The 101,645-nt window shown below is 41.8% G+C and overlaps 1 protein-coding gene and 1 pseudogene across 1 annotated transcript; one reads left to right on the forward strand and one right to left on the reverse strand.

The window, feature by feature from the left end:
- The first annotated feature begins 7,052 nt into the window (after positions 1 to 7,052).
- On the forward strand, positions 7,053 to 7,121 carry LOC143157559 (U6 spliceosomal RNA; annotated as a pseudogene).
- A 5,747-nt stretch (positions 7,122 to 12,868) lies between these two features.
- Positions 12,869 to 95,994, reverse strand: LOC143157390 (chloride channel protein C-like). Its single transcript, XM_076332217.1, has 16 exons — positions 95,710 to 95,994; positions 94,664 to 94,793; positions 89,813 to 89,893; positions 88,675 to 88,850; positions 86,463 to 86,555; positions 82,338 to 82,581; positions 78,729 to 78,923; positions 74,054 to 74,151; positions 70,449 to 70,549; positions 69,778 to 69,949; positions 68,011 to 68,182; positions 50,956 to 51,122; positions 30,932 to 31,111; positions 16,875 to 16,971; positions 15,769 to 15,864; positions 12,869 to 13,640 (listed from the first exon to the last, which is right to left on the reverse strand). The coding sequence occupies exons 1-16, from the start codon at positions 95,958 to 95,960 to the stop codon at positions 13,389 to 13,391; spliced, it is 2,505 nt and encodes an 834-aa protein (XP_076188332.1). The 5' UTR covers positions 95,961 to 95,994; the 3' UTR covers positions 12,869 to 13,388.
- Positions 95,995 to 101,645: the final 5,651 nt, after the last annotated feature.

Genomic DNA, 101,645 nt, shown 5'->3' on the forward strand with positions numbered 1-101,645 from the left:
ATTACTCTTTGTCTGCAAACTGATGTGTGCCATCTACAGCGTATAAGATAATGAAACACTTCACATATTATTGTCAAAGTATATGAGCTGTTAAATAATGGGACCTCACAGTCCTACAGCCAAACACCTGGCAAAGTTCAAATGAATTCCACAGGTTTGGTAAAAGCTCATTTTTCGTCACTTATTCCGTGTCTACTCCGAGGCATTTTGGTTGTATAAAAGTCAAATATTTATAGTTCAATGCCTGGGGAGGAGCATCTTTCCCATCAGCCTCCCCAAATGAAAAGCAACCCAAAAAGCATCACTTAACATTCTGCCAAAAAAAGCCTTCTTTGGAGGCTGAAAATGTTTGGCAAGACCGTCATCCCACAACCAGCATTTTCTCTCCTGTTTTTGCCCAGTCACTGAACTCAACTTGGATCAGCAGAACATCATGAAAAAGGTCTTTCTAAACACCTTCTGTTCAAGGCAAAACAGGAAGCTCTGTCATAAGTGAACCTGCTCATCGCTTCCTCTCTTCAGGCTGAGAAGTTGAGACAGCCTGGATGAGTCACAGAGAACTTAAAGAGGACTTCTGGGGTATTCTGCCAAATAAATCCAAATTTCAAAAGTCTTGATGTCGAACCATCTGTATGAGCATCTCTTCAATGAGGCTGTTTCTCTAACTTCAGAATGAACGTTACAATGCTCCTTCTGTACATGGACAGCCTGCTCTGCAGGATCAAGTGTTTTGAAATTCCCATTTGACTTCAGAAAGTCTGGTGAGTGCTCAACACAGCTTTTTTTTGCTAAATGCATACTAACGTATGTGAAGAGCGTTCTTTTTCCAAACCAAACATTTCCAAGTCTATGGTATATTTTGCTGCACAGGTATGCTTACTCATAGCCTACTGTCACCTTGAAAGCGACACACATGCCCATGCTGACAGAAAAAAATTCTGAGAGATCTCAGCTCATCTGCCATTACAATTGCTTGTAATGCTATCCTGGGAATCCTTTTTTCATAGTTTTATGATTTTAAGACATAACCTTGTACAGCATAATGCAGCCTGTCAAAACTAATATCACAAAGTCTCTTAGAGATGAGACACTAACGGATAGGAGATGCATAGAAGAACTGAATGGATCCATAGCAATCCAGTGAACTCAATGCTCCTGTCTAATCTACTTGAGCTCTGTAGGAGGATAACATCCAGCACACTCTTGGGGGTTATTTAAAAGCCTACTAAGAGACTGAAAACATACAGCTGAGAAGGACCCAGTCCAAAACCAGGAAAGTCAAGCAAGGATAAAGGCATTCAGAACCTCTTGCATCTAGGACATTGGTTAAGGCATGCAATAACCAAAGTTATTCCCATGTGACAGCTGTTCGGTAGCCTACACAAAATGAAACAGAGGTTTCAGTGCAGTTAGTAGACATGTTTACATTATAGATGGAACTACGTGGCGAGCTCAGCAGAGCAGCCAAGCAGTTTTGCTAGGTTAACACACCAGCGATAACAGAAGAAAGCTTCCAAGTCCGATACTGCTCACCCCCACTTGCCGTTCATGGGGTCAGTCCAGGTCGCAGCCAAGAAGACATGCAGGAAGTGCTTACACTTCTGCTATCTGCTGTTTGCAAATACAGGAGTCCAGACAATACAGCATTTCACACAGATGCTAAATTAGCAATGGTACGCAATTTTTAAGTAACACAAACCTCTCCCTCAAAAAAAAAAAAAACCCTACGCGTGGCAATTGCTTATATTCCTTTAGCCCCTAAACAATTTTATATTACAAATTGAAATATGACTAATCCCAAATCTCAGTGGCCTTGGCCTCCTTGAGAGCCAGTCTTGAAGTGTGGACTAACTGCTCTCGACTTTTTCCCTGATGAATGCACACAGCCAGACGGCTGTTACAGCATGGGGCTGTGCTCTTCAGATGATTTTGCTCCCAAAAACCATGCATGTAGTCAATGCATCCGTTCTTTTAAGGAGAATACTCGATGAGGGAAAACCAAAACACACAAGGTTCAAAAGGGCAACGCAGTCAATTGCTACTGAAATTCAACATCCAAACTACTTGCTCTAATCCATTTGAGGGCTGCTTGTTGTCGGTTTGTCTTAAAGATCATTTGAGAACCCCTCTAATGAGCAGAGCACTCAGTTCCAGTCACTGGCACCTACTGCTCTGTCACCACGAGATGACCCCTGCGCGGGTAGCTGTGCACTCCCTGAGGAAGCCTGATGAATCCCGGTAAGTGCCAGGGGCCCGAGTGCTTGAATTTAGTGGCCTTGCCCAGCCTCACCGGGGGCCACCCCCAACCCTACCCGTGGCCCAGGAGCCCCATTTCACCACAGTTCGAGGCCATTAGTCTCTGTCACAGTCTCCATCCCTGCCACAGCCCTGCCCCGCCCGGCCGTGGGCCCCACCGACCCGTGAGGCTGGTGGCCTAGCCCGGCCTCGGCGCTGCCCGGCCATCCCGGGGCTGTGTCTCACCCTGGCTCCCCTCACCCGGCCCGACCCTGACCCCCACCCGCGGGCCGGCCCCGTCCCCACGGCTCGGCCGCTGGCCCGGACCCACTCCCGAGAAGTGAAACTTGACAAGTTGCCTCCTCCGGAAAACACCGGGAGGCAACGCAGCCCCCTGCGCTGCTCCCCGGGGCGGAAAGGCGGCACCGCGAGCGCCAGGCTCGGCACAAGCGGCGGGGAGGGTGCTCGCCGGGCGGGCACGCAGGGGCCGAGGGAGCAGCCGCGGACCCGCCGAGCCGCCGCCGCCTCGGCCGCCGCCGCCGCCGCCACCGCCGCGCCGCCGCCTGGCCGCCGCGCCCGCCGCCGCCGCCGCCAAGCCGTTGGGCAGGGCGGCATCTAGCGGCCGCTGCCGGCGTCGCCGCTCCCGCAGGCAGGGGGCCCGCCCGGCGCCGCCGCGGGCGGCCCGGCGGCAGCTCCGGGCCGCGGCGGGGGACGGGGCCGAGGCGCCGGGAAGCGGCCGGCGCGGCGGGCGGGCTGCCGGGGAGGGAGCAGGTGGCGCCTTTCTGCCCCGTCGGCTGGTGTCGCTCGGTGGTCTCCCGCCTGGCGCTGGGCGGCGTTTCAGCCCCGGGTGCGATCTGCCTCCTTTGGGGTCGTAATTCACCGCAAAGTGTAAATTCGTCCTTTTAATTAAAAACGACAGAGATACGAATGCGGCGCTCCATAAGGTGCCTTTTCCAAGCTGTGATCTGAACGGCGGCCTAAGGCTTGCCGCTGCCTGCCTGACCAGTCACTCCACGTACCCTCCTCATAAGCACCCCTGCAATCACCAAATAATGCTATTAACGCCCTAACAGAGATCTCTTCTTTTCCTGGTAAGCCGATCAAATGTTATAGGAAATAATGAGCGTGTAACAGGAAATTACAGCTATTTAGCAACCGTACAAGAAACTTCTGGGTCGACGGCTACGCCGTGGCTTTGGTGAGAAGCGAGGCCGGTGCGTAACAGGGCTCGTGGCACCGGGATGGAAACCCGGGCCAGAAAGGAGACACGGTTCATCCCCGCATGCTGCAGAGAGGGGCGGTTGCAATATACAGGCAGCCACGCTGGAGATCAGACCAGATGCAGGATCTGAAATCCATGCTCTCGAGAAGAAACAGCATGCAATGCTTAACGACATCAAATGGTCACGACCCAAGTTTGAAATCTCATCTGAAGGAACAGCATCTCTACTAATCCAGTTCCCACTATGAGCACACCAGGGCCGTGGTTCAAGGATGACTCGGAGGGAAGGCTGCCATTTCCTGACTCACCATCCCTGCTTCCTGTAGCCTGGCCTTTCAAGTCTCCGTCCCGTTACCAGCTCCTGAAGTGAACCCTCTTATCGTGTGAAGTGCGATGAAGTCACAGGCCCCCACAGACTGTGTCTACACATACTCTCCCTCCTCCATGTTTTTGTCTGGAAATTTGTTGCTCATACTGTTCATATGAACATTTTTCTCACTAAGATCCAAGTAAAATTATTCATTAAATGATTCAGGTTTGCCAGTAACTGAGTGGATTGTGAGAGTTTATTAAGTTGTTTTGTACCTATGGATGCCGTGACGCTATGAAAAGGCTCCCTATTAGGTTTTATTCATAAAAAGTTGGAAACTCACCTGACAGCGCTCTTCCTGTCAAAAAATGCGAGTAGAATGAACGCAGAAGTATTTAGTAAAAATAACTCCCTTTAACAACAGCAGAATTGAGATACAGATGCTACTCCCAAATGATAAGAGTATTCCTCACTATCTCAGTGATATGGTGCATGCTTTATCTGCCTCCTCCAAAAAAAACGGAAGAACAGACCTAAACAAGAACATATACCGAGACATTTCACAGTGAGAGGTCACGATCTTTAGTATAATCTTAACCAATTAGTTCTGTCTGTTTTAGTCTGTTCAGGCAAACCTAATTAACAACTTCAAACAGCATTTTGCAAAATGCTAGCTCTAATCTTAAAATATATAAATCACGAGGGAAAACTGCACATAGCTCCTGATCTGCTATGTTTATTTCTGCAGAGACCTTTCACACAGCTCTACTCAAGTTCACTCAAGTGTACAAAACTTTAATGAAATAGGTGAAATTCACTTAGGTGACATCTCACCCCGGTGAGGCTGTGAGCTTGCCTTGGGTAGCCTTAAGGAGATATATTCTGAGCCCACTTGGGCTGAACCTGTGTGGTCATTAGCAAACAAATGGGCACAGAAGACAGCCATTCTGACCACACCTGCAGTGCCAAGCAATGGAAATTCAGAGCCCTCTGCCTTAAAAGTAAAAACAGGAGCACTCAAAGCCTGGCACAAGTCTGGAAAATTACTTTGTAACAAGGAAAAGCAAGGAGAGACCAAAAGTGATTCATTTGCTATGCCAATATCCAGGCTCTAAAGTACAGCAAGCAAAATTTCCTGAATTTCTGTGAACAAAAGAATTCCCATGCAAAGCAATGAGGAAGAGGCAATCAGTAGCAAGGATGAAGAAATAATGCCGAAAAGAAAATAAGAGAAGAGAAGAGAAGAGAAGAAAAGAGAAAAGAAAAGAGAAGAGAAGAGAAAAGGAAAAGGAAAAGGAAAAGGAAAAGGAAAAGGAAAGGAAAGGAAAGGAAAGGAAGGGAAGGGAAGGGAAGGGAAGGGAAGGGAAGGGAAGGGAAGGGAAGGGAAGGGAAGGGAAGGGAAGGGAAGGGAAGGGAAGGGAAGGGAAGGGAAGGGAAGGGAAGGGAAAGGAAAGGAAAGGAAAGGAAAGGAAAGGAAAGGAAAGGAAAGGAAAGGAAAGGAAAGGAAAGGAAAGGAAAGGAAAGGAAAGGAAAGGAAAGGAAAGGAAAGGAAAGGAAAGGAAAGGAAAGGAAAGGAAAGGAAAGGAAAGGAAAGGAAAGGAAAGGAAAGGAAAGGGAAAGCAGAAATATGGAGAGAAAATAACACGGTGAAATTCATTGTGGAAAAATGCTGTTAATACAACTGCATTGCAACTAATACCCAACTAATAGGAAATAAAAAGATGCTGCATGAGAGAGAAACAGCAAATGCTCACGATATCAAAGGGAAAGCGGCCACAAATGAACTATGAACAGATGGGGCATTAAGGCATCTGGGCTGCAGTACCCAAGCGTATTTTTAGCTCTCTGGTCCATGCACCTATCTTAACAATATCCCAACTCCATGCCATGGGAAACCTTAGTGAGCACCTACATGATAATTTGGTCTCGCAAGAAGGAAATGCAGGTGCAGAGGCCAAAAGGGCCCTACAGAGCCCTTCGACCTGGCCTTCCTCTGTGCCAGTAGCTTGCTTTTCAGGGAAAGTGCCTTACTGTATGCAGATGCAGCCATAGGTCTTCTTCCTTTTGAGGTGCTCTCTAAACTCTTCTTCTGGCTCTCATTGCTGAGGTCACCCCCCTAGAGATCTCCCTAGTGGTGCTTGCAGCCTTATTTTCCATCCCACACACTGGAAGAACCCTATTCTCAACATTTACTGTGGATCTCGTCTTTATTTTATTTGGTCTTCCATCTCCGTTGCCACCAACATGCAAACAATTTAAGGAGAATTCTTTCTGGCTGAGGGAAGCAACATAACGAAGCAGGGAATAATAGATACAAAATGAGTGTCTGGCTGAGAAGGGTTCCATGTTGGGCAGACGTAAAAACAACAGCAGCAAACAAATACAAAATCAATTAACCCATACCAGAGAAATTACCGAGGACTACATGAGAAACAAGATGCAGAGGTACAAAGCTTAGCCTGTCCTGAGAAAGCCGGAGAGGCTGTTGACAAGTAAATTTCTCATTCTGTGTCCCGCCAACCTCCTATTACAGCATCCAGCAACCATCAGCCCACCCAAGTCCTACTGTCAAAAGAGCTGTATGTTCTCGCTGAGAAATGTAAAGAGTTGTGGAAAAATATGTCCAAACGCCAAAGCCTCACACACAGCACCTTACGGTTCTTGACTGTTGTAAAACCACCCTGAGTAATTTCCAAAATCATGGCCAGACCCTAATGAATAATTTTTCAAAACAATGTTGTGGATGTTTCTGTTAACATGTTGAGTGTATAATTTTAATTTCCTCATTCGGAGTTACTCTGTGCTAATAGGCATTATGTCCCTTTCAAAAGAGAGCAGAGAACAATGCGGCTGCACTCAGTCAGGGGGCATCTTCTGGAAGGAGGAGGAAATTGTGCTTTTCCAAGAGCAATTGAGTAACTTTTCGGGGAAAAAGTTTCTGGAGTGCAGAGCAAGTCAGACAGAGTGGAGAAATGCACAAGGAGGAGGAGCCTGCAGCACACGCAGAGACTGGAGAGATTCGAGAGAGGCAGAGGAGACATACACAACCAAGCACCCAAGCTGATGTAAATATTTCTCCCAGGATGCTGAGAAGGGGATTGTGAAGACTTCCTTACAGTGCAGGAAGCCACTGAAAATTTTGGGCTGAGAAAAAGACCAGAACATAAGGACACATTGGGTAATGGGGGAGAAGGCAGAAATGGGTTAAAAGCCTTTCATTTCCATTGTCTCCAAGTTTCTTCTTTTTAAAAAATTCATTGTTCTAGCTTATCTTCTAATGAAATCATGTTCTCTTTGGCAGCATATATACTAAAATTTGATGATACAGAGAAGATTAGCATAGCACCTGCACAAATTGGTTTGGGGGTGGTGGGAAGGCTCCACAGTACAGGAAAAATATTGACTTACTGGACCAAGTCCAGCAGCGGGCCATCAGACTGGTCAGGGGGCTGGAGCACAGGCATACGAGGAGAGGCTTAGAGATGAGTCCATTCAGCTTGGAGAAGAGGAGGCTCAGAGGAGACCTGACTGCTGAAACTACCTGACCTCAGGGTACAGAGGAGACAGAGCCAGACTATTCTTGTAGGTGCACAATGATAAGCAATGGACACAAGTTGGAGCATGTCAAATACTAATTAAATATAAGAAAAATATTTTACCATGAAGGTGGTCAAATACTGGAATAGAGGATGTGGGCTCTCCATCTTTGGAGGTGTCAAGGGCTTGACTGGGCATGGCCCTGAGCTACCTGATCTAGTTAGACCACCTCTGAGCAAGGGGTTGGACTAGATGACCTCCAGAGGACCCTTCCAACCTAAATCCTTCTGTGAATCTGTGAAACTCAGCTTTCTAGGTTCAAAGAGCTGATGTTTTTAGATGTTCTTCACCTTAAAGACAAGGTGCAAGAAAGATCTCCGTCAGAGATCCAACCCACCCAGGCTGATTAAAGAAATGCCATGGCATTTTTGTGAATAAGGTTTATGTTTTATACTGTTGTTGGCATTTCAGATAAACATTACTCCTTATTTGTATGTCCTGCAAGACAGTGCTATCTTGGGCACTTGATTCACCAAGCTATTTTAAATCCCTTCTGTCTGTTTTACCTCTGTGCCTTGCTCTCAACCCATAACTTGCATCAACACTAATCCCTATCCTATTGCTTACCCCCTGAGGATTAAAAACGTTTCTACAGGTGGTAGTCTGTATGATTGTAGGGTAATGAAGCTCAAGATACACATAGTTTGTTCCCCCTTTTTTTTTTTCCTAAAAGGAAATGTAAATCTTCATCCAGTGCTTAGCCTGACTTCTAAATTACAGATGATAGTTACAAAACAATTAGGTTCCTTACCTCCATATGCACACACACACACACACACACATGTTCACGTCTATACATACACACACATACCAGACATACCAAGTCTTGTGAATTTATTGTTTCCCATCTCGTGCTTTCACAGAAGCCCACACCTTATGCATTTGCAATGCAGTGACTCAGCAGTGGTCCCATCCTTTGTTGTGCTGACCAGCTGTACCCAGTGTATCTCAGGGAGGCTTCCAGGCTGCATTCTCATTGAGAGCACTTATACAGGACTACAGTGCCTCCTGCACAGGTGCAGTCCTCACAGCCCTCCCTGTTGCTTCACAGCCCAGCCCTGTGGCTTTGATCTGCGTACCAGGGACAGCCCTATCACACTAGAAACACTTCTCTCCTGCATATCAAAGCTGACAAAATGTGAGAGGCCATGTGAGTCACGCAACTTGCCATGCCTTCCCTTAGTGCTAGCTTTTGTGTCTACTTTACAAGTAAGAGATTAATATTGAAAAGAAAAGAAGTCAGGACTCTGAAGTTCTCCTTTCAGATTTGCCACAGACTCACTTTGCGATCCTCAGTAGGCTACTTCATATCCACATCTCTGCTCCACCATACACAAGAGGGGTGATTATAGCAATATCACAGCAGAAGCTGTGGGACTTCACATCTACAGAGCTCTTTGCAAATATAAACTGCACAAAAATACAAATTCTTTTCTGTAACCCCTTCAAAATAAAATATGCAGAAACTGGTAATTCCTCACAGTTTCTCTGCTGGCATGGAGTAAGGAGTAGCCTCAGTGGCAGAATGTTGAGTTTTCGCACACAATCTATGATCTCAGACAAGCAAGATTCACCAGTTTAATGAGATACTGCAAGTTAGTCAACCATTTCATTGCTTTGGCCCCTCAGAAGTGTGCTAGGCATTGATTACAATCACATAGTGTAAGTTATTCTGGTTTGTTCAGTACCTCAAGTAAGCAGCAGTAACTCCTCATGTGTTTGAACTCTGATGCTGGCATTCCCACGCCATACCATGTTAGACATTCAGACAACTGTGCTGATCACATATTTCCTCTTACTTTAATAGGCCTTTCAGGAATGAACAAGCATTCCCTTGTATACTACTATGGTTCCCATCACTTGATGGTCACACTTAATTAACCACTAGTTTAGTAGAGAGCTGGTTACACTTCATTTCATTAAGTGATTTCATGATCAGCAGAGGTACACTGACAGCTCTGTTAGCTGAAGCTATGTGAAAAGGGGCAGCAGAGACAAGAGCAACATTTTGCAGCACTTCCTCATCAGTGATTTTCCAGGCGCTACTCTTGCAGAGTTACAGCTAGTTACATTTCCATTTCCCGTTTAGCTTTTTGGCTCAAGGTTATCTCAGCCTTGAGGTAAGACAGACCATATCCTATTACTAGTACCTTTAGCAATGCTGGTCCCTGCATCCTTAAAGTCATCATTTTTATATGAAGTAGATACTGAGAATTTCTTCATCTGTCTTCCCTCCTTTAGGCTTTTCTGTTCATGGTCAGCAAATAATTGTGATTAAAGGACAACATCCCATTTAAAAATGTAAGCAAGAATCAATTGGAAAATGAGAAAATGTTAAAAGGTTCTACAGCGTGATAAACCAGGCAGTTTAAAAACACTAGGAAATTAAGTCTAAAGTATGTAAGTATCACATGACAGGAAAAACACCACCAATGTTACATACATTAGCATAAGCACATAGACATTACAGGATACCTGTAAAACCATACATTAAAGCTGCATACCACAAAAACCTTCTCACAATGGTTTATGCTCATTCATAGGGATATGCAATGCACAGATGGTTTAATGTTTCTGATGCGAAAGCATTTTTTCTAATTGAATGGGGGGAATTTTGCATGGCTGTACTTCAAACCTAGATCTAAAGTTCAGTCTGCCTGTGTTTTAAGCCATATTTCAGTTTAAGAGAGAAAGAAGTGTTAGGAAAACATCATCATAAAGGAGGGTGAGATGAAAGAGGTATAGATGCATAGCACAAACCAAAAATAATGCCAATGACTTGAATTTTATTGTGAAGCCCTTTATCTCTGTCACAGAGATTTGTGTTCAGAAATTGTGAAAATTCATAAACAAACTGTATTTCATATAGAAATAGCATCTTTGCTTTAACTATCTAGTATTTAGTTCAAATCATATGAAGAAATAGCAGAATATTTACCATTAACTATAAGCAGATGAGACGAAAAACAAAAGTATCTTGTGCCAAAGAGTCAAATGATATGACTACTTGTTACTGCCATTCCTTAGAGACCTGTTCTATATAAGGATCATGAGAATCACATATTCATGAAAAGCTTCCTACCAATTTCATCTGTTTTCACTTTCCTATATGTATTATGCTATTATGGTTTGTGATGAGGTGGATTTGCAACTGGAGTCGAGAATATAAGGGAGCCACTTGTTTCAGGAAGTCCTGGGAGGAATTTTGTTTCGTGTGTCTTCACAAACACACGTATATTACTAAAAAACTCATCTAGCAATGGAACTAGATAATAATGTATGGAAAAATGCAGCATGCCGTCCCCCACCCAGCTCACAACACAGTTACGAGAAGTTCCATGTAAATTGTGTGAACTTTTCCTTAGAAATTACACTTGTTACTGGCGGGGGCAGGGGGGGAAGCAATCCCACACTGCTTTTTACAACTGGCCTGCACAAAATATTATTATAAATAGTTTGTATTCCTATAATATCTTTCACACCTGTACTCTTCACAGTAACTATGGTGGATCCATATCACTGTTCCAACTTTAAAGGCAGAGTAAATGATATGCCAAGCGTTTAAGTGACCTGTTCAAAGTTGTGTAACAAGTTACAGATATCCTGGCTGTCTCCAGCCCACATACTCTGCAAAGTACACCCCAACTACAGTTTGTACTGAGTCATTTAGCCACAGATACTGTAAACAAAAAGAAATTACATTACTCAGGTCTTAGAAGGGTGATATTTTGTGTACTCAGTAAATCAAGGAAAAGGAAATCAGCAATGGGCTTTGAACCAAAAATGCAAATTCATGGCAAGGTTATTCAGATTTGGTATCGAGAGAAGAAGATATTCTCACTGCCTTAAGGGGAAATCACTAGGGGTTTCTAGATTAGATCTCTTGTTCTGCTAGCACACAAACTCTAATTCCTTCAAGAAGAACTTTGCATTTTTCAGGTAGGTGAGGCATAGATCAATAGTGACAATGACCTTACTAGTGTACTAATGAACAAAAGGTTACTAACTGTAACAGGATCTAAATAAACATCCACCTCCATGTCTCTTGGATGAATGATTTGCAAAGCATTTCTCACCCTGCATATGACATATTTTAACTGACCATTTAAAGAGCCTTTCTCATGTACCTTCATAAGTTTCCGGGCTGCCAGCTACTTGCATTGACTGGACACTGAAGTTTTAAAGCGCTGTGCATTCTCTGTGGTGCTACAAAAGCAACATTATTGATATTAAAGACAAGATCCAGCAGGGAAAACAGGAGAAAATCCAACAAATCTTTGATTCATAGGAGGCTCAAAGCTGCATGATTCAAATACCAGCAATTCACTTTCAGGAATTTTGGCAAGTTTTTATAACCAGTAAATTATTACTAGCTTTCCTTGGTATTCATTATAACAACATTAATAGTGGTGGATTCCTTCGTACATGTTTGATTTTAATGTCCTGTGCTGGTTTCGGCAGGGATAGAGTTAATTTCCTTCCTAGTAGCTGGTAGAATGCTGTGTTTTGGATTTAGGATGAGAACAAAGTTGATAACATACCAATGTTTTAGTTGTTGCTAGGTAATGCTTACACTAGTCAAGGACTTTCCAGTTTCCCATGCTCTACCGACTGAGAAGGCTGCAGGTGCACAAGAAGCTGGGAGGGGGCACAGCCAAACTGGCCAAAGGGACATTCCATACCATGTGACGTCATGCTCAGTACATAAACTGGGGAAAGCTGGCTGGGAGGGCCGCTGCTCGGGGACTGGCTGGGCATCAGTTAGCGGGTGGTGAGCAATTGTACTGTGCATCACTTGCTTTGTGTATTATTATTATTATTATTATTATTATTACATTATTGTTATTATTACTATTACTACTTTTTTTTTTATTTATTTCAATTATTAAACTGTTTTTATCTCAACCCATGAGTTTTTCTCACTTCTACTCTTCCAATTCTCTCCCCCATCCCACCAGGGGCGGGGGGGGAGGAGTGAGCAAGCGGCTGTGTGGTACTCAGTTACCGACTGAGGTTAAACCACAACATATCCAAATCTGTGGGAATCCCTCTGGTATTTAACAGAACAAAATTAAACATCAATTACAAAGCCATAGAAGGAAATCTAAAAGTGTCTTTATCCAAAAAATTGTTCATATTAATTTATTAACAAACAACACTTTCCAAGGTTTCAAACATTGTATGACTGCAAAATCATGAAGAATTATTTAATTTGTGCTCAGTTGGTAAATATGCTGCTATATACACAAAAAACACTCCCACAATTTATCGTGTTGCTTCCCCATTATTAGCATTTGCCCCGTACCTCACTGCACATGAACTTAACTAAAAATGTTATTGTATCAGGTGGAAGGAGAGAAAGAGAGCCTATTCTAGGAGTTGCAGAAATTGAAAGAAACGTAGGCAACAGAAAAGTATGTCAAGTTTCTCTCACTGAGAAGTGTGATGGGAGTTTGGCAGGAGCCCCACAGTCACTATCTTTCTCTTACATACAGTTCTCCCTTTCAATTTCTAATACACGTAGGCCAATAAGAAAGGCCAATTTCTTGTTCCTTTCAGTTGCCCACCTCTCTCAAGGCAGTATTTCCTCTCAGTTAAGCATACATATTTCAGCATAAAAACACTGATATGGAAACATTCTCCTTTTTAACAGGCAGATACTCAGAGGTTGAAGATTTAGTCCTCACTGAAACACTGCCAACATAACTGGTGCTAATGATTATGACATTTTTTCATTGGGAGGCATAGACACAGTGTGACAAAAGCATTCTTGACATCCATCCTTCACATCTGATTTTATGTACATCTTCCATAAACACGTGAATTCTTATTTTGTCTCACAAGCATTTAAATTAATGAACTTTGCAATCACCAAACAGCTGAAGAGACATAGCTCTGGGCTACAATCCCACATGTCTAGATACAACAGCTTTTAAGCATCTCTTCTCCAGAAGGGATCAAGTGGGAAAGCTCTGATTACTTTTTCCCGAAGAAGAACACGGGCTCAAAAAGAAGTGACAAAGCCTAAGAACGCATCCATGGCCTTGAATCCAGGGGCTGCTCACCGGCATCAGGGCTCTGTGGCGCCAGCTGGAGCCTGAGCCTCTCCTCCAGTGGGAAAGGCATCAGGTCCTTCCTGGTGATCACCCCAACCACTCGGTTCTGTGGGTCAACAACAGTGAGGTGGCGCAGCCCCAGGGTGCGAAAGACGATGTAGGTGCGTTGCAGCGAGAAATGAGCTTGGACTGACATTGCAGATTTGTTTATGTATGGCTCCTGTAAGGCAAAGAGAGAAGACATAGGGAGAACACAAAAGCATGAGTGCACCCCTGCCACAGCGGTGGGAAGGAGAGGCAGAGGAAGGAGGCCGGGGAGAGAGAAGTAACAGGCTTGAAGGACAGGAGCCAATAAGAACATTAGTTCTTCTCTCCCTGTTCCCCATCCCCAATTATACCTAAAACATCAGGAAATACCATAGTAAAAAAATACTTTCTTTTTTGGTAAACCATCAGGTTCACTCTAAATAAACTATTATGACTGGAATGTACCCAAATCTCACAGGCTAGAAAAGCAAAGTTGAGCTCCATTGATATGGTCTGAGTTTTTACTTGGAAATAGTCAGTGACCCCAATATTTATTAAGTCTTAAGATTTTTTATAGCTGCTATCTCATTACACAACCATTTATGACATCCTGTAATATTTTGCAGTAAATGCTTATAAAAGTCAATTCACATAGAAACATAGACTGCGAGGAAGAGGACAAAGAAAACAATCATATGGCTCTGAGAAGAAGAGGGCCTGCAAGTACTGAACTCTGGTCACTGAAAATTATGAGGGCTATAACTGTTTCTTGATAGGAACAGAGCTAAAGACTATTTTATTGTTAACCAAGCTGGTCTTTATAGCTTATATAGGTGATCACTAAGTTTTTACCTTTCACATAATTCTACAGTATCCTTCTTACAACTTGGCCAGTTCTGTCAAAGAAGGTGTATTATGCTTCCGAAATGTATGCTTCCCCAGACAGAGGAAAAATGAAACAAAGACCTGATAAAATAATATAAATAAATGCACAGTATAGAGGGACACGTCTCTTCTCACTCTTTCATTTACAGGACTGATGAGACATTCGAAGACATAAGGAGGAAAAAAATTAAAGGTAAAAAGGTTTCCTCTTTCTATACCACATATAATTTTGCTGTGGAACTCACTGCCACAGGAAATCATTATGCCCAAGAACTTCACAATGGATATTTCTGTGGATATCAGAAAGAGAGCTTTCATGAGTGATAATAACAAGTTGTTAGAAGGGATACTAAACTTTGTGCTTCAGGGATCACACCAGGTACTAAAAGTTAGGTATCAATGTGAAACCTAATTGAGTGCAATAGGTTTCCCATAACAAAAAGGTTGCGTGGCCCAGTGGTGCAAACACTGGACTGGGTCTCAGCTGAGCTGGCTTCTACTCCCATGTATGACCTCCTCTTGAACTTTGGAAGGCCATGTGGCCTCTCTCCACCTCAGTTTCTCCAGCTATTACAAGGAAAGTCTTAAACCAAATTAGATAATGGATATTAGGAGCATTGTGGGGTTTATAACTTTTCTCTCCTTCTAGCTATTCTCAAAGCAAGGAATTCAGACTAGATGGATCTTAAACTCAGTCCCATCTTCTTTACACATGAGTAAATAGAAGCAGATTTTATATCATTTTAAATAAAACCCATCTGAATTAGGCTCTCTGGCCTGGATTTCCCAGTGTCCCCCCACCTCAGTTTCAATGCTGTAGACTGGAATTCACCGAGGCAGAAACTACATTTATTTTGTTTATAACATATTTATTTTAGGCCTTATTCAGTATACCAAACACATTATTGCTTTTGGACCCAGTATTTCAGTACAGTATTTAGGAAATAAATGTGGCAATGTCATAGCAGGGATTAAAAAAAAAAAAGGAAAGGGGAAAGAAATATAGCTTTATTTATAAGTTGATGTATAGGCACTGTACCGTAATGGAGCCTAAAATCTCAAAAGCGTTGCTTTATATTTGCTTTATAGGACTATAGGAGCCAAATAATGACATTTAAATGATCTATTCCATTAACATTGTATCATTTTGTCAATCTGGAATGCATTTTAATCAAAAGCCCCCTTGAAATGGTCCCTTTGTTGTATTTTCTTTTTGGCTCATTTTATCAACATCTGTTATGTTTATACAATATGAATTAAAACTTCGGAATGCTGTTTGTACTCAGCTACTTTTGTTGAGAATGTAACATCCCAGGATTGGCAATGTTTATGTAAATCAGTGCGGCTGACACAGCCATCATAAACAAATGAGAAAATATAACAAACACATTGTTCATGGAGGAAATGTTTGTTTTTAGAGTTGGCTTCAGTCTTACCAGATTGATGAAGAGTTGCTGATACCGGGGATCTGTAGCGTAGCGATTCAGCAGCATGGTCAGGCGCGACAGATTGTGCAGCTTCTCCACTGTTATCTGGAATAGGCAAAAATCCATTTCTCTTTCCTTCTGCGCTGCATGTTAGAATCCAAGGTTAAAAAGCTTTCCAGTTTGACTCTTAAGAAAAAGTTTTCTAGCAGAGCTACACTGGCAGAGCTTGTCCAAACTTTATAAATTCTTTTGCCAATAAGGCTTAAATTAGCAATTTAAAGTAAAACACTCTTTACTTACAAAAATATTTTTTTTCCCTTAGTGTAACTGTATCTCTGTTAAGACAATGTGAGTTATATTGGCTTAGGGGTGAGGTTTTTCATGCTGTGAAAATTCACACACTAAGTGGTAATTACATGATAGCACAGTGCAGAAAAATGCAACAAAACTGGTATCAGCCATCAGCTGAGCTTCAGCCCTCTTCCATAGGAGTACCTATTTGTATCCTGGCACCTCATCCCATACATAATTGCCCTGCTCCTTCTCAACATTGTTTTGCCAGCCAGATTCCCATGTGCAGACCAAGCTTCAATAATATATGATGACTTTCCCATTGTGCTTCTATAAATTGCTCAAAACTGCATTACCGGTCTTGCCTTGGTAACACACGATTTTCTTCTACCACGCTTAATGTTTACTTTTCCTAAAAATCCTTTAGTCATCTATCAAAGGGAAGAATGCTACATGCTTTTCAAGTTTGAAAGCTTTTACAAACACTCATCATTCAGAGAGGTGCTATCCCATACAGAATTAAATATTATAATAATTCTGCTATCCACAGAGAAGTTGAGAGAGAGAAGATTGGAACAGCCTATCTGAGCAAGGAAATTCTCTGCCAGCAGTCTTGCACAACTTCCAGACTCTGAGCGGCATTATAGTTTATGGCAGCTGTCCCTGGAAGGTCTCTGGTCATCCTTTAATTTAAATTGTACCTGACCACTTCTTTATCTCAACCACATATATTACATCACCTCTTCGTTCATGGAGAGCTCATCCTAAATCACCCAATATACATGCTGATTAAACAGGGAAAGAACTGAAAGAAAACAGGTTACCTTCTCATAGGAGAAAGGATGAGAGGAGGAGAAAGACTTATCATTTCTCTCTGGTTCAAAGATGTGCTCATTCTCCAGCAGCATGCACAGCTCTAACCTAAGGTTAGAGAAGAGGACTACATTCATTATAAGGGGCAAATTTTAAAAAGCAAGCACACAATGCTTTAGCATCAGATATATTATGGTACCTCAAAAACAGTATGCAGTTTTGGGCGCCTCAATATAAGAAGGACATCAAATTATTATAGTGTGTTCAGAGGAGGGTGACCAAGATGGTGAAATGCCTAGTGGTTGTAGCAATAGCTCTGGACTTGTGAAATGTAGGATCACAGGATCATACAGGAATTCAGGTTGGAAGGGACCTCAGGAGGTACGTTCAGCCGCTGTGAGGTAAGTATGGTTATACATACAAACTGGGGGACGAGAGGCTGAAGAGCAATGCCGTGGAAAGAAATCTGGGGGTTTGGGCTGATGGCAAGTTGAATATGAGTCAACAGTGTGCCCTGGCAGCCAAAAGGGCCAACTGTGTCCTGGGGTGCACCAAGCACAGCATAGCTAGCCGGTCGAGGGAGGTGATTGTCCCACTCTGCACTGCACTGGTGCGGCCCCACCTCGAGTAGTGTGTGCAGTTCTGGGCACCTCAATAAGAAGGACATCAAACTATTAGAGCATGTCCAGAGGAGGGCGACCAAGATGGTGAAAGGTCTCAAGGGCAAGACTTACGAGGAGTGGCTGAGGTCACTTGGTTTGTTCAGCTTGGAGAAGAGAAGGCTGAGGGGTGACCTCACCGAAGTCTACAACTTCCTCAGGGGGGGCAGCAGAGGGAGGGGTGCTGATCTCCTCTTTCTGGTGACCAGCGAGAGGACACGAGGAAATGGAATGAAGCTGCGTCAAGAGAAGCTCAGGTTGGACATCAGGAAGTTTCTTTACTGAGAGGGTGGTCAGTCACTAGAACAGGCTCCCAGGGAAGCGGTCACAGCACCAAGCCTGCTGGAGTTCAAGGAGCGTCTGAACGATGCTTTTAGTCATATGGCTTAGTTTTAGGTAGTCCTGTGAGGAACAGGGAGTTGGACTCGATGATCCTTATGGGTCCCTTCCAACTCGAGCTATTCTATGATTCTAGAGTATTAGTGGGCTGACCAGATATTTCACCTTCCTAAACTTCCATCAGCCATAGCAGCATCACACAGGTGTTTTCTGGTTTAGGTTTGGCTAATTAGATTAAAGGACATCACCTATCCTACGTGTTCTTCTTGTCCTGCTTGGCAGGACCAGCTCATGCACAGTCTAGTTTGCACGCAACGAGACAATAACAATAACAAGCAGACACAATTATCTGAATATAAGTAGACACTGTTGTTCCTTCCCACATCCTTCTTAAGTAACATCTACATTAAAACACGAGATCTGCAAAAAATTCATGTCATATTTTAAATCATCAGCGAAACCTTCTCTCACAGTACTGCACTCGAGTTCATTAAGACATTTAATATTCTTGCTGATTTAGTCATGTGAAAATGGATATCTTTATCAATTATATCATTTCAAACCTTTCTTTAGAGTTCTCCCCTTCCACAGTACACATATAAAGCCTTGACAAGCAATATATTTAAAATTATCATTTCTATCTTAGTGTTTCCTTGCTCCATACACACACACACACACTCCATCCACACTATCCACTTCCAGCCTTTTAACATATTTAGATAACAAACACCTTGGGGACCACCACAAAACTTTTTATTTTGCAACATACTTAACACCATGTTAGTCCTGGTCTGTGGTTACAATTGGGAGCTACTACAGTAGTACAAAGATGTGCAACACACTACTAAACGATGTGCTTGAGGGACCCAGAGGAGAGCAGACACACAATCTTCATTAGGGCATCAGAGAAATACAAATGAGGTAGAAAGTGGCTTTTGTGACTGGAAGACCAAGTATAAGCTAAGAATTTTTCAAATAAATATTTCTGTTTCCGAAAATATTGATTTGTTCAAACCAAAACTTGTTATAGGAATTTACTAGTTCTAATGTAATGTCTCCTGGGAAAGATTAGTCTGCTTCAAGGTGGGATTAGCACTGCACAGCAGAGGACTTACACTAAGACAACATGCCTGCCAGTTCCAAAAGCTGGTGGTTAGTGCCCTCCCTAGGGACAGGATATGGAAGAACTAGGTTCAAGCCCTTTCTTCACACTCTTCTTCATAACAAGCACATTAGTGGCTATGTATGGCATGTCTTAATTTCTCCTGTTGGAGGGGTTCCATGCTGAATAAACAGGGATCTGTACAACCAGGCCCCCCCCGTCCCCACTGGCTGCCCTGACCAGCAGGCTATTTGCCGTTCTATTATTTTCTTTCCAAACAGTCTCCCCTTCGCTATTCTATACTTCTTTGTCCTGCATTTGGTGAAGCTGGATCAAAACTGTAAAGAGTGAAAAAAAAAATGGTAAGCTTGTTATGAAATACCATTGAGCTCTCACACTTGAAAAGGTAACATTAAACTAGTTTCCAATGTATTACATTAAACTGCAGTTTCACATGTTTTGGGTCTTTTATATAGACTGCCTTTTCTCCAACTTAAAAACAAGATACTTTGGGAGCCTCTACCTCCGCATTTCAGTTCAGATCTGGAACACACATTTGAAGGAAACTATCCTATCACCTCCACCTCCCATGAGCTGGTTAGCATTGTAGAGCAGTCCCCTTTCTCCTGAAACAGTCAGCTGTTTCACTCTGTAAATCCAGTCTTGAAATCTGCATTTTGTTAATACAGACATGGCTTTGGTCTCTCATCTAAGGTTCTTAATGGGATTTATAAATAAGTATGCCTGTGGCTGGGATATAGGTATCATCATTTTACAGGTGAAGACCTGAGTGTGAATGTTAACTTGTGGAAAAACATCAGTTCTAAAGAAAATCGGTGGCACAGCCAGGAATACTAGGAGTCTGTCACCTGCTCCCACCTTTAAAGCACATCCCATTCACAGGACAAACAAGGAATTCTGTACCCTTCATAACTATTGAAACTTTATTTGTCTCAATTTAATACCTGACTGGCTTTGGTTTTCATAAAATCTCTTTCAGATTACTAAGGAGAGCAGAACACTGCAGCAGAGCTATCTGCTGAGAAAACTCCACTGAGGAAATACTTTGCCCTGGGCTCACATCTCCCCTCCTGGGAAAGTCACTGGCTTGCCCTTAGCCTCTTGCCATGTGCATGCCAGCATATGGACTTGTCACGTAGACAGTTAATGGACTTGGGTTTGAGGACAGTCATGAGGACACACTAAAAAGAGCAGTATAGGCATGCTGCAACAGCTCTATTCCCCTCAGGCTACATTTGGAGGAGGAAAGGGAGGAAAACACAATAACTCATAATATATTCACTACAGCAGAGGACATGGAGAAGAAATTAATCCAGTCATGCCCTATGAATTACCTTTGGTGCATTACACGCTTTGTTCTGCAGGGCTCTCTAAAGGTTCACATTTTATGGTCTTTCACAAACAAGTCTGTAATCATTCTAAGTGAGATATAAATAGAGAGATCTAAATTCTGCTCCGAGATCATCACGTACAGCTCCAAGAAGTTGATTTCAAGGATGATCACTGGGCCAGGCATACTCTCAAGACTTTAATCCTAACATGAATTTATAGACATCAAGTGTGAAAGTTATGATCCACCCTGATCCTTTGCCAGACTCTCTGTGCTCAGGTCCAAAACACTGTTCAGGCCTGTCTGTAGTCCAGGCTTCACCATTTTCCACTTGAACATCATGGGCTGGAATTTAAAAACCAGCAACATTCACCATGAGCTGAAAGAGCAGAAACATTTGCTCATCACCAGTGGTTTGTTGGCCGGTTTTGGCAGCTTGCAATTTGCTCGGCACCGCTCTTAACTAAACCCAGCAGGGAGTCACTTAACAGGGCCTTGGGAGGTGTGAGAGAAATTTGGCTAGTCAAAAAAAAAGCACACGCAAACACAATGAAGGAAATCGTTGGAACATTTCTGATAAGAATCCAAGCCTGTTAAAAACTGCCATATTCAGGAGAAAAATGAACATACATTATTTCACTTGGACTTCCAGAAGTCATGCTTCAGAGGTATAACAACATCACTCTTTGATGTTACATACAACATCCTTCCTATCACATCATCAAGCCTTAGAAAGCAGACCAAACATGTTTCTTGCACTATTTTGTGAGGTTTAACAGGAAGTGCTAGGATTCAGACTTGGACTCTGCAATTGTTCGTTTACTCTTTATTTATTTAAGAAGGAAGAAAACCCTTAAGTAGGGAATCTCATTTCAAAGATACCCTGGCAAGGCATTGCAGTAGTTTCATATGCTCTATCTGTTATAAAGCATGCATCATGAAGATACACCTAATTAAGATAACACATTATTATCCCAATATCCACATGTCAGATTTGGCATGGAAGTCAGGAATGAAAAGTATCTGACAGCTGATTGTGTCACTCTTCTTGTCAAGATGGCCAATTATCTGAGGAAACTACAAATTCTAAATATTGGGGGAGTGACTTAAAAGGAACTGCAGCTCCGAAGTAGCTGCAAATGAACAGAAGGAAGATTAAAAGGTGATGTCACTGGCAAAAGCATTCAGGGCAGCACTGTCCCAAATTAAATGGATAAAATAGCTACACAGTGGGGCCAGGGGAGGAGGCAGGATTAGAGAACCTGAAGCATCATTTTTAGCTTGCTTCAGAAAGCTTTAGGCTTATTTCTCCTGCATTAATCCACCAAAGGTACCTGCATTGCTTTTATTCTTGAGCTGATTATATCTGATGTTTTGGCCAATATCCAACTCAGTGAGGACCAGCGATTAACATATTCTGACCAGAATAAAACAAATGTCCTTTCCATGTATTAAAAATCTACGGTCTCAGGGCTTCTCTCAGACATGTTTAAAACCCAGTGACATCAATTACTAAATTTTGATTTATGCCATTCAGTTTGAAAAAACAATGACAGAAGAACAGTAACAAGTAACAATAAATTGCACACTAAAATAACCAAATATGGCACCCTGAAACTCTTCATGGTCCTTCCTCATCCTAATACCTGGCTGGTGTAAACTATTTGCAATATCAACAAGTCTCTGAAAACTTGCTACACCTTCAACTTTCACAGCAGTTGAAATGAAAGGAGTGCTTAGAGGATTTTGCAGGATTTGATCAGTGCTCTGCTCTCAGCAGAAGTTCTAGCATAAGTATGCAACTCTTCCAAAAGCGCACAATGAGAGAAACTTTTTACATGGACTGTAAAATGTAAATTCTATTTAATAACAGTTGTTACTTTATGTTCTTGGTAAGATAGCCACTAGTATACTAAATGCATTTTTCCTGACTTCGAATAGCATTGTGCCTTTTTTTAACTGGTAAAAAAAGACTGTGCTGCACACGGTGAGCTAGACAGTAGATAAGGACTAGATCATTACATACCGGGAACTGTTTTAAAATTCGCCAAATCCTCGTCTTACACAGCAAAATCTCAGGGTTACAGGGTTGTTTCAGGTTAGGCAGACTAAATCATTACTGTTTACTTAATATTTCGTTCTTCAAACCAAGAAGGAGCTTTGCATGATTTTTTGGCATTTTACCTACAAGATGATAAAAAGGTCATTATCAAGTACTGGACTGAGGTTTTCCAGAGCTAAGATCAAATCCTGTCCATGCCACAGCCTTTCAAAGGATGCTGAATAAATATTTAATCTCTCTACCTCAGTTTTCAGACCTACAAAACAGGGATTTCTTCCACCTCAGAGCTGTGTTTTGAGGTTAATATTCATTACTTAAGTTGCCAGCTGTCTGGTTTTATGGGCACCATCATCAGGGTGAATGAGCAGACAGTAAGTCCGCAGCCTCAACATGAAAATGCAAAGGCAGCTGTTAATAAATGGCAAATGCAAACTTAGTATTTCAAACCTACAAAAGGGCTAGATTTTAAAAAAGGATGAAGACTTAGGATCAGATTTGTATTCCCCTACAAGCTGGCTTGTTACCAGGCAGATTTTCAGTTTCAGAGGAACCTACCACACATTTAAATGACAGGACAAGTATGTGATCAGTCTTTCCATTCACACACCAGTTTTCCCCATGCCTATATTTGATTTCAGCATTTAACAACATTCTGCACTTGCCTAAAAGCCACCCACATGCTGCAGCGAGGCTGCATACGTTTTCAATTTGGCTTTTTGAGTTAGCACACAGCCTCTGCAGCACTCCAGTTTTCCCTCCAAAGGGCTCCATCACAAAGTCCTACAGCACCTGCACAATTATTTGTATGGCCAAACAGGCCTACTAATTTTAAAAGTATCATACAATATCGTTCTTTGGAAGAAAATTTTTGCACTTCGGATATGAAATAAAACCACTGCCACAGACTCTATAAACCTTCCTCCATCTGTGTTTTTCATGAGCTGCAGTGCCTCAGGACCCTGACAATACATGGGAGGATCATAATGTCAAGGGCTTTTGTTGAAAGTGCTGGATTCCATTTATTTTAATAGGCAAGATTACTGTATAGTGTATCATTGAAATTAACTGGATCAGCTTTTCAAAAGCAGGAGTCCGGACAGTAAAAACAAACAATGTGCTGACAGACTCTACCCTCTAACATGAAAACTAAGTAATCACAAAAGCACTTTGATATTGCCGTCAGCTCCCTAGTCTGCACACCTAAAAATAGTTTTCAAGTCCCTAACGTGCTCCCTCTCCCCTTTTTTTCTTCTTTGCTGGCTGAGTTTAGATGCAGCCTTCAAACCACTGCCAACAGTGTTTCTAGCTTTGATCAGACCTGGTAGAATCACCATTGCCCAGAACTTACAGCAAAGCCACGGGGAGGAGGAAGAGGGAAAGCTGTCCATGATCCTCTAGTAAGAAACAAAACCTCATTTTTATCTCCATTTATTGCATGAACTTTGCAGACTTCTGTGTTTGATTGAGTAACTTTGCATTCCTGTGATCTAAACTTAGCAACCTCTCCACAACAGTGCCAGAAGGAAAAGGCTCTCCAAGATGCTTTCAAATCTATATCAGTTATTTCAAGAGTGTCAGCAGCAAGGCTGTCGCAGTATTAAGGTAGATATAGCTAAGCTCAGTAACTAATTTACAATTTAAATGTTTTGGGTCTCAATTCATCTTTAACTTTCCATTTGTCCCTAAGCTGTTGCACCACATTGCTTACTGAAGGCAAGCATTTCTCCTCTTGCTAAGAAAAATAAAGGTATTGCCTTATTAAACAAGTGTGTGTGGACTCTCTGCACATGTGCGCATGCACCCGCCTTGAGAGTATTGTTTCATTAGTCCCAACTGGGAGGGCAGATTAAAGAAAAATACCAGAAACCATACCTACAGCCTGACATATCTATGACATGTTGCAATGCTAGATCTCCTTTCCCACAGCACATATCAATATGCTATGCTCAGTTTTACTGAAGTGCTTGGCAGAAAGCATTCCTGACTCACAACAGTTTCTGTTCACTGGACTGACCAGAGACAAGTCGTACCTAATAAACTGCCATAAAATACACATACACACACCACTTTGGATCAATGATTTCTCTGCTAAAGGATGTTACTGTGTAATACAGCTTTAAGTTTTCAACTTTGTCATATTTTCTAAACTCTGATCTCTTCAATTTACTTTCAGTTATGTGACATTCCCCTTTAGCAGAGTGAAAGCATGCGTTAGCTAAACAATGTGGTTTGGATTTAGTGTTCCCATGCATCATCGTGAAAATGTTTGTCTCAGCAATAATGTCATTATTGTTACTGGGAACAGCTGCTCTACCATGTCTTCTGATTGTGGAAAGCAGAGTATCTCCCTTCCCATACCAGTTTACAAGCAGGGAAATTAAAGCAGGACCATCGAGTAGGAGGTTTATGAGTACACACTGTTCTGTACCTGGCTTCCTCCTACCACGAAGGAAGCAGAAAGTGCAGCACAGCAAGAACAGCAGCAAAATAAATATTGCAAACAGAAATGTAGTTTGGCTCCCTCCACTGGCAGTTCTTCTGACTCCGGACCGGGGACTAATCTGAGGCAGAAATCCTCCTCTCAGGTGCAGCTCTCTGGCTGTTCGGCTCCATTAGACGTGACATCCTTTGAGCGAGAATTAGAGCAGGGAGTTTGCTGCTGATCAAGCGGATGTTTAATATCTCCCCTGAGTTTCTGAAGTGGAAAGATATAACCCTCAGCGTTCTTGCCAGCGCTCCCAGCCTCACTGAAGTAAGTTTCCACATCCAGCTCTGTGTGAGCGATGGAGTCCCGCTGGCTGTGCCAGGAGTGTCACAGCAGCGATGCTGTGCTCTGCGGGCCCGTGCCGCTTGGCTCAGGCCAGCTGGACATTTTTAAGGAAAGCTCACAAAACTTAAAGCTATTTGTATGATTACACAGAGGAGCAGGCTCTAACTCACCTTGCAGAACAAGATCTTCAGAAGTAATTAGGCTTTATTTTAAGATGGATGAAATCTGTTTTCCGGAATATTAGACCTTTTGAAGTGTCTTCAGATGGGAAGCCATGCTTTCAGTCACTAGGCATTTCTGAAAGTCCAAGCTTTGGTAACTTTTCAACTACATGAAGACCACAGCTTTTGAATATATTTCTTTCCTGATTTGGAGCACAAAGTTCTACTTTTTGAAAGGATCTTAAATTCCCAACTTTGTTCCGAAAATGGGAATTAGGCACTCTGAACACTTCACTTCACTTGTATCAAACAACCTTAGTTTGAGTAAGGCAATTACATAGTCAATACACTCCCATATAGCGTATCAAAATGTGTAACAAAACAGTTCAAACAAACATGGTAAACTACAAGGATTTTTGACAACTTTACCTACAATATTTTTATTGACATTTCTTTTTGGCCCAAAAGTAACAATTTCCATCAACCACAAATGCTGAAGTTTCAGTAAACTTGATGGGTGGGAAGAGATGGGGTTTCCTATGTGAAAAAATACACACAAAAATGCAGGCACAATGCCAGAAATGTCACATCCTGTAGAGAAGTAGCAGAAAACCAAGTTTTACCCATTTCTGCTTAGACGGATACATTCTGTACAGTCTGCTTAGAGTCAGAGATATTGTGGTTTCTGCATAATTACTTTCTCCCAATCAAATTAAATCAAGCAAAAAAAAAATTTCCTTCAGCTAAAAGATAGACAAACAAAATGCAGAGTAATGGCCAACAGCTGTGTAGGTAAGAGTGCAAAGGCAAAAACAGAGAATCCAGCCTTCAGCCTTACAACAGGAGAGCTATGTATGGTACAGATCTGAGAGGTTCACACATGAACAAAATGGCTTATTTGTTATGGTAAAATTCCCAAACAGGCTACTCAGTGGTATTCGTCAGCTTGGTAGTTTCTCCAGGAAAATTGCCTCATAGCTGTATTCAAGGCAGAAATTAAGATTGCTGGGCAGCATTCCAGCTTCTGCCTCTCCGCACCACTTCTCCTCAAAGGAAACAGAGGGGACAGATCCTGGCCTAACAAGACACCAGCATCCACCTGCTTTTCTTCAGTGAATACTGGGAGGATTTAACTGGAGTACGGAAACCCTGCTCCTTCATTTTCCTTGGCAAAAGTGAAGTAAAGGGAAGAAAAGCCACCAACACCAGAACAGTCCGTGGGAGGAACATGGTATTCATCAGTCACAAATATGCAGGAAACCTACATATAATAGGGGATAAACAGCATCTCAGAAAATAAGCACCTAGGTAGAGAGCACATTGTCATCCGTTTTGGTGGAAGAAATCAGAGAGTACATGACTGTCAAAGACGCGTGTGGAGGGAAGTGATCGTGCGTGGGAGGATGCGCGGCATGGCAGCAAAGACGTTGCTGATGACCATGAGGTATCATCACCCTCCGTGTTATATCCCAGCCATGTCCACAGCCAGGGAAAATAAATTCGTTACCTACAGCTTTCCTCCTCAAATCCTCCATGTCTTCTGTTTTTACTGTGGTTTACATTATAAAGTAACCTCTGGCAAAGAAGATGGAGCAGCAAAACACAAGTGATGATGTGTCTAATCTCTTCATCATGTCAAAGAACCACTTCATTGCCCCACAATGGCCCTACACCAGTACATTGTAACATATGTGGAAGTGAAAAAACAACTCTTTTTTCAGTTTTGGTCTCACAGAAATTAGGCAGAAGCATAACTATCTTTTCCCACTGGAGGAGGATCTGGAGCCACAGACTAGAGCAGCCAAGGCAAGAGAGAGCCAGGGGACCTCCCAACAACTCCTCAATATGCATTTACAGCCTCACGCAGTGTCTCTGGCAGAAGCTTCCTGGGAAGGAAGGCAGTGGTCCTATCCTCAGGTCTCTCTGAAGAATGAATTCCACCTAGCCAGGAGGGCATGCCATTTAGAGCATGACATTTATAGCTCTCAGCAGACTCTGGGATAACACATTCATGACAGCCCAGCTCCCTTCCTGCAGTCACTGGGGGGAGATGGGGGAGGCATTTCAGCTGCAGTGCAAAAGAATAGCTTGTTTTATTCTGATGTGCAAGTATCATCATTACTGTGGGAGAAATGAAGGGGGGAGGCCAGTCCCTCAACCCTCTGCATTGCACACAATAAGTCGATCATCCCCATCAATGCCGTGCATCAAATTCACCAGTCACACGTTCCTCAAACTGAATTCTGCGAGGGTTTCCCAGGCATGCACAGAGCTCTGCCTATGGCAAAGTGTCAAAAGTATTACTCTAAGGAGATCTTTGTTTTGGAAACTTGCTTCTCAGCTACAGTTTGCTTCCTCTTTAACAATTTTAAAGCCAAGGAGTTTTCTTTAGTAGTTGCTTTTGGTTTTAGTCTCTACTGCTTACTCAACTGTGGAAGATAACAGCTTCAGATCTAGGTCACCCATGTAAAAACGTGTTTGTTGATCTCATCTTGATCCCCAGTGGGTAACCATCCAGATCACAAAGAGTAGGAGAAAAATCTGGCCCCACTAAGCAGATCTGGAAAATTTTGGGGGTTTGGTTTGGGGGTTTTTTTTTAAATAAAATTTGAATATCTGGGTGTTTGCTACAGGCCAGCACTGTGGTGCATTTGTAGGCCCATGCAAGTTGCAGCCAACATTGCTCGGTCACAGTCCTTGCTTTTGTAAGAACTGACATTGACCTTTTCTCTTCAAAGGTTCAGAATCATTCGTAGGTATTACAAAACATAACAACACTTTGTCCTTGTACAGCAACTCTCATCACTACAGTTTCCAAGTGTGGGCAGGTACTGAATAACTTTTACATTTGGTCCAAATTTACAGTGTTTCATCCATGCTTATTTCATGAGAAGAAACGGTACAGAAAAAGACAGAAATGGGAAAGAGTATTAAAAAACTACGAGCTGCCACTGCCTTCATGCAAGCTTAGCAGATTGTTTGCTTCTTTCCCTTCATTAGCTTGTTGCCCCTTTCTTTTTAACCTAATAACAACATTTTTGTACTAGGAAAAAAAACACATTTAAGAGCCAATAATAATGCCCAAGGCAACACTCAAGAAAAACATCATGGCAATTATTTTTTGCATCTTTCCCAAGCCACCTTTTTTAAAATATGCCAGGCAAGCCACATTTCCTCCACTTTAACATTACTGATGTACAAGATGGAAAAAATAACTTATCATTTTTCTGCCTGTGGTCACGTCACCTCCACATGGGATTGCATTGGGTTGAACAGCACCCTTCTCCTTTAAGGAGTTCACAGCATTTCTCATCTTGGTCTTAACAGTTACGTGCTGCAAGAGCTGTAATTTTATGAGTAAGATGGAAAACCCGAATCCTAACTGCTTATGGTTATGAATACACTAATTCCATGACACATCACATTTTTGGAGGCTTGTTTCAGAGGATGGGTACAGAGCATTCCTTTCCTGGTGTTGGTGAGAACAGCAGAACAGCAAAGTCACCCGTGATCCCCGCTGGGGACAAGGCACCCAGAACTCATCACGCAAGTACTCAGGCAGCTGGGCACACACTGGGGCAAGAAGGGGTGTCGTCAGAACACCCCAGAACGCAATGCTTGCTTCCAGACGTCTCTGTATGGGTTTCACTGGAGTGAGCAACCAACTAGCCAAAAAAGCCATTTGTTGCTTCTTTGTTAACCATTTAAAACATTATCTTGGTTTTACTCAAAACAGTCTAACAACAGCTCATTTATGCTGAAAGTGACAGGGAAACAAATTTTTCATTCATCCCTTTTAAAAGGCTCTAACAGAAGGTATCATAAAAGAGCTCTGGGGATTAAGCAAACCACAAGCCTACCAGAACTGTCAGGTAGCATCAGCTTTTCTCTAAAGACGCCTCTCTTTGGGATGTGCTCGTGATCAGCCTTCTGTCCCCCCTTTTTGCTTGCGCCCACACCATTTTGCTCTGCATTACAAAGCACAACGGTATTTGCATAAATTCAGCATACTCCTCAGCAGCCTGGGACGCTCACTGCAAGGTGATCTGGTGAATTAATAAGGAAATGATGAGACTATAAACTGAATTTAAAAGGAACTTTGGCTGTATCAGTTGTTAGTGTGCTTTCTAGTTTTATTGCCGTGGACAGCTGAGAACTAAAAAAGCACACTAGTTCCTGCTATATAATACCTTCAGATTGGTACGCACTGCAGACTATCACTTAGAAATGTAGGGTTTAGTGCCTTAGCACATTTCTTATTAATAATGTTTATGACAGCATCACCATCAGGGAACAAGTGTACATATCACATACAAGTATATGATACTGCACTTATTGATGTTGTTACTCCTGCAGGCCACTGCGACCCAAACGATTTCCACTGTACAATTCTTATTCCAAGCAGATATTTCTCTTCCTAAAAGGTTCATACAAACTGTTTCACTTGTCAATGAAGCAAGTTCACAATTTTTATTCAATATTCACTCCCTTCTTCATGCTCCAAAAGGGCAGCTGACCCCATTGCTATGAGGTAAGTTCGTGTGATCCAGCTGCCAGCGGTTCATCCTTGAAAATTTGTTATAAAGCAGGCAAGCAGACAAGTCCTAACCAAATTTACACTGATGATGCACAGATAACATTTTTCCCCACCCAGATTAACAGAAGAAAATACTTTTATCCTTGTTTGCTCACAGATAGCTCCCAAATGCCACGCAGTTAAGGCGTTAAACCAGAAGTGGATTAAAAAAAATCCTCTACAAGAAAAGATGTAGAATACTAGGTCATTCAGGACAAAAGACACCATGCAAATTATGAAAGATTATGATATTACAATACAAAACTGGCCTTGTGTTTGTATTACAGTTCTTGGAAGCATAATTCATAGGGCTTTGCTGTGTGAACTCCTGTGCAGTAGGAGTTGCATATGCGTCTTCTCCTTTCCTCTAGGATACTCAAGGTGGAAATTAAGTCACTGCCTCTCCCACTCGTGACCCACCACTCAAAGGACAGTCTTAAGATACCTTTCTGAAAAGATGAATTCACTCTTTTAGTCGTATGAAATACAGTACCATAAATACTTCATTTATCAGGAGATTTTATATGCCTTTTGAGAGTCCCCCATATGGCAAGGATTCCTTTAGTCTAATTCTTGTTTACCCTAGCACGTTACTTCCAGTGACTTTGTTGCTTATCTCGTCTGTGATATGATTTATGTTAACTCATTTCCTGTAAAAGTATACACTAATAAAATGAAAAAATTGTGAAGAAAGAGCGGCCCAGCTTTGAATTGGCATAGGACATTTCATGAGTAACTAGATTCAAATCCTTTTAAATTACTGTTTCAGTGAACCTTTAAGGCTCTGAAGGGCAATTTTCCTTTTTTTCACAGTTCCCGTAAGATCATTTCATTGGTGCTGTTTCAAGAAATCCCTGATGCAATAGATAACCTTGTACTAGAAAGGACCTAGGTCGTTTCTTTAAAGGACACCTGCCGTCCATGCTAAAGAAAGTAGGAACAAGTTTCATATCCATCCCAAATAATCTTCATAAACAGATGCTTAAAGAAAAAAAATCTGATAAATGGCCAGAAACATCACATGACACCAATTTGATAGCATTTTTACCTTTTAATAGTTCCCTGGAACACCTCTGCATGGTCTGGCTTGGGCCTGCAAACCACTGGGAATCCGCCATGGCTTGTACTTGCAAGAAGCCGAGCCAAGGAGGCAATGTTTTCCTTCAGGTGAAGGACTCTGACGCCAGGCTCCATGACGTCCCCAGCAGAGAACAATTCCAGATTCAACCTGAAAAACACAAAGCGGACAGCCAAAGGATTATTTAGTAAGCAGGAAATGAGGCGTACTGTACCACGTTAGTGTTTGATGAGTTTATAATGTGTTAGTAAATTACTTCAAGATGGAAATCAATCTGCTTTATTTGCAAATTTAAAAAAAAAAAAGTAATTGCCCAATAAAACTGCTTATCAAGCTTTGCCTTTCTTTATGTGAGATACATGATAAATTCAACCATATGCATGACGTGGTCATCCTAGACAGGATATTGTAAGACTCATTCATCAATTTCCATGACTTTTCACATTAAAAAAAATATTTTTAATCTGAGCTGAAATCCTCTGGAATTCTGGCTGATATAAAATAGTTTAAAGTTAAGCACTTTGGAGAAATTCAGGCTTACTCTTATCATTGCAATATTTTTTTTGCAACGGTAGCACCTAGAAAGATAACCCCTTCAAAGATAGCTTACAAATCATATACAGATTTTCCAGTATTTTCTAACACTTTTCAGGTTCTAGGCAAAGTTTCAGGAAATATGAACATACAAAATTGAAAACGTGTACCCACTATTTCCGACAGTAGGATGAAACAAAAAGATACTTTCTGCAAAATTCAGGAGTAATTTCTATGGAATTACAGTAGGCCAGATTCTTACAACTGAAGTCAATGAACTGCTCCAGTTTTAAGCTTGTTTTATATTTTCTATTTTCAAAAAAATACATTCATTATTCTGACTATCATCTGGACACACCGTAAGCCAGAATCTCCTGTTCAGACACAGGCTGACACAAACCACAGACAGAGACAACTGGAGCATAAATTTGCCCACATCCTGTTTTACCAATGTACCTTTCATCCCTGTGGTAAAAGCAACTCTTTCCATATGCTGTTAATTATTATCCTCCCTCCTGAAAGAAACAAGGTTATTTTTTCAAGCCAGTTACTCTGATGGTTTGTGATGTGACCACCTGCCTAAGAGTAACTGAACTGAGAAGACAATGCACTTCATACATGGCACCTACACGGCACCTACACAGCTGTGAACAAGTTTCTTCTTCTTCTAAACTGGGATGGATTTAAATGAATCCTGAAAAAGAACAGTCTTATATGCGTTGAATCAAGTCATACCCATCCCCAGTTATATGAAACAGACTGCAGGCAATGAAAATTTGGAACACCATCTTATTACAGATCCACATTTCAAGGGACCAGAACACCAACTTATGGAAAACTCAACCTCTCTGAACCACATTTTGCTTCTGAGTTGAAATGAGCAGTAGTTTACCCTGCAAATCAAAATGGCTGAGTGCAGAATTTAGTATCAACTGATGAAAACAAAACCTAAAAATCCCAAAGAGATGGATTTTTTCATTCTTCATCTCACTGAGTGCTATCAGTTGATGCAGTACAAGTGATGGAATTCAGTGGAAACCATAGATGCTGCTCAGGATGAGTTGCTGTCAGAATTGTGCTGCTGTGGCTGTTTGTTGCATAAAACACTCCACCAGAGGAATTTTATTTTTCCTAAATGAGTAGATTCCTGTTCATCCTCTGCCTCTTTTCCATCTCCGTAGGCCAGATAAAAATATGTATTTGCCTGTCTTAAGCTTTGTCTAGAAATACTATACACTGTATTATTATTATTAAAAGTACTGTACCTAGCACAGTGGACACAATGTGAAAACACGATTAATGATAATAGCTAATTCCTGAATTACATGAAATATATGTACAAACTCCAATGATTTTTAAATAAGAGCAATGTGAATGCTGTTACATTCCAGCAGGTTCTAGAGTGTATTTCTTAGCAGCGTGTGGGTTTTCCATCTTCACAACTTCACAGTTTTGCTCTATTGCATGGAAAGCAAATGTTCCACATTATTACAGAAGTCCATGAAAGATCCTTAGGTTTTGTCAAATCAGTCATTTGTATAAAAGCGAGGGATAGCTCGTTATACGGTTCTGTGATCTTGGCTTTGTCTGGGATTATAAAGCATCTGTATTGTCTCCATCAACTATACACCTTGAATTACCAGCAGTCAGCTTTTTCAGATGTAAGAACACACTAAGGACTGGCGCTGATTCACTGCTCATTGTCAGTGACATTTCTTTCAATGAGTCTTCTGTCTGTTGCTGTAAAGAATAACCTTGCTTTGGGTTGTGGAGGAGACAAGCAGGCAAAAGAGTTGTTTTATGAAAGACTGTTACAAGGCCAAGGCATCTTTAAATAGAATTGGCTAAAGAAAGCCTTTACCAATATATTGCTTCTCAGAAAAACACCAAGCCAAACTGGAGTTGTATCTACAGGATCATAAGAATCAAGGATTGTTCAAGTCAGAAGGGACCTCAGCAGTTCTCTAGTCCAACCTCCTGCTGAAGGTAGACTCAGCCATGAACTCAAATCATGTGCTTGGGCCTTTCTCTAGTTGGGTCTTAAAAACCTCCAAGGATGGAGGCGTGCAACCACCCTGGGCAGCCTGTACCACTACCCCACTGTCCTCATGGTGAAAAGGTGTTTCCTCATATCCAGTATGAACATCTCTTGTTTCAACTTGTGCCTCTTGTTTTTTGTCCACCATGCACCATTGTGAAGACCATGGCTCCATCTTCTCAATGATCTCCAGTAGTTAAGGGAGGAGGGGGGGCACACTGGTAGGTGCCTCCAAAGCCTCCTCATCTCCAGGCTGAGCAAGCCCCAGTCCTGCAGCCTCACAGCGCAAGTGGTCCAGCCCTGACCATCCCACGTTGGCAACATCTGCAATTCTATTGAAAGTATACTCTGTTGTCTCCTCCATGTCATTTATGAAAATGTTAAACAGGCCAGGTCCAGGGATAGACCTTGGAGTGCTCCACTTGTTAGGCCTCCAGGCAGTGTATGATCCATTAACCACCACCCTCTAAGGCCAACCACCCAACCAGTTAGTTTACCATCCAGTTCAGCCTCTAAACTGTAACATCTTATCTTGGGTACAAGAACATGATGCAAGACCGTGTCAAAAGCCTTGCTAAAGTCAAGGTAAATGACATCCACTGCTCTCCCCTCATCCACAAACCCACTCATTTCTGCATAGAAGGCAATCAGGTCAGTCAGGCATGGTTTACCTTTGGTCAATCCATGCTGACTGTTCCTGATAACCACCTTCTCCTTCACGTGCCCAGAAATCTGTTCCAAGAGGACTCCATGATTTTCCCAGTGACTGAAGTGAGGCTGACTGACCTGTAGTTTTCCAGGCTGAACTTTTGGTCTTTTTTGAACACAGGCACAATACTTGCCATTCTGCCATCATGGAGATCTCCCCCAATCTCCACTACCTTTCAAAGATGAAAGACAGCAGCCTCGCAAAGACATGGGCCAGCCCTCTCAGCATCCTTAGATGCAGCCTATCTGGTCTCATAGACTTCTATGACTCAAGTTTTCACACGTAATCCCTCACTCAGTCCTTAGCTACTGCTGGTAGTTCTCCTTGAATCCTTACACTAAATTCAGATACCTAGGAGTCCTTGTTGGTAGACAGTGAAGCGAACAAGGCATTGAGTGTCTCACCTACGGCTGCTGTCACTAAATCATGTGTCCTCCTCCATCTGCTTCCAGAGCACTAAACCTATTCTGCAGTTGCAGACCTGAAAGTGGAGAAGGAACCGTTTTCTTACTGCCAGGAGTCACAGGTCTCCAGCCTTCCCCATCATGGTAGTCTCCATTTGCCACCCACAACCTACCATGGTCTCCTGGCACCCCTCCTTCTGTGTAGCTGGGGGTTCAGGCTGTTGTTAAATGGGTGCTTAACACACCTTTACCAGGATCAGCCTCCCCAGCAACAGCCAAGATCCAAAGATGGCAAAGAAAACTCGCAGAAGAGCCAAAAGGAGAGTACAAACAGTGAACAGGAGCCTAAAAACCATCCCAGGCACCTACATGCACACTAGCCCACCAACGGCCATGCCAACTGCCCAGGCCGTGCTCACAGCCCTCCAGGTAGTAGCGCTGCCCGCGGGCCAGTTAGACAACAAATGTACACTGTGCTCAGGCATCAGCCCCTGCAGACAGGGTCCCCACCGTTGGTGGGTCCCTTCTTAACAACTACGACCCTGCTCAAATGCCTCCCAAGGACGCTTTGCTTAGCTGGTGACTGCCACTGCTGCTGCACGCTTGTATTTATGCAACAAAGCCCTCAGTTTCACAATGCAATTTCAAGCAAGGACATTTCAGTTACCATTTTGAAAATGCCTTTTTGTATGGAATAACAAGAGGTACTTACATTTGGATTTTATCAAGTAGATCTTTCTTACATGATTAGATTTACCTCAAGGAGAGAGACAGAGCTGTAGCCACACTACTAAAATAGATCTAGTGTAAATTTTTCTTTTATAGGACATGTGAGAACATTTTCTCCCAAAATGTAATTCACTATAGTAGTGTAATGTCTTAAAGTATTAAGGCTATTTCACCAAAGTTATGATATCCAGGTTTCAGGTTCCTTTCAAGAGCACATCCATGGGACTGGATATAACATGGAACGAAGACAATCTTTCTTGTGATCTAAATAAGACAGTCATTTGGTAAGAAGCCAATATCCCTGAATGGTAAACTGTCTTGAAATGATTCATGGAAATGTAGTTCGAGCCCTGTTGCCATTAAATCCAATGGAAGTTTTCCCACTGAAATAAATTGTTAAGGATCTAACCATAACAGATCTAATCATAACATGGAGCTTTCCTTAGACAACACGCACTACAAGAGAACTTTTCTTCAAATAGGATTTACTCTATATTTTATGCACGTTTCAAATGATTAAAAGGACTTAAAGGCAGGCGGGAGAGAAGCATAATTCTAACTCAAACACACTCCAAGGACCAAGGTGCATGAGAACACAGGCAGCGCTGCTTGCTTGGATTTATTCACAGATTTGCCCTCGTCTTTTTTAGCTGTCGCTCCCGTCCTCCTCTTTCTGCACTGAGAATGTTTACCCATTGACTCGCCACAGGCCGTGCTGCTCAGGACAGCCCTAGGTTTTATTTGGGCTTCTTGTAAACCATTGTTTTATTGCCCTGACTGGCCACCGCATCTTGTATAAATAGTTCTCAGGAGGTTGTTTTGGGGTTTGCTTAATGCTTGTAGTGGTTTTTAGGCTGAGCATAGTCAGGACTCTGAAAAATTGAGAGGGCAGGCTGGTTAGCTTAGGGGAACATCATCAGGTTGGAGGTCATTAAAATTACTTACCTGTGTTATAAACATCGGCAAGTATTAGAGCTATTCAGTTCTAGTTTCTACTACTCATGCATTTTCTGAGACTAGGGCATTCTTTTTTTTTTAAATACACTTCATTTGGCCAGAAAATCTGAACAAATTTACTTCATAATTTTCATTCTAGTACAGAACCAGCCACACTGCTATGAAGGCCTGTAGCTGCTACTACATTATAAATACAGTTATTTATATTAGCTTTCTTTCACTCTATCATCTTTAAAGAAACCCCATTGTGAATAAACTCACAACATTGCAGAAAGTTGCTTACATTTAAATACAATTTTTTTTTCTTAAAAACTTATAAAAAAAGATTTCTACATAATTGTCACAGGCCCACCAATTTTCTTTTCAACAAGACATTTGGTAAAAGCGAACTATGAAAAAGCTTATCCAAAATTTACATGCCAATATTGATTTCACTATATAACAGAATAGTATATATGTACTACATAAATGTTAATCATGTGCAGATGACAATTCACTAGTTTTGCAAGTGAATTCTGTGAAAAAAATGGTTCTTTAAGTATGTTCACAGAATACCACTGTGATCACTAAAGGGAAACAAAGAGCTCTACAAAACCTCCTTACACTGGAAAAGGACACCACTTAAATTAAACTAATTTTAAAATTGATTTGCTCCACTCAGTGCTAACCCCTGAAATAGACATATTTAAACTGATTTAAAGTTAAATTAAATGAATAAAATCACTGTATGCATTGATGTAAGTGCATGCAAGCTAGTGATGTGCTTTTGTTTCATTAGATCTATTTAAAATCAGTTTTCAGTGGAACTTTGCACAGCAGATAAGGCCTACAACTCCTTGCTTTCCCTGTTTTAGTTGAACACTAAACTGAGTGAGAAATTCTTCTAGGACTGTCCAGTGGGTGAGGAATTGGTCGGATGGTCGCATCTAGAGGGTAGTGGTCAACGGCTCAATGTCCAGATGGAGACTGGTGACGAGTGGCCTCCCACAGGGGTCCGTATTGGGACCAGTACTGTTTAATGTCTTCATCAATGACATAGACAGTGGGATCGAGTGCACCCTCAGCAAGTTTGCAGATGACACCAAGCTGAGCGGTGCGGTCGACAGGCCAGAGGGACGGGATGCCATCCAGAGGGACCTGGACAAGCTCGAGAAGTGGGCCAATGTGAACCTCATGAGGTTTAACAAGGCCAAGTGCAAGGTCCCGCACCTGGGTCAGGGCAGCCCCCAGTATCAATACAGGCTGGGGGATGAAGGGATTGAGAGCAGCCCTGACGAGAAGGACTTGGGGGTACTGGTGGGTGGAAAGCTGGACATGAGCCAGCAATGTGCGCTCGCAGCCCAGAAGGCCAATCGTATCCTGGGCTGCATCAAAAGAAGCGTGGCCAGCAGGTCGAGGGAGGGGATTCTGCCCCTCTACTCTGCTCTGGTGAGACCCCACCTGGAGTACTGCATCCAGCTCTGGAGCCCTCACCATAAGAAGGACATGGACCTGTTGGAGCAGGTCCAGAAGAGGGTACACGAAAATGATCAGGGGGATGGAACACCTCTCCTGTGAAGAAAGGCTGAGAGAGTTGGGGTTGTTCAGCCTAGAGAAGAGAAGGTTTTGGGGAGACCTTACTGCAGCCTATCAGTACTTAAAGGGGGCTTATAAAAAAGATGGCAGCAAACTCTTTAGCAGGGCCTGTTGTGACAGGACAAGGGGGAATGGCTTTAAACTAAAGGGGGGTAGGTTTAGTCTAGATATAAGGAAGAAATTTTTTACGCTGAGGGTGGTGAAACACTGGCACAGGTTGCCCAGAGAGGTGGTGGATGCCCCATCCCTGGAAACATTCAAGGTCAGGTTGGACGGGGCTCTGAGCAACCTGATCTAGTTGAAGATGTCCCTGCCCACAGCAGGGGGTTTGGACTAGATGACCTTTAGAGGTCCCTTCCAACCCAAACTATTCTATGAGTCTATGATTCTAAATCAGGAGCCAAAAGTTTGGCAGAGTTCAGTCTCCATTCAGTGTATCTACAAATATATTCATTTACTGTAAGATGACAAGCTTCCCAGCATCCCCTGGCCCTGGCTCCCTCAATATCCTTAAATGAGGTGACATTTAGCTATTCAGTCTAAAGACCTTTTGATAGTACAGCACTTACTGTGAAATGTGGTGTTTGGGTTAGCTGGATGTCTCTGTCACTTATTTCCCAGAGAGGATTTGAAAGTTATATATGTTTAGCAACTACTGTATGCTAAAGACAAATGGGTTTCCACAAGGTCTCATAATCTGCTGGGAAACTGTCTCTCTCTAATGCTTGAAAAATTGCAGAACAAAAAAGAAACAAAGGAAACAGATAAGAAAGCCTTTGTGTTTTGGAAAAGAGATGGATTGGGGAGGGGGGAGCGGAGAATGTTGAATGTTTGGGGGGGTTTTGCCAAGAGTTTGCTTTTCTGTTCCTTTATCCCTCATGAAGTTTTTCCCACCAGCACTATCAGTATAAAATACTACTAAGTTAGAAAAATAGAAGTCCCTACCCACTTTGCATAGATGTAGCTGTTTATACAAGGGCATTTAGCTTTAAAAAATGAATTAGGTTGTGCATGAGACCTTGGGATAAGCAGGTAAAGGATTGTGTGAGTGGATCCACATGCTGGAATTACTCAAACAGCTTAAAAACTACAGCCTCAGCGCACCACATGTGAAACTGTAGGTAAAAACATGAAGTTCATAGTTCTTGACTCAGTTTTCACAGTGCAAGTCCAAAAATAAATTTACAAATTGTAACTAGCAGCCTACTTTAGCCATGTCAGTATTAAGGGGAGTACAGGCATCTAAATATTCAGAGCTATTGACAGTGCCTGCTTACTACTTCAACCCAAACCTGAAGGCATCTAAACTCACTTGGTGTTTCTATTCAGAACTGTGCATTTCCCCACATGATTAGTAGCGTGTGTGGAAATGTCTCAGTCCAAACAAGCAGCTGTCTGGCACACACCTGCTCTCAGCCCTTACACGTATATCAACAGCGCTGCAAGTCCAACACAAGGCACTGCACCATGGCCATTGAAGACTGGCATCCAACAGACATGACCTGTAGGAGACTACATTTGGTGGAAATGTGAGAGATCCGAAATGGGTTCTCACCTCAGCTGTGAGGGATCCGAACCCTCACCTGGGATCTCCAAGACATGGGGGATGCTGCAGCACCCAGGCTCGCAGGGGGCCGGGAGCAAACACGCTCCCACTGAGGCTGCTCAGCTGAATGGTCAAGAAAGGAGGACCCCTGCAAGCAACACCTAGCCGGCTCTAGAGAGTACACATATGAATGTGTATAAATGTACACAGAGAGTAAGATCTAAAGATGGATTAGGTATCTTGATGTCTAATGGGTTAACCCTAGTGTACATACTACTTATTATTACTGTATTCAGAATGGGAATGATTCAGCTATCCTTGTATTTTCCAAGTTATTATCTGAGCCTGTAGGAATCTTTTAAAAAAGAAAAAGAAAAAGAAAAAGAAAGTGTTAAGCTTATGTTGTTAAATCCATCTGCCCTGCCCTTCCAACCAGAGGCAAAGAAAGTCATTTTTCAAAATGACACCAGTAGAAGCTATTTAAATTCAAAGAAATGTTTCAAACAAACTTCCATAGGAGTAAAGTGAGAGAAGCAAGTAGATTGAGCACAAAAAAATAAATACCTCATGGTCTTGCTTATACCAAACAAACAGGGAAATGCATGTTTTCTGGATAGATCTTCGCAGAGCAATTTCCAAGGGAAATCTGCAAAATACTAAGCTGGCTCTTGCAGTTTGAATGCAATGACATGATGAGTTTCTTGCAAATGTGTGCCAAAAAAACTAATCCAAACTGGAAAGAAGAGAGGAAAGCTCCTATGAGACAGTTTTTATAAAAGCTTCATTCAGGGACTCCGCCCTCATGTACTGTACCAGCCACCTTAGCTTTTCCACTCTGCCTGGTCCAAGAAAGCACCGACTAGTATATTAAAAATGCTGGCTTTAAAATGTTTGGGAATGGACAGGGACAGCAATGTATGTTTTAATAATCAGACACAGATTATCAGATGACCTTTTAGTCAAAATGAGGTACAGAGATTTAGGTCTAACAGACTACAAAATGAGTAAACTAAAGGAATACGGATGGGAAAAAATATGAAAAATATTTCAAATTGCTCAGTCCCTCCAAGAATTAGGCACTTTCTAATGGAAAAGTGTAGTCAGGTTATTAAAACATAATGCTAGGTATCTGGAGATACTGTTCCCAGTCCAGTAAATAGAAGTTTTTGACACTTATAACCAGGATTTCAAGCAAAAGCACTTCTCCTTCCAGCTGTACAATCAACTTCCTTGGGAAAGGCATTTAACCCCTCAAACTTCAGCATTCCCATTTCTAAAACAAATCTAGCCCACTTCTTACACCACAAGCACATTGGGAACCATAATTAATTTTTCATAAAAATAGTATAAGGTACCACTTTCCACATATATTCATCATTTTAAAAAAATATTTCTTTAACTAACCCCCCTGTTCTCTAAGTACCATTCATGTGTAGCACATGTTTTTTCATCGGTTATGACTTATGGCAAGGACCCACCACTACAAGCGGAGAATATGTGTGTACTTACATCCCAGTTAAAAATAAGACCATGAATGCTGGTATTACTTATCTGCTCTTCCAGAAAATGAGTGGTGATCTCTCTGCACCTGACAGTGTATTTATAATGAAACACGGTCAATATATGCACCCGAAATTCTGGGAACGGATTTTGTGTCTGACTTGTTTTCTCTCTCTCTCCTTCCTTATCCCCAACACCAGGACTCAGTTTCCTCAGGCTTTTTCTGTTTGCTGCCGCTTTCATCTCTCACTCACCTACTGTCACAACCCCACGTATTGAATGGCAGCAGCTAATAAAACTATGCTCATGGTTTTATGGTTTTTCATAAAACTACTCCATTCTGTGCCCTTTTTTTGCCTTACTTCTGCTGTGGCTCTGTGTACACTCAGTGTACTGAAGAACAAGCCTCCCTTGTGATTGTGTGAAATAACATTTAACAGCTTTGCAAAACTGATTTTATTTCTAAAAAGGGCATTTCATTTCTCAAACATGCTGAAATTCATTAAAGTATTTTGTGCCATCTGTTTCCTCTTTGTAAATAAATAACTCTTTCCATCATGGCAACCACTATGACAAGCTACTAATATTTATGAGGATGTAGCAACTCTCACAGGAACAGAAAAAGTGACATATATGTGAACAGCAAAGAGAATCCATTTCAGCTTAAGGTGAACTTGGAAGCAGTCCCCAGCACCAGCATGAAGATGATATCCTTACATGTAACCCGGGAACACTGAGTATAACTCTTACATAAATCGATGTCTGTATTCCCATACCCAGCAAAGACCCCCAGGGGATTTCAGCCTGCTTCGAGTCAGACCCACCATTTCTTGAATGAGTTCAAACAGTTGTTCAATGACACCCTCATCAGATCGGCCGCTCTGCCGGCACAGCTGGCTTTCCGGTGAGGTTGGCCGCCTTTAAGTGGAAACTGTCAGTATCTGCCAAATGGTGGCCAGACACCAGAGCAGACTTAACCAATTAGTAGAATACCCCATTCGATGGCTGGATGCGATCTCTGTGTGTGTGTGTATGTGCACGCTCCACCTGAGTGCTACCAAATCTGAAGGCTGCGGTGGTACCAGTACCGGCAGCCTGCCCTCCCAGGTGAGCCAAAAGGGAGTCAGTCTCCTCCTCGCTGGGCCAGCAGAAGCCATTTCAAGTTTCCCACAGCTGAAAGTCGCTGTGTGCGTGCTTTATGCAAGGGCCTGTAGGAGCCAGAGCGGCTCGCTCGCTGCCCACCAGTGAGCTGTGAAACACAGGTGATTAGTTCCAGATGCTGCTTCAGTGCCTTTCCTTCTGCGGAAAGTGTGCAGAAGTCACTTCTTTCGGTTTCACGGGACTCCCCCAAAATGGAAAACACACCAAAAGTCAGTGTGGATTTGTTATCCCTCCTTCAACATCAGGCAGGCTGCAGTGGCAACTAAGACGTCTGTGGAAAGACTTCTCCATGAGCCGAAGGGATCTGTGTTACACTCGCTATGGACCTTACAGCTGATTCACGATAGACCTTACAGCAAGAACCAGAACCTCTTATTAAGTTCCCGTCTGTTGTCACAGCATGCCCAATACTTGCAGCAGGTTTGCCAACCCCATGACAGTCCCATTCACACTCTAACAGGGACCTTGCTTTGGACAGGTAAGAGAAGTGCCTTGTGACAGAAACCAGAGGAACAGGATAGCTGCTTCAAAACTCACTATATTTGACCTGCCTGTTCACGCCTCCAAACTTTCTCCCTAAGGTTTTGACCAACTGCACCAAACCAGTCTTTCAAACTTCTTATAAGTTTGTTTCTCTTAAAAATCTCGCTACAGGAAAGCCATTTTTCTCACCGCTTCTGAATTATAATAAAAGCAGATCAGGTAACTGCATCTATCTGATAATTTACAGTACAACATTCACTTGTAAATTCAAAACTTTTTCTTCTTAGCACACTGTGATCACAATCAGTATATAATCTTGGTAGAACTTGCCATTTACATTTTGCATAATCAGGGCCAGGGGGGAATCCAGCTTTAATTGTTCATGAAAAAAATGGGGCGATAGAGAAGCTGAGCCTGCAGTTTTCAGACATATCAGAAAATATAATTTCTTAGAGCCTGAAAGCATTCCAGTGTAAAACATTTTGGGCTCACGGAAAGGTAATTGTGCAAATATACAGGCCCTGTGTAAACATTAAAGTATTTACAAGGTCCTCCAAGGATTTCAATCAGACAGATTGTTGGCTCGTCTTCACTATCCTTGTCATTATATTTTTCTGTATTCATGCCTCCATTGTATATACTTGGTTATGAGGACTGCAGTAACTACCAATACACTTCCAAGTGCAGTAGGTCAGCAGTGAGCTATTACTCAGCCTCCAGCCCTTTCCATCAAAGGAAGGTGCTGCTGACCGGGTCTCCGCGAGCCCTCCTCTCAGCCAGCTCCACGCTTGCTCCTCATCCACTGCTCTGCGTAAGCCTGCTGCTCCTAACCTTGAGGGCACGGCACCAGCTCCAGCTCTCATCCTGGACATTTTAGGAAAGGGAACGGCTAAGGGTGGGAAAAGTTTATTTTAGGTTGGAGGAAGGGTTATATCTGCTGGTATTTACTGTAGCATGGGAAGAGTAATTTGGTTTATTTGTTCAGACTCTGCTCTAAAAATAAACAATAATGCAACCAGAATCTTGGGCATCTTTATATGGTTTTACCAATCTAAATAAATGAAGTCATTTTGATTCATGTAGTAACTTTAGGTAGTAGCTTCATTAAATAGTCAAAATTAGAGCAGGTCGAAAATCATCTTATAGAGTTCACAAGAAATTTTGCCTTTACGTAAGGCCTTTCATTTAAGAACTTGACAATACTTGGCAAAGACAACAGATGCTGAAAGCCACACAAGGTATATAGGCACTATTTCCCTTCTGAATCCCTGAAGATTAAGGCTGAAAAGGCCCATTAGATCATTTCTGTAGATCACTCATTGTCACTGGGTCTTATTTTTCCCCAAAATCCTATAAAGAGAGATAATCAGATCTCCTGAAAAATACAAAGCTAAGTAGCCTTGTCTATCACCACCTGTTATAGAGCAAAAAATGCATCAATAACGTAAGTATTGGGGTTAATATACAGCAGTAACTGCCCAGCTGGAAGCGCACTTTCCATTCATGTTCAGATTAAGACAACCTTCTTCACACAGATTCATGTCCACCAAGTATTCACCTTTTTTTTTTTTAGAAGCAGTTCTGGATAATTTGGAGCCAAGCATAGTCTGAAGGCTCGAGCACAGTGAAGCAAGCTAAGTATCAGCCTCTTGCCAGGTTAAAAGGATTGCAAAGTGAGACAGGCTGGACTTTCCCACAGAGATCTGTGGGAGCTGGTGCAGAGGCAGGAGGGAGCAATAAGTCCTTTCACCCATCCCACATGGGCACCACCAACCCCACGCTGAAAACAAGGCAAGGCTGTGCTGCTGTTCTTCCGCGCACATAAAGCGACATCTGGCTCTGCCATAGTATTTTTGTCAGGGGGTCAATACCACCATTTATGGCTCGTACATTTGCTTCTCAGGTAATGGGATCACACTGAACTCCAAACCCAGCACAGGAGAATAGGCAAAAAAAGGGACTAAAAATGGTTCTTTGCCATGTTTGCTTAAGTCTGACATAGAGGCAACTTAAAGCCCAAATGTAATTTTAATAAATCTCCCTCACATCTCAACACCTTCCCTCCATCTTTTCTGTAGCAGCCAGGGTTCTCCCCAGACAAAGCGTGGCCTTGTTACAGCAGCTCCCTTTTTCCTTTGTGCAGCCAGAACAGGATCCAGCTTCCACCGCAAACACTCTACAAAAGATGGGCTGGATGCCCTCTGATGCGAAAACATTGCCAAGTCCACCACCTAATGACGCCTCTCAGGATGAAAGCGCCAAGCAGCCATGAAACACACCGGCTTCTCAAAGAGGCGAGACGGGATGCACCACGTGCATCTTGGTGAGTTGTATTTGGATGAACACTTGTGTCAACAAGATGGGTAAGGAATCTTCTAGTGTAATAGTTGCTAGTCTAGGCCCAAACCAAAAGCACCCCTCCCCCTCCGCAAAGTCTGGTGATTTTCAAAATCCAAAGCCTCATCTAAAAAGTTCACTAATTACCCCACATTTTATAACAGGCCAAACCAGGACCTTGGATCCCAAATAACCCTCAAACTTGGGTTGGTTCAAATTCTGGATCCAATGTCTGCGGTGTGGGCTAAGGCAAAACTAGAAGGGAGAAAGAAAAAAAAAAAATCAGCCTTGCTCCATGGATCTTTAATATAGGGCCACCTCTGATACACTTTAAAAAAATATAATAAGACCGCTATAATATATATTCCAGCCAAAATTCTTGGCTCCTAAAAACAGCTTTATATGGTATGCAATACAGAAACACCCAGGAGACGCTATAAGAACTTTGACAAGGCTAATATTAAGCTAGAACAAAACAGAACTACTGGCACCAGCTCCACTCAGCTCTTAAGTAAACTTGTCCCATTAAAAAGTAGCCTCTAAGATATTTTTTCTCTGAAGTGTATAGTAGCTTATAAAAAGCAGGAAGGGTTGCCAAGTCATAGATGTGTTCAAGTACTCCTTACCCTCATTAAAGAACATTCCCTGGCAGCCAGCAGCTTTGAGTGTTCCAGTGAACCAGATTTTATGAGGGGGGTGTTTACAGTGGTGTGTGATGTAGCTGGAAATCACGGTGCACCATAGCAGCCCTGTACTAGATACAGCTGTGTTTGGAGCCTTATCACCCAGGGCACAGAATACAACAGGTGGGGTGATCAATGAGGTTCCAAAAAAATAACGAGTGTTAAGAAAACAAATCTCAAGCCTCTCTGTTCCATAGGAAGAAAAGCATCCAGAGATGCCAGTGACCAAATATGAATTAGGTAGTGAAATACCACTGAGGATCTAGGTCTCACCTCCATCAGTTTCATATATAACAGTATTTATAGACATGTCTTCATAGTGAGCATGTACATAATTTAGCTTCTTAATGTACCCACTGATTTCCACAGCAGTTAAGAGTTAAATTCTTTTGTGGATCTGGACCTTAACAACACCCCCCACCTTGTTCATGGAAAGGCTATTTTCTCTTCTCAGTTTGGTGTCTAACACATTTTCTGCCCAGGGATGTTATCCAGCCCTGTAAGGGAAATCAACAAATGATCAAATACAGAAGGTCTTTTCATCCTTAACACCGATGAAGAACTGGGAAAGCAAAGATCCGCACTTTCTCTCTAACAGTATGAGTGCTGAGGACCTAAAAATATGCGTTCTCTTGAGTTTCTCATTTTTCCTCCCTGCTACCAACAAGGCACTGTTTTCCAAAGGCTTTTCAGTTTCAATTGAAGAAGGATCCCAATTTATGGGGCATTTCTATGGCATTTAAGCAGGCTGCTAGTCATCCAAATCTTTCACTCTGCATACACAAATAGAATTTATCACCTGTTTATAAACATATGCTAGCTACCAGTTCCTACACAGCTGACCCCTGTCCCTGTTATGATTTGGGGAATCCAGCAATGCACAGTTTATACATTTTGTGATCTTACAGAATAATTAATATTGAACAAAGAGGATGTAGAACCTGCCACACATGTAACTGTGTCACCTACACTTTCCCAGAGCAGCAATAACGTGGTTGCAAACCCTCAGCCAAGCTGACACAACCAGAGAAAGAGGATAGCCTGTGCAAAATTGACATCTAGGTGTAGACATTCTGTCCTGGTTTCGGCAAGGACAGTTATTTTTCTTCCTAGTAGCTGGTACAGCGCTGTGTTTTGGATTTAGGGTGAGAACAAAGTTGATAACACACCGATGTTCTAGTTGTTGCTAGGTAATGCTTACACTAGTCAAGGACTTTTCAGCTTCCCATGCTCTACTGACTGAGAAGGCTGGAGGTGCACAAGAAGCTGAGAGGGGGCACAGCCAAACTGGCCAAAGGGACATTCCATACCATGTGACGTCATGCTCAGTACATAAACTGGGGAAAGCTGGCCGGGGGGGCCGCTGCTCGGGGACTGGCTGGGCATCGGTCGGCGGGTGGTGAGCAATTGTACTGTGCATCACTTGCTTTGTATATTATTATTATTATTATTACATTATTATTATTGTTATTTTATTTCAATTATTAAACTGTTTTTATCTCAACCCACGAGTTTTTCTCACTTCTACTCTTCCAATTCTCTCCCCCATCCCACCCGGGGGGAGAGAGGGAGGAGGGGAGTGAGCGAGTGGCTGTGTGGTGCTCAGTTGCCGACTGAGGTTAAACCACGACACATTTGAAGATAAAAATACTCCCAAAGTGTAGCAAACAAGTGGAACTTAAAAACAGCAAAGCCTTACATACCCTGGGTGGTCACTCTGAGATAAAAGAAAGACTAGAGAAGCAGATAGGGAGGCTCCCACAGCATCTTGTTAGCTGCAGGACCAGTCAGAGAGAAAACAAATGAGAAATCTTGGTCCGCAGGGAAAACACATGGAAAGAAAAGTCATGGCCAGGCACCTTTCTGTAGAATTTTGACTCAAGTTTCAAGGATGCTCAGAAGAGATGAGGAAACAGAGATAAGGAAACATGTACAGAGACTAATTTTTTTTAAACTGTCTTGTCTTAATCTGTGTATTTCTCATGCTAGGTAAAGTAATAGGATCTTGGTTTTGGAATTCTTACAAAGACTGCATGTTAGGCTTCATAATTTGTTTCAATTATGACATTTTTTACTTTAAGAGGCAGATTATAAATCCAGAGTTCCCTTGAGTCAATATTCAGGGTTTGGGATGCCTAAGCTATAAGACAGATCTAGGGATCGGTCCAAATCCTGGACGTCTAAGGTGGCTGAATGGTGAAGATTGATTTGTTTGAGGGGATAACAAGGTAACATAGCATCCAAGAAGTATGCTGGAGAGACCAAGAAACGGGCCAGTGCCATAGAATCATAGAACCATAAAACGGTTTGGGTAGGAAGGAACCTTTGACAATCATCTAGTTCCAACCCCCCTGCCAGGGGCAGGGACACCTTCCACTAGATCAGGTTGCTCAAAGCCCCGTCCAACCTGGCCTTGAACACTTCCAGGGATGGGGCACCCACAACTTCTCAGGGCAACCTGTTGCAGTGTCTCACCACCCTCATCATAATAAATGTCTTCCTTATGTCCAATCTAAACCTATCCTCTTTCAGTTTAAAACTGTTGCCCCTTGTCCTATCACTACAGAACCTGGTAAAAGGTCTCTCCCCATCCATCCTATAAGCCCCCTTTAAGTATTGAAAAGTTGCAATAAGGACTCCCCAGAGCCTTCTCTTCTCCAGGCTGAACAACCACAACACTCTCAGCTTTTCTTCACAGGAGATGTGTTCCAGCCCTTTGATCATTTTCATGGCCCTCCTCTGGATCTGCTCTAAAAGGCCCATGTCTTTCTTGTAATGAGGACCCCAGAGCTGGATGCAGTACTCCAGGTGGGGTCTCACAAAAGCAAAGGGAGAGAATCACCTTCCTCGACCTGCTGGCCATACTTCTTTTCATGCAGCCCAGGGTACAATTGGCTTTCTGGGTTGCAATTACACATTGTCAGCTCATATCTAATTTTTCATCTCCCAATATCCCCAAGTCCACAGGGCTGCTCTCAATCCATTCATTACCCTGTCTGTACTGATACTGGTGATTGCCCCAACGCAGGTGCAGGATCTTGTTGAACTACATGAGGTTCACAATGGCCCATTCCTCAAGCCTGTCAAGGTCCCTCTGGATGGCATCCTTTCTCTCAAGCGTATCAACTGCGCTACTCAGCTTTGTGTCATCTGCAAACTTTCTGAGGGTACAATCCCACTGTCTGTCATTAATAAAGATATTGAACAGTACCGGTCCCAATATGGACTCCTGAGAGACACCACCTGTTACTGATCTCCATTTGGACATTGAGTCATTGACTACAACTTTTTGGATGCGGCCACCCAGCTAATGCCTTATCCATCAAATATTCCATCCATCAAACCCATCTCTCTCCAATTTAGCTAAAAGGATGTTGTATGGGACTGTATCAAAGGCCTTACAGAAGTCCAAGTAGATGACGTCCATAGCTCTTCCCTTGCCCACTGATGCAGTCACTCTATAGTAGAAGGCGACTAGATTAGTCAGGCATGATTTGCCCTTTGTGAAGCCGTATTGGCCGTCTCAAATCACCTCCCTGTCTTCCAAATGCCTCAACATAGCTTCCAGCAGGATCTGTTCCATGATCTTACCGGGCACAAAAGTGAGGCTGACTGGTTGGTAGTTCCCATGGTCCTCCTTTTTATCCTTTTTAAAAATGGGTGTGATGTTTCCCTTTTTCCAGTCACTGAGGACTTCACCTGACTGCCAAGGCTTTTCAAATATGATGGAGAGCGGCTTAGCAACTACATCTGCCAGTTCAGATGTGTATCAGCCTATTCAGACTATGTCTAAGAGGATTTAGACTAAAACTTGGCAGCCTGTAAAGTGTCTAGCTATAAAATCTTTACCAAGTTGTGATACTATGTATTTTGCTTTGGAGTATCAGTATATCTGTGACCAAGTTATCCAGAAACTTTCTTTAATGTTCCTGGAGAGGAAAGGGGAAGGAGTGGGAGGGAAATGAAATTTTATATATATAAAAAAATATATATATATATTTGTCCTTCAAGTGAATAGGCCCTCACTCTGAACCAGGAAAGCAGCTATAATTCTTTCCATGGACTTGTCATCTAACTGGAATACCATGGGAAACTTTATGACTTCTTCCCCTCTGTTTTATCTGCCATGGTACATATAGAAGTCATCCATAATGTCACAGATTGTTTTTATTTCCTCCTACCACATTGCTGGCTCTTTTTCCTCTCATGTCAAATACAGTTAGATTATACCCAGCATTCAATGTGCCTGCTAAAAACTTTCAGATATGGCTACATTTGGAAGAAAGTTATAAAGTGTGGACAGAATGAGTCGCCAATATTTTATTCTTCTAAAGGGTCATTTGAAACTAAGAGATTGTCCAGTAGACCTCAATACTGGGTAAAATGACAGCTAAAGTGTCCTGCAAATAGTTTTGGTTGTGGATATATACTACCCAAATATGCCTTAAGGAAAAGAAAAAGTCTTTCTATGGTAAATAAATAAATTCATTTTTCCTTCTATTTCTTCACCACATTACCTAATTCATTCTTAGAGAATATCTTAAAGAATCAGCATTTCTGCTAATTATTTTATAGAAGACAATAGTACAGAGTTCTCACTACCCACAGATAAATGTAGACCCAGCACCCACATTTAGGAGAGAAAATGGTTCTTATTAGTGGTTATAAATGCCCATGAACAGACGGAAGTTTTGGATACTGGTTCACACACTGGAAGATATACAGGACTGGTTGGATTAACATGAGTTAAAAAATAAAAACCATAACTTTTTTCCAAGCTATTCATTTAGTCTATAGTCAGTGGAGGCACTTCCAGAAGACAATTTATCCTACCTGCCTTAAATTGCTGGAATCGCTGTCTGAAAACGTACATCTTACAGTACCAAACACACAGGAAGCCCAGACTAGTCATCCAGAAGTCGGGTAAGGCAAACTCCACCATAAAGGACTCTACATACTCTGTTGTTGTTCCTCTGCTCTGTGGCATCTGCTCACAAGAAACAGAGTCACACCTGTCTGTGAAAACCTCTACTAGATTCTCCATTGGACCAATTGGACCACTAATAAACAGCATCTAACTGGGCATTAATTATAGGGCACTTACTGCTCTCAGAACTCTGGTGACAGTGGTGATTCAGATCCTACCATAAACTTGAAGAGAAAGGGACTCTCTTCTGTTCTATTTGTACAGCACATCACACTGTGGGGACATTGTTCAGGATCAGGGTCTCCTTTTACTCCTTTGTCCCTCCAAGCTCCAGGTCTCAGAGAACCCACACAGTCTCCGTGCAGAACATGACACAGAAAACTTACAGATCAGCAACATAAGAGACCTCACCATTTTCTCCTGTGACGAACAAAAGGTTCCACATCCAAGTAGGGAATGCATTTCAGCTTCAGGAGGGAACTGTACAGGGATGTGCTGAACAAGTCACCAACCATCTTGGCCACCATGACAGCCAGCATTATCAGTAGCAGGGACTGGACATCATTCGTGATCTCTACCTAAGGAGAAAACAGAACAAAGGACTTTCCACTTTTTTCATATACCTGGAGACGATGGCAATGGTTGCACAGGACTACCTACTTCTTTCACAAGGGAACAGGAAGCAATTCAGTCTGCTAAAAGTGGAAGGGCGCTCCCCCTCCTCTCCCAGGGATAGGTAATCAATCAACACTTCCACCAGAGAGTCTTGGCTGATGCAGTGACAGCTCCCCCTCCCGTTCCTATCAGCTTGAAGCACTGCACTTACATTAAAACTCGCATCTGATTCCCATATTTCAGGTGGCTTGTGATAATTTTGAAGCATGAGAGGAGGGTAAGTAGAGACAGAGTAGCCAGATTGCTTAAAATAGCTTGGCATTGTGACAAATATTAAAAAATGCAAACAAATCCAAATATTTTTTCTTTCTTGCTGAGCTCAGGAGATATAAAATTGTTTTCCCATACTGCTGCTTCCTGACAGAACAAGATCCTTGTACAAACATTGTCTTGAAGGATGCCAGAAAAGGGAACAAGAAGCTTTCAACAGAAGTCCAGCTCAGGAGATCAAGCAGCAGGAACATCACACAGTTACCACGCTGAACAACATTCAGCAGTACAAGGCATGGTGCAGACATCCCTGTCCCCATGATCTCAAATCTATGAATGTGGCACTGCAGCGCTGGTTGTAGAGAAACATATGCACAAATTATAGTATCTCACCTAAAACACCTTTCGTAAGTATACTTGCACTTTCTCCCGATGTAGTGAGGGTATGGTCAGATGAGTGGCAAACGTGTAGCGTGTTTTAATACTTTATCCCCTTTCAGTTATTTGGTTTTGCCTCTGCGGTTGGACACAGCCACCGTAACAGTACTGTTAGCTCACTGCAACACAGAGGTAGACTGAGTTCTCTTGACCTACTACCACCAATGTCTAACAGCTGTGGTGGCAGTGCCTTAACAAAGCACACCGATACAACTGCCTTTGAATAAAGGATTCAGAGTGAATCCTCGTACACAAAGTAGAGAGTAATGTGAATGCACTTAATACTGTTTATGCCCAACTCACAATCAAATATTTTTCATGGCGAAAATGACTGCACAGAAATATTCTCTTTACATTACCTTAATAGCAGTTTTTACTAAAAAGTCTTATCTCCTTTCACTTCCCACTATTTCCGCTACCATTGCATCCTATTAAAAAGGGATATTGATTAGCAATTATCCTGGGATTAAATATGCAAACTTTCCTCATAACCCTAAGAGGCTTTCGCCGAGAAACTTCTCTCCAACTCAGACAAAGTGAATTGCAGCACGTTGCCATTTAATAGACCTCATTAGCTAGAGATTGTTAAGTACTCCAAGAATCTACATTCAAAGAATGCCAATAAACACATTTCTGCCTGATAAGCTGTAGCAAACTTATCCAGGCTTATACTTTCACCCTCCTTCTGTCTCTGTTCTGGGTTTGGAAAGATAACATCCAGGATGATTTACAGTATATCTCAACAAGGGACTCATATGGCATGGTCAGCCGTGTACGACAGGGTCATGCAACTGTCCTTTCTGCTTGGACATAGCCAGGGATTTCTAATAACACCACAGCATTCTTTGAATGTCTCTTTAAACCTAGTATTCAACTGTTTTATTTAAAAACACCAGGAACACATCAGTTGAAAGGAAAACAGCAACTGTGGGATTTGAAGAATTGCTTCATCATATCTGCCGCAACTCATTCACACAGATGGAGACTCCTTTACTGTGGATTCCTTTTAAGGTTTTTTTAAAGTATCTTGCTATGGGGAACTTTTCTGGAATAAAACCAGCATTAAAAATTAATATTAAACCACTAAAAATCTGTAAAAGCACTCTAAATTTAAAAACCCTTGAAACTCAAACTCTAAAAAACACTCTCAAGTGTTGCTTTAACCTATACAGAATATCTCCAGAACAGCAAGAACCAGAGCCTGGCTTTCCAGGCTCCCCTCCTTGTTTTTCATCTCATTTTATCCCTTCCTCCTACCCTCCCATCCTCTAGCAGGGACAGTCAAGCTGGCCTGGCCCGGGCCCTCATCCTTTATTGTCGCAAACATTCAGCAGCATTTTACATCTGCTATTGAGAAACTCTGAGGCTTGTGCTGATTTTCCCCAGCCCTGCAGCCCTCCTGAGTGCTGGGATTGGGGGGGGGATGGCTCCTCTCTACAACAGCGCATTGAACACTCGGAGCAAGTGCCTCTGGGTTCAGCGTCGGACTTCACTTTGTCCAAGAGTTAACGCCTGCCGAGCAGAAATGCTGTTTATCTTTGGCAGGCTAGTATGGCTGAGGTCATTAAAGAAAGACATGTTAAAAGCATTTTGAGCAATATCTTTTGTATGTAAGTAAATTTAAACTTTGGCCAAAATAGAGCTGATAGAGTTGTCCTGAACTCTCACTACAGATGGAAACTAGAGAAGCAATTTTTGTGATATGAAATTTTCTTGGAAATAGGCAATACTAGAGCAAAAACATAAAGCAAATCTGCCGATGACTTAGAAATTAATGATATATTTGAAGCATGAGCATGAAAAACAGATAAAATAATTTATAAAATTTCAAGAAAACTTTGCATGAAAATTTAACCCATTATGTGACCTTAAGATAAGGTGAAGCTGTACACTAATTATAGGTCAAGTTATTTATGAAGCCCAGCCTAAAGCAAAAGTTATGTTAAAAAATTGACTTGATTTCACATCCGAGTATTTGGAGAGCTAGAGAAAACCTTATTTCCTTCTTACTGAGGGTCCTTAAGTTGTGAGAGAACATTTATTAGTTATAAAAGCATATCAAATACAAGAATAAACTCCAGAGATCAAATAAGAAATGCTTGGGAAGGGAATCGCAACAAAGACAGACTGACACACAAAAGATGCAGTCACTCATATATGAAAAAGAAAAAGTATGCCGCTCTTAGCGCCAAAGAAAAAGGAATTCATCAAAACCTGCCCAAAACCTGTAGCTAAAGCCTAAGTCCATTAATGACAAGGATGATGGCAATGCAGCAGCAAAATCCTCCTTAAGGTATCTTGATGAAAATCAAGGAAGCACAAGTTAATCCAAGAACTGTGATAGATTCAAGTCATCTTATATAAATATACGGACACACACAAACCTACGCACACATATATATGTGCTCTTCATAAAGCCTTATTAGCATTCCCTGTTTAGAGAAGGGCCATCTGCTCCCTGCTGAGAGAGACAAAGTGCAGAGCCTCGGGACTCGGCTGCATGACGAAGTTAGTGCTCGGTGAGTTTGGGTGTGAATTTACTGCGTATTAGCTACTCTGCACTAACTGCCCGTTTGGGTACCCTTGGTGCTTGGGAAGCAAAAAAACAACATACCTCACCTTCAAAAAGGAGCCCGCCTAACTCACGCGAAAGCACTCTTAAAGCTAACCTGCACAAAAGCACTCTCAGTAGGTACTAGAAGCATCCACCCAGGGAATTAGTGCCAAGTAACCAGCAGGCTGTAAATTCATGCTGGAGCTCCCTGCATACTAATTCTCCCAGCAGACAGGCCCTTGTAAGCCCAGAACAGCAGCCAAGCAAGCCCAGCCACAGCCCAGCACCATTAGGAGCCCATGTGGTCCAGGGCTGGAAGCTTATGCAGCCTCTCCTTTAAAAATACCTATCTGTTCAAACCAGTTCCTAAAGAATCTAAGAAAGGAACAAATTATACAGAGTATTACAGAGGGAGAGATAAAATAAAGGTGACAAAGCAGAGAAAGGAAGGGGGGAAGTTGGGGGCAGCCACCAAACGCCTACAACTCTTCAACCGTTAAACGTGATGTTTCATTTATTGATATTCATTCCAAGCCTGCATTTTAGGGGCTGCTCTTTAGGATGCAATTTACTCTCTGTGCATATTGCCAGATTTTTTCTTTTTCCTTTTGATCCTACGGGTGCGGCAGGCTGTGCCAAAAATGTCTTTGCCTAGGGCACCCGTCTGTGCAAAGCCAGCAGCACTAATAGGCACTGGAAGCACTCGGCGCTGACACTTCATCCATCAGCAGCCTAGTAAATTGCACCTATTTTTTTTCAATATTCTCTCTATATACAAATTCTTGAAAAATGTCGTTTACACACCCGCGCACACAGACCACAATTAATTTATTAGCACAGTTATTCAAACCTGTTTAAATATCTTCTTTGTCACCGGAGGCACTTTTCAACAAGCCCCACGGTCCTGAGTTTCTCAGGCCTCCACATCATTATAATCTATTAGGCACCTTCATGTTAGCTCTGTTTTATTATATAACACATAATTATGCATTTCATTAACAGCATCACCAGGCACGGTACATCAAAGGGAGAAAGGCAGCTGCCCAGGAAATTCAAAAAGATGCAGTTTACTTAAAGCTCACTGTTAAAAACCCTCCCCCACTTTTCAATCAAATTGTGGTTAACATGTTTCAAAGGTTTTACTCCAGCTCAGAGAACAGAGTCCAAACAACTTCATTAGACGCAAGACTGCTGATACAGTGAATATTCCCTGAACCCTTGGTATTTCCAATAATGTAAAAGAAAAGATCATCAGCCAGCTACATAGTGCAAATCAATTTTCTTTCTTCTACTGAAAACCCACTTAGCAAGAGAGCTCTCTTGCTACTTGCAGCCTACAATGACAAATGCAGAAGAGAGGGCCTATCAAAAAGAAAATTAAAAACCCAACAGATCTATTTTGTAGTCAAATTCATTTTTCAAGATTTGTTCAAATAGAAGAGCTGCCTGGCAAACTGAACAAAAAAAAGACAAAATCTCTTTCCTTCCCATGATATAAAGACGATCGTCCTTGGTAGAAGCAAACCCTCCAAAAGAAGTATTTTTGTCGTTCTTCACAAGGTTACACACACTTAACTAAAAGGCCTGGAATTTGGAAAATACTTGGGAAGAAACAAGCAGGTGCTGGACAAAGGTACAAGACAATATGTCTGAGAGTGAGTTTAAAAAGGAGGTGGATGGGAAGGGACATGAAGTCTTGGTACTAGCAGCCAAATCCAATAGTTTTGGAGTTGAGGCTGCAGCTGGCACAAAACACCAGCTCTGGGCACAGTTTCCCGGTCTCCATGCCACCAGATTTTGTGGAAGAGTACACAGTCCCCCAGGAAAGCACCTTTCATTTCTTTCACATACAACCAGAACTTCTCTCATTTGAAATTTTTGCTACTATTGATTAGAGACACAAAGAAAAAATTGTTCACGGTCAACAGAACATTTCCAAAGGGTGGAAGGCTTCTAGCCAACAGAAAACTTTTGATCGTTTTTTTCTTGGAGCAAATGCCAACAAGGTTGCAAGCTGATCGCTTGACGTAAAGAAGGGAAAGGAGAGAACAATTCCCTATTCACAGCAGTAAAAGAGCTGTTCATGCAGCTTTCTTGAGAATAGGAGTTTATGGAAATAACATCTCCCAGGATTAAGTTATTTGTATTGTCACAGCCATTTCATAAACAATGCAGATCTGCATTTCAATTTCTTTAATCTCTGGGTTATGATCTGCTGGCCCTTAGCAACCTGTGCATTGAACACTTGAGTCACTTTACTTCCCACTTAATAATGTCCTGACAAACTGTGAATTGAAGTGCCGTTATCACGGTCCGCTATTTGCATCTGGGATTATGCCAAAAGAGGCACCTCCTTCATGTATCGATCCAGCTGAATACTCCCTCCCTGAACTTCCACTAATCTCTCTCTTTAAAACTAAGTGAAAAATATTCCTTTCCTGTGCACTTCCCCTTTAAAGAAATCCTTTATAGTCCTAGGACTACATCCATTAACTCAACTCACTTTACTGTATCTCCTTATCACTCATCACCATCACTGCTGGAAATTTTTGGAAAAGTAGGATGCTGCAATACAGTAAACATAAATCTCCTAAAAAGACACGGTTGTCATGCTAGTCCCGAAAAGTTAAGCATTCAAGTTCCCTCACACGGCTGAAAATGATTATTTCTTGCAGCCTCAGGCACACGAAGCTGTGCATCACACTCTACAAAGGGCGGCACACCCAGCATAGGTTCACTGTGAGGACGTCCTGCCAAACCCCAGTGCCAGGAGGATTGCACAATTAGTGGGATTCTTCCTTTTCCAGAGCTCAACCCCATTAACTATTCCAGGCCATTGCGAGGAGCAGGCAGCCTCCAGCACCCTAGAGCTTAATTACTGCCAAGACAGAGCACAAAAAAAATATCTTAGCACAGGGTGCGTACTTGTTCTCTTTAAGCAAAATAGTTCTAATTAATCACACTCGTGCACTGCTTCTTAATTTACCTTAATTTGTAATGTTCAGTGAGATCTTGTCCCAGTTTTCTCTGATGCGGATTTAAATATTTGTGCGAGTTTTTCTGAAGCCAACCAGCATTTTGTTGACGATTTCCTTGTTAAAAGAGAGAACAATTTTTTCTAATTCCAAGACCTAGTACAGCAGCAGGAGATTGCTAAAAAGAACATAGAAATACACAGCACAGCTAAGTAATCCCTGGAAACATATCAAAATCCTTTGAGTCTCAGTCCTTGGGAACTTGGATGGAAGATGCTAAGCAAATGTTTGATTTCTTGTTTCAGTCCCTCAAGGGCTATAAATACACCTGTTTTGACAGGTTGTGGCAATGGATGCAAGTGATATCGGAAACAGTATAGCTGATAGCAGCAGCTTTTGCCAAGATCCCCTGGAAAGATATCTATCAGTGATTTTTTTTGTAATCTGGCTCTTTATCTTACACACATAGCAGACACCAAACCCTGAAAGGAGGTTTCAAAGACGTCTAAATCTGTGTCTCAGGAAGGTAACACCAGTGCATGTTGTGTCAAGTGAACCTTCTGTCAATAAAAATAGCAGCATTGTGTATGTGCATTGCTGAATATGCCTAAACATTCAGCAGGCTCACATATTAAATCTTTTCAAAACAAGCACTGTACTGTATAATAACCCAGCTAAGCAACCTTGTACTTTTCTAACCCACAGTATCGCAGAATTCTTTAAATTGTGATTCATGAGCATTTTTTAAAATAAGATAGACAACTGCAATGAATCTCTGTCATATTTAAGCAATGGTAAAACCAACGTCTCCAGAATTCCACAATTCTTATGGCCCCAGCTCCTGAGGTCTAGAAAAGGCTGGAGAAGAAAAAGCGCCACGACTACAGACAGCTGCAGACTGGACAGTGGATTTACCGAGGTTATTTGATAAATGCTCTATGCCACGGGCTGCAAACTTCATTTCAGCCTTAAATTCAGTAGGAAATTAGACCTTAAATATCAGAACAGAAAACTTACAAAAGCTTGTTGTTCTCAAAACGACCATAGGTATTCATTCACTGAGCCTCCAATTTCTTAAAGAAGTGCATTACGAAATCTGAGGTCCTGAAACCGTTCCCCATCCCCTTCTCCATGAGAGTACAGTTTCACTTATTTCATTTTCCAGACAAGCTACTGCCAAAAAACACACGGTGCTCTTCCCTTAGTTGGAGCAAATTCAACAGAAAATAGTAAGACTTAATGTATTTAACAGTTTGCTGATTATGCATTGTTACTCCAATTATTTTGGGATTAATTTGAATAAGACTAGGATCAGTACAACACTACTCTGCATCTCCCCTTCTTTGTAAAAAGGTGACATCACTTGCAATCAGGTTCCGAAATAACATTAAATATACCATTCAAACACACCAGGCTCCTCCTGACAGGCAGCGTAAGCAGAGCGAACGCTTACCCTGTTAGGAACAACTGTAGGCTTGGAGCTTTTGAAAAATTGTTTTGACTAGGGTTTAAACTCTTCATTAGAAAAAAAGCAGGCAGCTTAGTAACAGAAAATTAGGCCCTGTCAAAACAACTTCTGTGAACCATCTCAGGTGTAATCAAAAACCTTAAGTGAGCCCTAAAGTATTTAAGTGTGATAGGCTGATGCATTAAAAACCCTAGCGCTGGGAAGAACCTGCCAAATGAGTTTCCAAATAATTAAGCACTTCCTCTGCCTGCTCTGACTGAAACATGATGTGAAAAATCTTGAATACTACACATTTGTCCCAGCTTCTGCAAAAGATTTTCCTTTCCCCACCAAAATCAGGTGGAAAATCAACCATGTGGCATTCTCTCCTAGGGTGTTAAAATGAAGACTGTGGCCGTGCGGAGAATCCTGACCAAAGCTAAATTTGGTATTGAGTACCAAAGTTAATCCTGCTGGAGTAACTGTACCGAACTATTTTTAAGCATCTAAGGAGAGAAGAATTTGAACCTGACTGTTGAGTGGGCACACACACCTTCCTGCCCTTCTGGTGAGGACTCCATATTACGTGCCTTATTAACCAGCAGTGCAAAAAATGCTCCCTGATCCAGGGCACGTACGTGTGTACTCATTTTAAAGCAAGGGTCAAAATCTTCTCTCATCTACACTAATGTAGCATGACAGATGCTGACATGACCTGTCATGAGCCTCACACAGAAATGGCTCTCCCAACAGGCAGCTGTGTGCTCCTTACCATTTTCTCTCCAGAGCACCAGGCTATGTTTGCCCCAGGAGCCCAATGTCCCTTTCACGCCCTTCCATCTTGAGCAAGTCAGAGGAAGGCACGATCAGAGGCCTCCCAAGGTCTGTGCTGCCAAAGTGCGCCATGAGCCTGTATTCATTTTTTACAGTCAGTTCTTTCCCTAGTCTTTGTCTGTTCCCTCCCAAGTATTGCATACACTCTGCTAAACGAGGAGGAGAAAGGGAGAAGTATGACTCGAGCCTTGCAAATAAATTCTCTTTTCTTTGAACAAGGGTCAGGCTGAGGAAGAGCGCGAGATGGGAGCGGTATGACCAGAGTAACCTGAGGCCAGTCTTCACGCTATATGATCTGAAGCACCAGACAACTCCACTCCAGCTATCTCCACAGCTGTGCAACTTTGTCCTCTCTAAAGCCAGGCACTGCTGTTTCACAAGCTGCACCAGCAACTGCAGAAGTCATCTGCTGCTGCATAACTCACCAGTGGACAACAACCTGGGTGGCCACTGCCAGTTTGGGGTGTTGGGTTGGTTTTTTTTTTTCAAGAGATGCAAGAAAGCAGCTCGGGTCTGGCTCTGCAAGCTTGCCTGAGACACAGCCATCAGGCACTCGAGTTTTTCCGTCATCACTCTTTCATATTTCAAAATGAAAGAAGAGCCGTCATTAGGACACGTTCCACTGGCTACCATTTATGCTCCTCTTTTCGGCAATGCTTCTACTTTTCCACATGCTTTCACGGCTTCCCCTCAGTGCCCGCCTCCATTCAGTCTTGCTCACGATCGCAGCACACCTTTCACCAGCGTTCACCGCCACTACCATGTGCGTCCTGGACCCAGTCTTCTTCCTCTTCCAAGAAAACAGGGAAAACATTAAAACTGCAACAAGAGAATGCATTGTTCTGCCCATCTTGAGCAGAGGGGAGGACGTGCTCCTCCTTAGGGATTTGCCTCTCTCAGGACCTACAGTAGGAGCCTCCTTCCCACCGACAGACCATGTTCAGCCCAGCAGCTGCTGGGTTGTGTAACCACTTGCTCCTGTTTCAGCTGGGTCCAATAATCAAACAGGGATTTCTGGCCCTGAGCCCCCATTCATTAGAGCACCCGGCTACATGGGGTTTTTAATTCAAGATGATAATAAACCCCTCAGGCTGGAAAAAAAAAAGAGATAGGCTTACTGTGGTAGCTTTTGTCCCAGAGATAAATCATTTTCTCAAAATTTGGAAAAAAAACTAATGGCAACATTCGGAAGGTTTTAAAGTTAAAAATATAACAAAACTTAATGGTTTCAGATGCTTTTCGTGACAATGTAACTGAAAAATGTCTTTAATTTGGAAACAAATTAAATTTGGCAAAGAATTAGTACATAAGACAGCCCAATTGCATTTTGTAATTTGAAAAAAATTAAAAACAGATAAGATACCGTGAATTAAAAATAACTTCTGCACATTAAATTCTCATGAACTTTCATTAAGGTTTGTATTACATGTCCCAAATGTACAATTGTATGTTGTAATACACTAGATCGCTTTATTTATAAAATACCTTTAAAGCTACTGAAAGCTAGAGCCAGAAAAATGACTATATAAAAATGTTATCTTCTCGCATTACAACTTCATTTCCAATGTGTGTATTTAAAACAGAGACACAGTCTCAATTTCAATATTTCAGATGCATAACTGAACTTTCTAAAAGTTCAATGCCAATTGAATCCATGTACAAGTCAGTCATGTCTGTTTATTTTACTGATAAAAACCTGGTGCCAAAGCTGAAACAGCTATATTAGAGATAAAGCTGGATTCTCTTCTAATTTGTGAATTACCTACAGACTAACCAACTGTCCCATAGTTGCAGTTCTTCTTTACAGATGATGAATGAATGAATCAGAGGAGACTTGTTCTGACTTTCTTGGGCTGGGTTCACAAGGCTACCATCCAGAAAGAAAAAGGGCTTTCTTTCATTTTTCCCTACAAGCATACATTTTTTATGGAATGTTCCAGTGACTTGACAAATTGTTTATCACCCCTATAGAGCAGTATTTTTTTGGTTAAAACCCAAAAAGCTTTCATTTGGAATGCTATTTTGGCATCTCTTGAGAATTTTCAGCTTGGATTCGGCTTGGCCTCTCAGATTAAACTACGTCTCCCACGATGCACTGGGTATTGCCCCCTCCTTCCTCAAACATACCAAGAAACTCTCTTTGGTGTTTCATGGGAAATATTTCATTCCTTACAGAAAAATGCTAACATGAAACAATAGAGCTTATAGCAAGTAATTTTAAATATTTTTTCTTTATTTCTGTTTTTCAGATGTTCAGCTTTTTGATGAAAAGTCCAAGGTTTTTGTAGAAACAAATCTGAAGGCCTCATTTTCAGTCAAAAATAGAGTAGAAAGGAATTTTTTGAAATAATTCTAACCAGGGTGGTGCTGAAAAAACAAGCTATTGCAGACTTCCATGTTTCCAGTCACCACCACAAAGCTAGGCACTGAAGAACATTTTGCTGTACTTGGCCATAAGATCATATTGATCTTATCTGACCATAAGATTTTTCACGTGAACAAGAAAACAATGTATTTGAAATCAGCCTGTTCTCCTGCTTGCTGGTACACCAAAAGCATACTCAGCACTCAGAGAAGTTTTCTCCTCACACCTCAGCAAACTGTGAACCTTATCAAGGAAACTATCCCACTTTGGATGGCATTACGAGTTTGGAAGGGAACTCCTCTTCAACTAGTCAGATGTTACACTACATTTTATGTGCCGAAAACAAGACTGGTTTCTTTTAAGACCAGAAGGACCAATTAAATCATTTAATTTGACATCTTGCAAAATATCCTGCTTCCTGTAGCTACTCATGCTGTAAGACCTGCCCTGAAGAGCTGTCATGGAGCAAAATTCAATAGCTTCCATTTTCTGAAGCCCACAGCACGACAGTGCCACAGCTCTTGAGCCCCGTTGCTTCGGGGTCAGCTGCTCCTCCGTTTGAGAACATAAGTGCACTGGTACACAAGCCCAGCTTTGTGTCAGCAATCATTTTGTGCATTTAATAATTTACCAAAAAAAGGTAAGACAAACTAGGTGGAAACTATGCATTACAGAAAGGCACCTGCGCTGCAGTTGGTGTTTTAAAGTCAGCTGTTTAAGGGGTATTTTTATTGTTCTCTTCTCTTACTAGAGCAAGATCCAAGAAGACTGCAAGTACATGAGCAAGTCTCACATAAGGCACGGTTTGCACTGAAGACCCTTTGCACCTCTAAGTCCTGCCATCTCTGCAGGAGCACCTCCTTGAGTAACATCCAGCTCCCTTTGCAGGCTCTCCTCATTGCCTACACAACAGTCCCGGGCACTCATAAACCAGGGGGGGACAAACCCCGGAGAATGACCAAAGAAGACAACCATTTCGTACCGTGAGCTGCTTCCGTCCTTACTTTCCAGCTCAAGGAGCAGAAGAGAAGAGGGAAAAGCAGGAGGTCCAGGTGGCAGAAACAGCCCCAACCCAAATGGAGGTGGAGGCTGCCCAAGGCAAACGGACACTGCTGTTTTGCATGACAAGGAGCACATGCACCACCAGAGCCAGCCTCCCTCCCTTCTCAGGGAGACCTTGCCCTGCTAGCAGCCAAGTAAAACAGCAACAGGTAACGGGGGGCAGCAGGCAGGCTGGAACTGAAAACTGAGGAAACGTCGTTCATGTTCCGACTGTTGTGCAAAACTTCACAGGAAAAGCAGTTCACTGGGCAACCCAGCATTTCTACTAAAATACTCTCTCTGCTTCTAAACTTTTTAAGATCTTGCAAAAAAAAAAAAAAAGGCAGCGTGTAAGTTAATTATATGCCCCCAAAAATCACTCAAAAGAGCACAGTATTAATAATTTGCAGAGGTGAGCAGGGGAAATTCACAGAAATGCTACAAGGTATAACCGGGTACCAACCAAGACCCAAACGCGGCTGCTGGCAATCCAGTCCATGGCTCTCCAGCACCACAGAGGAGGAAGCTGAAGTGGAAAATAACACAGTCCAACTACTCCCAGCATGTTGAAAGGCACAGCTATACAGGCCTTTTCTGGCATCCCATCAGACAAGAAGAAATCCTAGAATTCACACCCATTAACATTTACATTTAATCCAAGCGCGATACATATCACAATTTTGTTGCCCAGTTAATGTACAGTTTATCCACCTTTGCCTGTAGAATAGAGCTGTCACCCATTAGATTAGGCCTCACTCAGGAGAAATTTGATTTAAATCAATGAGAATTCCTGGCCCCCTGATGGTCTCTTTGGCAGCAACACAGACAAGCAACGGCATGAGCAGCCAGGATTGTTTCCACTGTTTGGTCTTCAAGCACCAGCTATGCGATATTATCTGACGCCTCCATTCAACAAGGAAAGATTCAGAAATTATATTTGTTTTAGCATTTTCAAAACCATCCTTCCTGCTTGCATCATCATTACTGCAAATGGTTCAAAATGCAGCACCTTGTGTCCTACAACCATTGAGCAACACAGCTCTCTGTGAAAAATTTGCACTGGATACCAGGCAGATTTTACATGTATTTTAGAAGTCTTGTGCTTATTTTCCTAACATCTTACATCACCATTCCGCTCTTCTTATAACTTCCCTTCGGTTAGTTGGATTGGGTGGTTGTCTGTGCTGTATTCTCACATCATGTCTGTAAAACAAGATGTGTCTGTCATATCTACGGTCAGTGCCCAAAGCTGATGCTCTACTTAAATTTCTTGTGAAAGGACTTAAGCTTCTTGAGGGTCACTCTCTCAGAGGAGGTGAGAAGGGTAGCCACAGAATTTGCAACAATACATCCTGCCTGTTTTGCCTAAATAAGAAGTACTGAAGAAATACAGAGAGAGGGGAGAGGTTAGGGTCTAATTGTTACTACCTGCTGATACAGTTCTTTTATTGGACTTATTCAAGATGACCTGTAACACTGCTGTGAGGCATGTCAGAAGTATACATTACAACTGAGGTATCCAAATTATGCAAAAAATAAGTGTTCGTTTTCATTTCTTAATGGAACGTGTATAACAAATATACCAAATTTCCTAACTATAGGACAGTGGTCACTTAGAGCAGTGTAGTTTATTATATACAGTGCTCTGCCAGTGTGCCTGTCTTGATGTAGGCATCAGAGAGCAGAAAGCACAAACAAACCTCACCTCTGAGCCTTCAATACTGTCTTATGAACCAAATGATTTTACATACAGCTTGCTATTTCTGCCGTATTGCAGACTCAGACAGACATCAACAAGCAACTTTTCATAATGCTCTGAAACCCCATCAGATGGTCATTTTATTTCAGTACCAACATCATGCCCATTAGCACAAGCCACTCATTCACAGCAGCCACACCTGCCATTAACAAGAGACTCAAGGACAGACCTTAGGCGATTTAGTCCCCTACGGAGATTTCCCTTTGGTTTATATAACGACATTGCATTTCCCCTTCCAAATCCTAAGGCATACTCTATTTTCTCCTTTAGTCTACATCTGTCAAAAGCCTGATATTTCAGTGTTTCACACTCAGAGGAGGGTTTTGAGTCTTAACCTTTTCAGCATTAATTGCATTCCCCATTTCCATCAGAAAAGATTTCTTGGAGAAATAAATTAGGCCAATAAACTGATACACTGCTTTAATTCTGTTTGAACAGAACAGGCAAGAAAGGGGAGAGAGTCAGGGCTATTTTCCATCCTGTGGATGGAAAGACAGACAGAAAGAAAGACAACTCAGGGGACAAAGGATCCAAATCGGTGTAAATCAAGTTTCTCTCAGCTTCCCCACAGAGGCATCACCAGTACTGGGCAAGATCAGTAATCCTAGGCTAGCCCAGTGCCACCTTTCCTCTTTAACCCTTGCAAGGCAGTGTTACTGAGAGGTAAAAACACAAAAGGAACGATAAAAATACAGAATGACCCAGAGACAACACACACTGTAGGAAGATGCTATTCCTTTTCCCACATCTAGAGCGCCCTGAGGCCCGCAAGCTCGGGACACGTAACACTTAAAAAGACGTGGGAGACAGAAGGCTGCGGGAAGGCAAGTCATAAGGCTGGTCCTTGTACTTTCCAAGGAAAGTGTCACCACATCCACCGTTTGCCGCAAAGAGCTGAGGATGAGGGTCGAGTGTCAGCATGGGGGGCAGAAAGAGGCAGCCAAGAAAAGAGGTGGGCAGATGCCTGTGGGGTCTGCCATGAGGAAAAAAAAAAAAAAAAAAAAAAAAAAAAAGAAGAAAAGCATCTTACAAACCTGTTCGCTACAAGTCCCATATTCATAACTGTTTCCAAATGGAAGGCTGTGTGAAAAGCCAAAGCAAACATTCTCAATTCTTTTTGAACCCATCAGACAATATAGGAAAAATATGTGCATTTTATGGTTTGAGGGTACAACCTTTTAATTATGTTTTTGCATCGTCATGTCCAAGACCTTTTTTCTCCTCAAAAATTAATATTTCCTCAAGCAATGCAGCTATTTATCTTGGATGAACATGAATTGAAACACAATCTGCCTCTGCAGAGAGAGGCGCAGAAGAGTTATAACATGACACCTAGGGGAATTCAGAACACATTGCAATGCAAACCTCCTCATTTTTCTAGTGCCTTTTCAACTGAGTTTCCTACAGTTCTCTTAACAGTTTCCAGCTATTGTTTTGCATATGCCGTACATGCATGCTCATGGAGGCACTTGGAAAAAAAAAAAAGAACAAGTGCAGGTAATGGGGAAGGCAGGGAGAAATTGAAGCAAATAAAATGTAGGCTTTTTCTCTCTACTGGAGCCGAATGAAACGCAGTTCTGTCATCCAAGACCAGCAAGTGTTCTGGCACATAATCACCTCTCACTTCCCTGCAATGAAGCACAGCCTCATGAGCACAAAGCTAAGGAAGATGTCAATCAACTGCTTTTGCCACTAAGGAATTTTATCTGCAGCAAGACCATAAAGCAACGGTTACAAATGATACTTAAATTAAAATGTACTGAGCCGTTGCAAGAAAATTCAGGCCTACTTTGGAAAAGACATTACATTTAGTGATAATTGAGGCTCTCGAAAAACTTACACCTAGTGTTCAGGCACCAACTTTCCCCCCTTTGAGCCTTACAGACTTAGTAGCTGGCCAACAAATCATACAGCAACTTCCAAAAGATGAACAGCAGCAATAATAGAAGCAAAAATACCAGAATGCATTTGTACTTAATGGATAAGTGCTAAAGTACCAAGAGGACAGTGAAGGAGGAGTGTTTCCATATTCAATCTAATTATTATTTCACAATAGAGAAGTTTTTATGCACATACAACACCTTTCAAGCTAAATCATCAAAAAAACCGCTTCCTACACAGTTTACACAACCTATCACTAAAATGAACCCAGTTTGGAGCGACTGCCGATAAACAGCTTCTTTATCAAACACTGCGCAACAGCGTACTAGGAGGGAAAATCCTGGCTTGGTCACTCCTGGTGAATTCTGACATCTGCAAAGATTTTAATGAGATCCTTTTGGGCAAAGCCAGCCGGGCAGCCAAGACTAGGTTTAGTCATGGGTGAAATTTCCACACACAGTAACACTCATAGGACTTGAATGTCCTGCCGTGGAAGGGTGAAAGCTTCCCCTTGTGACCTCAGCGTCACTTCTCTGTTGACTAAGCTGAATTTCAGTTGCGCCTGACAACTCACCGTCCCCAGGTGTTGCAACCGGGGAGAGCAAAGAACATGCTCTCTAATTATAAGACTCTATTTTGCAAATCCTTCAGCTTTCAGGGGTTTGCCTGGAAAGTACTGTACCACAGACTCAAAATGTCCTGTTATAAAAGGAGGGGGGGAGGAAACAGAAATATGAAATGTGTTCCAAGTGAATCTAAAAATTTTGAAATCTATAAGGCAGAGACAGCTGGGAGGCTTCCCATTGCATCACTTGCCTATACTACTGCAAATCCTTCACTTACTCCATCCAGAAGGCCATATTCAGCCCCAACATAAAAAGGTGCATTGCACAAGGCCCTCAGCCCCCACAGAAGTCAATTCACAAGCCAAGCAGTGTGACCTATTATTTTTTTGTAATCCAGAAGAAACAAAGGATAATATTTTCTGTTTTCTTGTTTGTAAACCACTGATGCCATTATCGTTTCTGTAACCCAAAAAAAATTTAAAAAATAGGAAAACAGATAGTCAGATTTCTCAGCCAAAGTGTTATTTCCAAACTTACACTTCACAAATAAAAGGTCCCAGAAAAAAAAACCTCTTCAGGCAAGCTAGAAATAACCAGGCCAATAATTTATTTCTCTGTGGTTCAATGTGCGTGGGACACCACCTGTGGTTCATTTAGCTGCAGCAGCAAAAGCTCAACTCAACCTTGGCCACACAAATACCAGAAAACTTAACATACTTACCATTATCACAGTGAGGGAGATGGTTAGTCTTGACACACCACTGAAAAACGAGGCAGCTCCAATGGCGGCAAAGAGACCTGGATCAATCCATGCACCGTATTTATTAGTTTGAACCCCAAAAATGGAAACAAGGATCAAACCGATTATCCTGCCATACAAAGCTCCTGTGTACCTGTATGCAAGAAGAAAAAGAGCAATCCTTTTGCCAATGATAGTGTTTTCTAGAAATGCTTCTAATATTCTGCTGATCCCAGATTAACTGTGGCAACTTCTGTAGCGACTCCTTTCCCAAGAAAAGCTCTAGCATCTTTCCTTAGTATGAGCATTTACTTAGTGCCAATCACTAGCATGAAACTGCCAGATTTACCGTACTTTGAAGAAAAAGGACTATCGGCATGTCTTTCTTAATGTCCTTCAAAGCCAAATGAGAATGAACCTTACAGGAATACAGTCAAAAGTATAGGTCACAGATATACACACCGGGATATTTCAGATAAAAAACCCGCACTTCTAGAGCTCCAGCCTTATATAATTTCTTAAAATTAAGTCTACCTGTGCCCCATAAACCCGGCAAGTAAAATATTACAGCCATATAACAAATGGGCAAAATGGAGTAATAGGTATTAATGACCTGCCCAAAGCTAACCAGGAATGAAGCTGTGAAGAGAACCCAGAAGTCCTCAAACCAACCATATGCTACACTGAAGAGCAAAACCAAAATTTAGCACAGTTGGGCATGTAATTGCTGGCGTGATACACAGCATTTCATTCCATATGCAAGGAATTAAATATACAGATTCAAGCATCAGCCAATGAACTGGATTTGTACTGACATTCACCTTCCGGAAATGATAAATTATTATTACTTATACAATGGCCATATATGATATATATTATCTGATTTGGGGAGCATCATCTTGCACCATTACACAACTTTTTCCCATTTATTCATGCAATTAATTCATTTTATTAACGGATGCGGTTTTAGTAGTTCTAGAATGTTACAAAAATTAGGTTATTGGGTCAGAAACATGGGTGCTGGCTGACAGACTTGACTGTCTATATCTATTCAGCCAAGTATGCCATGTTTCAGCAAACACTGTGTATTAAAAATTGATTTAGACAACAGTTTGGGGAGGGTAGGAGGCAAATACTCAGGGGTAGGGCAAAGGCAGAAGGTTGGACACACAACTATTTCTTTTTAGAATTTTTTCAGTATTTGAACTGCATTATGCTGGATACCCACTCTCCAGCCATGACTCCCTGCTTCCTGAACATTAAACCTCTCAACATGACTGTAAGAACTTTGCTCTAGTCTACCACATCTTTCTAAAAAGTACAACAAAAGACCTAACTGCAGTTTTCTCCAAAGTCTAGGGTGTTGATGTCCAAGATTAAGATTCAGGCTATTATGTGCATAAGAAACAGATGAAAAGTCTGGATCTGAACCCGTATTTCTACAGTTACAGGGATGGAGCCAGCAGCCGAGACTCCCTCTGGGTCCCCAAAGGATTCAAATGATCTATACTTGGAAAGTACACAGTTTTGGCTATGGTCCTTCCATAGCTATTCTCAGATGATTTTTCTTCATTCTTTTCCACAATTTTAACATCTCTTTCCAAGCAAACCATCCTGTTCCACCTATATAACCTCCTCCAAGCACTTATAGCTTTGCTATTGCCAAGCTTTCAGCTTGCGATTCGGATTGTTGCTACTCAGCACAGGCCTTTTGTACAGGAAGCTCAAACCAAGATGGGTGAAGCTTACAGCATAGGAATAACCAGGCCACTGGCAACAGCAGAACCTGCCGTCCAACAGCTGAGGATGAAATAAAATGCCAAAGCAGTGCAGAGGGATGTGTATCCAAATTCTTCATGAGTCCCACGTTTAAAGAGATACGTGATCCCTTGCTTCCCATTTTCAACTAGAAGCGCAGCAGCTGCAACACAGAGGAAGACATGTGGAGAGATACAAAACATTAAAAGGATCCTTTACAAAAAAAACAGTTTGTAGTAGTTCTCATTTGCCTAAACCTGATAAGAAATCAGCAAAGTGCATAGATCAGTTAGTTGGGGTTTACATGACAGCTTCAGCATCTGGGGCACTTTACAGGAAACAAGGAACATTTGTTCTTTCCAGTCCGGTCTGTGTGATGTTAATCTTGATCTAAACAAGGAGAAACTGCAGCCATTTAAGCCAAAGAAAGGCAACCGTACTACTTCAGCAGGGCTCTTTCCCCGTTCCTTTCAGAGGTAATAACTCAGGAACTTCCCACCATATTTGGCTCAAATATGGAATTTAGTTCTGATATATCCCTCAAAAGAGAGCACTACATTACTTTGAAGAAAACCTACGCTATGAGTAAATATACTTGGATATCACCTCAAGTTATGTAAATTCAATTTGTTCCCGGGTATCAATCACTTAGCTCCCCTTACCTTGATTGAAGGTTTGATTAGAATATCTGACTCCATCTGGACCAATCCATGTGCTTGATGAACAACTATATTCTGAAATTTCTCTCTTGAACTGATTTAGGCTTAAATATTAAAAAAAAAAAAAAAAAGTAAATGGATGAATATAACTTACCTTAGTGCCTGTACAGACTGTGTCTATTAGATATAAATTTTACACAAAAAGCCTACTTTCCCTTACATCTCCCAATTAAGTTGTTTTATTAACTAATATATCTAGTTTACTACATCAGTTTATTAATTATTCTACTAAACTAATAAATCTGGTTTATTAATGCTCATATTCCTCTGCATAAACCTCCTGCTGCTGAAACCCGAAATTTCCAAAACCAGAAATCACATTACACTGCCTAAAACCAGAAAACAGGAAAAAAAATCTGATTAAAATGCCCAGCCTGGCCTCGATCTCCTCGTCCACACATATCATTGTAACTCTATTAAACAGGATTAGCAGACCAAAAATTTATCATCCCCGACAAACACTTCAGTGGGTAAGCACAGCATCCCAAGCTGACAGATGCATTTGCAGTTAGAAAGCTTTGCACAGGAGAGCGCCATGGAGAGCTGGAAGGACTCAGAGGTTTCCCCTTTCACAGCAGCGCAGGCTATACCCAAACCACACCTAAAAGGTGTTTGTCCAACACATTCTTAAAGCTCTCCTTCGGTAAATACTGGCACCGGTTATTTCAACATCTTGCAACTTCGGCTGCCAGTTATCATGCCGACCATGACCAGCCTTTCTGTACAGCACTACTATTCCTGGACACTTTCTCAATCTCTGTCGTCTGGAACAATTGCACGCTCCAAGCAGGTATGACTTCCTTCTTCCAGTTTGGAAAGCATCCAGCATGTTTTGGACATCGCCACAACCTAAACAGTAACAATATGAACTCTGTTTCTGGAACAAAGAGCGGGAGATCTGTGGTATTTGACCCACCTGATCCCTGCTCAGAACTACAAGGAAAACTGAAAATGCAGCCAACTTCTAGTGCAAGAAAATTTCTTCCAGACCCCAGATTGGCAACCAAAGGAACACAAGATACTTCCCAATCTTGTATTTGCTTTTTACATTAATCCAACCACTCAGACAAGAATATATTCCAAATTCATAATAGTCAATAAAAAATAAAAATCTTATTTACTCCATCCTGCTTTAGAAATCATACGATTGTGTAACCCACTTATAGCAAAGCCTCAAGTTCTATACACGTCTTTACTACCAGTAAAGGAGTGCACACACAAAAAACAGCACATCTGAGAGGCAATTTGAAGCTTGCAGCAATGCCAAAACAACAGAGAGAGAAACAACAGAAGAAAGTTGTTTTACCGTTAAAATACATGGTTGAGCAAGAAGAACAAAGCACAGAGAATGGAGATGTAGGACTTGTTTACACACAGGGTTTTGTACCACTAACTCTTTCTGTTTTAAATCAGTATGTTTAGTAGAGACAGACTTCTCCCTGGTGCCAGTGGGAGGACTGCACTGCCACACTGCCTGCTGCAGGAATACATGTGCTGTGCTGAAACCTGCTAATGGAGGAAGCCCACTGCTTCTTTACCTCCTTCTCCTGCCCCCCCACAACCTCCTATTCCTCCTTTTCCCAGGAATATCAAGGCCTGCTGGAAGTGCTACAAAACACTACTGAAAGCACTGTTCCAGTATAAATTTATGAGGATAAGCTACGCTAGAAGGAAGTGCTGTCATACTGGCATAGCCACATACAGCCCCATCTGGAGCTGCAGCTCTTGTACTATCATGGTTTAAAAGAAAAAACATACACTTCACCGAGTTGGATCAGTACAAAAGACAAAACTAAGCATCTTACAAATTTTTTGTTATGTGGTTCTTACTGGATATCTTAAAGTGGAAAGGGTGCCTCTTACTAATCTGTTGGACCTTCAAAGCTTAAAGACATTTACCTGCCTCTGGAGCTCTGACTAAGAATCTCGGATTACGCTGACATGAGCCAAATCTAAATGTTCCTAATTAAAATTTCACAACTGCAATCATAATTCCCTTTTTTAATTTCTAAGACTGGGAGAACAGTGAACAAGATTCTTTTCCACGTTTAGTCTTGTACCTTATTACAAGCTTACTAGAGTCATCATCACTGCCTTCAGCATATGCATGGCCTTGCAAAGTCCATGGCAATTTGGTGCTTAATTCCCTTCAGATCTATCAGTTTTCAACAGGATGTACTCTTTATAACTTGTAGCCACACCAGATGACAAATTGGCACAAAGACCGTTTAGCCTCTAGGCTGGATCAGCCTGACTATTTTCGATTCAGAGACAGACAAAAAAAGCCATGACATTATCGTGGTTTCAGATGTTTTTCCTTTAGAGCAAACATAGTTTTGTTTTGAAAAATAACATTTTGCAAGCATTTAGTCCTTAAAATAAAAAAGGATGTCGGGGTGAGGAAAAAGGCTTTTCCTGTAGCAATCCAAATAGCCATAGTCACCAAGTCCTGGTACTAAGTAAGTGACAAAGTTTGCTTTTGTGAAGAATATGTAAATACACATTATAGCAAACAATACTGAACCAGGTATTGCAAGTCAAATGACAGTCTAGAATTGGTGGCAAGAATGGGAAAGTATGTCTGCTTTCTATATACTTAAATAAGCTGTTCAGAGTCCAGTCACCAATGGCAAGTTATTCAGTATTTACAGTTCGTATTATGCAATATATGTGACGCTGCCCACTTGGAAGGAGGAATTCATAAATTTTACAAATTTATGAATTTGTAAAACTACAAGTTAGTAGTGGCCATTTGCAATGACTGAGAACTCAAGTTGTCAATTAACCTCAATCTGAGCAATTCTTTTTCTACCTCCTCTGGATTCCTCATAGGTATTTCTCAAGAAAGATACTTGGACTGCAAAACCTGTATCAGATTCAAGGATGTCTTCAACTGTATGACCCATAAATCCCTAGCCGTTCAGCCACATATCCCCTGCCTGTTTATTAACATAATATTTGTCATTTTAAGTCCCCGGATTACAGTTTGTGCTGTAGTGGCACGCGCCTCTGATGTGTTACCTGTTGGTGTTCTTATATAGATGACTGAACAAATCATGTCCCTCCACCAATAGTAGCTGACTGAAGCTGAGAATAATGAAGGTTTTTCAACAGTTTCCAGTTCCAGCTTTCCAGTTAAAGCACAGCCTGTTTCCTATAGACTTATATACCTATATATAAGGTGTATACACCTTTTAAATCAAAATCACGATTCCAAATTGAAAAAGTCCTTGCATGATACATAACAGCCACGTTTCAGGCCCTTTTCATTTTTGAACTCCCTTTTGTTTCTTTCTTTCTCCTTTTTTTTTTTCTTCTTTAATTTGACATGATGGCAAATGCCTCTCACTGGAAAAGTTTAAGTGTGATTAAATTTCAGTGATTAAAAGATTAAGCGTGATTCTTGTCTCTACATGAATTAATTTTAAACATTCAGCTCTGATGCACCTTTGAATCTTTCCATCCCAAATCTTTGTAACAACTAACTGGAAGAAATGGTTAATAATTGTATTTACATAGATATGCTCCCGGTGACTCTCCCCACTTACGTTTCTGAGTTGTTTCTCAGCTGGTAGTTTCTCACGCTCATGACTGGAGTGCAAGGAAAGAAATACGGTAAGTATACTGTAACAGTCGTCGTACATACCTGCAGGCATTAAAATAAGTAAATAGACTATCGTGAGATGTAGAAACAGACAAAAACAGAAAGAAAAGTGTCTAAAATCACTAGTGCCAGTAGTTACCACAAGGAAATTGTCCTTTCGTCTTGCTCACACATCCCAGAAGATCAGCATTTACTCCTAAGCAGCCAGTGAGGCCCAGATTCATCCCATCTAAATTCAGGGACTCAACTGTTGCAACGAGGTAATTGACCTCCAACCCCACAGCCACCAGAGAGCCACCACTACCTCCAGAGAGAAAGATTCGCAGCACATGGGATGCTCCACATGTGCCCAGCCTCCCCGCCACGTGCCACGTTCAGCCAGAGCTCCTTGCAGGCTACCAGCCTGAGACTGCAACTTGCGCACAGCAAGGACTCAGGATCTATGTGTCTTTCATTAAGGACCTAGATTTTTGGTTGGTACTTAAAATTATGCTGTATGTCAAAAGCAATCCACTGCTTCAATTTAAGTTACTTCCTGATTTATGCAAATTTGAAGTTCCTGATCAGCATGAACAGCTAAAGACTTGTTTCTAACTAACTTGTTAACTTATTGCTTCCCTGCCCTTTTAAAGAGGATGTTATGAAAGGACTAATATTCAGGTAATCAACAGAAAGAAGTTCCTAGACATCCTAGCATACTAGACAGCTATAATGCCTAAAGCAGATTACATACTATCCAGTAGAGACACAGGCATTGCAATCCAAATGGATGAAGAGACTTTACAAGGTCCTTCTACTAGTTTTCCATATACCCATTTTGAAGTAAACATGAATGAAACCAAAAATGTTTGGAATAGAGCACAGCAGGTGGTGTTTATGCTGGCTGCTTTGCATTCGCCAAAAACAAAGGAAGTTTTTACATGAGATAACTATATTTCAGTTATGCATATTTTTCAACATAGCATAGTTCAATGTAACAGTTATATTTCATTCAAAACTAATCTTAAGTTTTTTATCTTAGTTGCAATCAATTTACATTTCTAATAAATTAAGATACACCCAAAAATAAAAAAGAGTTAGAAAAGATTGCAGTAGACATCTGGAGAGAAATTACTGGAACACACAGCCATAACAGTAGTATATCTTCCAAGCACAAAGTTTCATGCACTCTGTGGATTGTTTCAAAAAAGTTCAGGTAGCACATTTATAGAAACCCTCAAGCTGAGATTCAGCTGTGCGCAGTTGTGACAATTTGTCAGACAATCGTATCTCAAGCCTTTGTTTCCCTGTATCTCAAAGATTATAAGCTTATGGGCAGAGCGCATCTACAAGAGATAGATGAAACTGGGAGTAGTTCGGTCTTCACAAAGCTTAGGTCAGGTTTTGTTTCTGAAAACTTAACTCTGGGACAGTTCAAACCCAGGTCAAGTTTTTGCCAAAGCCCCAAAGTCCAAAGGGAGCTAGAAGGACAGCTAGCCTGGAGCCAGTGGCTACATATTTAAAGCAGTAGCCTATCTTCACAGCTAGGTAGAAAAAAATATAATCCTGTCGAGTAACGTTTTAAAGCTCTGACAGTTTAAGTATATATGCATATGTCCTTAAATTGTTCACCCTGCCCATGGAAACACTGAGCTTTTGGAACAGAAGCATTAGTCAACATGATAAAACATTAGAAAAAGAAAGATAGCTCTGCCAGATTCTTGGCAAAACATTATCTACACTGTGATTTCCTCACAGAGAGAAAGGTGATGAATTGAGGAGAAGCAAACGCAGGCCAAGGGGCAGAAGGGCACTTAGGAAGACGGCTTCACCTAATCTATGGGCTGAAGATTAGATATCCAATTCCAGTCAAAGGAATGGTACTCCAGGTTATGTTGTGGGTGTGGAAGATACCGTGACGGGTTCTTTCCAAGTTTAAATGCAGACTGGTTTATACAAGATTATTTTTGGTTAAAGTCACTGTGACATAGTTTCTTTCAGTTGCCTGGTTATGTGAGTTTATTAAAAAAAAAAAAAAAAAAAATAAAAAATTGTATGGTTCTCTCTTAGATCAAACAGTTTCTTTCCTGCCATTTTTGTTGCCAAGTCATAATAAAATAAGGACTGTGACCTGAGCAGGATCTCCTAGAGCTAATAAAAAGGAAAAACAATCTGAATAGAGTTCATGCTACAAAGTTAATGTAAAAAACCAGTATTTAAAAAAAAATTTAGAGGATGAAGACAAAAATATATAAACAGAAAAGCTCTTGTAAGCACTATAGCCCTACAAAACACACGCTGTTCTCCCAGTTTCAGGTATGATCTGGCAAGGTGCTAACGGCTCCATGAACTTTTGGAGTCAGTAAGGCACCACTCCTAAACAATGTAAAATAACTCTTAGGAGGCGTTTTCTTTACATCTGACACTAAATCTTTGCTAGCTGATCTTAAGTTTAATCCTATAATACCTTCTAACATGCTGGGTCTTCCTGGCTTATGTTGTGGCTTGGGGTTTGGGATTTTTTTCTGAAAAGTAATAAGGAACTATGTGGGTTTTATGTGTTTAAGTAGTTTATGCAAGGTTTTTGTAGTGTACTATGAGAAAGCCAAACCTTTCCTAATAGTAGGGGAAGCGGCTATCAAACACCGAGCTCCGGCTCCAAATTGTTAAAATAACAACTGTTACAAACCTGACCTCTCACAACCAGAGGTCCTTTGGAAACCTTGGAGTTTACACAGGACTAATGGGAGTCACACATGGGACACCACTCCTCATCCTGCTGGTCTGAAAACTGGATTTCTGTTAGGATGTCTCATCGCAGTGCTCAACAGCACAAAGTCCCGAATCCTTTGCAAGACCTGGGAGCAAATTTGTAGCACAACGAAAGAAGCCTGGGCAGTGGAAAGACTCTCCCTAGAGCTGAGGAAACCCGGTTTTCCCTACCTACCTTACCCACTCCTTCAAACGTGGAAGCAAAAAGCTTCAAGTGAGCTTCCTCAAGGTGCCTCCCCTCAGCGAGATGCTGAACAAACACGGCTGCAAACTGAAAAGCCGTAATCCTGCCGCTAAGAGGAGCTAAAATCCAGTTGTCATCGACGGCATGGGCCGGCTCCAGCACAGTCCGCTCACGGGATCCCTCCTCCTCCTCTTCCTCCTACCGGAGGTCAGATTTCACCTCTGATGTGCCCACAGAGAACCCAACAAGCAGGATGCTCCTCTGAGCAACGAGCGGGACTAGGAGGAGGAGGAGGAGGAGCTGGACTGCCATAGCATGCAACAGCTTTCAAGGACTAAACGAAATGTACTCTTTCTGACCCTATGGAGAGGAAAAATAGTGCAACCTATGGGAAACGTGCGCATCTCTGTACCAATCTGTGGAGAGCTTGCAGAGAACTAACTGTCTGCCTCAACCTATGGTTATTCACACTTTTAGCTCCAAAAGTTTCTCTTTTCTTATTTAAAATACTGTTTTCCTCCCAGTATCATCCGGGTTGCTGATGCGAGCCAAGGCGATGCTTTTCCCTGAAGCTTATGACCTTTTGTTGGCTCGGAGTAGAGGCTGCTGAAGGCATGTCTGGGCTGATGGGAGGAGAGCATCTATATGGCCAACCCGTTGGTCTACAATTGAGCAACCCTCTCTCCAAGAGGGAGGAAAGAGAAAATATACAATAGGATATATAAAAAAATATATGTAGCACGCATAAAACATACTGGTAAGTCTGCCTAAGAGAGGGCAGAAGAAAGGGGCTTTGGTGTGCACCAATTTCCCTAAAGAAAGGTCATCTCAATACTTAAAAAGGACTGAAAACTCCTCAGAAAGACTTCCTCAAAAATGGTGGGAAAAAAGAAAAATTATGTCAAGCAGGTATTCACTAGAGAAGCTTGCAGAGAAACCCAAATTTGCACGATTTACTAAAAATGCAGTAGAAAAGCTCTGAAGGTTTCCTTCCTCCACATTTAACAACATACTTAAATTATAATCAAAGCATAAAATTGAAAATTTTGAAAATGTTCAAAATATGGGAACCTTTTGTCTCTACCGTTTTCGTTCCAATGGCATGACCCTCTCCAAAGCCTCAAAATGCCAAATGGAAACTCCAAAGCCTAGAGGTAAAATGGCCCCATCATGCCTTATCAAGACATCTGAGGCTCCAGGCTGACCTCCATCAGTAACAACTAGGGATAACTGACTTAGTTAACTCCATACATACATGATGATACATAATTAACTCCAGAAAGTTTTCTATACCTATCCATAACTTTTAAACCCTCTACAACATTGATTCTTCATGCATCTATTCTTCTCACAACAGGCAGAGATCTCCTGCTACATGTCACTAAGTTGATGTAGTATCATCGGAGTACAGAAGCAGTGGGAGAGCAACTCTATAGGTAAAATACTTCAAACATTAAAAAACATTAAAAAACAAAACAAAACAAACCATGTCTTTTCCAGTCTTATGTACCCACCAACTTTAAATACTTATATGTACTTTGGAAATCCATGTTTGCTGTAACTCTGTTGCACATTATCAAGTACCGGCAGGTGAGATCCACTTTTCCATCCAGCCAATTTATGACCTGTCCTCATTAGCCACTGTAAATATTATATAATCAAGAGAACCATATTATTTACTTACAAGGATAAGCACAGTTTCCAACAGCTTGCTTGTTTTTCTAAGGGATAATTTTGGAATTGAATTAAAGAACTGCATACGTAATTTATTAATCTTTATATTTAGGGAAACAAAGAGAGCTCCCAGAAGACCTCCAAGCATTCCAAGGAGGATGGTTGGAACGAAGGCCAAGACATTCATGTCCAGCAAGTTCTTAACCTGAGTCAAAGAAAGGAGAAAAAAAATGTTCTGAACATCCTGCCAGTGACATGAAATATTGCACCCTCTCTTACAAAACCTGATACCACAAAGTAATTTCCATACAGGAAATAAATCTTTCCTTGCGGTTTAGGGAGCTCAGCTAATTAATTTAAAGCTGATCTCATGAGAGATGGTGTACTCTTCTCACACACCTCACAGGAGTGGAGCCAGCAGGTAGACACTGGTGTTGGCACACATAGCAGAAACCTCTATGATGCACTGCAGTTACCACAAGCACTCAGCACTTCAGGTTACATCCAAATAACATGACATATTGGCCTTAATGAACACTTCAAAAGAGACTGCTGAACCAGAGCTTTGCTCACTGTGTCTGTATCTACATCATAATTTGGGAAAGTTCCTTTATTAAGTGTCAACCTGCATCCATACGCATTGAGATCATTTATAAGTAAATTTATTTAAGTAAAACTGTGAAAATTGATGCTGATCTGGAACAAATCGCAGAACAACAAATCATAAACGCAGAATACAGTCTGGCAGCTGGAATACTAATTGAATTTTCTGCTTGATTCCTCAACAGGCAGCAAGGATGAGAGCCATATCATGTTTTAATTTTATCTTCCAGCCAACAAAAAGGGATCAACAGATCGGTGGCAATCTATTAAAAGCTGTGAGGATATTATTTCCTTAGCCCAGGCATAGAGTTACACAGCTTTTTGTCAAGATTAGGATCTGGACAGAGTAAGAGGTCATGAAATGCTCAAAAAGCTACCTGGCAAGAAGGACTAAAGGCATATGACAAGGGTTGCCTGCAAAAAAACCTAAACTGGTATAATCTTGGGGGTAACAGATAGGAGAAACTGCCAGCCTTCCTTAAATTGCTTGAGCAAGTGCGCAGCCCCTCTTACTGTTCAAACTCTTTTTTCTTCCTCCTCCTCCTCTTCTTCTTGACCCTTAATCTTATTCTTGCTACAACTAGCCTAGACTTCAACAAATCCACCGGGTGGCTGTACTAAACACTGGTGGTATTTCCTGAGAGGAGGAATGCCAGGGTCAAAATCCAGCCAAGCTTGAACAGTTGGTCCACAGGGTGCTGCAGACTGAGAAACCGGGTCTGGAAGAGGGAGAATCCCAGCAGCCGTGCCCAGGCACAAGAAGCCCAACACCTGCGGGGTACACTTGCAGGGAGCAGGGAGAGACTTAAGGTGTAGCGTGCCTTATAATCAGGCCTACAACCATCACATACGTAGGTACTCTATGTACTAAGCAAAACTTTAATAATGCTATTTGTACCAATAGCTGCAAGAAAATCCATCCTTTTCCAAAGGATTTAAAGAGCTCTAATGTTTAAGATGTGGAAATTCAGAGAGAAGTAGCTTAATTTGAAGTAGAAAAATTCTGTTTTATTTACTGCAGGATCCAAATATCTTGCATTATATTCTACTTAATTCCAATCCTGCATTAAAACTAAAAATGGACATACATGGTTTTTATTGTTTTCTCTCCCTACCTCCATTTTACCTAAGGGAAAGATATACTGAGATGTTTGTTTTAAAGTAATATATGCACATTACACCGCATGCGTGTGGCAATAAAGGTAAAGTCAAGTGAGTGCTCCACACGCTGGGAATGAAAGGTGGCACAGTGTATTGTTTGTTTTTGTTGTAGTATCAACTACAGGCTTTGGCCAGTCATCAAGAAAAATCTGTTACCTACAGAGCAAGTTTCACCTTCACAAATATTCCAATGGTCTACATGAAAATAAAGTGAAGCTTCCCGAAAATTTCATGCTCTGGAGTACAATAAATTCCTCTTGTAACATTATGCTAGGTAGAATGAAACTAAAGAAAACAAATAGTTTTCTTGAGAAACATAACCCACAAGCTTTCAACTCAGAGTTTATCCGCTGTAAACTGTGTTGGTTAATGCCACAAAACATGAAAGAAGCAAAATTTCCCCTGAGCCCTGTGTTCAGTGAAATGAAAATGTTTCTGGTTATCTGTACCACACTGAGAGCCAAAAACTATTGAACCCTGCCAGAAGTCATGTTGATAATAATTTTAGCTAGCTTTTCCGTCTAATGACACTAAGAGAAGATAGAAGGAGACAGAATCCACCGCTCCTTTCATAAAACATCCTGAAAGGAGTGTTAAAAGAGCAATGCTTATTGTAAAATAGCAATTGAAGTGAATCCACTCTCCCCTGTGCATGCAGCTGTTCATTACACAATACTTTGGCTTCAGCAATGAATCTGGCTTCAGAAGGCCTGACCTCTTCCCTGTCCACGTAGTCTCACATTTCCGCCACAAATTTTTATCTTCTTGGTTGTGTCACTGCAACTGTTTGGGGGACTGCACTATGAGTCGGTCTACAAAAAGGATTTGGGTTGAAAACCAATGTCTTTTCCGTTTGCCCCAGCTAAACTTGTGGTAAAGCAAATACACCCCAAATACTTTTGCATAGCATATGCAAAATCATTATATCAGTCACCATGCACACAAAAAAATGTTGCCCATTTTCCCAACCAAGGCATGCCTGTGTGTGGACAATACCATAATCTCTGGTTTCTGCATTGCTAGAGAGATACAAGCCAGAAGAAATTCAGAGGTCAATGAAAGTGATCGGGGAATTACCTTAGGAAAAATTTACTTAGTAGCAAAAAGTGGACTGGGATTCAGAAGACCAGGGTTTTATTTCTAGCTCTCTAATTGATCTTCAAGTCAAATATAAAGAAGGATTATTTAGGCAAGAAGAAGTGAAGATCATGATACTTGCACATAGCTATTGAATCGTCTTGCAATAAAAATGAGCAAAAGACATGATAGTAAAAGCAACTATTTTTAGGTGGACACAAGGTAAAATTCAAAGATCAAGGTTGTGTCGTGCTGGAAGGAATAAAGTAAAGGTAGCTGAGGCTGAAGGTCACCTCCATTGTGCAACCAGGAACAAACAGTGATTATATGTTTTCAAATGTTTAATCTGTAAGCACCAAGGAACAGGGGTACAGTACAGCAATACCTGCAGCAACAAGGGAGAGCTCAAGCCAGCTACAGGAGAGGACACCCTATTTAAGAGCTTCTCTGCTTTTTCCTTTACTTCGAAGTATCCCTCTCCTATCCAGCACCAATACAGAAAGTTATCTTAATAACTTATAAGATTAGCTAATAAGGAAACAGTAGATGCTTTGTCTATTTGTTCGCTTTCATTCAGAACAAAACAACTCTGTGTTGTATCTAAGTGATAACCAGATGTAAAGTGTGAAGGTTTCCATATCCACTGATCTGATAATTGTACATATATCATCCTTTCCCCGTCTCCGTCCCCCTTCCCTGCTACTCCCCCAGCAACATGCTGAAAAAGACAAGCCTAAAACCCTGCATCTGTTTCCTCCCACACCCACACAGTACGTACCCAAAATATAATTCTTTTCTCTGCTTCAAAAAATCCAAAATGACCTCTGTAAACAAACCCATAGAGAGAAGAGGACAGTAAATCCGTGGTGAAGGTAGCCATCAAGCAGCAGAAGAAGGTTTGCCAGGCCAGCCTGATGTCCCAGAACGAAGACACTTCTTCTAATGTGAACAAGAGCCCGCCGATGGGGGCACGAAACACTGAAGCTATCCCTGCTCCTGCGCCAGCCGTAATGAAACTGCGCCTGCAACAGGTAGAAGAGTCAAAATTCGGGTAATGGGGAAAAAACAGAAACAAAAACCCTCCATAAACACCATCAACAGCCAAAGCTGGGTTTATGAGGCTGAATTTAAAGACCTGCTGGTTTATTGTGGGGTTATTATAGTGCATCTCTAGGATTTGAGTTCAGATCTGTCCGTCTTGACCTCTGGCCTTGACAAAACCCTCAATCCTACAACATCGTGCGGGGACCACTGCGCCATGCCAGTGAGCTGCTGAACTAGCGCCAACCAGCCTAACGCCAGGCAGACGTGCCACTTCACACCCTGGAAGCAGTGCAGTCACAGGGGTGAAATACTGCAGGGAAAAAAGGTAAGAAAGTTTGGGATTCACTAGAGAATGAGAGTACAGCCCTGGAGCCTGTAGGCTCAACATGCCACCTCAGACCATAGATGTCTGAGAAATCCAAGGGGAACATACATGCCTTGTCTCCCTCCCTGTAAAGGTGTGGAGCTCACATACACCCTGAAAAGCAACAAACTTCTGTTGCTGTAAGCTTCACTAGGAGCTCAAATGGCACAGATCTGCACTGTGAGCCAGTTCCAGTAAAGAAAAGAAAAGAAAAGAGAAAAGAAAAGAGAAAAGAAAAGAAAAGAAAAGAAAAGAGAAAAGAAAAGAAAAGAAAAGAAAAGAAAAGAAAAGAAAAGAAAAGAAAAGAAAAGAAAAGAAAAGAAAAGAAAAGAAAAGAAAAGAAAAGAAAAGAAAAGAAAAGAAAAGAAAAGAAAAGAAAAGAAAAGAAAAGAAAAGAAAAGAGAAAAGAAAAGAAAAAAGAAAAGAGAAGAGAAAAGAAAAGAAAAGAAAAGAAGAGAGAAAAGAAAAGAAAAGAAGAGAGAAAAGAAAAGAAAAGAAGAGAGAAAAGAAAAGAAAAGAGAAAAGAAGAGAAAAGAAAAGAAAAGAGAAAAGAAGAGAAAAGAAAAGAAAAGAGAAAAGAAGAGAAAAGAAAAGAAAAAAGAAGAGAAAAGAAAAGAGAAAAGAAGAGAAAAGAAAAGAAAAGAGAAAAGAAGAGAAAAGAGAAAAGAAGAGAAAAGAAGAGAAAAGAGAAAAGAAGAGAAAAGAAAAGAAAAGAGAAAAGAAGAGAAAAGAAAAGAAAAGAGAAAAGAAGAGAAAAGAAAAGAAAAGAGAAAAGAAGAGAAAAGAAAAGAAAAGAGAAAAGAAGAGAAAAGAAAAGAAAAGAGAAAAGAAGAGAAAAGAAAAGAAAAGAGAAAAGAAGAGAAAAGAAAAGAAAAGAGAAAAGAAGAGAAAAGAAAAGAAAAGAGAAAAGAAGAGAAAAGAAAAGAAAAGAGAAAAGAAGAGAAAAGAAAAGAAAAGAAAAGAGAAAAGAAGAGAAAAGAAGAGAAAAGAGAAAAGAAAAGAGAAAAGAAAAGAGAAAAGAAAAGAGAAAAGAAAAGAGAAAAGAAAAGAGAAAAGAAAAGAGAAAAGAAAAGAGAAAAGAAAAGAGAAAAGAGAAGAGAAAAGAAAAGAAAAGAGAAAAGAAAAGAAAAGAAAAGAGAAAAGAAAAGAAAAGAGAAAAGAAAAGAAAAGAGAAAAGAAAAGAGAAAAGAAAAGAAAAGAAAAGAGAAAAGAAAAGAAAAGAGAAAAGAAAAGAAAAGAGAAAAGAAAAGAAAAGAGAAAAGAAAAGAAAAGAGAAAAGAAAAGAAAAGAGAAAAGAAAAGAAAAGAGAAAAGAAAAGAAAAGAGAAAAGAAAAGAAGAATACTTATAGTGTTGTAAAGAAAGGCATTAATGGACAGTCTTCCTTTATACATTTATTATTATTTATTTTCCTACACACAACATAATTTTCTTTCCAAAGCACCCATTTCATTATATGAAAACAACATCCTGCATCAGACAAATGTTACATTTTTAAGGAAGGCCACAATATGCAAAACAGAGGGAAGTATATAGAAAGAGGAAATAAAATTATGCTTGAATTCTGCCTTGGAAAATTCGATTCAAGTCCAGCCTTTGTGGGGGATACTGGGGTGATGCTGACACATATAATGCACTAATCACTAGTGCTCACCAGCTTATAAAACTTGCGTCCTCTGGATGTGCTACCTGAGACCTCAGGGATAATTTGCAGAAATGCTGAGCATTCCGTACTAGCTGAAGTCAACAAGTATACAAAACACTTGAGTATTTTTAATATTAAGAAATGCCAAGTTCTCAGCAAAAAAACCCCAACAGATCAGAGTAATCTCCAAACATTAGGGGGCCCTTTTGACTTCTCTGTGGTGTCCACAAATTTTATCAGTACAAAGATGGGTGGCAGTGAGGATGATGGACAGAAAATAAGGGAAAAGATTAGAAAGTTCATGTGTCAAAGACCTTAACAAAGCCCACCAGTAAAGCTACACAGGCAACTTCATGTCTGATATTTCCCAACTCACAAATGCTGAGTTAGACAATCTTGTGCATGGATTTTTACTTACACGTTGTATCTTCACAGCGACATTGTTTCCACCAGCAGGGAACTCAAAAGGTACTGCACGCCGCAGTAAAAGCTGGGCGAGCTTTGCTTGGACGTCTCCAACTTCTTGCTCTAGTCAGTTGTACGTGCTACGTGTCCCACCAGTAGTATCAACAATGAAATTGGACCCCTCCTACACATCCGTTACAGCTGCCCGATGGAGGGATGTCTTAAGATCCTTCAACGTCCTAATGCTTGCTGAGTTACTGCTCTACCTGTGACTGTACTTGGAGAGGGTACATCTCTTGAGCCTACTTAATAACTCCAAAAGATACCGGGGAGTGGGAGTCTTTCATCCTGGTCTTTGTAAAGAAGCAAGGTCTCGCTTAAACTGAAACTTGTCTCTGCTGCTCACCAACAACCCTCTCTGTGAAGGGGACTTCTACACAACCTGTCTCTCCCAGGATGGTTCCTGACTGCAAGCTAATGCTTTTTTCTAATTATACTATAACTGGATCCTGCAGAGAAAAACAAAAGTGCTCGCTGCTTCTCTTACTGCAATTGCCGATTTCTTCCATGACTAACACTTTGTTTAACTAGCATGTCTCAGATTTACTTAAATGACTGATCTTAAAAGCCTAAAGGCAAAGGAGATCCTGTATCTTCCCTTTGGTGCTGTTTGATTGTCTTTTAAGCTACAGATAGTTCACAGTGGCTGTTCATTTGAATTCTTTGTATTTCTTTAGGAAATTAACACATGGGAGTCCTTCTTTTTTTCCTTGCTTTAGAAAAAAAACCCCAGTATTGTATGGGGTTTTGTATGTCAACATGACAATAAATACCACCCAGAAGACATAAACTGGTTTATAATTTCTTTTTCTGGAAACTAATCTCATTAATTTCAGTAGAACTGTTCACAAGAGAGAGCTTACCAGAGTTATCTCACAGACACGTATGAGCAGCGAAGAGACAGATTAAAAAAGTGTCACAATTTACTTTTTCAAAACTAGACAAATAAAGCAAGGGCCCCCTGTACACATTATGCAATCCCCATCATCCCTTTTTTCCTGGGCCAGCATCATTAATTTGAGGATAAAGCCTGTGTCTAAAAATCCTGCATTTTTCTCCCTCATACAACCCAGAAGGCAATGGGAAAAAGCCTTCAGTATTAATGTAGTATTTCACAAGCGTTCAATAAAACAACTTGTGAACTTTCTTTTAATTAAAGAACTTTAAAGTTGTTTAATTAAACAACTTTCTTTTAATTAGAGCGGGTGGCTTTTTCCCCATTCCAAATTGACAAGCAGCAGGAAGGCTGAAAGATTGCTGGAGCAGCATCTCCATTTCCCTTCCAGATGCAACGGGCTCGCCAGAGACTCACCGGACACCCCCGGGGTGCTGAGGGCGGGCGGCGGGGTGGTCCCCCGAGAGCCTCACAGCTCTGCCCATCACTTACTTATCAGCTGAATTGCGAAACCTGGTGAAGATCGGGAGGTGGACGCCAAGGGTGTCCGACTGCAGCTGGCTCAGGCCACAACCCAGGAGAGCGCTAAAAGTGATGTATAATTGAGAGCACTCTTTTGGTAAATTATTCGTAAATCAGCCACGGTTTAAAGGCAGGGGAGGACAGAGCCTTAGCCAGCGCGCAGCAGCAAAGCTAGATGGGTTTCAACAGATTTAAACATGGAAAATGTTGAACACGTCTTTTAAACATGCAAAGTCCCGTTGACATAAAGCAGGAGACTATTAAAGACTTTCAGATTCTTGACTCAGAGACTTAAATGTCTCTTTTGCAAGGAGCGTTGTGATGATAGACCATGAAACGCCTTTTGAAGAACTGCATGTTAATGTCTGCCCAAGTGTGGTGACACATCAGTCTATAGCCCATCGTTTCAATCATCTGTTCCCAGGTTAATGACCATGGCAGTCAGAACAGCCCTACTACTAACAGAAGATGTGTAATGATTTAAATTATTACAGTGTGTTCCCAGGCAACACTTCAAACTACATTTAAAAGGGAAAAAAAAACCAATCCAAACCCTTAGTGAAATGAAAAGTCTATTCATTGTGTAATCTTGGAAGACCTTTCTACAAGACTTAAATTAGGAGCCTTAACGAATCTCTCAGAGGTTTTTAGCAACTTACGTGTGTTTATGTTTAATAAAAATGGTGGACGGTTCCAGCTAAATTAAATAAAACTAGCTCTTAATTCCTATGTTTTGAAAAGGTATCACGTTAATACCGTGCTGACTTTCTTCACGGAAATATGATTCAATTCTTTGGCTCATGCATCACTGTTACCAACCCAGCATAAAGGAAAAAAAAAATCACAGCTGCAGTCTCTGAGCTCCTGGAGACAAATGTCTGAAAGCAAAGAAAACAAAAGAAACCTAAAGGGAGAGCTAAACCTTGGTAATCATTGTCTGGAAGGTTTGTGGCTGCCTCTGACTAACCATGCGCTCCTATTTTTGAACAGCTGAGTCATCCCCTAGGGTGCTGCACCTCCATGCAAATAAATAAATAAAGATAAACCCATGGAGTAACAGAAAATGTGAAAGGGTGGTGGGGAGGAGGACAGGTTTGGTCAGGGCGGTGAAGAGGAAGAGAACAAACCTCAAGGGTGAATACTTTCCAAAACCAAAATGATCAGAAATAGAACAGCAAACCAGCCAACAAATGATCTATATCGTATTAGCAGAGACCAATTTTACCATCTCTACTCAAGATACGGTTTAATAATGGTAATAAAGTGCAGCAGGATTCTCCTCTAAGCGGTGAATAAAGGAAATGATGTCACTTACCAAAACAGCAAAGCCCAAAATCTGGCCTGCAGTTACTAAGTTTGGCTGTATTGCAACATAGTAAATTTTAAGAACCGCTCTGACTTACAGAGCAGGACTGGGCAACCCTCCTCTCCCCTTCTCACCAGGCCCCGGACCAAAATAGGGTGATGGGGATTCTCTTTCTTTGTATATAGCAAGGGGGGATAAAAACATTATCCTTCAAAAAGACTATAAAGCCTACTTTTCCCTACCTAGAAACATAGTATTACACTACTGCATGAACAACAAGCAGCTCCAACCTGACTTGCAATCTGCCATCTGCAGAGCTTGCAAAGCAGCGCCTGGTTTCTGTGGTCGCCCTTAGCTGGCATCGGCAGCTGCCATGTTTGTAAGCTGGAAACACGGACCCCAAGGGCCTGGCTGTCCATCATTGTGCGCCTTGCACAGCCACTTACAGCACTTCTGCAGGTGGCTGCAAAATTGTTGCCCCTTTTGTGCGCAGCCACTTGAGACTGGCTTTATTTTTATACAGACTTTGCATAGGTAAAAGCGGTTATGCGAGATGCAAAGCAGCCGGCAGGCCATAGCTGCGGGACAAGTTGCTTTTGAGAAACAAAACTGACTGCAATTGTCCAGATAACTGCTTGCTGAGCCTCAAGGGGAATCGTACTAGGGAACCAAGCCAGTATTTAAAACACGCAGTGAAAAAATGTTTTTCTTCACTGCATGGCATGAATAGTTGTGCTAATGCAAAGGAGGGGAAGAGCACAGGTGAAAAGAGCTCCCAATGCAGGGTATTTTTTAAGCCAGCGCTGCCACCAAGACAGACATTGCAAACCCATACCCTCAGCCTGATAGCTTTAACTTTTGTCTGCTATTTCTTACCCCAAATGGATCATGGGACCTTCTGGCCCACAGAAGAGCCCGGAGGCTACAGCCAGCACGCATGAGACGAATGTCCCTAAAAAGGTCTTGATGTTAAAAAGATGTTGAATAGAAGTGCCATTCAAATACCCAATGATTTCTGGCAAGCCAGATGGTGAACCTGCTGGGCAAAAGAACTGCAAAGGAGAAAAAAAAAAAAAAAAAGAGAAACAGAGTCAACAATCATTACATGTTGATGTGTTAGGTGCGTCTATGGACACGTTTTTAAAGTCCAGCCCTCATCTTGCTCTGTTCACGAACAATCTTTCCCAGAATTAACAGGCGATGTAGATATGCATATAACTACTGGCTATGCACAAAAATTCAAGCTCCCAACAGTGTTGCTATATGTGTACTGGGGGTAATGAGAGAAGAAAACGACTGATGAGGGCCCCTGCCATCCCCCCCGATACCCAAAGTCAACCAGCCTCTTGTCTTTGCACAGACTGTCTGCGAGGCAGGGTGTACGTGTGAACCTGCGTGATTTGTCCGGTCAGTTCAGACTTTAGATAGCTTAAAACTGGTCAGTTATTACCTGTATAACAGCAAGCTCCCTTTTCCTACTGTTGCTGGATTTCAGGGTAAGTTCAGTAAAACATTCACTTTTTCTCTCACCTATGCTGTTAATTGCCTGTCTATAATCAAATTGAACACAGCAGGACAGTAAATGACAGAAAGGCTCAATGCTTTAGCCTTGCTGCTTCGTAAAAGTACTGATCTGGGCTTTTAGCACAGCTAAAAGATCAATCTAAAACCAACAGTAACTTTTATATGGACTGATGGTCTTTGGCTTAGGCCCCTTCCAAACACCGAGTTTTCATAAGTTACACCAGCTGCCACTTGTATTTATTTTATAAACACCACATGCTAAGTGTAAATTGCATCGCCACCACCACTGATTTCACCCCAGACACTTTTATACAAGTTATGGGCGGTGGAATCCAGCTTTAGGCTGAAGGCCAAGAAAGACCGCTCCAATTGGGTTGTATGATAGAGGGGTTTTTTAAATAAAATACTGAATTAACCAGTATTTGGAAGAGCAAGAGATTTGGTTTATCACAGCGGTATGGGCTTATTGTGTAGGAGACGTAACACTTACCAGCACTGAGCCTGAAGAGAGAACCACCATGGCCAGTCCAGACCCAAGTGCACACAGCCAGGTCATGTGGATGTTGCCATCCTGTCCGGTTGACAAATAGATTACTACATCGGCACCCACAGACCAGGTCCCGCTTTTCAATGATCTTCTGTCCCACAGATTTCTGCAGGCAGAAGGTGTACCATAGGGAAAACCCAAAACAAGCAGTGCAGGCTCTTCAGAAGGACAGGAGTGAGTAATGGTAAGGTGAATGATGACTTTCAGAGTCATGTTTTTTTTCTACGACTTCTCGCCCATCTCTAAAAACACTATAAAGCATATGTTGTTACTCATCAAGGCCCTTTTCAGGTCACAAGCAGAGTTAAAGGACCTTAAGAACATGCACAAGAACACACTAAATGCTGTCTTCAGGAGACATTTTGCCTGAATGGAGGCTTCAAAGTCTTACATCAGTAATTACTTTTATGAATTTGCAGCTATTATTAGTAGACAGAATATACGTGAGGAAGCTCTCTCCTGCTTTATTTTAACCAAAAGGACATCTCTCATACTAGGCCTTCTCACATTTAAAAAACACGTTTCAGTCTCCCTGGGTTTTCGGTTTGTTTGTTCGTGCTTGGGCTGACCGCAGCTGTGCTCTCTCCAGAATTCCTCAGCTCCCACATACTTTGCCGCCTTCCACAGCGCTCAGCTGTGATTTGTCATGTGTGCAGGTCAAACACATCCCTTGCATTTCTGAGGTCACAGTGTTACAGCCAGCCACCGCAGCCTTCCCGGCAGCATGTCCCACCAAGGCTTTTGTAAGCGCATCGTGCTGCGCAGCCAAACAGCAAAGCAAAATGCACGAAAATGAGTTTTGCTCATCCGCAGCTGAAGGAGGTGTTTAGATGGGAAGGTCTTCCAGAGCAGGAATTACATGTTTGTACTGATGTCAGAGCCTGTGAGAGCTTACCTCCTGCCCTTCTGTATTAGTTTAATACAATAGGACAAATTTTATAATACAACATGACCCACAGTGTGTGTAACGGTTGTTGTAATGCCCTGGAGTCAACCTGTGGTTTCTTTCTATATATTCTTTATTTATACTTTAGTGTGTATATATACACACATGCATGTATATACATACAAATGCATATATACATATATGCATGTGTACTCTTCCACTGTTTATATATTTTATAAACATACGCATAGTTTGTATATAAGAAACCCCAGGGAAATAATATTCCAAGAGCATGATATATGCTTTCCTCCTGGAAAACATAAACTTGTTCATTTCTTGGATATTCCTTCTGATATATTCAGCCTCCATCTGTTCCACAGACCAAGTCTTCCCTTGCATTTCTGTGAAGTAATTGAGATCTGTCCTTCAGCAGTTGGCAGCATTATTCCATTATCTTGATTTCACAGAATAGTGGAGGACACATCCATGTCTCCCTTGTACTGGAGAGCCCAGAACTGGACACAGTACTCCAGATGTGGCCTCACCAGTGCTGAATAGAGAGGAAGGATCACCTCCCTCGACCCGCTGGCAACACTCCTCCTAATGCAGTCCAGGAGGCTGTTGGCTGAATGGCAACGCAATCACCTGGTCTATCAAGCACTGCTTCCTTCCAGTTTTGCTTTTGTCTGCAAGTTTGCTGAGGGTGCACTCTGCCCCATCATCCGGGTCATTAGGGAAGATATCCAACAGTGTTTGGCCCCAGTATTGACCCCTGGGGTACACCCGTGGTGACCAGCTTCTGGCTGGACTTTGTGCTACTGATCATAGTGCCTTGAGCCCAGCAGTTCTGCCAGTTTTAAATCCATCTCACTGTCCACTTATCTAACCCATACACCACCAGTTTGTCTATGAGGATGTTATGGGAGACAGCGATGAAAGCCTTGCTAAAGTCAAGATAAACAACATCCACTGCTCCAGTCATCTCATTCTAGAAGGTTGTTATCCGCTGTAAATCCATGCTGACTATGCCCAATCACCTTCTTGTCCTTCATATGGTCAGAAATGGTTTCCAGGATTATTTGCTGTATCACCTTCCCGGGGGTCAAGATGAGGTTGACTGGCCTGTAGTTCCCTGGATCCTTCTTCTTGTCCTTCTTGAACACAGGAGTGACACTGGCTTCCTCCAGTCCTCAGGAACCTCTCCTCAATTGCCATGACCTTTCAAAGGTAATTGAGAGTGGCTTCACAATGACATCAGCCAGGTCCCTCAGAGAAGGCATCGAGTACCTTGGCCTCTTCCAAGTCCTTTGTCACCAAGTCACCTACCCAGTTCAACAAGCCCATGTTTTTCCTAGTCTTCCTTTTGTTGCTGATGTACCTGTAGAAACCTCCTTCCTTTCTTGTTGCCCTTCAACATCCCTTATCAGATTCAACTCCAGGTGCACTTTGGCTTTCCTAACCCCATCCCTGCACACTCAGTGTCTCTGTATTCCTCCTGGGTCACCTGTCACTGCTTCCACCTCTTGTGTGCTTCCTGTTTATGTTTGAGTTTTGTGAGAAGCTTCCTGCCACCTTTTGCTTGATATCCTGCTGTGCTGGTTTTGGCTGGGGTAGAGTTAATTTTCTTCATAGAAGCTAGTAGGGGGCCATGTTTCGGATTTGTGATAAAAACAGTGTTGATAACACAGGGATGTTTTAGTTACTGCTGAGCAGCGCCTACACAGAGCCAAGGCCTTTTCTGCTCCTCACCCCACCCCACCAGCGAGTAGGCTGGGGGTGCACAAGAAGTTGGGAGGGGACATGGCAGGGACAGCTGACCCCAACTGACCAAAGGGATATTCCATACCATATGACGTCATGCTCAGCATATAAAGCTGGGGGAAGAAGAAGAAAGGGGGGGATGCTCGGAGTGATGGCATTTGTCTTCCCAAGTAACTGTTACACGGAGCCCTGCTTTCCTGGAGATGGCTGAACACCTGCCTGCCGATGGGAATTAGTGCATGAATTCCTCGTTTTGCTTTGCTTGTGTGCATGGCTTTTGCTTTACCTGTTAAACTGTCTTTATCTCAACCCATGAGTTTTCTCATTTTTACTCTTCCAATTCTCTCCCCCATCCCACTGGGGGAGAGTGAGTGAGCGAGTGGCTGTGTGGTGCTTAGATGCCGGCTGGGATTAAACCATGACACCTGCTCATTGGAATGGACTGTCCTTCACCATGGAGGAGATAATCCCTGAAAACCACCCCGCCCTCTTGGACCCCTGTTCTCTCCAGGATGGTGTCCTTTGGGATTCTTCCAAGCAGATCCCCGAACAGACCAAAGTGCTGTCTTGAAGTCCAGAATTGTGATCTTGCTTTTTGCTTTTTCCCCTTCATCTCAGGATCCTGCACGCCACCATCTCATGGACACTGCTGCCCCCAACTTTCACATCCCTGACCAGTCTTTCCTTGCCTGTAAATATGAGGTCCAGCAGAGCATGTCCCCTCATTGGCTTCTCGATCGTCTATCAGGAAGTTGTTATTAACGCACTCCAGAAACCTCATGGATTGCTTGTGCCCTGCTGTGTTGTCCTTCCAGCAGATATGGGGGTGGTTGGCTAAAGACCCCCACGAGGACCTGGGCCAGTGACCATGAGACTTCTTCCAGTTGTCTGAAGACAGCCTTGTCTAATTCTTCATGAGCTAACAGTCTATAGCAGACACCCACAACAACATCATACATGTTGGTGTGCCCTCTAACGCTGATCTGCAAGCTCTCAGCTGACTCTCATCTGTCCCAAGGCAGAGCGCCATCCATTCCCACTGCTTTCTCACAAAAAAGAGCAACTGTCCCTCCTAACCATCCCAGTCTGTCCTTCGTATCCAGCCACTGCAGCACTCCAGCAGTGTCAGCCATCCCACCATATCTGTGCAGAAAAGGAGCTCATCTGCCATGCTCCAGCCTCAGCAAGAGGCCCCAAGCACTACCCACAGCCCCAAAGCTGCAGAGCTGCACCCTCCCTCCGGAGCTTGCTCTGGGTTGTGGCCTCTGCTGAGTCAGGGGTAATTTCTCCCCTGGGTGCTGGGGACGATCTCCAGCAGCTCCCTGCCGCCGTTGCTGAGCACAAAAGCACTGTCAGCCCAGACCCTGGCCCCCTTCTGCACAAATTGCTGCGTCTGCTGGCTGCACGCCACGCTTGATGGGTTATACAGGCTCCCCCACAGCACCGGCTGGTAGGATGTCTGACCCTCCCTGGTCAGGATTCAGCTGGAACAAAAGCTCAAAGCCCCTTTCTCACAAGCAGCTCTTCAGTATTCATACTATCTACCATAGATACCACAAACCAAGCGAAAATTTTACCATCTGCTTCTCTCTACAGGTGAGAAAAACAAGCAGTCAGGGTCAGAGATGCCTTAACATTTACATTGGTTTTAGCCATTCAGTGATTTTTACCACCACCATCCCAATTATCAGAGAGGTGATGATACCCATCAAGGACAAATTAATCATTCCACAATAATCTATTACAGCATTAGCAAAAGATAGCTGCCCCAGACATAGAAAGAACTATATATCTGATACCAGGTCCACATTCACTAAGTACCTTAAGAGAAACCTAATCCCTTCCCTTGGACATAAACAATACCTAAAGCAGCACATGCCCCTCATGTACAAGGAGGAAAAGGAAGGCCACAATATTTTAAAGACTGCCTTCATCAATCTCATGACAAGAACGCCATCAGATATCATACTGTACTACAGGCTAAGTTGTAGGAAAGGACACCAAAGCATGCCTACACAAAGCACCGCAGGATATCTGATGTTCACACCCACCTAGACAAGCAGTCCCTCTAGTCAGTTAAAACTTTACAATGTGGATTTTCTAATAAACAAACATGTAAGAGGTCACTCTGACTTTCTCTTGCTCACCTGCAGGTAATTTTCCACCAGGTCCCATTTCAGTTTGATGAGAGAGTCAATTATCTGGTGAATCAAAAACCCCAGCATCCCAACTGCTGTTCCGATTAGCCCCATCAGCAGCCATCGATCCCACTCTTTTCTAGAAATAGGAAAACAGTTACCTCTCAGCCTATAGCACAGGACTATTTTCCATGCTTCCTCTCAAAAAAATGCAAATTCCATTTTTAGAGCATTTTGATTATTAACCGTGACTGCATGAGCAAGAGACTGTTTTTGCCAATATCTCTTTAAAAAGTGTACGCTCAACAAAACTCTACATTCAGGTGGAAGCCATTTCCATTTGGGTAAGGAACATAGTTGAATTTTTTGGGTTTGGTTTTGTGTTTTTAATATATAAGTAGCAGTACAATCTGCTTTCACATGCTGATTGATTGATGCCATCTCAAAATTTAATTATGTGACTCGGTAATTAAGCATTCAGTAGAGCACTCAGAACTCATTTCAAAGTAATTCCTGTTTTCTTCTACTGCAACTAATGCACTGAGCACCTATCATATAAATGTGCAAACCTTTACCTCTAGTTTTTGTCTTTCCTAAACTTATACATCTAATAGTAATTGTGCGCCAATAACAATTTCTGATTTATTTCTAGTATCATCTAGGACTAGAGCACCCCTACGGAGATTCAAACACCGCGTTTCGTGCAGATTACACTAAGAGGCAGTGAATTTCAAGAAAAGTCTCAGTAAGAGAACATTCCCCCAAACCTCTGCAAAGTCTCTTCCTTTTAAGTTGTATACATTGAGTAGTTAATAAATTTTTTTTTGCATATTCAATAATTTGTCAAGAGCGAAGGCATAAGCACTTTCAAAAAATGCTTTTAATCAAAGTTGCTTGCCACTTGCCCCCCTTCTACATTCTATTAAAGCGTTTTCCTATGTACAGAAAACAATAAACAATGTTTTCTTAATTCCTTCTGCTATCAGGCATCTCCCTGGATTGTCCAAATTACCCATAGCTTAGAGGCAACTTAACAGTATTTAAGGTAAGTTTACCTGTATGTTTTCTCTTGTAGCCATTTCTTATAAACTTTACTGTGTGAAGGCAAATAATCCAAACTCTCATGGGCTATCAGGTGTTCTCTCTCCTCCTCCTTGCAGTGATAATATGCTAAACTTCTTCTGCTGACACTGCATTTCTTCCTAAAATCCTGAGAATGAATCAAATCAGGCCCATGATCTTCTGCCATTAACATTTCCTCTTCACCCTTTGCCACGTGTGTCCTATGGAAAAAATGTGATGACATTACAGCGGCCTCCAAGAATCTTTGGGATACCAACAAGAATGATGTGAGCCCAAGATCAGTCTCCTTGAGACTGAGAGAGAGAGGAATGGAAAACCACGCGAGGATGGAGTACCAGTGGTGCAGAGATTGGCTGGTTTCTATTTGGCCTTGGTTTGCTGTGGCTATGCACAGACCCAGCACAGTCGAAGCAATGAAAACTTGCCTGAGCTGGAGCTCTCTGGTGAAGAAGTCACTCCAAGAACAGACCAACCACTGTAGCAAGAGTATCACACCGGCTCCTTGCTGACTGTTCAGAGGACAGGGATGTTTAAGCCATAGGGGCTTTAGTCTGTTTTAAAGAGGTGATCACTTTCTCTGCTTTGGGCTGTCCAAAGATCTTGATCCACTAATCTGATCACACAATTTAACTAAATAAAACAAAATCTAGGTTGCAGTGACATTCAGTTAAACCCTGAATTCTCAGTATTATATAGGCACCCTAAAAAAGCCTATTGTCTAACACAATTTCCTTTGAATTTACATGTCAAATTTATTTTTAGATGGATAAAAAACATTTGCTAGACTACCAAACTCACTACAGCTTGGATACTTTACCCAAGGTAGTTTGCAAGTTGGCAGTTCAATCAAAGCAGAAAGAGACTTGACGCATGTCAAATATTTACTGTAAAGAAAAATCAGTAACATGCTGTGTGTTTGCCACCTCCAAGGTGTGTTTTTGGTTACTGAAGACAGAGTAGAGAAAGATTGCTGCTGCTCTCCACTTACTGGCATGTGGACTAATTTGGAAAGGTCTCATCTCAAATAATGAGGAAACATAAATAGTTCCTGGTTGTCAGTTAGTGAGTACTAAATGGCAAGAGAGAAAAAAAGATCTTTACACAAGCCACATGCAAATTGTCTGAAACCAAGCCTTTTGAACCTACAGTTTTTGCAATGCTGAAAGTTTCCTTGTGGCCCACTACTCACACTTCCCAAATGTAACGAAACACATCATCAAGGCAATACTGCCGAGGGCAGGGGGGCACCTCCAGATCAGGGTATAGCAATGGCCCAAGTCCAATTTCTTATACCATGACTGTGTTTTTTTGCCAGCTCAATCAGGCATTTCGTTCTAGAGATTTCAAAAGTACTATGCAAATTCCAGACCTGGCAACTCTCAGTCTGAGAAAAAAAGAGAAAGAGTTAAAGAAGAGAAGAGAAGTGGTCTAGGTGGAAACCAAAGACTTTAGAAAATAATTGTTGCTGGAAACTGTGTGAATGGCTACAAGCAACAGTAAATGCATTAGAAAAGTTAATGTTCCTTTCCTTACAGATGTAGGGAAATAAATTTATCTGTGCCACCAATTCATCCATAGAGAAGTTATCTGACAACAAGCACACGTTGTGTGATCAATTAAATCACTCCAGTCAAAGGTGAATTGAGGAGGAATAGCCAGGTTCTCACTCTGATTTTGACCTGTTCTTATCTAAAAAGTGGTAAGTGCTTTATTAAACACAGTAGCTCAGACCTTAGTTTTGGGTTTAAGCACAAAAACTGTCTTGAGATTAGAGTGCTAATTTGTGCTTGTACAAAAGTTGGGTTTAACTAGTCCTATTCCAGGTTTAAAACAGAGCAAAGGAAAGCAGAGCCCAGACAAGAAAAGCAGGCACCTGAGCAGAGCTCCTGGCTGGACCCCACCGCTGCTTCATTCAGGGATGCCCAGTCTGGCTACCACGAGGTCTCCATTTAGCCCGTTTCTTAATTTCTGGAACATGGGAATTTGTATGATGTCTTTTTCTAGTTGTGTTAGATCAAACTGGTATATGTGAATAGATCCGGGTATTACAGAGATTGCAGCATAAACAGAAATACAAAATCCACTGAACAATAATACAGAAAGGGGAAAAAAAAAAACCCTGAAACTAAAGCTACCTTTCTAGGGGAAAGGGATGAGGCTAAGTCATACTGCTCACAGACAACACAGATACACCTCATTCCGTGTCACGATGATTTGTTATGTAAACAGGACGGCTGTTTTTCCTCAAACAGGAATACCATTACCATCCATAAGAGCATACCTGAGCATTTGCCTTTGCTGCCCCTACTTGCCAGAAGACCGAAGCTGACAACTCCTCTTCCATCAGACATGAATCCAACCCAGTCTCTGCGGCAGCGGCTCAGCTGTACTGCAAATTCTCACAGGCACCCGCTCATGCATTCAAATTTTAAAAAACAAAATGGACTAAGAATGGGGTTACAGACTTTGACCCCTAATTATTTTTTTCCCCCCCACGGACTCCCCTATAGTTTACTTAAACCCAGCAGTTCGCTCACTCATCTGAAATACATTTCATGAACCTCTGAGAAGCAGTGCACAAATGGCCAGAGTCCAAAACCTAGAAGGCAAAAAGCAGAGAGATCTTTGAGATTGCAGGGGGAGCACAGCTACATCCCAGAGATGCAGGAGTTGAGACAACTCTACGGAGAACAGACAAGACTTTACAAAATGTGTGTCCACACAGGGCATTTGTTCATTATTTTACAATGAAACCTGAAGAAATTTTCCCTCCTTAACAGAAAAAGTTATTTTCAGAATACTTAGATGAAGGCGGCAAATGCAGATTGGGGTTGTAAAAGCATTCAGTACCAGAAATTCCTCTGTTAGAAATACATACTGCTTAATTGCCCTGTCAGAATTTGACCCAAAACCTATGCATTTTGGCTGTCATTGTTAAATATGCTCCCACACACCTCCCAATGCCAAACATGAGTTTTCACTTTTCTTCTGCAAAGTATTTTGGAGGGTGTTATTATCAGTCCTGTAAAGTCTGCGTAAGGATTGTCCTGCTTTCTGCAATAAGTTTTCATCTCCAAGGATCTCTCTGCTTATCCGAGCTTCCATAACTCAAATTTTGCCATGGATAAAGGCAACCAGAGGCAATGATGAAAGAATACCTTCTCAATACTAGAAGATAAAATTCCTCCTCCCCCCGCCCCGAGGAGAGCAGAGAATCCAGGCTGTGACCAGTTCCCAGGTTTTCCACTCTTCTGACTTCGATACCTGCTTCTGCAAGGATTGCTACCTTACTTGTAAGTGTTCTTACCTTGGAGGGATCACAGCATAATTGGGAACTGCTGCTTTGGAGACAAGGAGGGAAAGGAGTCTATATTCTGTGTTCATCACCACAGAAAGCTAGTAGCTACTTTGAGTAAATGCTTTAAGGATTCAAATTATAAATTGAATCTTACTTAGTTGGGGGAGAGTTATGAACTATCAATGTGGGGAAAAAGCGTGCTTTCAAGACGCCGTTGGGGAGCCACAGAGCTCCTTGTTCCACTCCCAAGCAGCTTCCATGCAGACCACAGACTCCTCGCACAAGGGCGAGGGCAAAGGAGGGTGAGCAGACACCAGCACAGCGCTCTCCTCCTCGGTAAGCATAAGCAGGCTGAGCTAGACTGCCTCCAGTTAGGACCTGGAAAGTAGCTCCCTTGAAATTAGAAAGATCAGCAAAGGATCAGACCACTGCTGCTTGGTGATCTGGATTACAGGTGAGGTGTGGTGAACAGAAGAAATGCAGCTACCACATGATCATCACTAGCTGGCCATTCCAACACAGTTTTCAGCTACCCCATCTAACTCCTCTCCTAAATAACTGGGGAGAAGAAGCAACACAACTTTATTTGCCTAAATGTTTTGCAAGTGTGAGAGTATATGCATGCATGCATGCGTTTTTTATCCTTTAGAAGACCAGGGTGGAACAATCCCAACCAATACTGCAAAAATACAAAATAAGTATTGCTAAATTACAAGCCACAGCAAATAAGAACTACCCACCAAACAGCATTAGCGATACAGCATGAATTTAATACCAAAACATTTCGCCACTTGCTTTTAAGTAGTACAGACATAAATCAGATTCCAGCTATTACACATAAAAGCACCTACAACAGAACTCTCATTCTTGCTATGGTTGTACTAAAGCACTCCTACCTGGGCACAAATTACCGCTCACTTGTATATCTAGACAGCTATATAATGTAATTTCAGTTGTGTAGTAGCAGGCATGTAAAAACCAAGCAAGTACTTAGTTGGCACCCCAGTTTTATGTAGACAGAGAACAGCATATTTTTTGAATGGTGTCGGGAGTTGTATATACTTAAATGATATGAATTCCTTCCCTCTCCACCGCCCCCTTGTCTTCAGCTACAGGCTCGTCAGTGCAGCGTATGTGATTTGTGCATCTGTCAAGTAAAGCAGTGCACCATTTTTGTTGGCTTCTGTTTTAATACTCATTATCATACAGATATTACAGAATCATAAAATCACAAAAATATGGTAAAGCATTAGAGATTGAGAGTTAACGTTGTTACACTGAATGAATAACACAACAATTCCAAACAAATCTTAAGGTAAAAAGTGAAGAGTATTTGAAATGCCAGAAGAAATAGTTACTACTCTAAGAAACATGAGCAGTTCAGAATCTATTTTTTTTTTTAACAGATTGCATGCAGGGCAGTAGAATGAAGAGCTTCCGAAGCAGTACTCTATTCGCAGCATCCCACCCTGAATATCAAAACCATTACACTACTCATTGAGGTGACACTCGAAGATTTTAAATAATGAGTGTTTAATGCACAATCTGAATGACAGCTCAAGGAAGCAAGTATTTATCATAGTGATTGAATAGCGATGTAAAAACATTGCTAACTAGAAACATCATGGCTATAAATTTTCATTTCACATTATTTCAGTACTTCAAAGTTACAGCATTTAAGGAATGAAAGTATAGCACTAACTTAGCATGAGAATTTTGCTATAAATGCAATGACTCGTACATTTGATGCTGACTGTAAGGACATAGATGTTTGAAACATTTTCTGATAAGGCTGTAACAAATCTAATATATTGTTACATGTTAGTAGTGCCTTATGAGATTGTAAATTTAATCTGCAAATCTTCATACAGAAAAACCGTACACACGACAGGAAACTGTTTCAGAAAGCACAAACCAAGATGACTATGACTGTCTCCACGAATCCTGAAACTGTGGTGTTGGGGCAAGGAGTTATTTTAGAGGTTTCTCAGAAGCAGACGGTCCCATAGTTCAAAGTGCGACACACCACCCAGAGATGAGAAATAATGCTCTCTCCTGAAACTGCAGTCCAGCAAACAACAAACAGTGGAAGAAACTGTCGGCCAGAAAAGGCAGGGCTCAGGGTTGCTGGCAATTTGCCTGATACCGCGACAAGAGCAAAGAGCTTTTAGTGTAGACTAGACTCTTCTCATTAATAGTATTGACTCTATTAACTACACACATATATTTAAACTTAAAACTGCCAATCACCAATCACTTAGATTAACCTGGGAACTGAAGAGCCAGCCACCAGCATCACACGTTTCCATGCTTTTGGTTTACACGGCTCCTCATGGTGGCAAGTTTTGCATATCAAAACCTGAAAGAAACAGTCATCTCAACCTGCTGTACTTCACCACAATGTTTAACAATTTTAAATGCAGGAATATTGTATCTCAAAAAAGTGAAAGAGATGAATAGAGCTGGGTTAAGTCCTGTCAGACTGAATTTAAGGAGTTCCAAGTGCCAGTTCATCTCCCAAAGTCATTCTGCGAGGCTCAAGCCTCTCTCCCATAATTAACCCAATTTCCATGACACTGGGAAGATCTGCTAGAAACACTCTCTTCCACA

This window comes from Aptenodytes patagonicus, chromosome 2 (assembly GCF_965638725.1).
Source record: "Aptenodytes patagonicus chromosome 2, bAptPat1.pri.cur, whole genome shotgun sequence".
NCBI lineage: Eukaryota > Metazoa > Chordata > Aves > Sphenisciformes > Spheniscidae > Aptenodytes > Aptenodytes patagonicus.

What these genes read in the sequence shown, in the direction of transcription:
- LOC143157390 (XM_076332217.1), bottom strand. Translation starts at nt 95,960, where the DNA reads ATGTCATCACATTTTTTCCATAGGACACACGTGGCAAAGGGTGAAGAG. An exon ending in TGGTGGAAAATTACCTGCAG is followed by an intron (nt 89,894 to 94,663) that starts GTGAGCAAGAGA and finishes TCAACCGGACAG; the next exon opens with GATGGCAACATCCACATGAC. An exon ending in GGTCCCATGATCCATTTGGG is followed by an intron (nt 86,556 to 88,674) that starts GTAAGAAATAGC and finishes CATCACTTTTAG; the next exon opens with CGCTCTCCTGGGTTGTGGCC.